The 119,705-nt window shown below is 38.8% G+C and overlaps 3 protein-coding genes and 2 long non-coding RNA genes across 7 annotated transcripts; 3 read left to right on the plus strand and 2 right to left on the minus strand.

Moving 5' to 3' along the window:
- The first annotated feature begins 548 nt into the window (after positions 1-548).
- Positions 549-15,328, plus strand: dusp10 (dual specificity phosphatase 10). 3 transcript variants are annotated; one of them, XM_077510877.1, is made up of 5 exons: positions 549-856; positions 1,457-2,250; positions 6,678-7,046; positions 8,362-8,639; positions 8,738-15,328. In XM_077510877.1, exons 2-4 carry the CDS (start codon positions 1,503-1,505, stop codon positions 8,625-8,627), a joined length of 1,383 nt encoding a protein of 460 aa, XP_077367003.1. In that variant the 5' UTR covers positions 549-856; positions 1,457-1,502; the 3' UTR covers positions 8,628-8,639; positions 8,738-15,328. The 3 variants fall into 3 exon arrangements, with proteins under 3 accessions (XP_077367003.1, XP_077367004.1, XP_077367002.1); XM_077510878.1 differs by having other exon boundaries at positions 9,276-15,328; XM_077510876.1 differs by having other exon boundaries at positions 551-856; positions 8,362-15,328.
- A 13,855-nt stretch (positions 15,329-29,183) lies between these two features.
- Positions 29,184-84,072, plus strand: LOC144010705 (uncharacterized). Its single transcript, XR_013281303.1, has 3 exons — positions 29,184-29,379; positions 34,370-34,473; positions 83,717-84,072. It is a non-coding gene; the product is annotated as an uncharacterized LOC144010705 (long non-coding RNA).
- A 1,461-nt stretch (positions 84,073-85,533) lies between these two features.
- Positions 85,534-86,923, plus strand: LOC144010736 (uncharacterized). The gene is made up of 5 exons (XR_013281317.1): positions 85,534-86,073; positions 86,204-86,250; positions 86,329-86,379; positions 86,448-86,481; positions 86,559-86,923. It is a non-coding gene; the product is annotated as an uncharacterized LOC144010736 (long non-coding RNA).
- A 3,658-nt stretch (positions 86,924-90,581) lies between these two features.
- On the minus strand, positions 90,582-94,518 carry hlx1 (H2.0-like homeo box 1 (Drosophila)). Its single transcript, XM_077510780.1, has 4 exons — positions 93,983-94,518; positions 93,142-93,303; positions 92,862-93,046; positions 90,582-91,161 (listed from the first exon to the last, which is right to left on the minus strand). The coding sequence occupies exons 1-4, from the start codon at positions 94,407-94,409 to the stop codon at positions 90,841-90,843; spliced, it is 1,095 nt and encodes a 364-aa protein (XP_077366906.1). The 5' UTR covers positions 94,410-94,518; the 3' UTR covers positions 90,582-90,840.
- A 12,036-nt stretch (positions 94,519-106,554) lies between these two features.
- Positions 106,555-111,964, minus strand: slc35f6 (solute carrier family 35 member F6). Its single transcript, XM_077511317.1, has 6 exons — positions 111,748-111,964; positions 109,098-109,170; positions 108,855-109,026; positions 108,455-108,670; positions 107,704-107,814; positions 106,555-107,615 (listed from the first exon to the last, which is right to left on the minus strand). The coding sequence occupies exons 1-6, from the start codon at positions 111,954-111,956 to the stop codon at positions 107,128-107,130; spliced, it is 1,269 nt and encodes a 422-aa protein (XP_077367443.1). The 5' UTR covers positions 111,957-111,964; the 3' UTR covers positions 106,555-107,127.
- Between the last annotated feature and the right edge of the window lie 7,741 nt (positions 111,965-119,705).

The following is a 119,705-nucleotide window of genomic DNA, read 5'->3' on the forward strand; positions in this document are numbered from 1 at the left end:
ATGTATTAGTTTTTAAATGTAACTACTTAAAAATTTACTTGTTATCAAAGATTACTTGAGTAGTTTTACATTTTCTGGTACTTTGCTAATCAAGTTTAAATTTGGGGGGTGTACTGTGTACCTTGTGTTAAACCAGACTATATTTACGCTCACGTACTGTATGATATTGTCTTAGAAACAAAATAACAGGAAGGAAAGTAACAGATTTTATATAGTTATACACTTTTGGTTTAGTTTTCAAAGTAACCCTTATAAATATATTTGACTTTTAACTGTGGAACAAGTTATTGAAACATTTCCACGCCTACAGAAGGGCCCTTGGGAAACGTAACATTTTGAAACTTCCTTTTTCACGAGCATCACACGAACGGACCTCCACTTCTGTTTCCACATTGCCGAACAGTACGTGAAAGCACCGCATCTTCTTCCTGGTTTCTCAGCGTGATTGCTGATTGGCTCTCCGTGACATCATCGCTACGCTTACATGCGGCTGAAGGCGGTTTGAAGCCGCGGTTTTAAAGCGACAGACACTCCCATCAGCACCTCCTCCCCCTCTTGGCTCGGAACCAGACGTCCCAGCTAAAAACCCCTCCCACTGCAGGGCGGGACCTCAATGTACCCAAAAGATGCATTTAATATTAATGAAGTCGCGAATTGGCTCCGACTCGCGTCAGTCCTGCTGCGCAACTACTGGAGGCTGGCGGACTTCCTTCAACATTATTTCTCGGTAACGGGGTAAAAGTAGCCCAAAAAAAATGTTGCCGAGCCACCGCGCGGGCACTGGGTGAATGGAGGCAACGCTGTCATCGAGCGGAGAATGTGAATTACTGGGCCAAAGACAGCAACACACACACCGGTAAGCAGAAATTCAACGCAAGTTGGGCAATTACAAGTTGATGGAATGAAGACGCTACCGCGGGGATTTCACGTCTTACTATAATTAATGACGCGCAACCATGAGTGATATTTTGTGATGTTACCATGTTTCTTTTCGACTTTATAATGTCAGCATTGCGGATACTTGATTTTATTATTTTAATTTATCGTAGTGGACGATGCTTACGTGCTCATCTCACGTTATATTCACAGCACGTCCTCATGCCGAGTTTCTTGAATGAATTTGCCCATGAATGATTTCTCCGTGCTGGAGGATGACCACGGCAGGCAGAGTGTATGCATGCATGCATGCAAGCATGCATGGCGGTGGTCCTTACATAACATTCCAGAATGACATGCTCTTAAAAAACGCACGCATTTGGAAGGAATTTACCGTCCATCTTGACTTGTGGGAGAGACAAACTGCAGTGTTGCAGTATTTTCTGGTGTAGATGTAACAGAATTGGCCACAAGGAAAAGAACAGAGATGGATTCAAATTGAATTAGCTTTTAGTGTTTGTTTTTGTGATTAATTTGGGTGCTGCCACTGATTCACCATCCGCCTCTAAAAATCTTACAGAGCGGCGTGTTGAGTTCTCCGTAGACGTCCAGCCCTCGGCCTCCCCATGCCTCCATCTCCCCTCGACGACAGAATTGTGGTGGCGCTGCCAAGGCCGATCCGACCTCAGGAACTCCGACTGCGAGCGGACACCAGCTACCCGGACTCCATCGCCTCCACCAGCAGCGACGACGCGGTCATCGGCGCCACCGTGGTGAAGATCCGGGCGACGGCCAACCTTGTGACGTATATGCCCTCATCCAAGGGTTCCACGCGCTCCTTGTCGTGTGGATGCAGCAGTGCCAGCTGCTGCTCGGTGACCACCTACGAGAAGGACAGCCCCGGCCTCAACCACAGCCAGGTGAGCGCCAGCAGCCCCAACCTCAGCTATGCCGGCAACCATGAAGCGTTAAGCGCCTCCAGCCTCGCCCCGGGCGCCACCGTGAGACTCATCCACCCCAACGAGCTGGCCAAGCGCATGACCTGCTGCCCCATGGGCCACCCCGTCGGGCCCACGCCGGTCATCGTCGACTGCCGGGCCTTCACCGAGTACAACAAGAGCCACATCCGGGGCGCCGTGCACATCAACTGCTCGGACAAGATCAGCCGGCGGAGGCTGCAGCAGGGGAAGATCACCGTGCTGGACCTCATCTCCTGCCGGGAGGGCAGGGACTCGTTTAAGGGCATCTTCTCCAAAGAAATCGTGGTCTACGACGACAGCACCGCCGACCCCGGCAGGCTGGCGCCCTCGCAGCCGCTCCACGTGGTCCTGGAGTCGCTGAGGAGGGAAGGCAAAGACCCCATCATTCTCAAAGGTGAGCCCGTCTGGCAAAATACAAACGCACGATAGGCCGGGATTGGAAAGCGGGGGGATAGAAAGTGCAATTTCATGGGCTTTAGTTTGACTCTGGAGGCACTAAATCATTCTCGACGTCTGAGAAGCAATGAGCGGTTTAAGCGGCGCTTTAGCGCCAATATAAAGGCGGGATGAAGCCGTGAGAGGTTGCGTAATAGTGTGCAGTGTGTGTGCAAAGCCCGTTAAACTTTGACCTTTATTGTGATCAGCTGACCTGGCCTGTAGGCAAATTGCTTGTTTAATCGTGTGAAACGGCGCGGCGTAAAATGACTTCACGTGCACGTTTACTAGCATAAATACAGAGTGCGAGGCAGGGTGGGAGAAGCAGCTGTTACGGCAGCGTGTTGATTGGCTGCCACGTTTTACGCCATTGCTGTGTTGTGTCGGGATCGAGGCTGTGTGAGTGTTCTTTGCAAGTCTGCTAGTCACAGTCGAGTTATGTGAATGCTCACGGTTGAACATTTATGCTCAGGGCTGCTTAGCAAAATTATTATTCAGTATAACGGGGTCATCAACATGGCGCTCGCGGGCGCAAGGTGGCCCCCCTAAGTGGTATCCTGTGGACCTATTGTAAAAACAGATCACACTTGATTGGACATAGTGATTTCCTAGGAATGTTGTCAGAGGGAATGTTTACTCAAGGGGTCCTGAAGGGCATTACGCAACAACAAATAACTAAACAGAAAAATAAAAAACAAAAAAACAAAGCACAGCAACAAATTAAAAAACAAAACAAAACACGCAAAAATAAAAAAATCACAACAGCAATTTTTTTTAAATCACAAAAGCAATTTAAAAAAAACATAAGAACAGAAACAAGAAAGATAATCACTAATTGTTTTTGATTTTCTGTTGTGATTATTATTTTTGTTTTTATTTGCTGTTTTATTTTTAGATTGTTTTTTGTTGCAATTACTTTTTTTTGTTTTTTATGGGTTTTAATTTGCTGTTTTTATTTTTTTGTTTTTGGGTTTCTGATTTTCTGTTGCAATTAGGTTTTTTTATGTTTTTTTTTTTTTTAATTTGCTGTTTTATTTTTTGGTATTTTTTGTTGCAATTTTATGTTTTGTTTTGTTTTTTATTTTCTGTTGCGATTTTTTGTTAATTTGCGGTTTTGTTTTAATTTGCTGTTTTATTTTTATTTTTTAGGTTTCTGATTTTCTGTTGCGATTAGCTTTTTGTTTTTGTATTTTTTAATTTGCTGTTGTGTTTTATTTTTTTGTTTTGATTTTCTATTGCGATTATTTTTTGTTAATTTGCTGTTTTGATTTTATGTGTTTTAATTTGCTGTTTTATTTTTTGTTTTTGGGTTTTTGATTTTCTGTTGCATTTTGGTTTTTGGGCGGCACGGTAGTCGAGTGGTTAGCACGTCCGCTTCCCAGTTCTGAGGTCTCCGGTTCGAGTCCAGGCTCGGACCTTCCTGGGTGGAGTTTGCATGTTCTCCCAGTGCCCGCGTGGGTCTTCTCCGGGTACTCCGGTCTCCTCCCACGTTCCAAAGACATGCATGGCAGGTTAATTGGGCGCTCCGAATTGTCCCTAGGTGTGCGTGTGAGTGTGGATGGTTGTTCGTCTCTGTGTGCCCTGCGATTGGGCTGGCAACCAGTCCAGGGTGTCCCCCGCCTACTGCCCAGAGCCAGCTGAGATAGGCGCCAGCAGCCCCCGCGACCCTTGTGAGGAATAAGCGGTCAAGAAAATGGATGGATGGATGGATGATTTTCTGTTGCATTTAGGTTTTTGTGTTTTTTTTTTTTTTTATTTGCTGTTTTATTTTTAGTTGTTTTTTGTTGTAATTGCTTTTGGGGGTTTTTTCATTTGCTGTTTTTTTTTTTTTTTTTTTTTTTTTTTTTGATTTTCTGTTGCAATTATTTTTTGTTAATTTGCTGTTTTATTTTTTGTTCTTGGGTTTCTGATTTTCTGTTGCGATTAGCTTTTTGTTTTTGTGTTGTTGTTGTTTTATTTGCCGTTATATTTAGAGTTTTGTGTTCTTTAATTTGATGTTGTGTTTTTTGGATGGATGAGTATTTAGTATAGTATATAGTATAAGTATATATGATGGATGAGCAGTATTTAAAAAAAAAAAAAAAAAAAAAAAAAAAGATGGATGGACAATAAATTGATTCACTGATTGTCAAAAATGTGCCAAAGAGTAAAGGTTAAATAAATGGGAGAGGGATGGGCGAGTACTTCGGCACACCCAGCACAGAATCTGCAGCACCTCCATCTTTAGTGCAGCAAAACACATCCCTCCATCACTTGATTGCGTGTCTTAGAGCAACGACTGTCTGACATTTCCATCTCATGAACTATTTTATTTTGCACATGCCTCCGTCTCATTATTTTTTCACAGGCATGCAAACGTCCTGTACGACTACACTGCCACTGCTTTCGTTGGCTACACTGGAGGCAACCAAATTACATCCTGGTTGACCGGTTTTTGACCTCGCCTTTAACTAATCAACTATTCTCTATCAAAGGCTCGACGCGGGACATAGGACAACTCAGCTGCCTCCGTTTTCGACTTTTCTCTCCGGCCAGCGAAGCTTTGTTCCGTCATTCGTGATGAGATTCACACGAGGCTAAAATTAACCTCGGTTTGATGAAATGCGCGCTTAAAATATTTGCTGTGGATTGATGCGTTGCCCGCTCTTCAAAAATGAAATGCATCAGGCGCTGTGTGTGTTCCGCACATGTGGGGATAAAAGTGGATTCAGGTTTGACCTCCAATTTAATGCTAATCTGTAGAGAAAGCAAACAACAGCTGACTCACAGCTTTTTAGTGTAGGCTACTAAAACCTTGTTATACGTTGGTAGGCGGATGCAAACATACAATATGTTGACATTACATATTTATTTATACATGCCTGTTTAACATAATAAGGGCATTGTTTCAATTAAACCATGGAGTTTTTAGTCTGGCATTATCAAACTCTCAAATTGTCATTGTGCAGGTCAAACCTCCTTGAGCATGCTCCGGGAACGGGTAATGACCAATCATGGCTCAATTTGCCCACGTCACATGACCAAACCCAGAAAACAGGTGAGCCGTGATTGGTTGTTTCCTGAGCACCTGTGATGTCATTTTCAGTCAACAGCAAGTTGCAAAATATGTTTGTAAAGGTATTAATTGTACATAAAAAAAAAATATATATATAAACAGAACATGAACTTTTTAGTGCTGAAAATGGCTGGTCTAAGTTGTGGCGCAGGTGGTTTTGTGATTTGGGTAGATTTGATCAAGGTTGCAGGCAGATGGATTCTGAGTTCCTCGGACGTGTGTGGCATCGTATTTCGTTCGTAAATATGACAACCGGGTGCATCAAACCCTCTAAATCCAGGTGCTCAATATGTCCATCGTAAAGGTAGCACTGGTAGGAGGGCTGGTTTTAAACAAATCGAATCAAATCTGTAATTGATTTTCCTTTTTGAGCGTGATTGTTATTATTTTTTTTAATCATGTTCTTGATATTTAAGAATTGATGTTCCATAATTAATCAATATTGGATTGAACTGAAGTGAATCAAATCAAAACAAATCGGAGAAAATTTAAATGCAATCAAACTGAACTCTTGTGAATCGAAATCAAATCGATTTGAGGAAATTTGAATCGATACCCACTCCTAATTGGTAGATCGTATGACATTTACAAAAAAAATAAAAAAAATCATTCAAATAAGCATTCAAATGAGGTGCTGAGCCATATTACCCGCCCTGTTTTTTAATAAAAAAAAAATAAAAATAATAATAATAATAATAATAATAATTTGTATTTATTTATTAATTATTTTATTTTTAAGCTCATTGGTAGTACTCTGTGCTCCCAAACTGTAGACACGGTTGCCATGCAAGTTCGATCCCCAAGCGGAACAAAAAGTTTTTTTTTAAATGAATAAATAAAAACATAGACACCGTGTGCCTCTTGTGGGCTGAAATGAAAGGAAAAAATCTGCATCCATTGGCCGGGAAGCAAGTCAGTTGTGTTCACTCCCACAACGTTGCTAATACAATACAAATTTAAGCGCACATCTACAAAAATACTAAAAGAAAAAACAAACACTCTATTTGGACTGCAATTATTGATATTGTGGTCAAGCTATTGCATATTGTTCACTCAACGTATAAAGTAACTCCTCACCTGCCCAAGCACCAAAAGGGGAAGCTTGCAAGGCTGTGCGATGACCTCACATTAAATCATATGTCAACTATTGCTCTGTGAACAATATGTGCACTGTGTATGTGTGCGTGTCTATTTCCACACTACTCAACGGGATTATGGGTGGCAGGTGCAAACCAGTTATATGGAGGGCAAAAGTTCAGTGAGAGGCATCATAAAAATGGAGTCTCTGTTAGCTATTGTCATAATAATAAAACAATCCATTTTGTTTCCAGGAGGCCTTAGCTGCTTCAGGCAGAGCCACGAGAACCTGTGCGAACACTCGCTGCATCTCCACGAAGGCCCCGACTCGGGCGCGGCCGCCGGCCTCTCGGGGGCGCTACCTCACACCCTGCCCTCCACCCCGGACATCGAGAACGCCGACGTGACGCCCGTGCTGCCCTTCCTCTACCTGGGCAACGAGCGCGACGCTCAGGACATCAATTTGCTGCAACACCTGAACGTCGGCTACGTCCTCAACGTCACCACCCACCTGCCGCTTTTCCACTACGAGACGGACCTGTTCGTCTACAAGCGTCTGCCGGCCACCGACAGCAACAAGCAGAACCTTCGCCAGTACTTCGAGGAGGCGTTTGAATTTATTGGTAGGAAAGCATATTTATTGTGCTCTATATTAAAATAGAAAGAAGTCACTGGCTGTCTGTCACAGTGCTCAACTTGCATCCATCCATCCATCCATCCATCCATCACATTTTGCTGAAATTTAAATCTTAAATCAGCTGGGATAAGCCCCAACTCGCCCATGATCTTAATGAGGACAAGTCCAATAATAATTTTTAATTTTTGAGTCCATGTTTGCTGAAAACGAAGTTGGTAATAGATATTAAGGCCCAACTGATTCATCCGCTGATATTGGCGCTTATAAAATAAGAAAAAAATGGGCAGATTTTTTTGGGGGGGGGTACTGATTCCCCCGCCCTTTTTTTGTTTCAAATGAACACATTACAAATTTTTAATTTTTGTTGATTTTTTTTTTTTTACAAGTTAACACACTACAATTACTACATTTAGTTATTTATTTTCATTTTTTAAAATTTGTATTTGTTTTTATTTTATTTTATTTTATTTTTTATTTTATTTTATTTTATTTTTTTTTAATGTGCTGATTTTTCTCTATTGATATTAAGGCCCAACTGATTCATTGACTTGATATTTGCTGTTAAAATCAGAAAAATATTGGTATTGGCATTTTATTTCTATTTTTTGCTACATCCCCCCTTTTTAAATTTATTTGTTAAATTAACAAATTACAACTTTTCGATTTTTGATTATTTTTAAAATTGTGACGATTTAAAAAAAAAAAAAAATACAACTTGACAATTATTTGGCGAGAATTTTTGCTGCCTTTTCTCTGTTGATATTGAGGCCTGACCGATTAATCGGCCAATATTATCTCTTTTAAAATCAGAAAATATTGGCAGATTTTATTAATTTTTTTGCTCATATACCCTTTTTATTTATTTATTTATTTGTTTGTTTATTACAAATGAAAGGATTACAACTTTTAGAATTTTTGCAGATTTTTTTTATACAAATTAACATTACAACTTGTCGATTCATTACTGAGGTGTTTTGGTGTGTTTTTTTTTTTTTTTTTTTTTTAATATATTTGTATATTGGACAAAGACAGCCATTCAAACACACATATTTACAACAATATAGTTGAACTTTTAAGTTATCAAACTTGCAGTCCGGGGGCCAGATCCGGCCCCACCGCATGCTTTTATGTGGCCCGCGAAAACAAATTTTGTGCGTTGAATTCTGTGATCCTTGCTAAAATGTGTACCAACATTTCAAATTGTCATGTATAATATGTGATGACGTTAGAATTTTTGTACTAATTTTTTTTTGGTCCGTCTTTTTACAGTAAGTTTAACACTGATTTTCATCGTGTTCCAGAGGAAGCACACCAAGCCGGTATGGGCCTTCTGATCCACTGCCAGGCCGGCGTGTCCCGCTCTGCCACCATCGTCATCGCCTACTTGATGAAGCACACCTGGATGACCATGACGGACGCCTACAAGTTTGTCAAAACCAGGAGGCCCGTCATCTCCCCCAACCTCAACTTCATGGGCCAGCTGCTGGAGTTCGAGGAAGACCTCAACAACGGAATCACGCCACGGATCCTCACGCCAAAGCTCACGGGTGTGGAGACCATCGTCTGATGAACCGCTCCTGTGAGTAAGCCACTATATATATATATGTTTTTTTTGTTTTTTTTTTCGAATCTCTCACCCCCGCCCGTGCCCGTCTTGGACTCTGCGGAGTGCCAAAGCTGTGGGTCAGCAAAGCTGTGGGTCAGAACTATCCCGACTGTTTTGGACCTGGCCGACGTCCCGGAGGAGATGTTGAGACGGCGAATGTGCCGGCTTGGAATTGTTCCATGTGGGACTGCGGAGGAGCAAGCGTGAGACAGGAGAAGTTCACACTTCACACTGTGGCGCACATGTTGGCGGGTGCTGGCCAATAGTGTTGCCAGTCCAAAAAAATAAACAGTTGAAGACATGTCTGGTGTGTTAATGTTCTATTTTTATACAGGGGTGACCATTACAAGCCCACTCTGGCTTACTGTGCAATAATTTCTGAATGGAATGCAACTTTGATCTTCTGTGTATATATTGGAAACATTTCCAGCTCTTGGCTGAATTTTGGTGTCATGTCATTCATACTGTTTACTGCAGTGCATTTATGTTTTGGGTACAATATTTATTAGGGATGGGCGCTACATTTGCAGTCAGTTGTTTTGCATTTTTCATTGAATCAATGACCACAAAATCCCACGAATAATACGCACGCCATTTTACTTTTTTCAGAACAAACACCAGGACAAGTCCTCAACTTTTGAGTACTCAGCGATACCGATACCAGGTACTGATACTAGGGCTGTATGATATTGGAAAAACATTTGTTATAGTTAGTGTTGTTCCGATACCGTTTTTTGGCCCCCGATACCGATACCCAGCTTTGCAGTATCGGCCGATACGGATACCATACCGATACTTAAGTTTTTTTTTGTTTTTTTTTTACTCAACATGAAAAAGCTGTCCTGTCATTGGTTCAGAGCATTCAAGGGCCAATAGGCTATCTTAGATCGGCATGCAGTGAACATGTCACATATCAGTGAATGTCGTGCACCAGCAAAACACAAGATGCTGCATCCAAAATCCTATATTAGCGTTGGATTTAATAGTATCGGCATGTTACTTGTGAGTACTCACTGATACCGATACCACTGTTTTAATGCAGTATCGGCGCCTCTGCCGATACCAGTATCGGTATCGGAACAACACTAGTAATAATTGTAGAATATTCCAAAATCGATGATATTGCGATATTTAACATGTACCTAAAGAAATAACATTTTTATTGTCGTGTGGCAAAATAAACAAGCTCAATGTGTTCTTAGGTAATTAAAATTACACTGGATAATTTTCAACAATTGGTTGGTGATGCACATTTAAGTTTGCGTCTGACTTGTCAAATTCAGGTAAAAGCATAAAATTCTATATAAAACGTATAACGCACGTCTTTGCGATACGCATTTTGAATGTGCCAATATTGGATTATCCAAGTTTTTTTTAGATATATTGCCTAAGCCTAAGGATGCCACTAGTACATTTGATACATAAAATATCTTAAAGAAAGAGGTATATATCCCAATATGGTATTTTTTCTTTAATTGCATAAATTAATGTCAATTCTCTATTCTTGTAATTTCTCATTTCAAGTGCGAGGACTTGAAGTCACCGATACCAAGTACCAATATCACTAGTAATTTTGATACATAAAATCCAACCCCCCTCCAAAACGGCATAATTTTAGAAGAAGAATATAAAGAGTGCAGCCAATACTGATATCAGCCGCCATCGCAAGTACCGATACCTTGAAGTACCGGTATCGGGATGATACGATACCTGGTATCTATATCAACCCATCCCTACTTTAACTCATTCGCTCCCAACCATTTTCACGGAAGCAATCCCGTTCGCTCCCGGTTGTTTTACTGGATTTTGACTGACTTCGCAAGGCCCCCAGAATATTGTTCTATTGCTATAAAATCATGGAACCTATCAAACGAAAGATTAAAGTCTCCTTTCATCAGGAAAAAAAAGTATGTTTCTATCTCTTTCCGTTTTGCAGGAATTAGCATTAGAATATAGCTAAGTTTCATCAATTTTCACAAATCTATTTAGAAGTGTAATTGAGCTTTTTTTCAACATGGCCCTGGTTGATCTCCTTTGCTCTGCTGCCATCTGCTGGCTGTTTGTGTAATAACTACCATTTCTGCTACCGTTCTTTGCAGTTGAGAGGCTGCATCCAAGCCTTCTGTATGCTCTAGCATTAAAAAAAAAAAAGTATAAATACGTCTTTGGGACACTTAAAACATAAAAAAACGTTTTTGGGAGCAAATGAGTTAAAAGTAGTTAGACATTTAAAATGTTATAGTTTTGATTACAGTACGTGACGCATATTGAGTTACGTTATGTATGAAATGCAATATAAATTATTATTATTATTTTTAAACAACCCCTTAGGTACTGTCAAGGTATTGGTAAATATCTACTGTAAATAGGCCCTTGAAAATGAGTGTAATTCACCTGATTTTGTGGTAATTCAACCAAATTATTGAAATAAGCGTATTAATTCATTTTCATGCCCATCCCTAATATTTATAGGTAAGCGTTTTCTAGCTGTGGTTCTCAACTGTTGTCACCCTGGGACCTGCATTGTTGTAAAGTCGAGACTCACTTATAGAGATAAAGAAAATGTGTTGTTTGAAAATAGCCACTGATAATGGAAAATGATGTTTCAAATGAGTTTAGCCTCCAGTCAAAAGCGTATTGCTAGCCATGATGTTAGCTACAGTAGCTAGCTAGCTAGCTAGTGGCTAAGAGTACACGGCACACTTCCAGTCAGATCTCCGTGCGGAAAAACACAAATACAGCAGTACCTTGACTTTAAAGGGTGAGTTTTCAGAATTCTGCTTAATGTTTTTGTTTTAATTTGTTGCTAGAATTATATTTGAACATTTTTATTACTAGCGGTCTGTGACCCACCTTAAAATGGTCTGTGACCATGTTTGGTTCCTCGACCACCAGTTGAGAATCACTTTTGTATATTTTGCCAAAATCAACAGAACCATATGCATAGTTATGAAAAAAACAAAGACTAGCTTTAGAGCCTCAAAAAAACAACAACACATTTTTCTTAGCAAACAGTTCATCGCCATGGCTACCGTGTCCACTCAACAGGACAAACTGAACATACAACAGGGCTACTGGTGATATTTTAGTGTAACAGAATCGATGAATTTCACTGCCTGCTTTTTTCATTTTTTTTTTTTCTCCTCTTCATCATTATGCTAGCTATATCGTGATTATGTCCTTATTGAGTGTGTGGCTATACTTCCCAAAATATCTTTTAACCGCTGTTATATGATGAATTATGGTAATACATGGTAGCGGAGGTGAGGCGCCAACTGTGGCGTGACCTTTCAACCCTTGACACTAAGCGACAGCCGAGCGAGTATTTCTGCCTCGCGTAGGCCACTGACCTGAATATATGACTTGATAGCCGAAAGCCCATAATACGCATGTGTAATCCGTTGAAGTCACAGGGCGGCCATCTTGCTTCTCCCATCTCGCGGGCAGACTACTGTGTAAACTATACATTATACTGTAAATGTACAGTATATGATCGTATGCCGAGAAATGTTTCTTGGGAGGAGCAATATGGCGGCCTCGCGACTTCAAAAGTTTTGGCCTATCAGCTATCCAGGCATATATTCAGATCAGCGGCGTAGGCAAAGTGTTGCTTTCACGCGCTGTTTCTAGTGCCTCGTTCAATGCCTTAACTCTCGCCTGCATGCGGCAACGCTGCTTGCAGAAGATGATATAAATCATAAATTTATTGCTATGCAGATTAAGAAAACTGCATTGAAATGGAGCCTGGTGAGAATCTGATTTCATCGGGAAAAAAAAAAAGTAGTGCAGTGTAATTAGTGGAAAATGGATATTTTTCGACTTGAACAATTTTTATTTTTAAGGTATGAAAATAAAAACCACGTTTACCACAAATTATGAGGAGAAATTTTGTGGCAAAGTGACATTTTTGGCAGCTGTCTGCCATTGTTTGGGGATTTGCTGCTAGACCGATTTTTGTAGTCACACTCTTTTTGCCATTTGATATAAAATTATTTTGAATTATGTTGCTAGATATGCTTAGACTTGGGCTGATATTAGATTTTGTTGGTATGATAACCGTGAACAAAAATAACGCACTGTATTACAATTACAATTCTAAAATGAAATATTTGGGTGAATAAACAGCATTTTTAAGCAAAACGTAGAATATTTGCTACAAAAGAAGCATTTATCACGTTAAGTTAAATTAAATATTAACATTCTCCTTTTCTCTTCCTCCATTATTAACGTAAAAATTTAATTAGAGGCAATTAAATTCAAAGAGATGACCATTTAAAAAATAAAAGCCACTATTGGTAGTGATTGAAACCTTGATTTTTAAAACCACACAGTAAAACCGGTGATCGGTCCACGCCTAGTTAACACCTGGTTACTCATACCCGGGTCAAATTTTGAGTTAGTGACGTTGGCTGGAAATGTCAAGAGAAAGTGGCAAAAGATTAATATCGGATGATGAGAGTTGCTGTTATGTAAAAAAAATGCGCATTTTTTTGTTTGTGTATGTCTTAAAGACTCATTTACAACATTTTTTTTTTTTTTCTTTTTAACGACAATACGGTTTGTATTTACCTTTACTAGTTCCAGCTGAAACTAGTAAAGGTAAATATACATTTTTTGTCTTTAAAAGAAAGAAAAAGAACCTAAAAATTGATTTTTAACGACAATACGGTTTGTATTTACCTTTACTAGTTCCAGCTTAAACTAGTAAAAGTAAGTACAAATTTTTTGTCTTTAAAAGAAAGAAAAAGAACCTAAAAATTCATTTTTAACAACAATACGGTTTGTATTTACCTTTACTAGTTCCAGTTGAAACTAGTAAAGGTAAATACAATTTTTTTTTGTCTTTAAAAGAAAGAAAAAGAACCTAAAAATGTACTTTTTAACGACAATACAGTTTGTATTTACTTTTACTAGTTCCAGCTTAAACTAGTACAAGTAAATACAAATTTTTGACTTTAAAAGAAAGAAAAAGAACAAAAATGTATTTTTAACGACAATACGGTTCGTATTTACCTTTACTAGTTCCAGCTGAAACTAGTAAAGGTAAATACAAATTTTTTGTCTTTAAAAGAAAGAAAAATAATCTAAAAAAAATCATTTTTAACGACATTACGGTTTGTTTTTACCTTTACTAGTTCCAGCTGAAACTAGTAATGGTAAATACAAACTTTAAAAGGAAGAAAAAAAAACTAAAAAAACAGATGAACGTTTTTAACCACTTCTTTACAGTATTTATCACTTCCAGCCTGAAGAACAATTACAACTTCACCAACTCAAAAATGTGACCAAAATATGATTCATTTTGGGCTTAACTGTAACTGTGAGTAATGATGGTGAGATAGATGAAAAGATAAACCGTAAATTCAACTCTATGCTAAATAGTTTAAAAATAATATGTTTACCCGCAGCCTACATCGTCTAAATTTTCACACTCGTTGACTCATCGTGCATCAGCTTTTACTTGCTTCCTTGGTTGGGTCATTACTGGAGATGATGATGATGAGATGAAATAGAGGGGAGACTTTTAAGGAAGACGTGTTCACGTGCTTCTCCACGCTTGTTATGATTTTATTTGCGCGGAAAATGATGCATAAATAAAGCGCAGGGATGTACAGTGCGTAAAAAATGTATTGGAACAGCTGTCACTAAAAATAGGATAACATCCCGAATGCGGACTCTTCATTCCAGTTGACCGTTTTGAATTGGAAGAGGAATTTTTAGACCCAGATTTGAGTTGAGTCGGATCTAATACATTTGGTGAGCACGTTCCATGTTTTCCTGGTGAAAATCCATGCTATGCAAATGAAAACGTTGCAGGTTGTTTCTACAAAACCACTCTTTGGCGCATGAGTTTGCAATCGGTGTGGTTGATGATGATGATGATGATTATTATTTTTGAATTCAAGTGTGCTGACATGTCCTCACATGTATCACGTCGTCAACTGGTGCTGTGTAACTTGTAACCTTTTAGCACGTTTGTAGCTTCTGCATTTATCTTCAGCGATTCGCCTCGGGCAAAAACAAACAAAACAAAAATGCCACCTGAGCCAATGTTATTTACGAAAAATGTTTTTGTTGAGCGACACATTGCTTTTTCTTTTTTTTTTTTTTTGTATGCACTGATCTGTAAGACAATGTAAACAGTGTCGTGTACATTGACGCATGCCATTGGCTCCTGGTGTGTGAAGGACTCTTGGAGTCCATCTGGTGCTGTCTTTATCCCACAGTGCTTTTCATCGTGTTATGATTTTTTTTTTTAATTATTGTGGTGTCCATAACTTTTAACGAGGCTCTGCTTTGGGCTCAGAGGCTCCATTAGAATGATTTCTAATTCTCTATTTTTTCCTTTCTGTCGCATATTAACTGTCAAGAATCTACAGTCCAATCTTGTGAATATATATCTATTTTCTTTGTTCTGTGTACATTATAACTATTTTTGCACTGACCTATGGACAGATGGATTTATTTTTCTCCACAAAGGGTGCTATTATATCGGAGGCCTTCTTCTCCCTCACCTTTTTTGCATGACTTGCTCTAAATTCTTCAACTTGTCTGTCAACCGTCTACTTCGACTACTGCTACTCCTCCAACAGTTAACACTGAAGCACTGTAATTTTGTAATCTCGACTTGTGAGCTTTGAAAATAAACGGGGAGGCTTCGAGTTTGGTTTCTTGTTTTTTTTTGGGGTTTTTTTGTACCTAATTTCCGATTTTATTTCTTTTTTTTAATTTTTATCTATAGAGAATAATGAAAAAGATGTTACATATGTTGACTTATGAATAATTTATCTTGCAGTGTATTTCCTAGGGATGTTCGATACCAATTTTTTTTTCCAGACCAATAACAGTACAAGTACTCAACTTTTGGGTAGTCACTGATACCGATTTCAAGTACGAATACCATTTGTATGTTTGATACATAAACGTTCCCTCCCAAAAAACAATGCTAATTTTAAAGAAAGCTATATCCCAATATAGCATTTTTCCTAAAAATTGCATGAAATTAATTGCAATTTTTTATTCTTCTAATTTCTAGTTCCTGTCGCGAGTACCGATACCAAGTCATGATACCGCTATTAATTCTGATACATAAAATTTCCAGATAATTTTAAAAGACTCTTAAAATTGCATGAAATTAATTGCAATTTTTTAATTCTTGGAACTTCTAGTTCCTGTCACGGGTACCGATACCAAGTACAGATACCACTCGTAATTCTGATACATAAAATTTCCAGATAATTTTAAAGAAAGACCCTTAAAATTGCATGAAATTAATTGCCATTTTTTATTCTTCTAATTTCTATTTTTTGTCGCGAGTACCGATACCAAGTACCAATACTATTAATACTTTTGATACATAAACTTTCCCCCCAAAAAACAATAATAATTTTAAAGAAAGCTATATATATCCCAATATTGCATTTTTCCTAAAAATTGCATGAAATTAATTGCAATTTTTTATTCTTCTAATTTCTAGTTCCTGTCGCGAGTACCGATACCAAGTCCTGATACCGCTATTAATTCTGATACATAAAATTTCCAGATAATTTTAAAAGACTCTTAAAATTGCATGAAATTAATTGCAATTTTTTTATTCTTCTAATTTCTAGTTCCTGTCGCGAGTACCAATACCAAGTACTAATATCATTAGTACTTTTGATACATAAACCTTCCCCCCAAAAAACAATAATAATTTTAAAGAAAGCTATATATATATCTCAATATAGCATTTTTCGTAAAAATTGCATGAAATTAACTGCAATTTTCTTATTCTAATTTCTATTTCCTGTCGCAAGTACCGATACCAGGTACCGATACCACTAGTAATTCTGATACATAAAATTTCCAGATAATTTTAAAGAAAGGCCCTTAAAATTGCATCAAATTAATTGCAATTTTTTATTCTTCTAATTTCTAGTTCATGTAGAAATTATCGATACCAATACCGATACACTAGTAATTCTGATGCATAAAATTTCCCCCCCAAAAATAATTACAGATAATTTTAAAGAAAGACCCTTAAAATTGCATGAAATTAATGGCCAATTTTTATAATAAAAATAATTCTTATTATTTATGTAATCTATTTTTCGTCATCATGAATGTTGTTGAATTCAATCTCAGTGGAATTGTAATTCATTGCCAATGAGCTGTTAAGTTACTTAGCAAGAACATGATCATTTTCCCCTCTTTTTCGCTTTAATGACAGGAATCTTTATTTATTTTTTGGGCCGATTGCTGATGCGCCGTACGCCTCAATAACAACAAAACAAATGTGACGGCACGGTATTTAAAAGAAAAAGCGATATCATCCTCGGGAAATGTGAGCAAGACTTGAGAATTCTCCGCGCTCCCCTCTTTTTGGAACGTGTCACGTAGCTGCCGGGCCTATATTTATTCAGGCAGTGGGGAAAGGGTCACAGGGGTCAAGATCCCAGCATAGGAACAAGCACCAAAATAGTGGTTAGCGTTGTTTCTAATTACGAGTTGATGAGAGCCCCCCCCCACCGCCCCGCCTCATTAATCCTTCGCTATCAGCACTGGGCAGGCTGGCAGCACCAGAATAGAACGGATCTTTCCAGCGAGCCCCACATGGACGTATTAGGCAAAACGGGCCCGGGGAGGAGGGCCTACCTTTTCCGAAACACACACAGAGGTGCGCGCGCATGACCTCATAACAACAGAGGAGGCGGTGAAATGAAACAGAGGAGCCGCGTGAGCCCGAGGACGGCCGGGCTGGTTATCATCAAAGCAGGCCGCTTTGTCACAGGAAGACGCACTCGCACGACATCGCGCACTAAATGCCGCCGCAGCCTCACTTTGCACTTTTACACAATGGCTTTGTTCGGAATCACTCCCTGTGAGATGTACTGTCGACTTTAGTGCCTTCTCCAAAACTTTTGATGGTCACCAAAAGGTCATTTTAGCTGATTTTTGTAGAACTTTATGGAGGAGCACTCAAACTTTATTCATACATTAAAATGCAACTCAAGGAGCTAAATAGGAATGTAACGATATACAAACATCATGATATGATATTATCACGATAAGAAGGTCACAATACGATAATTATCACGATATTGTGGGGGCGATGGCGATATTTAAAAAAGATCACAATATTGTAAAAAAAGAGAGCTCATACTAAAAAAAAAGCACAATATTGTGCTTTTGTACATAGCATGCATATAAACCACCTACAACAGGGGTGTCCAAACTACGGCCCGGGGGCCATTTGCGGCCCGCCGTCCATTTTTCAGTGGCCCGCGGCATATGCTAAGAATGGCATTTGACTCAGTTAAAATAAATTAATTAAAGTAAGAAGGGAGGGTGTCGAAAAAACAGGTGCCATTAAAGATTATTTTAGTTAACTAAAACTAATGAAAAAACTAAAATTCAAAAAACAATATCCATCCATCCATTTTCTTGACCGCTTATTCCTCACAAGGGTCGCGGGGAGTGCTGGAGCCTATCTATGCTGGCTTTGGGCAGTAGGCGGGGGACACCCTGGACTGGTTGCCAACCAATCGCAGCAAAAAACAATATTGTTACCGAAATAAAATAAAAACTAATTGAAACAAAATTTTATGTTTACAAAACTATAATTGTAGCAAACATGTCCTTTGTTTTAGTCTTTGGTAATTAATTTAATGCATGCGCCCTAGGGGATTATTTTAAATTTGATTTTTAGTAGATTTATTTTGACATAAACCGGAATAATGACGTTTGAAAGTATGTCACACAGAAGTGATGTCATCGAGCAGCAGCCAATAGAAAAGCACCTTCAGATAACGTCGCTCCCATGGTGTTTTTTTTAAATATTGTGCACAAGTAATACACATTTGTTTAAAAAAAATAATACTAACCTAACAAACTAAATTAAAACTATTTTTTTTAAAGAAAAAAACTCATAAAAACTAACAGAACCACTCTGAAAACTAATAAAAATTAACTAAAATGCAAAATTCCAAAACTTTAATAATCCTACTTCCATATTACAAATACATTGTTTTATATACTGTAGCATTTTTCTAAATATGCAAAAGTATGAATTGAATATATTAAAAAAATGGTTTGATGTAAATAAATTATCATTGAATTTAAATAAAACCAAGTTCATAGTTTTTGGCACTAGACAAATCACTCATCAAGTCAAAATTATGGTGAATTCAATTGAAATAGAAAAGGTGAATGAAAATAAATTCCTTGGAGTTGTTATCGGTGATAAATTATGTTGGAAGCCACACATAGAAACTGTTAAAAGGAAAATGTCAAAAATCATAGGGATACTCTATAAAAGTAAGGATGTTTTAAACATGAAATCATTATATATATTATATAGTTCACTATTATTACCATATTTGACCTATTGTGTGGAATTATGGGGAATGACATATAAAACAAATACCAACACCGTTTTCAAATTGCAAAAGAAAGCTATAAGAATTATTAATCGATCAAAATATACAGAACCAACACATCCACTATTTATTAAATTAAATGCAATGAAATTTTATGACTTGGTGGATTTTAAAATAGCACAAATAATGTATAAAGTTTATAACAATTTACTCTGCCACAGTACTCAGAAGTTATTTGAAATTAGACACAGTCCTTATGATATAAGGGGTACAAGTGTGTACAAAAAACCCAAAACAAGAACAAATATTAAGCAAAGGTGTGTATCTGTAAAAGGTGTTAATTTGTGGAATCATTTGGGAATTGATCTGAAAAATTGTGACTCAATGCTGGAGTTTAAAAAAATGTTTAAAAGTAAAGTTCAAAAAAATTACCTATATCAGACCAGAATATGAAAATTGTACATGTGAGTATGTGTAAATGATCTAGATAGGTATTATGGTATATGTTTAGGAAATTTATGTATATATGTTTTTGGCAAATGTGAATATGTTTAAGTGCACTTGTGTATATATATAACTTGGTTTATATATTTCATTTTAATAATAGTAAATTAGAATTGTATTAATAATGAAATAAGTTTAAATATATTGAGTAAAAGGGGTAGGACTAGATAAGTTTCTAACTTCTTCCTACTCCCTTTTGAACATGTAAGCTATGATTGATTGAATGATTATTTTATTGGGATTTTCTTTTCTTTTGATTGTTGTTTTTTTTCTTATCTCTGCTGTTCATCTGTTTATATGTTCAATAAAAAAGAAAAAAAAAAGCACAAATAAATAATTTGTAGCTACAATTTTTAGGACGAAACACAATTTCTCTTCATTATATGGCCCTTGCGCCCTTCCTATTTTCTGTATGTGGCCCTCAAATGAAAAAGTTTGGACACCCCTGACCTACAATCTCGAATAACAATATTGAGGCACTTACTTGCATTTTTTTTTGTTTTGTTTTTTTTTTTGTAAGATCTCAGAATTGTGCATTCGGTAGTCATCCCTCCAACATCCCCCAACATACATAAAAAATAAATAAAATTAATAAATAAAAATGTAAAAATTATTTTAAAAAAAATTATTAAAAATAAAAAATATAAAAATATATATATTTAAAAAAACAAAACAAAACATTTTAGGCAAGGACCACAAGAGCCCCCGTCTGTTGTCCTCTTTGTTTTGATCTCCACCTTTCATTTTCTATGCGCGCATGCATCTAAATAAAGAACGGAGCGGGCACGTGCGCGGACGAAGACCAGCAGTGACTCAAATCGACTCTGAAAGAAGCGAGACATCATCTGATGCGTTCAAGGACAGTCTTGCTGAATGAGGTTCCGGTTACCATGGAAAAAAAACTAATTGCGCGGCACGACGACTGCAGCTTAATGCGGCAACAAAATGTTTTCAAAATAAGTAGATATTTGATAGATCAGTTTCAGTTTTGGGTTTTGCATGTGCGGACGACGTTTACAGTTAGAGGTGAAACCTAAATTAAAACCAGAGGGCTGGTAAACAAAAAAAATGGGAAGCTGTGAGAAAATCAATCGGAGTGATTGCGCAAACATAGGCCACCATTTTGAATGTCCTTAATAGTCCTTGACAGCAATGTTGAAATGTTTCTGATGTCAAAAGCTCCTAGAATCTATTGTTTGCAGAATACTTTATGAACAAAAATATACAGGCCAAACCAGAAGTTACAAACCATTCATTATCAAGATGAACAGGAAATCCAGAGTGGAATTTACCAAAGAATAGCGAGACAAGCCTCACAATGTTTTGTGGTCTGATGAGACAAAGATGACCCTTTGACTTGATCTCTAAGTTCCTCATCAGAAATATTTTCTGTCTCCTGTAAAAAAATAAAAGAATCACCCTCACCGCTCCAATTGGTTTGGCGCGGAGTGTCGTGAGATGACCGATAACTGTGCAGCTGTTGTTTGTGAGGTCACCAAGGAAACCGAAGTAATAAATGGCCCTATCGAGTTACATGACGTTACATATGAAACCTCCACGTCTGGGGAAGTCAGCGACACTAATAGAGGCTCAACTTTACACTTGAGCTCGCCGTCTATGCACTGTGACATGCTGACTGGCCATGACGCAGTATGAGTTATTGCATGTGGACTGCATGTGTATGCATGTATATAGATGCATCCTATGCTAAAAAGTCAAAATCTTCATAATCACAGGAGCTATATTTGTCTCACTACAGCTATAAAAGAATATGCAGTATAGTGGTTTTGTTACAATTAGTTTAAAAAAATTCAGTTGGTTTTGATTGTTTTTTTAGAGCTGGTTGAATAATAATAATGATAATAATAATAATAATAATAATAATATTTCTAATGCTTCATTTTTTTTTAAATATATGGAATATTTGTCACTAAGTATTGTCTAATAAAGGAAAATAAACTGATTCTCAAATGACGGTATTGACCTTCCTTCTTCTGTGTGGACGTGCAGTCATGTATGATAATAATAATAAAGACAAAAACAAAGGAAATGTTTTGCCAAGATTATATTTAGTTATGTAAATGTAAGATGTACTTTCAATTATTTTTCATTTTTTAAATAAGCATTTTCATGCTTATTTTATTTAACGACTGAATTTTTAAAAACCTATTTATTTATTCATTTATTTATTTATTTATTCATTCATTCATTCATTTATTTTTATTTATTTGTTCTAAAGTTGTTGTGCATAATATTTCGGATTATGGGCTAATGTAACACAATTTATAAATGATTTTTTTTTTTATGACATTTTGATGATGAAATATAATAGGTTTAGAACATGAAACTAGGGCTGCTCGATTATGGAAATGATAATAATCACGATTATTTTGGCAATCTCTGAAGATCACTATTATTCAAACGATTAGTTTTTGGTACAAAACAAGAAAATGTTTCACCTTTTAAAAATATTAAGACAATTTTTTTTTTAAAAAGAAACTATAATTATGTAAGGTCCTTTTGGATCAAACAGAATTTATTTATTTGTTTATTTATTTATTTATGTTGGTAAAAACTTGAAGCTGGAGTGCAGCAAGCTGTGCAGTGTGTAGAAGGATGATCATTTATTTTTTGGTACAAAACAGGAAAAAAGCTTAAATGTAAAAAACAAATTAAAAAAAATATTAATAAAATTCTTTGAAACACTAATTATGCAAGTTCCCTGGATGACATTTTTTTTAGTATTAATAAATTAGTTTTAATAATCTTTTTTTTTTTTCTTTTTTTTTACGATTATGCTGATTTTGTAATTGGGGAGTGTAATAACTGAAATTCTAATTGAAATTCGATTAATTGCACATGCCTACCTGAAACAAAAAAAAAAGTTTAAAGTGTAAGGACTGTGGAACTATAACAAAATTATTAAGTAAAAATTCTGAAAAGCTGAATTCAGCAAAAAATGCCTTAAGCTGGATGAAAGAGCTTTTCTCATATGTTGTATGTTGTTTGGTAAAATGATGCAACATGACTACCCCTGGTGATCCCCCTCAGGTTTGAGCCTGAATCAACACTGGTTGTGTGAGTTGAGGCGTTAAAGCAAAATGAGGCCAAGCAGTTAAAATAATGTATCTGGAGCAGAAGAAGAAGAAGAACTCAACATTGTGATGTTATCATTATTAAAAGACTCGCCCATGCCTTGGCGGAGTTCTGCTCCGTTCTTGGTAGCATGTTGTTGTTTTTTTGCCGGTCTTACTGTGCCCCACTGCCCAAAAAAGAGCCCAGCTAAAGGTCATTACACTAAAAATGTCATGACTAGGGTCATGCAAGGGTTATGTTTACTGTCATGACTAGGGTCATGCAAGGGTTATGTTTACTGTCATGACTAGGGTCATGCAAGGGTTATGCTTACTATTATGACTAGGGTCATGCAAGGGTTATGTTTACTGTCATGACTAGGGTCATGCAAGGGTTATGCTTACTGTCATGACTAGGGTCATGCAAGGGTTATGCTTACTGTCATGACTAGGGTCATGTAAGGGTTATGTTTACTGTCATGACTAGGGTCATGCAAGGGTTATGCTTGGGCCATACAAGGATTATGCTTGGGCCATGCAAGGGTTATGTTTGGGCCATGACCGTGAGGTCAAGTGTCTGTTTTGAACTGATGTAAGGAGCATTTAGTTTCAACTGGTAAGACGCTATGTGATGTCAGAAGCTATGTGATGTTAGGAATCTTTAATCTCTTTATCTGGTCAACAGCCAATCAGATACTTCCATGTCAGTCCTGTTACCCACATGTCTAGCCACAACCAATCAGATCGATTCGCTGTCTATATAAGCCTGTCTGAGAAGGGTGTTTTTTTGTCAGATTATTACCTCTGTTCCTCTGTTGCACCTCCACAGCCCAAGTTAGCTTAGCGTCTCGTGATTCTCGATACATTCTCATTGTTTCTCATCTTGTCAAGTTTGTTCTACGCCTCTGGATGTTATGCGAATAAAGAGTGAAAATCTTATTTGTGTCTGCGTTTTTGGGATTCAACTCAAGAACATAACAAAAAATACCGCACATGATTATCACAGATGTCAAGTAGTGGTTATATTAAAAAACTACATCCAATCATCAGTCATGTTTAAATTGATTGATGACATCATTAAAACGGCAAATCAGAGGTAGTGCAATTTCGATCAAGTCACCGTAGAGAAGCGTCACCTCACGCCACCGAATCCTAAACGCGGCAGCTCAAGCGAGTCTACGTGACATATGGTCGGGCGTCACCACACTGAGCTGTGTTCTGCGAGTCGCGCAGTAGTGACTCATATCAAAACAAACCCTTCCATGCACCACAAATGTGCAACGGCGAGTCTTCGCTCTGCTTCAGCAGTTGTGGATATGATCTTATGCGGAGCCCCTTCTCAGTCCTCAGCACTATTGTAGACGTCTCATGCCATCTGTAATCTTTTTTACGCAGAGTGAAATAGGCCAAGACCGCCTGTCTCACTCTCTCTCTGTCTATGTCTCATTGCCCTGCTTGTATCACCTGACAAACTTGAATGATGATTCATAAAGTCGACTAAAGCTAGGATGCTCAACTGGTGGGTCGGGAACAAAAAGTGGGTCACTGGGTTTGCTCCAGTACCGATATTCGACATCAGAGTCCATTGTTGTATGGATTGCAGTTTAAAAACACGAATAGTAGAACTTAATTCACTTTCAATGAAATGTTAACGGTTCTTGCAAAGAAAAACTAATGTTTGCAGGTTTTTGTATTTTTCAGCTGATGAAATGTTGAACATCATAAGGTTGTTAGATATTACATCATCGAATGTGACTTCATTAAGCGTAGCCTCAAAATGGTTTGTGGTCTGATGAGACAAAGATGTATTTAAACTGGGAATTAGTAACATCCCGGTTAATTCAATTGAATTCCTTCAACACGAACACACAATCCACTCAGCTATAATAAATTGTTACATCAATGTATTTTTCATAGTGTTTTCACCCGAATGTGTGTGCCACATTTTGAGTAAAAGAAAGTGACAGACAAAGGCCTTATAAAGAATACATCACAAAACAGAACATGAGACAAATTTAACGTGGGCTTTCTCAGAGAGTGACTTATGATCCTTTCCTTTGTTTTTGATGCCATGTTTTTTTCCCTTTATTTATTATCAGAGATGAGACATAAGTGGAGCTGATTCAGGGCTTTTTATAAATAATTCAAATCGGGTGTGAAGGCACAACAGTGCAGCTCAACAGTGCAGTTGAAGCTTCCCGCAGGCCTCGTCACAAGCGTGCAAAAAATGTTGGAAGCTGCTGCACTCTTGTGGACGATATAGTGATGTACTCGACTGTATTTTCACCCAGGATGAAGCTGGCCAGATGGACCAGTTTAAAGTAAATGGAGTGCACTTATATAGCACTTTTATCGACACTATATTGTACTCAAAGCGCTTTTCAAATGCTCTCATTCACCCCCACTTCATGATGTTTTTGCTGGAATGTGCCATCACATAGATTCTGTAATTCACATTGATCCAGGCAGTAAAAGTGAAGGGTTATGTCTGCAGACTATCAAAGCAGACAGACTGGTTATTTATTTATGCAAGAAACTATCTCAAGATTTCAAAGTAATAGTTCTAAATTGGGTGGTGTTTCAGAATATTACAGTGCTGCTTTTAAAAATATTATCGGTGTTGGCAACTCATGTATAAGAATTTAATTGAAATGTGTAAATAATTTAGACTAAGTCAGCTTAGTGAGCAAATAATTCAGTTTAGTTTTTAAAATAAACACATTTACGTGTGAAAACGTAATGATAAAAATATGTGAAATTAGCAAAAAAAGAAAGAAAATACAACTTTTAAATGTTAAAAGTAACACTAAAACTTAAAAAATACCGTTTATGTTAAAAGAAACACCAAATCTGTGTGAAATTAACACCAAAAATGAAAAGAAATAATACCTTTTTTTGTGTGTGTGTTAAAAGTAACACCAAAACTGGGAGAAATTAACAATAAAAAAGAAAGGAAATAACACTTTTAAATGTTAAAAAATAATGCTGACAATGGGAGAGATTAACACTGAAAAGTGAAAGGAAATAGCACATTTTGAAGTGTAAAAAGTTCACTTTTATGTGTCAATAACACTTTGATTGTTGTAAATTAACTCTACCAAAGAGTAACATTTTTTTTTACATTTTCATAAGTGTAAATTTAACTCGGAACAAGTGAGAACAATGTGGGACTTAAATTTACACCTGCGATTTTACTTTTGACATGTAGCTTTTGGCCATTGTAAGAAGACACAACACGTAAAGTGCAGTATGATACTGTAGCGTCCAAAAAGAACACCACCAGCGCGGTATGCTAACGTTAGCAAGTGACTTTAATTTTGCCATTTGTAGCCTTCAATCAACAACAGCGTATACTAACGCTAGCAAGTGCATTTAATTTGTCATTTTTAGCCTTCAATTAACAACAGGGTATGCTAATGTTGGCAAGTGTATTTAATTTAGTCATTTTTAGCCTTCAATCAACAACACGGTATGCTAACGCTAACAAGTGTGTTTAATTTTGTCATTTGTAGCCTTCAATCAACAACAGCGTATGCTAATGCTAGCAAGTGTATTTGTCGTTTTTAGCCTTCAATCAAGAATCGGGTATGCTAATGCTGGCATGTATATTTCATTTGTCGTTTTTAGCCTTCAATCAAGAATTGTTTATGCTAACACCAGCAAGTGTATTTAATTTGTCATTTTTAGCCTACAGTCAACAAGAGGGTATGCTAACATTAGAGATACTGAAAAAAGTACTTGCTGAAACCTGTCTTTGCTAATGAAAATTTGTCAGGAGTTAAAATCTTTAGGATATCAACTTATCACATTACAGTTGTCTCAAGCCATGCCTTGTGGAAAAAGTGCGGCATAAATTGTCTCTGCACTCTTGGAAGGTCTCTAATACACACAAAGTGCAAATCAGCCGTCTCTTCCACTCCAACTTGATTTGTGTGCTAAACAAGCTAAGCTGCACATCATTGTTTGTGCCATCTTGTCCCAGCAGAGCTCAATTGATATGACGGGAAAAGGTATGACTATGACAGGCCGGGGGGCACGGAAGGACAGAGGGACGCAGCAATGTGCAATAAAAGTGTCATTTTTCAACTCCTCTGTAAACAGCTCGTTATGTTGAGATGAGCCATTGCCTATTATGGGCTCCATCCAGCCGGTGCCATCAATAAACAGAGCAGGCGAGCTGGACGTGAGCGACAGCTGAACCAATGAGGAGCGCCTTGTCTGGAGTCTGGACAAGCTCGGCCCTTCGTAACGCAGGTAGACGACGCGTTTGTTATGGTTGAGCCTGGGAACAGACGCCGCTCCAACACTTATCAACCTGCCTTGTGAGGCACAAACTTTGGGCTCGGGCCCGGGTGAGGTTGGATCATGAATATTACAGAGGTTATGGGACAGCTTTATTACTTTGACAAACACCGTTTCTGCCGTGGGGGCTTAGGTGGGAGTACAAGACGGCCGTATGCCTGCCTTGATTGCTGCGCAAAAGAGAGGCTGCTGAACTTTTTACTCCATTGCGTGACTTTGGATTCACCCTTCCGAGTCTACGTCTTCACCAAATGAGCGTTCATCTTCGGAACTCGCGGTTCAGCCAGCAGTCACATGTCCTAAAATTGCGCGGGGGTGAAAGGGTGCAGGAAGTTGGGGGGAAATATTGTGACTTGGATGACATACTTTCGGGCCTTTTTTTGGCGAAACATTGACTTTTACAAAGAGATGAGTAAAAAAAAAAAATGATTTGAATCGTAATTCCACATAATCGTGTGTCGTTCTTGAAATGTCGAGATACTGTATTGATACTGATTATTGTATTGTATTGTATTGTATTGGTACTGATATTGTCTTTTATTGGCGAAATGCATTCCCCAAATATTTATTAATTTACATTATTTACGAAAGAAATATTATCACATGAATCGTGTTAGACTACCTGTGCCAAACTTTAGACATGGTTCCTTCCAGTACAACTTATTACATTCTTTTTGTTACCACTTTCCTGTATTGTTTTTAGTTAAATACACAAATAAATAAATAAATAAATAATAATTTTACTCAACATCTGGCTACTTTATACATAATTTGGGGCTTCATTATTTATTTATATACAGTATAAAAAAATATTGCCTATAGGACCACGTTTTGTCAAAATATATAGTATCTTTGCTTCACTGTAAGACAACCAAAATAACAGAACCTCTCAGGTGCAGTATCAGTGACTACAACCACAAACAATACACATATTGTTAAATTTGTATTTATTACATGTACATGCTTTATTAGCTTTTCACAAGGCAGATTTATTGGTGAAAAACAATTCTTGTACTGAGAGGCTCGACAGATTGTGCTGCAGCACAAAGAAAGGCACACACGCCCTCTTGTGGACAATGAGAATACTGCAATGTCAATCCAGTACCCCTCAGCATTTTTTTTTGAGAACTAAGAAATTGTGCACAGAATTGGTCCTTTAATTGTAAAACAAAACAATTTTTTTTTTAAATCCTTGTTTTCCAACTTTTTGCTATCTCCCCAAGTTCATGGTAAGCTTGTAAAGTCCATTAATAGAGACGAATGTAAATCCTCAACTGACACACAATCAAATCATTGACCCGAGGGTCACCTTGTGAACCGCTGTGCAGGATAAACCTAGACCTCCGATTCTCCCATATCCCAAAATTGTAAGCTTTAAATGAGACCCCACAACCTCACTCCCAACGCCACAAAACTTGTGAAATCATGATCAAATTTAATAATGTTTTTATCTAAGTTATTATTATTATTATTATTATTATTATTATTATTATTATTATTATTATTATTATTATTATTATTAAAGATAATACAGATTATTAAAGGATGTAGTGGCGTCACAAACATTTTCAGTAGGTTATTATTAGGATTGGGGGAATGATTAACTGCACAGGATAGTTCATTTTTAAAGAAAATATTTTAATTAATTCAATTTAAAATGTATTGTGGTGACGGCACAGAAATAATAAGTGTAGGCCAAAGCAAACAAACAAACAAACAAACAAACAAACAAACAAACAAACAAACAAACAAACAAACAAAACGTTATTAGTCTGACATCTAGCGTTGTAATCAGGGAGCACAACGCCACCTAGCGTTGTAATCAGGGAACACAACGTGTATTATTTTGGCTTTTCCCATCAGTAGTGCAACTGCAACAACAACAACAACAACAATGAAAATAATACTTAATCCCACCTCTACAACATAGTGGAAGAGATGTTAACCCAAATGTAAAACTGTCTTTCAAAGTGAGTGTCATTCACGACGCATTAAGGTCAGTAGCGGACCATTACAAAACTACGCAATTGCCTAGGGCCTCAAGTTACTAGGTGACCCATAAAATTCCTCACACACTAATGATCAATACTGATTTTAATTATTTGCGCACATTCATTATGTTTTTGATTAAAATCCTTTCGCTAAATGCCAGCAGAACGCTTCTCTTATTATGTCTTGCGGCTCTTGGTGCTCCCCCCCCTCCTCCCCCCAGCTTCCACTACATTGGATCAGTCCATCTTACTGCGCATGTGCGGAAAGTACCAGGAAGCCGGCGGCAAAACAGAGCGAAAGGCGCGAAGAGCGAGTGAAGTAAGGCGAAAGTAAAATAAAAAGAAAATGAACAGAAGGTATCCTAGCGGGGTTAAAAGGAGGAAGAAGAAGGAAGAAAACGCTTTATTTCCAAGTTACCAAAAATGACTACATTCTTCTGCGTCAGCGGCTAGTAGTAGCAACAACAGCAACGACGCAAATCTAGTGAGTATCACGTCTGAAAACTGTCCAACTGGTGATCTTTTTCCTGTATTTATTATTTCTTTATCCCATTGAACTTTGGAATGTGTATACAGTATGTGTTTTTAGTGCTTAATGTATAAAGTTGTGCATTTAAAACATTAGAAAATTAGTTACAATGTGTTACAGCTTTGTATTAATTTGCTTTCAAAGTTTTGGCTGAAGAAGTCACCCTTTGCAAAGTAATACTCTTTCACTTTAAGCATAATTAAAATAAATAAATAAATAATAAATAAATAAATAATAATAAAAAAATTGGGGTGTATATGGTTTTCACTGAGGAGGAAGAGTTTGAAATACGCAACCAGCAACAAGATGTATAATCATAGAGTAGAGCATGCAGTACTTATTTATTTTATTTTTATTTCTTCTTCCTTTTTTTTAAATAACCTGTTGCTTTGTGTGTTGTATTCTCTTTCCATGGGGTGGCACTGCAAATTTTCCAACAATAAATAGCTTTAAAAAAAAAATACTGTTAAAACAACAGATCAGCTTGACTGGCTGCAGAAGTGAAGGCCGCTAATGTCCTCCGTCCTGCTGTTAGGAGAACAGAATGATGGATTCAAGCGGCCCGCTTGCCAAACTCACAATTCTGTTCCACATTGGCGAGTGCATCAAATCTGTCGTATCGTTTTAACTGCTTTTCGACTCAACCTTTTTCCATTGTGCTCCAATGTTGGATCCACCTCGTTCCATTCCGCAGCCCTTTGCTCATTTGATGCTGAACTGACATCATGAACCAACATCACGGATGAGAGGACAATGAAATGTTTCTTTCCTTTCCTTTAAAAAAAATAATAAGAAAGACACTCCTTTAAGGACAATGATGGATTCAATCAATATGACAGCTGATAAAATGCATCTTGGCTTGTTTATCCTGTTGAAAATGCAGACAGATTTTGTCAGTGCGAGGGAAGATGACATCATCACATCTGAGATTAATTACAAAAGCAGTTTGGGAGGTAGCGAGAGTGATTTATCATCACTGATGATTTGTGTTCTTATTGGGCCTATTGTGTGTATTGTTCCCCCATTTATATCCCAGTGGGGTATACAGTATAAAAATAATAAAAAAAGGGGGGATGTTCAATGTGACAAGTGTAGTGTCTGAAGTGCTGCCTTCACAAGTGAAAATCAGGCACAGCTGCAGGATTTTTTTTCTCCTCTCCTGGGGGCTAAAGGTGGGGTTAATCGTTACATACGGACGCTACAAAATCATTTCTAAATCTATTTTAGAATATAAAATAAAAAGGGGCTTAACTCTATAGCGCCACCCCTGGTGAACATGCTGAATAATGATGATTGCTATTACAGTAAAGTGTCAAACATTGAGAAAACATTGACCCACCCGCCAGACTAACAGAGACTCCCTCGTACGATCACACTGGGTGGCAAAGCTTTGGCACGCCACTGGAACGCATGCCTTTTTCATGGTGTTAATGGACTTACTTAACTCCTGGGCCTTGAATGGTGTTTTCCACCGAATTAAAGTGTCAGGGCCCACAAATCAGCGGGGATGACTGTAGGCGCTTGTGGGTTGTGTGTCCTTTCTTAATGGTTTGTTCACCGGACGCATGAAATTGGAGACTTTCAACTGACCTGGTGCTACTGAGGCCCAGTTTGTACTTTTTGCTTACGCCGCCACACATCGTTCTATGACAGCCATTTTGCAACAAAGCCATGAATGAGGATTTTGTGCATGTTATACCTATTTCCTGACCGCTGATCAGTTTTTCTTGTGTACGTTATACAATCTCTATTTTGTGGTCACAATTGAGTATTTTGTGGCAACAGATTTGCATTGTGTAAACACATTACGTCTATATTGTGGCCACAATTTTTGTTCCCCACAAGTTGTTCCCCCCATGTCTGTTCTTCTTAATGATTATGAATCGATTTTTGACTCAGAATGATTTTCGGTTCAAAATTTCTTGACAATGACCTCTGCTTCAATCTATAGATGTGCAAAGAATAGTTATGATCTACTCTAGTCTGCATTGCAAAACAGAATGACAAATGGAGAAATTAAGGTGTCTTTTTTGGGGGGGGTTACATTTATTAAATTTTGAATTGTAAGATAAGTGTTTTTTTTTGTTTTGTTTTTTTTTGTTGCAAAAACGTGGACCACAACTATAAATTTTATAATTTTTAAGAGTATATATAAATAAATAATCCCATGACCCTTGTGAGGAATAAGCGGTTCAGGGTATAGATAGATAGATAGTAGGGATGTAACGATAAGCGTTATATTACATCGTGATATTAAAACTGCCACGATACCGTTGTCGTCATGTTCACGATATTTAAGTGCAACACATCTGTTACAAAAAGTCAGGTTGATTTCCATTCATGCAGTTCTTGCACCCTCTGGTGGCTAGTTTTTGTTAGTGCAGTTAAATTTCATTAGGGATGTTTTGGCCCCTTCTATGTTTAAAATAAACACTAATTGTCAGATGAATTGGAACGTAACATGCCTGTGAGGCAAGTCAATATGTGGAGGAACTGCATTAACAACATAATAATAATAAAAGATAATAAAAACATAACAATGTTCTGTGCAAAAGTACAATATTGTTGTTGTTTTTTTTTATATAAGCTCTTTTTTTTTTTTTTTTTTTTTTACATTATTGTGACCTTTTTTAAATATCACCAACCTCCCCACAATATCATGATAATTATCGTATCGCGAGCTTCATATTGTGATATCGTATCGTGACGTTTGGATATCATTACATCCCTAATAGATAGATCGATAAAATTGATTTAGAATATTGTATATCGATTCTGATTCGCAGTAAATGAGAATCTCGATTCTTATGTGAATAGAGTTTTTTTGGCACTCCTCTAATGCATATATACACGCACAGTAAAAATTATCATAATTATCATTGTTAACACGCACAACCTCTTGTAGAATTTTGGCAAAACCATAACATTTACTCAATGAATTGAGTAATCGAAAAATCCCTCGGCATTCGCGTTTCCGAAGAATTTCCATATTACAGCATGCGATACTCCCTGCTCACAGCGCTCCTACGCAGCCAAGCTGCCCCGGTAACCGGATAGCCGAAGGGATTGTACTGCAGCAGATGCAGCTCGGTGGTGGAAGATGTGAGCACCGCTGAATGTCTCCTGCTTTTTTTATTTGCGCTCAATTAGGGCAGAACATAACTCAGTACTCCATTATCACTTCGGCAAAGAGCCACTGGAGGCTGGCAACTAATGCAACTGCTCCAAGGCTTTGCTGGTAATCAACAGTTATAGCTTTAAATGTTTTAGTTTTACTGGCAGGAACACTAGGCAAGGCAAGGCAAGTTTATTTGTATAGCACATTTCATACATAGGAACATATTGATAAAAACGAATACAAGAGAGAATATCAAAAGTGTTTATGTGGTTTGATTTGGTGTTTAACCCCTTCAGTAACTTTTTATTCAGTGTTTTTACGGCCCACTTGGAAGTGCTTTATTTTGTTGTTGTTCAATTTCGTCCCTGCTAACTGCCAGAGGTGGTGCCCAACAGCATGAGGCAATGTCCCCTTACACGTTATTTTAAGACCACCTGAAATCCATTTTGAGGGCCCAGAGGACAATGACCAAGGACAGAATGACATCGATTAGGGCACACGGGCTAAATAATAAAAATGCTCTGATCTCACATGTAGGCTTTCAGGAGTCTTAAAAAAAATGAACTTGTCCTACAATTCTTTTCCAATTACAAAATGTAAACCGCAAACTAGACAGATGGGTGACGGTCATTTGCCAAGATCTTAGACGTTTCATCATTTTGCATGTGGGCGGTGCATGACGGTGAAGTTTGATGACTGGCTATAAAAGACAAAAGTCCAATAACTCAACCCCACAATGTCAGAGCCCGAGCCAAACATATTGTGTCTGATGAACGTCCCACAGATGTGGTCCATTCGCCTGTTGCTTCAAAACCAGTGATGTAAACTAAAGTCTTAAGTTGATTTCGGGTATTCAGACAGATGGTGAAGCGTGGCAAATTAGCTTTTATTTCACCAACATGTGATTGACAATCAAAACAGTCTTGAGATGATGAGAATAACCATTCTGGTCAGTTCACTGTCACTACAACACAGTAACACTTATTAAAAGCTAGCTAGCTACCGACCTAGCATAGCACTAGCAGTGAATGGAAACAAACTGTAAAGCAAGGCTTTTAATATAACCTCCACAGGTGCTTATAAAGCTAGCTAGCTAGCTACCTACCGAGCATAGCGTTTTCAGTGCTATGCTATAGGAACTGGCTCAGTGGCTATAAACAAGCTGTGATTCAATAAAGGCACAATTACAAGAGTACACCAATACACTTTTAGTCCATTTACAGTTATTCTATAGACCCCTGACGTGTTATAGTGTTTATTATGTGGCAGTAAAGAGTCATGTGAGAAAACGAGAGACCTTTCCCAACACAAGTGCAGGCTATTTTAATCTATTGAATCAAAGGGAAGGCAATATCAGTGCATAAGCACAGGCTGCACGCACACACAAAGGTCTCAAGATTATTTTGGCAAACGTTGAGTTTATTATTTTGTTTTATGGGGCTGGGAGGTGGGAGTGGGGCTTGTTTTGTGATACGGCGGCTCTGTTTGTGACTTTGTGAGAAAGGAAGCGCGAGCAAGATCAATACATCCTCTTCGTAGATTTCCAGCGGTGTGTGACGTGCGTGCGGGGAAGTGAGCCCGGCCGAGGATACTCCTGCTTGTTATGGATTTGACATGAACTTGGCCCTCCGCCCCTCACAATGTGATGAATGTATTATTTAATCTTCCTGTCTTTGTTAACCTCCTTTTGGAAGCAGGCGCAGCGATTCTCTCACTGTGAGTGGATGAAACAACATCTCCAAGTTGACCTTTAGATTCTGATGAAGTATAATAATAGACATTAAATAAAATAGAAGCTCACTACTGGAAATGGTGTTTGTATTTCAGGCGCACGTGGGTCACCTGGACAACAGGGATTTCAATGAACATGCGAGGTGCGGCGTCACTTGGACATCTGCTACAATGAAAGCCTGTACAGGGTCGCAGGAAGTGTAAGCGAGTCCCCGTACTTCTGCTTTTGTGCAATGCACTCTCGGGAGAAATTAAAATGTTGCAATCATGAGCTCAAGATAACACAAGTGTCACTTGGCTCGAAAGAGTGAGTTCAACTGCAACGCACTGCAAATATGGTGGACAGGTGCGAAAACACTTTATTAAAGCGTCAGGGCCTTTTCTGCTGGCCTAAATGTAAAGCGACAGTCCCATATTTGGTACAGTCCCGACAGAACCTTGTGTCCCAAGTCTCGGAGGATTTTGCTATTGTTTTGTTACGCTTTTATGCAGGTCCTGTCCCAGTTTTTTTTTTTTTTTTTTTTTTGTGCGTTCAGCATGCCGATTGTTTATAGAAGACCAAAAATAAACCAATGAATAAAAGTGAAAATAAAAATGGATCTACAAAAATATAACAACAAAATATACACATAAATAAAATAAATGCAAAAATAAAAACGAGACTCAAAAAATTAAACCAATATAAGAATAAATATAGAAATAGAATTATAGAGCAATCTATAAATAAAAAGGTTCTGCTATTTATTTATTTCATGCTGCAGACGCTGTCAGCATGCGTCATGAATTAGTTTTCAAATGAGGGGGAGTCCTAAGCGTGTCTTGGGTTGGGTTGTTATAAATAGTTCATGGTGATAATTTATTTGTAATTATTGGGTATGATTTGATTTTTCAGCGAAATTGTAGTGTCTCAGTTTTGAAAATCTGGTCATATGAATTTTTGTCCAATCGGATTTCAGCCTCTATGTGCTGCCATGTCAAGCAGGGCTATAATGTGTCTCCCAAGTCATTTAACACAATAAAAAAAGTCAAGGAGAAAAGTTTATTTTAATGTAGTCCCTAGATAAGCTAACATCTAGCCTTACTTCTAATGTTTGCTCTTCTACTACTACTATTCCGTGAATTGTCCTACTGTTTACATGCCCTTGTGGAACCAGGCTGCCTCCCGCAAGTCAGTATTGGTACTACAACAGACATCTGGCGTGGGGATGGAGACAAAGGGGGGGGAAAAAAAAAAAGATATGTGCAAATGAAGATGAATGAACAGCAGAGACAGTCAGAGAAGGGAATAAAAACAAAAGTAAGAACTGATAAACAAAGTCACTTGGTTCCAAGTATAAAATCACTGAGCGCAACACAACTTCCATGAAATGATATCTTTTAACATTTGAATGCAGTTGGGCAGTTCAGACATGTTTTCGCAATTCATTCATAAAACCACAAATCCTTTTTTGAAACAACCCCTAATAAGCATTGCAATTTTCTTCAAGAGCTAATACAAAATCTACGGAAAACAGGCATCTTTGTGTGTTGAGCTTATGATTACATTTTCCGTCTCGGTCAGGTTAATGCAAGACATCGTATCGTTTTTCTTCATCTCTATAATTTTCCCTAATTGTCTTTTGGTTAGTTCCTTATAGTGATGTACCTCGAAGGAATTCTAATGATTTTGCAAGGATTCAGTCCATTGTTAACAGCTCAACTGCGACGAAAATATTTTGGTCGAGTAAGGATTGTTGGTTGAGGCCACAACAGGATTTTTATTTATTTTTTTTAAACATATCAGTCAGTGATTCACACGTAATTTCCTGAAAGTCAAATGTGTTGCTCCTTGATTTATCTCATCTCACTTCATCAATAACAATTACACAATTATAAAAATGACAATTTGTTCAAAAGATTTTGAAAAAAAATGGCTTGATGCGTTAAAGCGTATTCCAATTCACCTTGTAGTAGCGTGCGTGCGGGAAGAAGTCAGGCTAAAAATAAACGTCTTGCCAGCAGCCTCACACAATGACAATATTCTTTGCAGTTTAGAGACGTCAGAGCGTTTGGGCAGGAGCCAGTTTGACATCCTTAAATGGGAAACATTTCGGTCATCTTTGGGTCAGAGTCATTTCATTGGACGCAGAATTCCTTTTATGAGTTTTCAGTCACTAAACGGTTACTTCGGAAACCAATAGGACACGGGAGTTTTGACACGGCAACAGTTGTTTCATCAGCAACAGCTGTATTTACATGTATACAGTTTTATATCACCACTTTTTATAGGCATTTAAAGAGGCGAAAACACTGTAAATGTAACTGTTTTTGGTCACGTGAGGTAGTGATGTAATATATGTATATATGTAATGTATGTAAACCGGTCCAAGGACTAGTCCTTGACTAAAAGGCCAACATTCTGCTTTAAGGCCTGACATAACAGTGAAGGCTCGAGTTAGCTCTGAAAACCACTTGCGAGGTGAACATAACAAAATCCATCTGCCTCATCATTGAGTATCGACCTCTTAAAACTGCAGTTACCCCCACACCGCTGGAGACAATACCACAAACCGAGCCAGGAAGCTCAAGCCCTCCGATGATTTACTGCTTTCCCTCCTCGCTTACAGAACAAACCTCTGACAAATCCACACAACCGTCTTAAATCGAAATAATGACACCTTTCTTTCTTTACAAGGTTGTCCATATTAAAAAGCATTTGAAAGGGATAATTGAGCAATGCCTACGGGCCAAGATCTGTTCGACACATTTCTGGAAGGAAGTGAATGTCAATACATATGTTTCTGGTTCTTTCTGCCCTCAATGATCCATTATATGACAGTGGATCTGGAAGCTGGAGTTGAGCGGTCTCCAATGTCTCATCATGCACATGCCTCAACAGCATGCCCCCATCTGGCCAGGATACCGGAGGTTTGGAGTTATGCTCACACTCAGTGTTGGAGATGACTTAATAAAGAAGCTTGAAATGCCCCCAAAACTCAGCTTGCACACACAGAAAAAACATTTTCACCCAATCTATCTGCACACTTGCGAATGTTTTGCTGAGTTTTGCGCTATCCTCCGCAGGGCAGGTTTTCCATGGCCCCCCAGGGGAGGTTGAGATTAGCTAGAATGTGATGAGATGGTGACAAATATCCAACACTCCCTCACATTGACGATACGGTATGCAAACCACAACGGAGAAGAGGATGACTCCGATTGGGCCGGAAAACCAAACAAAAAAAAAAAAAAAAAAAAGAGACTCAGTCAGGAAGCAAGATATCCATTTCATGGCTCCGTCTGTTTAGCTGCCACCTGTTAGACATGATCATTACCACGGTGCAAGGGGCGGAGGGGGCTCAGCCGGCCACATTTATATCAACAAGCCGGGATAAAACTGTCTAATTATCCCCCACGGCCCCCCTGTTTGGCCCTCGCAACTCTCCTCCTGAGCTGGTACCATTTGCCTGCCGGGCTTGCGGCCAACTTGTGCAGGATGGCATGTTAAAGCCCGTCCTAATGACATCTCTCTTTCAATGTCAGGTTGTTGTAAAATGCTTTGGGCAGCTTATGCACAGTATGCCCAACTTGTCCAACTCAATGGAGGATCAACAATTCGCAACTGACAATCACAAATAAATAAATTTAAAAAATGATAGTATTTTATATTATTTTGTAGGCAACACAAAATAAATTATATATTTTTCCGAATTATTTTTTAGGCCCGGATAAAAAAAAAAATGTTTTAATTTGCACGTGATACAAGACTGGATTAGATTTTTGATATTGTTTGGGCCATACATTTTTGTTCCAGCGCAAAGCACAGTCTAACATAGCATAACGTAAGAGTCTAACGTTTCATCACCTGTGACATCACTTAACCGTTTTTTTCTTTTCTTACTAGTCTAAAATCTAGTCTACTTTTTGTCACCAAATGCGCTGGGGGTGCGGCAGCTCTGTTCGCCGGAACACCCAGTGAAGATAGCGCATCTACCAAATTCACAAACTAGACGGCATGAAAATGAAGAGGTGACTGTCTATGAAAATAGGGAACACTGTATTTATGTGATCTGAAAGTTTAATAAAAGCTGTTAGTAAAAGATAAGCTAACTTGTTAGCTGCCACATTCAGTGAACAGATATTGCTACGCAAATCATTGAAAGACGAACAAAATAAGAAATTTATCTTTAGTACACTAGTCATCATGTGGTATTCTATGTGGACATGAATAAGTAAAAAACAATGCAACTGCACAAAGGGACCATGATGAAAGTGGTTCTTCCATGTCAGACTAGGCATGAAGTCGATTACTATCACATTACAACACATTTGCCCTTGATGTCATTGTGTTTTGGACTGATTCTGGCGGCTAACAAGCTAACGTAGCTTTATTAATGGCTTGTCGTCAAACTCAAACAATTTGAATATTAAAGTCAAATTAGTCCTGCCCTTATTGTAATTTTTGGATTACCAACGGAGTACGTGCCACCAGGTCAGTGACGTACTTCTAATCTTATTAGCTTACAGCAAACTAGTTTACGCTAACTTCCTGCTCTATTCACAACAGTTGGAACATGAGCAGACAGAAAATTTTGAGTGCTTTAACTACCAGGAAAAGGAGTAAATATAATGTGAGGGCTAATTTAGAGTTCCATAAATCGAGGGGTGACTGAAGTCACTTTGCAACGTATCAACTCCGCATGCAAGCGTAATTAGCTTCTATCGTTTTCATAAAGAAACTGTCCTTCCACAGAATACGAAGGCTTGTTGTATGTAGTAGACCATTCGGGAAGGATCAAATTCGTTGTATTGCTACAGATAGACAGGTTTTAGTCTCAAACGCCGTTATGTCATTTCAGACAAGCACCGGTAAACATGATGCTAACGACCAGAAATAATGAAGCTTTGATTCTCAGTTGCAAATTGAGAGAAGACCAAACATAAACACCTTGCACCTGTGCAAAGCTGACAGTGTTCATAACAGTTTTGATCGCCACAGATGGAATGTGGCGGGTAGCAGCGGGGATTCTGTGTCCTCGAGGGAGGTAGCATTAAGGTCTTAATTAGGACGCGGGGGGGGGACGAGTCAGAGTACTCCGGCATGACGAGGGACGCAGCAATGGGAAACCGGAGCGGATCGTCTTTCCTAGTTCAAGGCTAATTGCTGAAAAGGGAGCTGACATAGATGTGCAGGCGGTATGTAGTATGATCATGTGAGGTCACCGCCACTGCTTGTTGGACTAATGTGTGAGCCTTTGGTAAATCCTTGTTGTTAAGACACTTCCGATAAGGAACATCAGAAACGTATTCACCCAGGATTGACAAATAAACTTTTTGTTGAGAATAGGCTTTTGAATATTAAAGCGGATTTCTAATACACAACTGGGGACAGAATTGTCACTCAGCAGAAGCTGTCATGCACTGTGGCGTGTTTACTTCCAGGAATCCAGTCATCCCAGGATCTCTGATGAAGCGGCAGCTGTGGCAGATATGATTACTACAACTGGCCGCAAACTGGACACGGGCCTAGAGTTAGTAGGGCATTGTATTAACAGGGTGTTAATATATAAATATTAAACTCAGTTTGAGGCAAAAGATGTAGAATTGTGTAGTTGAGGCAGACATTTTGTGAAAACGTGGTCATGCTAGCTGGCTAACGCTAACTACGTACATAAGCTTGCATTGCCAGTTATGTGCCTCACCTCCACCTGTGTTTGACTTTTTTTTTCTTCTTTTTTTTTTGACGGTTTTATTTATTTCTCTCAATACACGTCGACACCATTAATGGCAAAGTTCACAATCACCATGAAAACTACGCACAATGATGCAACGACATGCGTCTTAGCGCCTAGTTAGCCCAATCGATTTCCTGGTTCACTTAGAATTTTTATTGAAATAGTCCTCTTTATCACCTTTTGCCTTTACGAGACCAAGATGACACCTCACGATTAATCAAACGAATCTCACCATTGAGAGGCTTTTAAACAGGATGTTTTTAAAGGGAAGTGACCACTGAGTTTACAGTGCATTAGCAGGTTGCAAGTGAGAGAATGGAAGAGTCACAGAAAAGTATACAAATGGACATCTATAAGTTTTAAAGCAATATTAAAGCAAAAAACAAACAAACAAACAAAAAAAAAACGCGGACAACCGAACATAAGCATTGGCAAGTTTAGAGAAGGTCAAATGAAGTTCACCTGGGAAAGAATACAATGCATTTGATTTTCATTAACTTTATTGTAAAAAAAAAAAAGAAAAAAAAAGTGCATGTACACGGTTTGGTTGCCAACTGCCAATCAGCTCGTTACCTCCCTGCTTGTGCTGTTCAGCTGTTTCTTGTTTTGTGATTTGCCTGTATGAGTATTTCATTCTCCTGGTTTTGGCTGCACTCCCTTTTGTTTGCTTGTGCTTGTTCTAGTAAGGATTGTGTTGAGATACATTTTGAGTTTTATCAATTTTGAATCACAGAACAAGAATGGAGAAAAAAAAAAAGTATGCCTATTTCAGCATATGATAAATCACAAACTGATTGATGCCAGGCAGTTTGCACTTAGGTTTCCGCCACCATCCCAAGTTTATAGCTACCTTATATCCTTCTGTGAATTTGAGGTGCGACTGTGAATGTTTTATCTTAACTGGCTGAAACAATTGTTAGGGTTATCCAAAAGCCCTCCAGGGAATATTTCTAATAAATGACATTATGCTGCGAAAAAGCTTTTCCCCCTTGGCCTTTTCATTGACTTCATTTTGAAATTTTTCTTCCACATACCAAAATTCATAGCCAAATATTACAATGTGAGCCTGGAGAGATAATTCAGTGGACGACTTGACAATTGACAGTGTACAAACTTTACCGTGTAGGCCGCAATGAAAATACAAGTGCTCATCTTTCTCTTTCAAAGACAGTCACTTTAAATCAAATTAATTTCCGTTTCGGCTGATGTATGTATTATTTATTTCTCTGACTGATTTGTCTGAAGTTCCTGTTGGAAAGACAGCTTGTTTTTGGATCCAGAAATCAAAATGTTACCTTGTACTTACTGTTTCCCCAGTAGAAAGCAAAATATCCCCTGCTTTGAAGCAGTTAGTGCATAGAGATAAAAATCTATCTGAACTGGGATGACAGGGCTCCACTGGGAGCAACTAAATTGAATCTAAGGCTGTACCCGACAGACCACAGGATATGCCTGCAAAACGTAGAACTATCAAAATGGTGAAAAAGTCTGTTAGTGCCCATTCATATAAACTGTCTTGTAATGTTCTCAGGCCCTTAGAGGATTACTTGGGGAAAAACTACAGGAAGGGGAGAATGGTTTTCACATAACTTAATCTTTTTTTTTTTTTTTTTTTTAAACACACTATGGCTTTTCTCTCCTCCCTGCAGTTAAATGTTGTATTCCACCGGGTCCCGGAAGGAAGCAGCCCAGTAAATCCCTGCTGCAAGACTTAAAACGGAAACAGTATCTTAGGACAGGTGAAAAACTTAAAGATAAGTATGTCCAGGCCCCTTGCCTTTTGTCTCCAGAGGGTAATCATCCAGCCACACAATGTAAAGGCACAGGCGTCGTGTTTAATTTTAGCCAGGCAGGAAGCTATAATGATGAAATAACACTCGCTCGTTTTTGAAAACAGAGATCCTCCTGATGAAACATCTTGCACTTGCTGGGTTATAAGCTGCCGGCTGGTTTTTAAGACTTAGTTTTCGGGCCAATTTGCAACCTTAAACAGTGCATGTGTAACATTTAAAACCAGGGGGTTCTCTTGAGGTGGATTAGGAAGACTTTAGTCGGCTGTAATGGACTAAGCTGATGTGTGCACTTGTAAGGTTTTATTTGGAGGAAGGTAAACAATGAGAAGGTCTTAAAGGGTACCCATATGGTTTTATGATTTCAATTCAACTCAAGTATTATAATACTTGATTGAATTATTGATTTCAACTACCGTCAGACGAGAGTTGTTAAAAAAAAAAAAACACTTTCAAAAGTTAAATTTTAGTGTGGACCAACTTAGACACTTTTGAAGAGTTAAATTTTACTCTGTAGTATTTTTTGACTATTTAAGAGTGTACTGTAAAATGCTTAATGTTAACGTTTATAGTTTCAACGAAAGCAACTCATTTTGTGTGTTAAAAACACTAGGTGGTGTAATATTTTGAACTAAACTAGTGTAGTGTAAAACCAGCAATGACCATTATTGATTAGTGTAAATTTCAGTTACCCTCAGAGATGTTTTCAACTCCATCTCAGACTTAAAAAAAAAAAAAAAAAAAGTAGTATTTTTTTCACTCTATACCAGAGTAAAAATATTTAGTATTAATATTTTTAGTGTATGTTTAGTGTGGAGCAATATACACATTTGTGAGGTGTTAAAATTAACACCGTAGGTGTGGAATTAACACTGTAGATTTTGATCTTTTTAGAGCAGAGAAGTTTTTTTGCCATTTCGTTTTGACCTTAAATATCCCAATGCGTGCTCCTGTGGCTTCAGGGGAAAATGCATTCACAGGACATGGCATTAAAAAAAGATTTGAAAATAAAATGAATGCTTGCGCCCTGACAGGCAAAATTGATGTTCCTCGAATTTAAACGATCTCGAGGGCTTTCCCTACATAGCCCCGTGTGACTGACTGCCATGCTGTAACTTAGTAATCACTGTCGGGGTGTGTCTGTTAAAGGGGATAAAACATCCACCATCTGCTGCACTCTAAGCGCTTGTCATGGCAAGATGAATATGAATGTCATCAAGTGTTGATGGTATCCAAAACACCGCTGAGTGCCTCATGGAGCCAATTTGCAAACGTTATCTGCAAAATGGGTGTCAAAGTTTTCAAATCAACATTGTTTCCCCGCAGTGTCAAGCAAACAAAAATGTGAAAACCTCAATCGCAGTCGCATCATTATTTGGTAGTTAAAGGAAATCAGCGGGTCGCTGTGAGCCGATGAACACGTGTTTCACAATATTTACACATCTGCTTTAATCTGAGCAGTTCATTTATTTTAACTTTATTAAAACAAACACACTTGAGTGTTGGCAGCTGGCTAACAGAATGGAAAATAAAAGAAAGTGCAGTATAAACTCATATAGTCAATTGCTTCAGGATGAGGAATCTCAAAAACTTGAGTTCAAAGCAGGAAAATGTAGATGAGGCCATACAGTACATTTTCTCTTGTTGTTGCCGATGCAAGTCCTTTATGTAGATGCCACCCATTTCTTCAGAACAGAAACGAATGAGAAAATGATTTTAAAAAACGACATTCCGATTGTTAATACCAAAACATGCCATGACCATCTGTTCTCCCTTCCCTTGCTTTGGGGAGGACAGAAGAGGTTTGCAGTGATGCGCAACCTCAATAAAATAGCCCCGATCCAGAGAGACATCCTTCCATTTGTCCACTGCTAATTCATTTGGGAACTAATAGTGAAAGACAGTGAAAGGGGTCATCCGAAAGACATCTGTAAACATGTCGGTAAATCACCCTAAGCAATGGCAGGGAAATTCCCCCCCCTCTACAGAATCATCTTGTGGCTGGATGACTACATGGCCAACGGAGGACATTAAGATTATTCCCAGATTGTTCGTTTGCTCCCAATAAATGATGGGAACCTTTTCAGACATTTAAGTTATTTTAAAAACAAGCAAAACAGGTTTGAGAGTTGGTGTATCATGGACACCCACTCGCACAGCTCTTATTAGCTCGGACCTATTGAAGAAAAGAAATCGGAAATATTTTCAGTAGTACCTACGGGTTTTCGTGTCTCTTAATGTACTGTGTTGAGATGAGAGAGTGGCTGGTGATTGGTGAAGAACAAGGAAGTGAGGAAGCGAACTTGTAGCTCCACCCATGGGACAAAAACTAGCCTGCTTTTGTTGTTCGGTTATGTTACGACTGACAGTAACCTGTTGTGCTTTCCAAATAAACCTTCTGGAAAGATTGTCTTTTGGGACAATTAGTACATTATAATCCTTTTGCCTTTGATCGTGAGAAGCACAGCTGTGCAGGAATGCAAATGGAAAAAACACAAGAGAACGAACAGATAATCCTGATGTTTCTGTATTTCTAGTTCCCTTCGATCAAATATCCGACCTTTTGCCTGAGAATGTCCAATTCACATAATACTAGATATCCATCATCATGAAATCCAACAAAGGATTATGCTAAATTGCTAACTAATGAACTTCTTATAAACTTAGGTATTATTAGCATTGTTATCTAAAATATTTTATTCCATGATAAATGGTTAGTAATTGTGTACAAGTCTTTTCTTGTAGTGCATGCACACAGTTTACAACAAAATTATTAACCACACAATTCACCAATATGACAATAATGGAGGGCTAAAACTACACAATGGATCGGTATAGTATGGCTGAAGTTTATTTTACTTGACAAAACATCTTGTTTATAGTTGCAAATGTGCATTTTAAAACAATTTGTATTTATTTATTTATTTATTTATTTATTTTAGGACTTAAAGAAAGAAAGATTTAAAAAAAGTTTTTTGTTTCATTATCGCCAACTTAGCAACCCAATCAGCTTCATTTGTTGCTGTGAAGTGGCTACCAACAGCTCCAATGATCTTTAATTTCAATTAAAGGCTTAAGTTGTACATGGCGTTGGCAAAAATAGGATGACACAAGCATGGTTTGCAACTCACATAATGAAAACTTCATTTGTCAGTACAAAACCTACAAAGGCATGTAAGCTACTGTTACAGTTTAGTTATTAATACAAAGACTGGTTTGGGACTTTGATTGTGAACATGTAAATAAATATAGGTAAGTAATGTAACTTGGAGTTGGGTTGACTAATGAAAACAGTCTGGTTCAAGAAATGAACGTGAAATAAGTGAAACAGCATTGCTAGCAAGGTGTGGAGACATTTGCCTGTATGGCTTTTTTAGTTTAGCCGGACATCCAAGTTGTTATTTGAATAATATTAAAATCACTAATTTTCATTTTGTTTCTTCAAATTAGCCTTTTGTGAGCATTATTTATCTATATTGTGGCCACAATTTAAACAACTCCCTCTATGTAGTGTTTGGGACTAAATACACTTGAACAGTTAGTTCACAATTTGGTACATCCATCTTAGTAATACGCCGGAATTTCACAATTTGTGTAACTCCAAAAAATTGCGCCGTCTCTCTTATTTGAGAAGCCAAATACTGACACTTCTGACATGCCTGGTTATTGTTGAAAAGGCAAACAGGCTCTTCAGTTTGTGCAGGCTTTCAGCAAATGGTTACTTTGTGTATCCAAACTTCATTCCCACAGTTATTCTTGCAGATGTGTATCTGGATTTTAGTAATATTTCTGTCAATATTTACACTTTTATGTCGTCTTTTTTTTCCAGCTGACAGTTGGTCGTTCAACAGCAGACATAACACTTGTGCTGTAAACACGCATGAAAAACGCTAAACCGTATATCAACATCCATCTAATCCATATGCTCTGACAACTTTATTGTGCTCATAAAATAATCGCAACTGCCCTCAAGCACATTGTATTTTTAGTCGTTTTAAAAAGGCTTAAATTACACTCCGACGGCATCAAGATGAATTTATTGGCAGCTCTAATGTGAGTACACTTTTTTTTCTTGGTGAAGAAAGGGAATTTTCCTTTGCACGTCCTTGCCAAGAGCGGGAGGGGGAAATCAATTCCATTCAACTATTCGTCAACTCCCTTTAGAAGCATTTAATAGTGATCAAATTTATGGTTGTAGTTTCCAAAGGATATTGCCAATGAAGTTCATCTTTATGAAAGTGGTTGTAAAATGCTACCATTGTCTCACATTTTGGGTGATAGTTCAAAACTTGGCCGCATTTTGAAAGTAGAAAAGAGTTCAGAGAGGAGTATAAAGGCCGAGATGGATGCTCGTATGTATTTATCGGCTGTCTGCATGTCTATGCACACAATATATATACAGTATACACCATGCTGTCCACATGGAATAAAGAGAGATGAGCAATGACAGAAACAGATAACATTCAGGAATCCACTGAAGCAAAGTGTGTCCAAAATGGAGTTTCCAAATGTCTTCAGCACTTTTTGCCCCAAGACGCATGACAGCATCAAAACTCTTGTAGCTTCTCTGTTGGCAATTAAAAATGATATAAAATGTAAACGTAATGGAAGACGGCGTCCCTCTGATCGTCTGCCATTTCCTGATTTTTGTTATTTGCGCAACTTTTGGCTTACCGTTTCACCTCGATTACATTACTGTATTTAACACAGATATAATAATCTGTGAGTCATAATATGGATCACAATTCAGAGTGAAAGCCTTTTTATTGGACAGCATAGAGTTGCCTATAATGAAGTCATTAAAACATGGAAAAGCTTTGCAGATGCAACATGGAAGAGGACAAGGGAGTTCTGGTCGGAGTGAGTTATGGATCATCTAGGAGCCGTTAAAGGCCAGCGATGAATTAACATGTACTTAACTTTTTTTTTTTTTTTCCTTTTTACGTTCTGACACAAGGAAGGAAATGTTCCTGCTTTTCTTCAGGATGTGCCATTTTCTTCTCTTCATCTCTCTCGAATTCTCCCGCTGAAGCGTCAAGCCGTCAAATTGAGCGTTTAAAGGCCTTTACGGCTCCCTGCAGATGCTTCCTCATGATGCCCAGAGTCAACTCGCGGGGTCAGGGAGGAATATCAATTCGCAGGGAAGAGAAGAAAACGTTCCAAAAAGAACCTTGGCAAAACTACTGTAATTTACTTTCATATGGCTCATCAATCAAACCCGCTGTTCTCATTTTGTTGTAATTGCTGGGAAATGGTGTAAATCATGGAGAGACTCTGAAATGAGCATTGAAAGGAAGGAGCGTGTGACTCACTCAATAAGATCTCATTCATGTCTACAGAGTTAAAACATTGGATTATTATTATGAATTAATATGCGATTGTAAAAAAAAAACAACTGTTGTGTCACAATGATTTGTTTCCTTTTAATTCATGATAATGAAAATGAAAGAAATTTGAATAGCTGCGCAATTCCACACGGTAAATTCAAACTGAAATTGTGTGAACGGATCGCCTTAGAGTTTACAGCCTGTTCTCAGAATGGACGCACGTCTGCATGGGAGAACGGCATCAACATTAAAGCATGCATCTGTCATATCCCCAGTGAATAGGAAGATCCTTTGTGAGTCAGTTTAGTGATGCTGTTCAGCTGACAGGTGGCGGAAGTGATGCTAGAGGTGTGGAAACCCCAAAGCTAACAACAAAACAAATGGATCTGATGGCTTCTCTCTTAATATCCTGTTGCTTAAGGGAGTGTTTCCCTACCTTAGTGAGTCAAGGCACATATTTTATATTAAAAAAATGTAATGGCAAACCACCAAGCAAAGATGCCAGAAAAAGCATATACGGTAATCCCCCCATCACTGTCCAGCATTGAAATAAGTGAACTCCATGATATAGAAAGACCCCATTCAAATGCTCTATAGGCATGTTTTTATAGCATTTATAGCAACACCTCACACGACAATAACACAAAAATATTGCACAGTGTAACGGATTTATTTGTGTTTACAGTAACAACAAATCCCAATTTCCCCCCATATTAACATATGGTGTACATTATAAAATGCACTTACAGCTGCCGTGCTCCGTAGGCGTAAAAAGCAGGATTACCACAGTTCACACTCAATCATTTTCAACAAGCTGTGCTGAAATACTTCCTGTTTTCTTCTTTTTCTGTCAAATTAACACAGTCTCAAACTAAATAAGTGACTACCATCTAGTGGTCAAAATTGGAATCACACCCAATATACACAAACGTTCGATCATGTCATGTCTGTCTTGATCAGTCCATCAGTACCAAAGGATGGCTCCATGGGTCTTGTTTACACTGGCAGAATGACTGGATTGACGGTAACTTTGAAAAACTGACAGATTCAGCACAATTTTTGGCCGGGGATGAGAAGCAGGAGGAGCAGTAATATAAGATTTATATCTATATTTATTTAAATATTTTGCATATAGTTGTCCAAATAATGAATGTTATGTTGTGCTCATATCCTTGAAAAGAGTTGTTTTTTTGTTTTTTTTTAAACTGACGGTCCTAAAATAGTGGTGTCAAAATTTAATTTAACGATAAGGGATGCACATTAAAATAACGATGACGGAGTGATGGACTGGGGCTGCCTGAGATAATGACGGAGTGATGATGACAGACTTCGGGTCCACTTCTGGACAAAGATGGAAATTCGCTGATCTGCCCACCTTTGGTTATTAACTGCATGCGTAAATAAATAAATAAATAAATAAATAAATAAATACTAAACAGCAGGACCGTGAACCTGGGACCTGACTTATGAGTAACAGCAAGCAGCCGATTGGAACATAGTTAGCAATGATTTAAAAAAAAAAAAAAAAAAAGAGGAAAAAAAACCCCGATTGTTTGTTAACTATATGCTCATTAAGTTTTTGTCACCACCTGTTCCTTTTGTCAGCCAATCAGCCACTCATACCTGCTTGCATGTTGTCTCGTTAGTTTGCTTGTATGTTTTCCCCTGTTTTTTTTCCGTCTGTCTTTGAGGTATGACATGGAACGAATAAAAATTATATTCCAAGGCACCAATGTATGCACAAATACATTCGCATGTGTGTTACTCCTGGGATACAAAAGGAAATTCCCTCATAAATCAGGAACATTGTGGACAAATAAACAGTAAAATGTGCTCCGTTGGTTGTGTTTTTGCCGCTTTCAAAAGATTGTGTCGAAATGCTTCAAATTTAGTTAATGATGCTCAAGGGAATAAAAGTGGTCACATTTAGATCAATCATATATTCTCCAAAGCCAGGTGTGGTTCTTCCAGCTGTAAGCAGTTGACTGTGTTACATTTTATCCTCCCCGCTATAGTCTGAGAGGACATTAGGTTAAGTGTCATAAGGTGTGACCGCCTGCAGGCCAAATGGGGAAAATCGGGCTCCAAATAGGGTTCACCAGTGTGAATTATGGGACCAGAGAGTAATTTTCTATTCCCACACTACGGGCATTCCAGGAAGGCTCAATAATTATGAGTTTTGCCTTCTTAACTGACTGTATTTCCTGAAATTAAATCATTAAATCAAGTAGAACCGATGAGGTCACACATGACAGGAAATCCTGAGGTAACAAAAGCTTTGTCAGGCACATGGAAAATATTGTGGTGTAAAATGAGTTAAAGTGGACCTCATCTTTGTTACGCATTGCACCTCGTTTAACGCTACGCGTCCGTATGTCATAATTGACGTGGCAGCTTTCAGTGTCGCAGAGGGAGCTTCAAAGTCTAATAAACGGCAAGTGACGTCACTTTCTTCCACCTTTTGTAGTCCCCTCCGCTTTCTTGCTATCAAATATGACTGCAACATTAGCTGCTTTCGTACAACCACGCTTGAATCGATACAACTTCCTTTTTCCTGTAAATTATGTTTTTTCTGTAGATAAAATAATGTAGTTTGCGGGTAAAATAACTTTGAAATGTAAAATGCTATGAAGCTATGCTAGCTTTTCCTACAGTTAAAAAAAGGTTGTTGATTTTTAAACAGAAGTTAGAAAGCACCAAGCAGCATCATGAAGCAAATCAACTGAGATTTTTTTTGTGGTTAAACTGCGAACGTTCTAAAAAAATGTTAACAAATATATGAAAAACATCTATGTGTAATACATTTTATGCAATGTTCATTTTGGTAATGATAAGCTTTCACTTTCTGTGTACTGAAAGTGTCCTCGAAGCCCTAAATAGTCCACAAAAGAAGAATGGTTCCATTTAAACATCAAACCTGTGAAGTTAGAGCCTCTTCAGGCACACAGATTTTTTTTTTTCCAGACCAAAAAGTCAGAACTGTTCTTCAAGCTAGAGACAAGGTCAAAGAAATAATGTTTGATCTGTTATGGCACTCTAGTAATTATTTAGACCCTGGAGGAAGAACTTTTCTTTGGCTTGGCTACTGCTATCTAATATTTCACTTGGAAGATGTGAAAGGCCGCGGTGTGTTTGCGGCTAAACTTATAAATTCTCAATTATTCAAAAGGAGTTTTTTTTTTCAAAACTGGTATGGGGTACATGCATACATTACATTTTTCTTTATTTTGAATCATGAATAAATATCTCAAATTAAATAAAGAGAATTGGTCAAATAAAACTCATGAATTTTACTTCAATAGCTATACCATGCGCAACTGTTTTATAATGCAATTTATAGTCTAACAATGTAAATACAAGTGATTTAACTAATGGTGTTATTTTAAAAGTCAAGTTGACTAATTTAAAGTTATTACATTTAAAACTCAAAGTAATAAATATCTTTTCAAATGTATTAAAAAATAGGTTCCTTTTAGCCTTATTTTCTTTGTTGTTTTTACACACAATTTATTTTTTCTTATTTATATGACATAAAATAGATTTGGTACACTGTATCCAAACACACGGGTCCCAGAGGGAGGCAGAAATGTCAAATTGATACAAACTTGTATGCAAACATTTTACATTCATTCTTACTGTAATATTCACAAAAAACAAACAAACAAAAAAAACAGAACAATTAACATTTTTGTTGTCCTTTTGAGGTTAAATATAAAGTTATGTATTTAACATACAGTATTTTTTATTTATTTAGTTATTGGTAGGGTAGCAAATTTTCCTTACACTGAAATAACTTTGCTAACCTCACCATACCTTAGTATTTACATTAAAGCAAAAGTCCTTCCAGGACAAATAAATTGTACTGCATTAAAAAGTGCACTTTTATCATACAGTATTGGGTCGTCAGCGAAGTGAGGGCCCGAGCAGTGACCCCAACATGAGCGTAGGAGGAAACTGAAAAGTGCTGTTAAAACAATATACACCTATTCCTAAAAGCCAGGCTAAGAGTCAAGCCCGTGTTATTTCATTCAATAAATCTCCCACAAGAGGAAGAGCTGGAGGCAAACGCGCATGTCTCATAATCCCGTGAACCCCGAGTATTTCTTTACAAGTGCCGGCTTATAAGAGAGTTCAGCTGCTCTGTAAGATGTGCCTCACCCACGGGTCCACTTGAATTCACGGAGAAACGGGAGTCCGCCGCAGGTAGTCTGCTCCAAGGTGGGTGACCTCTCCATTGAGATGGAATTGTTGTGAATGCAGCTGGTGATGACTTACTGCATCCGCGGACGGCAGAATGACAGCATGGCAGGTTTATAGGGAGGAGGAAATGATAGTAAAAATATATATGCTTGTCCAAAATGGGAAAAAAATGAAATCACTGGCGAGGATGGTCCGAAATGTTTTAAAAACGTGTCCTGTGTGTCTGTTTTTACAGCGCATATGCTCTTCACGTGGGATTTAACAGCAAAAAAAAATAAAAAATAAAGGACAAGGAAGACAAATAACCATCTATCTTTTTATGCAGACCCACACTATCACAGATGGAAAATATGATGCTTAAAAGTAGTGACATAAACCCTTTTGTACTATCAATCAAACTAGCTTTATTAATTGAGTTAAAAACAAAAACAAACAAGTATTACACACCTTTTAATGATATTGCAAAATGGATTTTTGTTGTTGCAGTTTTGATACAAATCAACAGTTGCCCTTCCTCAAAATATTTATTGTGATTGAAAATGCATAAAATTTACAAGAGCAGCAACATCAGCAGTTTAGCAAGAAATTGATTGCCTTAACCCTGGAAATGAGTGTCAGAAAAGACAAATGAAAAGGATTCATTATTTATAATACTAGAGCAAAGCTGTGTGTGTGTATAGCTAGCTAGCTACAGCTAGCCATCTAATTGTGCTGGATAATTATAAATGTGGTTAAGGTGGGCACATTTTTATTTAGTGGGGGAGGGAGTGACTCATTTATGGGGCGCAGTGACACCAGTTTAGCCAAAAAGTCAGGGAAATTGAAATGGTGAAAAAAAGATAAATGCTATAGCACTACATTTGAGTACTAGCATACACTTCTTACGTGTATTCCGCAATTCTCTTCAAACATGTACAGTATCATGAATTTAGAAACAAAATTCTTTTTGTAGGATTTTTCGGGGTCTTTTATTGAAAATGGCATCAAAATGTTAATATTATATATACACACCCACTAGTCAAAATGTGGTATTCTGATTAATATTATGTTTGTGGAACTTGAATTAAACAGAAACATCTACCGGTTTTCATCCATCTCACCCCGGGTTTTCACCGGATGCGGTTGCGGTGCGGTTGCGGTGCGGTGCGTCTTGACTGCGTGCTCCGGACGGGTCAATTTTTTTGTCAATCCACACCGGCTCCGTCGCCGCCCACTTCCCAACGTGTCTCGCGGGACCGCGCGCGCGCGCGATCATGTGGCATTTCACAACGACAAACATACAGAATGTCTGTGCTCAACAGAGAAGCAGAAAGAGAGGTGGACTTCTTTTGATTTAACCTTTTCTTCTTCTTCTGCTATGAGATTCCATGCAGCATCCTTTTTTTGGTTGTCCTTGTAAAGTATATTAATAACGAGAGTCGGGTCAGTGCGGGTCCACTCTTTATTTCTGTCTTCCCCGTCCGGCTGCCGCTCAGTACGGCAAGCGAGACGGGCACAACAAGCAATCGCGAACATCAAACTCACAATACATTACAGTCCTTATAAAAAGGATGTGCCGTGTCATATATTATTTTGTGGTTTTCCACCTCCAATATAAACCTCTCCTCGTCTATGTTCGCTGGTGTCTAAACCGTGAATGAGCACATGGCCCGCCGACGCCCACGTCACGTTTTGCTGAAAAACTTGCGAAATAGGAGCTGGCGAGTGTTTTATTCTGAAAGGTAACCGGAAATTTATTTTGAAACTGCCTCGGTCTTCCTGTCCCGCTCGATGTGTTTTGTGCTAGCTTGCCATTTGCCGGAGACCTACCGCTGCGGCGTCCGGCAAAAATAGAAAATAGGTCTATCCTTGCGGAAGGCTTGCGGCACGCCGCAGGCCTTCCGCAGTCGACACGCAACACACCCGCAAGCGGTGTAAACTGCACCATTCGAATGAATGGAATCTAATTGCTTGCGTCGCCGGACCGCACCGCAACCGCACCGCAACCGCAACCGGTGAAAACCCGGGGTCAGGGGGCGGACATTCCTGGCAGCTGAAAATGACATCACAAGGCTCAGCTTGCGAACATCACATGATCAAACCCAGAAAACAGGTGAGCCGTCGTGATTGGTCGGCAGTACAAAGCAAAATGGCCGCCCCCTGACATGGATAAAAACTGGTGGATTTTTCTGTTTAATTCATATTTCACAAACACAATATTAATCTGAATACTCCGTTTAGACTAGTGGATGCAGATAGAGCACACTATTGTAGAAAAAACTTATCACTTTTATCCACATTAATATTGAGAGTCCTTGATTCATGTTACCTCCACCTTCACAAAATTATGCTAAAATATTTATTTATTTATTTATTTTTGCATAAATGCCAAAGCTTTCCTGGGAATTAAACCTCTCTTCACACATAATCCTGTGAACAGTACATCACCTCAAACCAAGTCATTCTTCATCCAAAGCATTACGGAGCATGACTGACAAAGAAATCAGTTTGACATATCGTATGTGTGCCGACCTTTGCCTACCATACGTATTACTACTGACGCGCGTTGTACGTTTGCTGCCAAGTAGCGACGAATGTAGTTGCATGGAAGAGATTATCCGTCGACGCATGCGACCCGCGAGAGTACGACTACACGTTTCTATCAATCAGTTCAAGCTCGGAAAAGTACAGCACGGACATTTAGGAAAAGTTGAAGTGATTGAGCGTGCAATATGCGATCACTCATCACAAATGGACCCGATTTGCTTCTCGCTCTCTCACTCTCTCTCGATCAGATGCCGCACATTCCTCTTTGTTTGCTCATGCTCGCTCCTCCCTGCGGATCCCGGGCCTGACTTTCCCAAAGCCGATATTAATATCATAGGCCATTGTAATGGAGTTATTTTCATGGAAGCCCCGGAGGAAGTCACGTGGCTATGATTAGTCCCCGGAGGACCCGGAGCCTCCATTAAGCTCGTTGTTTTAACTCCCATAACTATCAATGAAGCGGAAAAGCTGAGGAAGTAGCGATTGCTCAGACCGGCTGGGGTGTTTTCTAAGCACCTATTTTGTTAATGGGGCCAAAATACACCCCCCCACTTGCCCCCCCCACACACACTTCTTTTTTTCTCCATGAGGGGAATTATTCTTCAATTGCAGAAAGAGCATGCACATGTGTGCGTTTTACGTTGACCCACCTCCCATTAAGATTGATAGCAAAGGGATCTGGTGGTTAACACACTGTTGAAGCTTCGAGGGAGGGGGGAACAACATAAGGAAAAGCACAAGGGCTCACACACACTCAGCAACTACACGCAAGGCTGAGCTCCAATGCATCTGCCATCAGGAAGACAACTTGAGTTAAGATGGAAAAAAAAAAAAAAGCGGCGCTCTGGGATACGTTTGCTCTGTCAGGTTAACGCTTAAACACACATGAGTGAGAAAAGCAGACACTGCCACATGCATGCTTCCCCTCATAATTCTGTTCACCTTTCTTCTTGACCCAAAAGCCACTGGGCCACTTTAGCACCGAGCCGCTTCCAAGGAAACAGGAAGAACTGGCCCGGCGAAGGCAGTTGACAGTTTTCAGATGGACTATTGCTGATATCTGCCATGTACACGGAGGAAGTGAGGCCTGCTCACACTCTTGGCCTCACAATTGTCTTGACGCCAGCTAATTACAACAGTGACATGACATCTGCAGCGGCATTTATTTCCAGATATTGATGATTGGATACACAATTTTAAGAAAATCTCTCTATTCTGTTTAACACATGTTCATTTGGGACACAATATTTCAGTTTTTAAAAATCGCATTTAAGCTAAGGCTGACTGACAATACAATAATGACATAATCTTAGGCCTTATTTCCGTGCCAATTTTTATTTATTTTTTGCCAAAGAACGTTTAAACTGGTATACTGTACTGCAAGATCTCCCCTTGCGGCTGATGTAGTCGGACATGCATATGATGTGGGCGTGTATGCCACCCTAACACCCACACACTTACTACAGCGGGATGCTTTTAAAATATTTTATAAGAGGTTGACTTTTACATTTATTTATTTGGGAGGATTTATACCTCTAACGGCTCTTGATGAGGGTGTGCATCTCTGCCCAAAAGATGATTTGAAGCAGTTTTCGATATGTGGGGTGCGAAAAAAAAATCGACGACGAAATGTTGGCTTAATAACTACGTTCAGTTTTTCCTTTTTAATGCTAAAATGGCTTACCATAACCAGAAACCGGGTTACAAATAGCATAAGTGAAAATATATCTGCAATTACCAAACCACAAAAAGCAAGGGGACATTGTAAAAAAAAGTATTTCTACAAGGATTTAGAGGAATTTTCCCACACAATTTATGAATGAAATATGACATCCACCACACACGTCCTGTGTCTTGATCAAATCCACCAAAATCCCGTTACAGCACCTGCGCCACCACTTAGACATGTTTTTGCGAGTCTAAAATGCAGTCTACTTTGTGTTACCAAATATGCCCGTTTGTCTTAAAAAATATGGCCCAATGTCTTAATAATTTCACATTTATCTCCGGTCCACGTATTTACCAATTAATTATATCTCTAAAGAAAGCCAGACGCAAACATAATTACACTACAGCTACATATATGAAGTGTTAAATTCCTTAGTTGAGGATGAGCGTGAACACATTTTCCAATAAATGATGGCTCCGGGGATTAAAGGGGATTAAAAGAGACCATCCCACTTGATGAATGACTAAAAACAAAAAGTGAACTTTATGTCAAGAAAGCGTTGATGTATTAGTTATGCTGTCACTGGCTTCCCTGAGTCACACAGCACCATCCTTTCCAAAATACATTTAGTCTACCAACAAATAAATCTGGAGTTTGTTCCCCTTTTTTTGGCATAGACAAACAGCAAAGTCATCATCACGCAAATAAAATACGGCTTAGGCCTTCACATTCATATTCTCGCACATCTGTATGTCATCTAAGATGACATAAGTTCCCATCACTTTCCCTTATTAATGTCAGCTTTGTGTTGGGCGCCGAGCTACATAAACACCCGCACACATGTTCATTAGACACACGCAGCAGCGACTTGATGTGGGCCCCATTTGACCTGCGTGTGTTAAACACACACACGCACCGCACGCCATCGATTCCCCTTTTGGTGTTCCGGGGGAAAATGGAAGATCCACATGGAGCGTGTGACACGGCGGCCCTTTTGCGTTTCCCCAGTCGCCGAGACCAGAGGAGGCCGCACATTAACCGGAGCAGGTGCAGCGAGCGCGGGCTTGTTTTTCTTCAGGAAATCATAAAGCAAATATATTGCTGGAGGACGGTTTCGGGGTGCCCTGTGAGCAAACTGAGAGGGGAAATGGATCAGTGAGTGGCCACTGGGGACAGTAAATCAACAGGCTAAAAGGAGGGCTGAATGTACTGTGGGGTCCCCCGGGAGCCCAGCTCAGGGCCAGGGCCCCTGTCAGTCACAACCTGGTGTTAATGTCAAAGCCAGCTGGACCAGGACACGCACGCTTATGAGGAAATCATTGAGCTGCCAGTGTCAGTTGCTGATGCACTATTTGAGGTAATGGTGCCAATACCATACTTTTTTTTTAGTACAGTGAATCACCTTTTTTTTTGTACTTTCCAGACCCATATAAAATCAGCCATATAGAGAGATCATATAAAGAATATTTATATACTGTACACGTATACGCCGTACATCTCACTGTAAACCTTTATACTGTAAAAGTTACAAAAAATACACTTTCACTGACAGCAGTGATCCAGTATGTATGTGTATGTACGTATATATATATATATATATATATATATATATATATATATATATATATATATAGTCCAGGCTCCGGCCTTCCTGGGTGGAGTTTGCATGTTCTCCCCGTGCCCGCGTGGGTCTTCTCCGGGTACTCCGGTCTCCTCCCACATTCCAAAGACATGCATGGCAGGTTAATTGGACACGCCGAATTATCCCTAGGTGTGCTTGTGAGTGTGGATGGTTGTTCGTCTCTGTGTGCCCTGCGATTGGCTGGCAACCAGTCCAGGGTGTCCCCCGCCTACTGCCCAGAGCCAGCTGAGATAGGCGCCAGCACCCCTTGCGACCCTTGTGAGGAATGGATATATATATATATATATATATATATATATATATATATATACTGTAAAACTAGATACTGTAACAATTGTAAAAAAAAAATATACATTACATTTTATTTTACTGGTAGCAGTGATCCAGTAAATTACTGTAACTTTCTACATTATGTGACACAACTATGATTTGAAATATAATACTGTAAATATACAGTTAATTACCTTTTTTTTTTAAATTATTATTATAAATATTATAAATTACAGTATTTTACTGGAAACAATGATCCTGTAAAATATTGTAATTTATGATAACAGTAAAATACTGTCATTTTTGTTCTTTAAAATTGTTTTTATGTTAAATATCAGTATATTGACAGTATGTTGATTGTATTATTAATAATAATTTATTAATTAATAAAATTACAAAATTATTTATAAAATGTACTAAGATTTTTATTCAAAATAAAAGCCAAAAATAAGGTTCCCCCCTCCAATTTTATATTTTTGACCTACTGAAACTGTTCCAATTGTATGTGTGTATGTAGGGAATTATACTCACAGGCTAGACCAGGGGTGGCGAGATCCGGTCCTCGCCGCAGTCCTGCTGGTTTTGGATATTTCCCTTCTTCAACACAGCTGATTCATGATCAGCTCATCAGCAAGCTCTGCAGAAACCTGATAACGAGCCTGTTAATTGGAATCAGCTGCACTTCGAGTAGGGAAATCTACAAAACCTGCAGGACACCGGCCCTCGAGGACCGCAGTTTGCCACCCCTGGGCTAGACTATTACTGCAGCTTTGTAGACGATTTTCTCTGTCGCTTCATCTTGCTCTTAATTGCGCTTCATCTCTTCTATTAGACCACAGTGCTGCCCGGCATGTTGTGGAAGAATGTGGTATTACACTAAGAAATGTGCAAATATTAAAAAAACAAAAAACAAAACATTGCTTAAAAAGCAGGTGCGCGAATGGTGAACCACGATATAGCAAGGGAGAACTCTTATTTCCAAACGTTCCATTTCAAATCTTTCCGTTCGTGGGAGGATCCAATCTTTCCTGACAGTTCCAAGTTAGCCAAAGTAAGCTGTATTTTTCGCAAACCGCAAGTACAAACAACACTCACGGAGATAGTCATGCGTGTTCATTTTAAACGGATTTCCAAGCGACTTTCGTTTTCCGAGAGTGCTTTCGAGAATGTGCTCTTTTGGTGTCACGGGTCATCACTAATTGATACGTGCTGCCTGTCGGAGATCCAGTGAGGTTTTCCTCGTCACTGTCAAACGCCTCAATGTGCGTACGCACACACATATGCACACACACTTTCTGCTACTGCATTTGATTCAGTCATCATCGGTTGGGAACATGTGGCCCTCTACGGCCCGCCTCCCTGACATATGCGCTGCCACACACACTTCATTCTTGGCCAGTTTACAAATTAGAGCAGCTGAGGTTTACTGCTACTTCATGCAGGGGGTCGGGGAAGGGGGGCTCAGGCTGGAGACCTTCTCAATGGGGCATTCTTATGAGCCGGAGACACGAGCCGGTCCAGCCCAATTTTTTCTGATTGAGTGTTTCAACACATCATATAAGGAAACAGCTGTGCTACAAATTAGTGTGTCGTGTGTGACATTGACTAATGTGCTGCGTTGATGCAGTTCGAAGCTCGTGCGCTTTCCAACGCTCGCTCCAAACCGCCATGCTCACACTTAAACGCGCACACTCTTCTCCAAATGATGCACTTGTCAGACGAGTGGAGCTTCCATGTGGGTTCGCTCCACTTAATCTTCTGTCCGTCATCCTACTTTTTACTGCCAAAGTGCTGATTTGTTATTGAGTCAAATCAAAATGTGAGAACATGCCAATATAGCATTTTTCCTTAAATTTGCATGAAATTAATGGTAATTTTCTATTCTAATTTCTTGGTCCTGATCATAAAATGGCCACGAGTGATGCGTAACAATTACTCGCAATCCCTAGTAAAAACTGAATTTGTTTCCATTTTTCTTATATTTCAGTGAAGAATGACATTGTTAAAGGTGCATTGTGCCGTTTAAAAAGGTAATGATGAAGCTTTTTCTACATCATACATGCTTCACCAATGCCCAGATGAGTACAAAGAGACCTGACTGTTTTACTCTGACTGTATCTATCAGCTTTTATCTTCCCTTTATAGTGGTGTGCGGACCCCCGCACACTCCACACTTTCTTTAGTGAGGGGAGGGGCGGAGTTTTTCTTACTTCATTTGAAGTCATGTCTTCGTTTGTTAACTGTACCTGTCACTTTAAGATCGTGCACATACTCGCACGCGCACAATGGACGAGCCTAACCCCGGGTTTTCACCGGATGCGGTTGCGGTGCGGTTGCGGTGCGGTTGCGGTGCGGTGCGGCGACGCAAGCAATTAGATTCCATTCATTCGAATGGTGTAGTTTACACCGCTTGCGGGTGCGTTGCGTGTCGACTGCGGAAGGCCTGCGGCGTGCCGCAAGCCTTCCGCAAGGATAGACCTATTTTCTATTTTTGCCGGACGCCGCAGCGGTAGGCTTCCGGCAAATGGCAAGCTAGCACAAAACACATCGAGCGGGACAGGAAGACCGAGGCAGTTTCAAAATAAATTTCCGGTTACCTTTCAGAATAAAACACTCGCCAGCTCCTATTTCGCAAGTTTTTCAGCAAAACGTGACGTGGGCGTCGACGGGCCATGTGCTCATTCACGGTTTAGACACCAGCGAACATGGACGAGGAGAGGTTTATATTGGAGGTGGAAAACCACAAAATAATATATGACACGGCACATCCTTTTTATAAGGACTGTAATGTATTGTGAGTTTGATGTTCGCGATTGCTTGTTGTGCCCGTCTCGCTTGCCGTACTGAGCGGCAGCCGGACGCGGAAGACAGAAATAAAGAGTGGACTCGCACTGACCCGACTCTCGTTATTAATATACTTTACAAGGACAACCAAAAAAAGGATGCTGCATGGAATCTCGTAGCAGAAGAAGAAGAAAAGGTTAAATCAAAAGAAGTCCACCTCTCTTTCTGCTTCTCTGTTGAGCATACACTTTCTGTATGTTTGTCGTTGTGAAATGCCACATGATCGCGCGCGCGCGGTCCCGCGAGACACGTTGGGAAGTGGGCGGCGACGGAGCTGCCGGACCGCAGCTGTGCGGAGCCGGTGTGGATTGACAAAAAAAATTGACCCGTCCGGAGCACGCAGTCAAGACGCACCGCACCGCAACCGCACCGCAACCGCATCCGGTGAAAACCCGGGGTAACATAGATGCTGCGGTTACACTTTAGGCCAGAGGTGGCAGTCATGAGTAACAAAGTGGCAAACTGCACAATGATCCTTTAAACATTTTGTGCGTTAGAATCAACAAAACTGATTTGAATGGAGGTCCAAATGAGAATTTGTCTTAAAATATCTAATCTAACATCTTGTTTTTTTTTTTTTTTTTTTTTTTTTTTTTTTTTCGTAGTATCGAACCTTACTTTTTCTATATAGACAGTTTCCTCCAGTTTTACATTAGCGTGTTTCTCTTTTTTTTTTTCTTTTTTTTTTGACTTTGTATAGCATATATCCTAAAAATGTAAGTAATTAAATTTCACAGAATGATAATTGTACGTCAAATCTACTGAATGCAGAAAATCCAATTTTGAATCACTACTGCCACCTGTGACTGAAAATGAAACTGCACACACCCTTCTTCACGCCCACAATCCACGCATGACATGGGGCGGGAAATTTGAACCTTTGAAAAGAATTAAGCTGTTAAGTTACAAATTAGAAGATGTTTCAGTCATAAACGGTCAAATAAAAATGCTAAAGATATTTTGGGGCAAATTGTTACAAAGAGCAGCTTTAACTACATGGAAATAAATAATTATATCTCATTATACTGTGTACAATCCTATACAAATTGACAGTGACCAATATAAAAATGTGTCTTGGTAGGTCCACAATTAGTATGTTGAGGGGTGGGGGCGGGGGGTGTATCAGTATTATGCTTTTTTTTTTAGGCTGCATGGCATCAAAATAACTGAATCTAGTATTGTAAGGTGAATTTATTGCATTTTCCCTTTTTTCTCATGATCATTATTGATGCTGCAAGGTTGCCAAGTGCTTCAGTTTTGCAACTGTTTGAGGGCAAAAGTGTTTGTGGCCGTTGAAACACCAACATGAGTCATCATTTTAGAGAAGTGTGCAATGCAATAATCATTTTAGTGTAGATATTGTTGCTTAACTCCAGAACACATCTCTTGAGAAGCTCAATTTGTGATTCATTTACACTCAAAAATGTTGCAAAAGTCGTAGTGAATAGATTGTTGAAATAAATAAGCAACTGGGTGTCTGCGCCACAGTTTTGCGAGGTCAAAGGTGAAGATCAAGTGAGGGTTTGTGCTGCATAAAAATAGAAAGACAATGCACACACAGGGTGGGGGAGTGGGAGTAAATGTACAAACTCTCCAGGTATTTTGCAACCTAAACGACAATGTGGAGCCTTAGAGAAGTGAAACCACTTTGGCTCCTGGAGCATCTGGAAGGTCCAAGTTCCAAGGTTCATGTAACAGGGAAATAAAAATGCAACTTCCCCCTTTTTATACTGTACAGTATTTATAATTCTTCTCTCACTAAATAAAAACACATGTTGCAATATTAAAGGTTGGCGGTGTCATCAGAGGCACACTGGCAGGTAAGAAATAATGCAATCAACAACGTTGCTACTTTGGATGATTTAGCTGGTGGTTGGCCGCTCATAATTTCATCAGAAAGCTATAATGATACCGCAGCATATTTACTTCCCCATTTTGTCAATGACACATGTGACCATTTCCTGTTTTAATAAGGCTATTACCAGCAGAGTGGCCCACCAAAGTCTACAGTAGAACAGTCAGTCATATACGTTTCGTAAGTGTCAATATTAGTAAAATCACCAATTGCCCAAAAAAACCCCATTCAATTCAATGTTTTTGTAGACAACGTATTAAATGAGACTGCAAATGTGGAAGTAGAAATACTTTGTATAAAAAAAGGTAAAGATAAAAGTGCATTGAATCGACCTGCTTAAGTGAACGTAAAAAAATAAAAGATCTAAAATGTAATTCAAGTAAAAAGTAAAACAAGGTATTTTACTGTTTTTACGTAGTTTTAAACTATGAGCTAACTATCAAGTATAGGCTCAGGCTTTTGTACTTTCAAAACATGCTAGCATAGCATGCTAAATTAGCTAACGATTAACAATACATGTTCGTTCATGTTGAAATAAAGTTGTTTATTAAGTTGTTTATTGTAAATTCCATTTGTTAAATAAAGTTAATTAAAAAAAAAAGAAATGAAAAAAAGAGATTATCACAAGGCCCAATGCAAAGCTAACTGGCTAGTATAGTCTGACATGCTATCAAAACAAAAATGTTAGCATAGCTTTGCTAATTTAGCTAACAATAAAAATAGCTTAGTTGCATGAGTTCTTTTCTTCTTCTCCTATTTGGTATTAGATAAGAATATCTGAATGACAGAAAATTGTGTTTTTTAGGCAAGCACAGCTCAGAATATAGACAGCACAATATATTATCTTAAATAAGGCAATGTAGTGAATATCTTGCTTCTCAGAATCTGTTGTATTCTTTTTTTAAGAGATAACTAGCTAGTATCGTCTCAGATGTTATACTATCAAAACATGTTAGCATAGCTTTGCTAATGTAGTGACCAGACTAACAAAAAAACAAACAAACAAAAAAAAGCTAACTATGCTCTTAAATAAGGTGATATCATCTTTTCAGAAGCTGCTAATAGATAACTTTGTTCCAGTGTAGTGAGTACAACTACACAAAATGTCGCAAAAATACTCTACAGACATCCGAAAATTGGATTTAAATGCAATGACAGAGTATTTGTGTCATTACTAGCTCTGTATTCTCAGCATAATTTGTGGCATGTTCCTTCAAGGAGAAACATCAGATCTACGTGCAAGCAGCCATGTGGCCAGTGTTATTCTTGCTGGCTCTCAGGGTCCCACCGACAACCTTTCTAGTTTGCCATACATTTGACCCCGCTTAGGTTCAACTTCAGGCTGTGCATCACTTGGCTTGTGCCCCAACAAGACCTGCGCTATGGTCACAGCACCTTGGAAATGAACACGATGCAGCCGTGCTTTCAGACTGAATAAAAAAAGAGCAACGGCACTGCCGTGTTGAAAGCATCACATTTCCAAGCGGCTGCGTTATGATACATTGCCCACACTGACTAAAAGGCAGGCCATGTTGCCATGTGCTCCGGCCAACCGAAATAAAGCTTTGATGGATTGACTGCAACTTCAACTGACAGAAATAACCATTATTGACCACAACTCCTGAGCTGTTCAAATGTTAAGAGGGAAAATGGTGATGATTAAAGGTTTATTTATAGTGCAACAATTTGACGCTTTAGTCCCGAGTGGGGCTTTTCAAAGTGGGGAACCTGAAACTGCGAGGGCATTTGGACTTGAATATAACAGAAGTTACTTGTGCAGCTTTAAAAATAAATGCTTTTCATTATTTATTTATTTTATTTTTTTTAGCTGCTTCATCACCGCTGAGCGTCTCGCACGTTGCAAGATAACATTTCAGTAGGTTTGGTGGTTTTGTAATTTAGTATCACTTTCAGTATTATGTTTTAGTGTTCGTAAGCAATAGCAATATTACTTCTGTAAGGGTGGGGGAGCATCATCATATAATAGTCATATTCACTAATACAAGTTTTCTTTAAGTAGAAGCATTTACAGTAGAGCTGATTATTATGACTATCAGAAACTTCCAATTATGTAAATGGCAATCAATTTTAGTTTTAGGCAGCATGTTTCTATTTTTGTTTTAAATTGAATTTAACTCTACAAAGAACATAGGAGCGCTAACTCGTGAACCACCGGGCTTACCGTTTTTATGTGTCTTCTCGGACGGGTTGTAATTCCTTGTGTGTTTTTACATGACCAGTCATTCTGATTCTGAACATTGTGTGTGGGTTGCAAAACTCCATCTGGCTAATACAAAACCATATATTTCATACTGTGCCAGGACAGTAACACAATATCACATGCCATACCAAAAACATATGTTTCTAAATGTTTTAACGGGCAACGTCACTCTGAAGCTTAAATGATGCCACTGCAACCACAACTTGTGAAATTATTTGATATATAAGTGAAACCTTGTATGTTGTTTTCACCTGCAGTGTAATTAAGTTCGTTCCCTTCAACAAGTCGTACAAATTCCAGTCGTAATGAAGATTTTTTTTGTGGAGTTTGTTTGCTTTGCCCCCTGTGAGGCTTCATGATTTAAGTTTGCAATTTTGAGTCCATCATCCAGTGACTGATTAGCGATCAGTCTACAGTGAACCGCACCCCTTTGCCCCAAAGTTGACTGGGAAAAACTCCCGCTCAGCTTTGGATGAAAAATTTGACTTTTTTTTTTCCCTCCTCATTTTTCTTACAGCTCCTTTATATAGTATTTTCACCTGGTCTTGTCAGCTCTGTAAATCTGTAAAGTCACTTCTTCTGGAGTCGACTGGAGAAACAAGCTGAAAAATATCCAGGAAAGTTATTACAGAAGCATGTATGTGTGTGAATATCTTCACAACAGCTTCCGTTAAATGTAAAACGAGTTTTAAAAAGTGGCAATGTCAGTGAATCCAACTCAGATTGAAGTAGAAGACACAAGTATTTACATTAGTTTATGTTTGCAGAACTGGAGCTGCAGCCACAACAATAATCAATCTTTATTATCACCAAGCACGAGAAAAAATAGAAGTTTTCTTTTTGTGTGTAAATTGTTTCCAATTTTGAAAACTACCAGAGATCCTGACACGTCTCCTGTCCTCATGAACCCTCATGTTGTTTACCATGTATCAAAATGTGTGCTTTTTCTCACTTCCAAGTAATGCATGTATGAATCTCATGGCTGAAACTATGCAGAATTATTTGCATTTGAAAACTACCGTAATTAGGAATGAATGTGCTTTATTTCTAAAATGTTTAACCAAATTCATTGGCCGATATTAGTACTATCAGCAAAAAAATGGCCAATTTTATTTATCTATTTATTTATTTATTTATTTATTTATTTATTTATTTATTTGCTTATTTACTTATATTTATTATTATTATTATTTTCATTGTTGTTACTATTATTATTATCGGCATTATTATTATTATTATTATTATTATTATTATTATTTTATTATTATTATTTAAAATGCATTACAATAAACGATAAAGGTAATGACATTCAAATACCCCCACAATAAAAGTTTTATTGTGGGGGTAAATCGGCTGATTTTTGCCAATTTTTATAACTGTTGTTAAACACTAAAGGACAAAGTATGATAAAAAGTCAAATGTTTTACTTCCATTTCATATCTTTATTATTGTAACTGTAATCAACCAAAAACGAATTTATTTTATTAATTATACAGTATGTGTTTTTTTTTTTTTTTAATTAATCAGCCGGTTAATTAGTTATAGAATTTTACTCTGCCGAATATCAGAATTAGTGTGTGCCTGGGAAAAATAAATAAATAAATAAATATATAAAATCAATACAAGTACATTGCCCAGTGTATATAATAAGCCCCACGTTCAAATAACAGCTCTTGCCATGTAAACAAATGAGACCAAAGTGACTCATTCTGGAACTTCTAAATAAAATGTAAACTTACTATGTATTGTATATAACAACAACACAGGGAGAGTAGACACGTATGCCCAACATAGGCTGGTATAGTGCCGCTAATGATGTCAAGCGTGATAGAAAATGGATAGATGGGACCAGAATAATTTTTTTCTTTTTTTTCTTCACTTTATTTCACTCTTTAAAATAAAAGAAATGAAAGGGGACAGAAAGAAGTAAAACTTGTTTTGTCTGCCCCTAATCAACACACACAAAAAAGAATCAACACAAAATCAATGAAATAAATAAGTTAACCACCTGATTGCAAAAATATGCACTATGTTAAAGTTGTAACTACTCTTAACATGATAATAATAGCTAAAGTCTTTTTCACGTGTCAATCAGCATCTCCCTAAAATTCAAATAAAAGATTAGGAAAATCAACTTGAATTAATGTACGTGTGCTACAGCACAGCCCTGTGAGAGGTTCTGGGAGTCCTTTATCACCTTCCTGAGCTGTTGAGCAAAAATAATGTGCCCTCTGTTATTCTCATCAGCGACGCAATGAGCGAAGTCTGAGGGGATATCCTGTTGGCCACTGAAACACATTCATCCTGCTTGCCGCGGTTTTAGTGACACAAGATTTACAAAAGACTCCGCTGGCCTGCACAGCCCCCCCGCCACAACACTCCGTATTTAGAGCAGTGGACCTTGAATCTCATGTTATTAGAGAAAACAAATAATGGAAGATCCATGCTGTCGGCTTTAGCACGTGCACGAGCCAAAACCACCCATTCTCTTCGCACTTACTTTAACAGCCTGGATTTGTTTGTCTTTTCTGGCACTTTTCCACTGTAAAATTACACTCAATCTAAGCTGCAGGTGATTGCGCATGAAGCAGATTTTGGAAATGTATACAGTGGAAGTTGTTTGCGCTAAAGTTTTCTGTAGTGCTAAAATCAACACATGCAGAAAATAAAAATGCAGAGCAGATATGAACCAAGAATATCTTGACTGTGAAGCAGACGTGCTAATCACGAGGACACAGTTACTTCTGACTTATTAATGGGGAAGTCAAACTTAAACATTTTTTGACAAGAATATGTTATATATTACCTCACTAATCTAAACATGGCAGGCTGATTAATATTACATTTGTGGAATATGAGTGATGAAAGAAAATCCAGCCGTTTTTATCCATCTCAGGGGGCGGCCATTTTGCCCCTTGCTGTCGACTTAAGATGACATCACAGTTGTTCAGGGCTTAGGTAACGACCAATTACAGCTCATCTGTTTTCTGAAGCTGAGCTGTGATTGGTTGTTATCTGAGCCCTGAGCAACTGTGATGTCATTTTTACTCGACAGCAAATGGCAAAATGGCCGCCTTCTGATATTGATAAAAACTGTTGGATTTTGCTGCTTAACTCAGATTCCACTAATGCAATATAAACCAGAATACCGTATTTAGACTAATATAGCTGCATAAGAATTATTTTTTTTTTGGGTTGACTTCCCCTTTAAGCCTGTCGAACAGTGGTGACAAAACTGGAGCCCGGGGGCCATTTGTGGGCCAATATCCTTTCTAATGACCCTCAGAAAATATATATATAAAAAAAATAAAAAAAAACTTTTGACACAGCCTGCAACCTATTAGGTTCGACAAAACTACTGTGACTACTACTAATACTAATTTCTACTTAAAGAGCTTTTCTAGACGCCCAAAGAAAAAAAAAATCAACTAAAATAGTAACATTTCTTGTCCTCATAATTTCTTTTAATTATGCCTCATGAATAAAGATATTGAGGTTCAGAAGCAAAAATGTTTTCCTACACTTTTTTCTGTCGGTGTAAAGGTCAAAAAGTAAGTAAGTAAATACTACTATAAAACTTACATCTTATCACTCTTGCTTTGATCCTGATACTATGTTATGGGCTGCTATAGATAGAAATCAATACAATTTAAGGAGAGTGAGAGACTTGGAGAGTCGCCATACTAACTGCAGTTATAGTTAAGTGAATCACATCTACATAAAGAATACAGCAAGATTCTCTCCGCCTCTCCTGTAGGATTCATCACCCAAGTGAGATAAAAATCACATTTTTGAAAATGGGATCAAGGCGCAATAATAAGTCAAGGAATGAATGGGCTTACTGTGTTTAAACAAAAAAAATATGGACCAGATAGTCCCTGTGCGGTTTTTGCTCGACATATTCCTATAAATGGTGGTCGGCCTGAAGACGCCTCGAAAAATGGAGGATATAAAAAAATATTTAGTACTGAAGGGGGATTAGTTATTTGAGCCAAGCTACCGTTTAAGGTCGGTTGTCAAAATAAAAATCTCTATTGTGAGACAACTGCCCATGGCCAGAACCTCTACAAGCCCAAATGAGAGCGCATTGCACGTAACGGGTGATAAAAGAGGAAATCTTGGAGAAGTTGGAGGCAAGGGGCAGAAATCATCATATATGAGACTGGTCGTCGCTTCTCAAAACCACGTGAATGATTTAGTGCGCAGGGACGCCCGCCTGCGTAAAATCAAAATAGGAAAAAGTGAAGGTAGTTTCATCCAACATAACCTGGGTGGCCTGAGCAGGGTGTCCTCTGGTTTCTCATGTTAATGTCATTGCTTTGAAGCTTTGACATGACTTCACCGCAGGCATGCTTTAGGTCAGACAGAGCGTGATAACAGGATATGGCTCGAGATGTCAAAATACAAAGACTGATCTGGGTACACTTTAACACTCCAGTTGTATTCAAATTGTAAACTCGTCCAAAAATTAGAAACCGCATGATGAATAATGGTTAGTGGACATTCTGAAATGCTCCGTTCCAATGTGATAGTTCCTCCTCCTGTAGCCCACAGACCTGTTTCATAGTGGTTTGAACACTTTGCTCACATAAGTGGCTTGTTAACTTTAGTTCGATGATACAGTAAATAAAATAAAATATATGGACAGTAGGCGAAGTCCCTTTCCATGCCATTGTTTTAGCAAGCTAGGTCTGGTCAAGTTTCAAAGCAAATAGAATATCCATCCATGGTATATATTAGCCACAGGCTAGCTAGCACACATTAGCATGATGTGTGTATATTTTTGTCTTTTCTTGATGATTGTTAAGTTAACTATATTGTTCAGAGATTTCACAAGACCGAAACAGACTGAGCGACCATGTGGTAAATTTGTTTAGGACACTACTTTAGCTGGGACAGTCTCGTTTCTGCGCCTGAGTCTTGTTTTTTATTAGTCCAGTCAGCAAGCTAATTGTTTGGGCCATGTGTACCTATATGTCAATCACACAGTTGTTTATTAGTTGGTTTATGGTGTGAATTGTAACCAATTAAAAATAATTTTAGCTGATAAATTCCTTTCTAGGTGGCACGGTGGTTGAGTGGTTAGCACGTCCGCCTCCCAGTACTCAGGACTCCGGCCTTCCTGGGTTTAGTTTGCATGTTTTCCCCGTGCCTGCGTTGGTCTTCTCTGGGTACTCCGGTCTCCTCCCTCATTCCAAAGACATGCATGGCAGGTTAATTGGGTGCTCCGAATTGTCCCAAGGTGTGCTTGTGCGTGTGGACGGTTGTTTGTCTCTGTGTGCCCTGCAATTGGCTGGCAACCAGTTCAGGGTGTACCCCGCCTACTACCCAAAGCCGGCTGAGATAGGCTCCAGCACCCCACGCGACCCTTGTGAGGAATAAGCGGTAAAGAAAATGGATGAATGGAAGGAATTCCTTTCTATTTACTTTCACATTCACGTTTGTGTTCCTATTCTCATCCACGTCAGGGCGTAATACCGGAACTCGAACTACTTCCTCCTTCCGTGTCTAAGAATCATGGGATGTAGTCCTACTAGCCTAATGTTGCAGTCAGACCGAACGCGAGCTGATCATTTTTGGGGGTACATTTGCAATGTTTCAATGTGGGAACATGAGGTAAACGACGCGTGGCTGTCAACTAAGTTAGCATTTAGCATTAGCTAAAGAATAACACAACCACCGGTCACCAGATTGGCTCAAAACGTGACAATACTGATAATCAAGTCAGTGTTTTTCTTTATATTTTAATAAAATAGCAACACTTCTATTTTTGTATGTGGTCTGCTATGTCTTCCGGGTTGCACAAACCACAAAGACAATAAAAATTCCTTTTGCATCAAACAACATAATTCAAGCCATTGTGGGCTTTGTAGCTGGGAGAAAGTTCACTTTTAAAACCAGCTGCGCTCTCGTGGATGGGCCTGCTTGGAATGTGCCAGTAAAGTGGAGCTGCGTGAACGTGTTTAGATTCAGGACCCTCCGAGTACATTAAGCAGAACGTAAACATGGCAGACGCTGGCCAAAAAGCAGCCCGGTTCAATGAACTTGTGGAAGAGCAATCTAAATGAAGACCTTCTAAAATGTGTCCATCTAGCATGATAAAAAGATTACAAAGCTGAAGGGTTAAGAAGAGGCCCAACTTCAGTGCTCCGATCATCATTTCCCTCAATGGACAACTTAAGCGATGTGTAAACAAACTTGAAATCCATCATATCAAAACCGTTTTCAGTTTTATTTGGACCTCTGGTATCGCTCATCTCCTCGGGAACATGACAGTAATTACGGCCATCGAGGTGCTCGTCTCAGAGAGGAGACTGCTTCTTCTCAGACCATCTGACATGGACTTGTGACATCATAACCCTGCTTGTTTGGACAAAGCTTGAAGTATGTAACGGCCATCATCGCAGACAAAGCAGATTTATTTGGAGCCGTCACCCACAAGCCTAATTCATACATGAAGTTAACGGTTACTGGGAGGAATATCCTATAAACAAGCTAACATTTGAAGGAAGGAATGTGGAGCTGAATGGCTGATGAGGGTCGATTTGTCTTCAATTGTATCAGTGATGTAGTGTGTGTTATCTTTTTTAAGGAGCAGCAGGAGTGCGACTCTTCAGTGCCTTCATGTGTTCCAAAAACATTAAAGACGAAGTCAAACCCCCCCTCAAAATTTCCTGTCAATAATATATTCTATGCAGCCCAACTAGTCTAAATACAGTATTCTGGTTAATATTGTGTTAGTGGAATATGAGTTAAGCAGCAAAATCCAGCAGTTTTTTTTTAATTTATATATATATATATATAATCAATATTTTATCAATATAAGCAAAATACACCCATTTGTATCCATCTCAGGGGCGGCCATTTTGCCACTTGCTCTCAAGTGAAAATGACATCACAGTTGCTCAGGTCTCAGGTAACAACCAATCACAGCTCAGCTGCAGAAAACAGGTGATTGGTCATTGCCTGAGCCCTGAGCAACTGTGATGTCATCTTCAGTCGACAGCAAGTAGTTAAAATGGCCACGCCTGAGATGGATAAAAATGGGTGTAGTTTGCGTCATAACTCATAGTCCACAAATGTAATATTAATCAGAATGCCATATTTTTTTAGACTATTGATGTCACATAACATATTGTCAAGAAATGTTTCAGGTTGACCTCTACTTTAAAAATCATGCAAATAGGCAAAGTATGTAACAATGTAACAACTGTATTTTCATAAATTATTTTCTTTGCTCTCACCGATGGACAAGTAAACATCTTTGATTAAATTAACACACATGTCAGATATATTTCGTTAAAAATATGTAAAGCCGTATCCCACTAAGGGATGAACTTTTGCAACGCTAGCGAATGTTGACTTTACATCAAGATCCGTTCAATGTCGCAGTGTTTCCTAAACATTCTCAAAACAGACTTAATTGTTCTCTAAAAGTCTTAAACCTATTTTTTGTCGCAAGTAAAATTTTAGCTTATTCCTAATACAACACAAATTATTCCTGTAAATATACTTTTTTGGACAAGGATATACAGTTCAATAATATGTTTAAAACGAGCTTTGCAGTTTGCAGACAATTCATCTTGGAGCTCTATATACGTCAGTTGCAGTGATACAGACACAACAACCGCTTGGCTTTCTCCACCCTGTTTCACGAGCGGCGGCCTGCGCTCCAATTTCACGCTTGTTTAAAAGTGTTGCCACTCTTTTTAACTTGCAAGTATGAAACACTAAACACGTGCATGAAACCTGCGGTGATTTAACAGCTATCAAATGAAAAGACAAATTATTTCTCCTCATAAAAAAATGGAGTTGACTGATTTGCAGTGCTCATTACTTGGGTGTTACACTCTTCGGTTACACGATGTTATGGCTGATGATGTCACCCGTTCCCACGTGTACAAGCGCTCCGACGTTTATTCTCTCAAAGGAAAATGGCGCTACTAAATCAAATATAAGCACTTTATGATGTCCCAATAAAGCAAAGTCCTGGTGAAGGAAAAAAAGAAATCTCTAGAGAGAAAAATGTGTATAACATCAACAGTGTCTGTGAAATGTAAAATGAAGAAAGTGACCTCTTGTCCCGTTGCTTTTGCCCCACTTCCATCCATCAGCTCCGAGTCGCCACTAAAAGCAATCGTTGCACCCGCTTGCCTTTTAAAATATGCCCGACCGGATGGACACAAGTGTCTATGAGGTGGTATTTCTCAGACCACTTGTCTTTGCCTTATCACGGGATTTGGACTTTGAGACTGGAGCGTGGGGAGGACTGGAGCCTTAAGCTATGATTTACTTGACCTTGCTGGTGCTGGAACTCACAGCCAGAGCCTCATTAATTCCCAGGGTCACTCCGTTTGGACATAAATTGGTTGGAAATCGCAAAGCGTGGACGACTTCCAGACATACACACAGAGTTATGAAATTGTTGGCCCCACCCTTTCCGAAACTTCTCATAGCAACACTTCGCTGCTGATTTCCTAAGCATGACGGAGTAAATCACTCGCCTCTGCTAACTCCTGATCAGACGGGGAGGAGGCCAGTGGAACGTTTTGTGGTGATTAGGCAGCAAATGTACAGCACTGAGTGAAAACAAAATTGACATGAAGTCATCATGTTATGTAGAAGATTTACAAACAATGAAATGTGATGTATTAGAGCAGGGGTCAGCAACCTTTACTGTCAAGAGCCGTTTTCAGCCAAATAAGTAAATAAGAATGTGTTTGGCGCCGCAAAACATTTGAAGATTGTGAGGAAACAGTGTGTTTGTGTTAGTAATAGACTGAGCGCGCAAGAGCTTATTAGAGCTGCACCATAGCACAAAAATATGAGAGCAGCATCCAATACGTACACATTTATTTTCTCCTTTCCTCTTTCATTTTTTTTCTTGTAATTTTTGTTTTTCATGAATTTTTTTTTATTTTATTTTTGTAGCTTTTCTGTTAAATTTGCGACATTTTTGGCAATTTTATGGACGTACTGTGGTCATTTTCAGTCTTCTTCCTTTTTTGGACCTTTTATGGCTATTTATTCATTTATTTTTACATTTTTTCTGCCGTTTTTGCAATCAATTTTCTGACTTTTTTTCAATTTTGTGTATATTTTATGGTAATTTTCAAGATTCCTTATTTTGTTTTTGGGCATTTAATGGTAACTGTTTAGGTAACTTAAAAATTGTTTTCATCTACCTTTCATCTCTTTTTCTGACAATTTGGACTCTGGCAGTTTTTTGAGTATTTAATTATTCCTTTTGTTAAATCTAAATAATTAATTCAGTTAGAATATTTTGTTGTACTTTGACTTACTACTTTAATTATTTTAAGTAAATTTTCCCTTTTTAAATGAATTAAAATGTCTACTCTAATTCTTTCATATTCCCTCAAATTCACCACAATAATTAGCAGTAAATATCACTGAAATATATTGTATAAAACACAATAAAACATTATTAGATAATGCAAAAAATAAATAAATTAATTTTAGAAATATTTTTTTTTATGTAAAACTGTATATTTATCTTCTTTTTTTTTTTTTTTTTACTATGACAGTTTCCACATAATTTTACTGTTCCTCCCCAATACTCCTTCGCACGTTTATGAGATTATCAGGAGTGGTAATATTTCTGTCCTTTTCTGAACCTTGGCCTGTTTTTTTGTTGCGAGAAGACCAGAGAGCTGCAACGGCCCAATAAATTACACTAATGCGCATATTTAAAGGAGTTCATATTGCCTCTGGCCTGTTATCAAGACTACTCCAATGAGAATGTAAACTACCACCTCCCTCGGGCCAATATTTAATGTTATCAGCCTTTTAAACAACTCCGATGTTTATGTTATGACAAATAAAGGGCAGATTATTTCAGCCTTTTCTCACTGCTTCACACACTTCTCCACAAGACTCCCCTGCCTAATGCTGCTGTTGGTCTCATTAATTCCAGCAGAGATAGACCCAGATTAGTGTAAACACAGCGAAGTCAGAGGCTGGTGAATCACACCTCAGGTTTATAGTGACCCACCGAGGGGGAGGATGCTCCATACGAGCCCACACAAGTGAAGCCGCCGAAAGGAAAACAAGCTTAATCCTGCTGATAAAAGGCGGATTGTTGCGGCGTTTATTTGGACACGCGGTGCCTGGCTGAGGCGAGAGTCTAATGAGACAGCAGCCCGTCCAGAGTGGATTCATCACCACTGGATCGGGGTTATCACTCACCGCCGCGCTCCACTACTTTTAATCAGGCTCCTCTCTGGTCACTCCCTTTCTGCACCAGTTCATCTTAAGATCCGTCAGCATCCATCAGGACCTGGAGACTGATGACCTTGCGTTGTTTAGTTTCATGACCCTTATGACAACAACCTTGATGATGCACAACTTGTTCCCTTGGAAACAGCCACCATTGTGTCACCCACTCACACAGTCGTGATATACGTCTGATTAGTTAAACTCCGGAGGTGATTTAAAACTGTTAGTGTTACCAACATGACACGACTCGACGCGCCCCCCACTACCACAATCACACTCAAGTCACGACACTGTTTTGTCCTGTTGTCTCGTATTGTGAGGATAAATAACGTGTCGTCTCATAACACAGCAGGTTAAGTTAAATAAGCACACATCTGTGTCTGATAGGAGCCTTAAATCACTCTGTGTTGATGTTTAGACCAGTTAAATCAGTAATCCCATTTGTACCAGGATGATAAGCAATGTAGCATAGAGAGCCTTTGTTAGGACAACAGGAAGCTTGCCCATTTTTGGCAGTGTGGAAGCACCCCTAGTGTAAATCCAAGCACCTCCAAAACTTTTAGCGGTCTTAAGATGATATTTATATTTGTTTTTAACAAGCTGAAAAAGTGTTAAACAATGATACATGACAAATTTCTCAACTTCTACCACTTAATACATCACATTATTAGCATTACTATTATTTACCATAGATCGCTGTTTATGTTGCTAGCTAAGAATTAGCTAGCATTTTTTTTATGGTCACCATTTTGAGTTTGTAAATTGTGTTGGTGCACCACCTACAGGTCACTAACATTTTCTTGCCATTCTTTGTTGTTCAAGCACTGTCTGTGACTAATTCGTGCATATAATGAAAATGTAAACACAATCTAAGCCAAATTGTAGATAACGTTTTAACTTCAAATGCTAATAGCTGATCATGATCGCTAATTGTTAGCATCTGCTAATTCTGTTCGTTGTTTATGATCATTCATTCATATGTGGAGCATTTTGATTGTATTTTTTATTGTTGCATTTTCACAATACAAATAGATATCTTCACTGTACATCTAGACTCTTTGGAGTTTGTTTATGATTTTTTTGCGGTTTGGGTAAGATAGCTCCTCAACTAGCAAGACTTTTAAAATTTTTCTAGCTACGAAACATTACAGATGGTGAGATAGTATCACTGAGAAACACACTTAGTTTGGACATGCTAATTATTGCGTGTTTTATGTGTACATTCATGCGAGTGTGCCCCCCTTTTTCTTCTAGAATCGCCCCTGGTGTATGGGCTACATTTTGGTCCTCTCCAATCATGCATTCTTTCTTGACATGTAACAAGGGTATGTATAAAAAAATAAGGCAGTGCTATGTTTTATATTTTAGTGTGAAGGCTTTCGTCTGGAAGTTATTCGGTGTCTCAGTTGGACTCGCAGCTGTTTTTGTTTACAGATGGCAAAGGGATTCTAATGGTAAATGTGCTTCCCTGCTGCATTTTGTCCGTCACTCTCCGATTGTAATCCACCGTGAAATCGTAAAAGATGTCATCAGCTTTTTGCAAATGGTTTTCATTTACACAAGACGTACCACTTTTGGCGTTGCCTATAAGATAAATGCACGGCATCTCGTCAGGGGGCTACAGTGTCCTAATGAAGTCGTTCAGCGGGTGGACAGTTTAAGATGAATTAGTGGACAGTTGTCTGAAAATGGAAAATCCACAATAAACCTCTTTCCCTCCCTTCGGAGCATCCTCTAGATTACAGGCCGCGTAACGTGTCCGTGCGTCGTGGCTCCGACTGACGAGCGCTGCTTCCCGTCAAAATCCATAATGGAAGCCAGATGTCTCGCTGTCTGTTTAAGGCCCATAATCAATAGCCTCGCTCTCGAGTTTCTCTTCCTCTCAGACAGCTTGTTAGGAGAAAATCTGCGAGGGAGTGGCGCGTCTGTGTTGCAAACAATGCACAGTGTGTCAAGAGTGAGATGAACTCATTTGATGTCCCGCGTGGCTTCTTGGGGGGGGGGAGGTGTAGCTAAATGACACATCAGGCATGTTTCTTCTCAGGGGGGTTTGAGGAGTGATGGAGGAAGAAAAAACGTGAATAAATAACCTGAAGTGGCAAATGAAGCGATTTCATTGCTGTTGCCGTTTCCTGCAGTCTGACAGGGTCGCCTTACATCTCAATTCCTGAGCTGCTATCAGGGGAAACTTTGAGAATTTGAGTGTGAAGCAGATGAAGGAGTTCAGTTGCAGGTTTCGGTGCGAGGAGAGGAGCGGGGATTGGAGTTTGCAGGTTGTCACCTCCAGCTGGTGACGAACGTTGTGAGGTGCGAGGTCAACTGGGTGTCAGATGAGGGCAAGGAAAGGACGAGGCAGGTTGGCTTGAAGTGTGTCGTTGATCCGATTCCAGCACAGGCCCATCTTATGGCTTCAATTTGGGGCCTTTATGTGGGAATTTTGCACGTTCTCAACATGCCTGTATTTCAGTTTATTTTCACAACTAAACATTTTTTTTTTTTAATCTAAGGTTCATTCAGTGACAATGGTGCACATAATTGTACATACGGGGTAGCCAAAATTATTAAAGTAAATTAAACAAATTTAACTAGGTATGTTCGATGACATTTTATTCAGACCATTACCAGTAGTGAACCCCTAAGTATTCGCCGCTACATTACGAATATCAAGTACTGATACCACTAGTGCTTTTCATACATGAAATATTATCAAAAGAAGTAATGAAGATAATTTTAAAGAACGACTTATATACCTAATATACCATTTTTCTTTATAATTGCATGAAATTAATGGCAATATTCTATTAGCTTTTTTACAATTGTTCATAAAATACGTAGTATTGCATAGATGAAATTAATTTTAATAAGTAAAATGAAAGTGGCCAGAAAAAAATCCCATTCAAAATATTGTATGTTGTGGCACATCTTAATGGCCGTCATGATACCTTGGAATAAGGCTTGGTATCGGCACTCACCCATCCCTATTAAGAAAACTAAAATTGAAACTAAAAACAGTTTTATTAGGAAGTAAAATAAAAGCGTTAGTGCTTTTAAAACACAAAAAAAATAACTAAAACTATGTTTATAAGGCTAACTACATTTAACTAGAAATATAGCCAAAATGTTCTTCATTTTCATCTTTTTTGAATTATATCAAAAATACATTAGTTTGGGAATTGTAGTTTATTTTATTACACAATACTTAATGACCTTATTTTATCTTGCACTTGACAAATACGCCGTAGATAAAACTAAAGCTAACTCTAAAACTAATAAAACAATCCTAAAAAGAAAAACAGCATTTCTGAAAGAATTTAAATGAATAAAAACTTCTTTAAAAAAAATGAATAAATAAAAAAACAACTAAATATAACTGAATGGGTTTTGAAAAAAGCAGCATTTTGGAAATAATTTAAACTAATAAAAAATTAATTTTGAAAAAAAAAATCTGAAGGAAATCCAAACTAATTAAAAACATCTTCAAAAACATCAAAATCTTGACTTGCATATACTACACTAACATTTGTTGAGTGACATTTTACCACTTGGCAGCATGGTGCAATAGTGGTTACAGCCCATGTACCTCACAATGAAGAGGTTTGGAGTTTGAATCCGGCTTACTAGAGAGGAGACGTGATACTTTTATCATATATTGACTTGAGCAATAATAACCCACAAGAAGTATTTCAATCACTTTATGTAGCTCAGGAAATAGAAGAATTTTCTCAAATTCACACATTTTAGTTGATGATTCAAAATCTATGCAGGACCCCAAATGACTAAATACGCCCTTGCTGGTGTGTGTTTGGATTAAATGCAAAATGACTTCAACCACCAAGAACTCATGTGCTACTATAACTTGCACGACTGAGAATCTACACAGACATCTTTTGTTTTATGCCTATTTTTTTCCGGCCTCTGTGTTGTTACAGGTGATTTTTACAGGTGTTTACAGTAGAGTGGATTAACGCCTTATTTAAAAACGGTACCATAAACAGCTGAGCATGCTGCGGATGGCCTGGGCTTTAAACACTGTCATAAAGTGTAACAGCCTGTACGCATTAAAGCACAAACTGACGAAATATTCCTTACAGTAGAACAAGTGGACCGGTTCCCAACACTAGTGGGAATAACTTCATTTCCTCGGCTAAAGCAGCTGGCCGTGTGGATGCTCTGTAAAGTTTAATAGTCAAATATGCATGGATGATAGTCCAGCTGTTCAGTGTCATGTATTCCTAAACAAACCCCAGGGAGACCTGAACTCTCACCCCTTGCACATGTCGGTTACGCAGCTCTCAGCAGGCCTTTTTACAGACACGGCAAATCCCAAGCGCTACCATTATGGTCTCTGCGTAACCGCACCGATGCAAATAAGGACGGTAATTATGTTCTCCCGTCCGCGTCCGAAACTGTCGGCTAAATCAGTTAAAAGGAAGTCGACTTGAAGGATGTGAAACCCAGAAGCAGTTTTTTTTTCGAAATCACCTGTTCACTTTTCCTTGGTTGCCGTGGAGACGGGCGCATGCCACTCTGGCAGACAGACTCCATTGTCTTTGAGGCGGTCGCGTTGCGAGGTCTCTCGGAGTTCCCTGCGCTTGGCTGTGTTTATTTTGGAACAAGAACAAGACAAACCCAAGTGACGTCTTATTTATTTTCCAGCTCTTGCCCTCTCCTCCCCTAACAAGCAGAGCCGTGAAGAAGAATTCCCTGATAATCTGTCAGTATCAAGCTAGTGTGTGTCCTGGAGGGTGTTGACACCATGCACATTCTACGTAATGGAGAGTGACCAGGTTGAATACAATAACACAAAGCCTGATTAAAAAAAAAAAAAAAAAAAAAGGGCGGTGGGATGGCAAATTGGGGGCACCATCAGATAACAGGTTAAGGGTTCATGAGTGATGAGCCAAGTGACATGCTTGATTGCATTAGTGGTCCTCAGGGTGGTCCAAATACAATAGGTCAATGAAACAACCATGACTTTAATAACTTGTATAATACAATGCAATAGAGAACATTGTAACTAATGTATTTTTTATTTAATTTTTTTTTCTGCTTATTTATACACCGGAGTGTATTATACACGGGATTTTATGGTATGTTTACATTTAAATGAACATTTTGTAAGCTTATTGCCCCCAAATTGCTTATTATATGAATATGGCTGTGAAAAAAAAAATTGAATTGATGGAATAATCAAAAGGATGATCAATTCCAAATATATTTTTGACGGTCCTACTTATAAATTACGGTAAAATGTGAGGCGGGTAATGCGCTAAACTTCCTCATGGAAAATGGAACCTCTAAAATCGAACGCAAAATTTATACCATGATGTCATGTCTTTTCTTTATTCCAAGGAAAAACTTGTAATCGATCTTGAAAATGTGTTCATTATGGTGATCTAGTGGTTAGCACGTTTGCCTTAGAAAGTTGGAGTTAGCATCTTCTCATGTTTTTTTTTCCTGGTACTCAGGTTTCCCTTGCATTCTAAATTGTCCATGGGTATCAGTATAAATGGTTATTTTTACAGTAAGTATAAATTGTTATGCAATCCAGCCAGGGTACTGCGCTTTCCAAGCGAGCTCACCTGCAACCCTAATAGAAGAAATGGATGATTCATGTATATTTAATCATGACTCAAAGCTTGAGTCACAATTTTTAATTCAAGAATACAATATAATTTAATAACAGAATATAACCTTGTCTGACACGCCGCACATTTTATCTCAATGTTTTGCTTTCTGTTCAGTTTTAGCGAACATCTGTGAGCCTTGATAAGCACCAAAAAGGGGAAATATGGAAACCTCAGATGAAGCTCATCGGTCTTGACCTTTGTCGCATGCAGGTGACTGCTGTTGCATAACACATCAGGTTGTGAAAGACTACAACACAATTAGCTCATTAAGACTTTCAATTTGTAGTTTTTTTTTCAATGTTAGAACACAAACTGAATTCTAATACCAGTTCCACGAAATTGTATTAATTAATTTACATATGCATATATCATTTCATAACGTTCCACTTGGCTACATTGATTCAAATACGAGTGTGTTAAATCTCACCAAATATGAATACATTTTGATTCAAGGATTATTAAATCAGGAAAAAAAAGACAATAGGGAACCATGTAAGGTTTGAAACTCAAATACATAACATCAAATAAATATAAATACATAACACAACACAACATCTACAATATTTACGTTCATCTATCAGACACAAGCTAGCTGTGTGAACTGTTGAGCTAAGCTAGCTAGGTTAGCTCAACAGTTTAGCTCACCAATAATGGGTCAAAAATTAACAAAATTTGATGTCGGTTATACATTTAACTGGGAAGAAAATAATAGTAAATTAGACACCATGGAGACTGTAATCTTGAAATTATACAATTAAGAGTGATCATTTTATTTAAATTATAGACCTTTCAATTTTGAGTAGGCCTTTTATTAGCTTCACAGTGACAACCTACAAACTGTGCAAAGTTAATTCTGCTAATTCACCCGTTTTCACACACTGATAGTGTTGGGAATACAGATTGGCACCAAAAATGTGTAACTTTGAAATCACATAATTGCACACCCTAAAAACAGTTAGGTCAAAAAATATCTCAATTTGGGTCATAAATGGAGCGATCCACTACTTGGGTTAACTTTCAACATTAACCCAACTTTCTGGGTTGTTTTGTTAAACCTACACAATTTTATGGACTGTTTTATACAAAATGATCCAATTTTATGGGTGGTTTTATGCAAAACGACCTTTTATTTTGTTTGTTGTATACAAAATTACCCAAAATGTTGAGTCAAGCTGTCCTATAAGTATTGAGTTGGTCCATTCTTTCTGACCCTAATTGGCTAACTTTTTGGAGTTATTCATATTAACTGTTTGTAGAGTGTACATGTTGATTCTTACATTCAGTATATTTCAATTTTTTACCATCACAATAACAGTGTGACATTTCATAAAAAACATTAGCAACAAAAAAAAAACAAGTGCATACGTTAATTTCATACCCCTAAATTGGTGTTTGTTTTTTACACATGTAAATGCTGATTTAATTTTAGAGTTAATGCAATTTATTTCTGTTTTGATCAGTGAAAAAATATTTTAGTATCATGCTGATATATGTTCCGACTGAGTAATATTTTACGACTTGATTTATGACTTGCTTGACCCAAGTAATGACTTGCTCGAAATTTGGTGGCACGTACACGCGACCTCCTCGATTTTGCCATTGTCGTTGGGCCTTTTCCAGGAATAACTTTCTTCACTAAATTGCCTTATGATTTGGGGGTTATAGCACCACCTGTTGCTTTGGCATACTTTTTACAGCCTGCAAATGTGTTTTCATGTGGACAGAGCTGTCTTTAAAAAGTCATCGAGTTGGAAAATCTTCATTTAAAAAAAAATACTTTGAACATGTGGACTGCACATCACACCGCAGGCAGTCCACCGGTTCATGGCGCAAAGTGAAAATGTGCTGTTGATGACAGGTCACGTGAAAATTAAAGAGCCTTTTGACATTCCCTCTTTTGTGTTTGCTTCTCTGTGGGCAGCCGGAGGGCGGCCATAATCCCCCTTGCTGTGTATGTTCATCACTCAGTAAATTTTGGCCTCGATGGAAAAGGGCGGGCAGCCCTAATTAATACCAAACCAATCCACAAATTATAACCTTTACCACACAGAATTGGCGTAAGTCAACAGTCTGCAGGCAGCAATAAAACGGTTCCTTCATGCACGCCACATTAAAACGCAGGGCGGGAGGTCAGATGACTTGTAGCGTATAACTCAGGGGTCTGCAACCTGCGGCTCTGGAGCCACATGTGGCTCTTTAGTCCCCCTCCTGTGGCTCCATGTGGATCTCTAAATAAATGAGTAGAAATTAATATATTTTTGTAATTTATTTGTATTTTTTCCAAGATAAAATATTCTTTAAATTAATTATTGTTTTAAATTAAAAAAAACATTTAAATTTTAAAAAATTGTCAGAGTCCAATTTTTAACGCTGTCATAAAAAGAAAGATGATAGGTAAATGAAAATGTTTTAAAAGTTAAATATGTCAAGGGACCAGAAAATATCCGAAAAGGAAGAGGAAAAGCAGAAAATTAGCACAAAATTTCCATGAAATTGCCAACATCAAAAAACGTAGGAAAAGAAAATGCTCAAAAGTAACCATAACATGTCCAAAAACAAAACAAAGGCAAGAAATAATATAAATAGCTTCGTAATTGCAAAAAAAGTCCATTTTTTTAAGGCAGAAAACAAAACTATACAAAACAAAACTATAAAATGTGCAAAAACAAAAGACGAAATTGTGAAAATTACTGTCAAATGTCCACAAATTTGCATTAAAAAAAACTTTTTTTTTTTTTAAAACTAAATTTTTAAAAAGTAACTATAAAAATAAAAAGAAGAAAATGAAATCCTGATAATTACCATGAAATGTCCACAAAATTAGTATTTAAAAAAAAAAAAAAAAAAAAAAGACAGAAAATTAATTGTAGAAAAAAGCTGGGAAGAAAATGTTTGAAATAAATAATTATAAAATATCCAAGAAAAAAGAAAGAAAAAAAATCCTGAGAATTATCATGAAATGTCCACAATTTTATTTAATTAATTAATTTATTTATTTATTTATTTTGGAAAGGCTGGGAATAAAATGTTCAAAAAGTAACCATGAAATGTCCAAAAACACAAGAACAAATGTAAAAGTTTACCATAAATCATCCACAAAATTTATGCCATAAATGCCAGAAAATTGATCATAAAAGGCAGAAAAAATGTCCAAAAAAGGTTGCCATCAATGTCAGAAATTTGGCAGAAAATTTTACAAATGTATGAAAAGTTACCAATAAATAAATAAATAAATCCAAAAACAGTGGACGAAAGGTAGAAAAAAAGGAATCTGAAAATATTGGATGCTGTATATTTTTGTGTTATTGTGCATCTCTTCTGTCCTCAGTACGTTAGACAAACACTAACGCACAGTTTCGTTCATCACAAACTTCAAATGTTTTGCTGGTCCAGATTTCTTATTTATTTGGCCTAAAATGGCTCTTTTGACAGTATAAAGTCTGCTGACCCCTGCTATAACTGATCGCTGCAGGCCGTCCACTGAGTGCACATATGTGTGTTTATGTGTGTGTGTGTTTTTAGGCTGTGCAATATTTGAGAAGCGCGTTGAAAGAGCGCTTAAGTAGTGCCGTCCAGGTGGCGGCTTCTCCGAGGGATTCTCGCCGCCACCCCCTGTGAGAGCCATCCAAGGAAAACCAGAAGCATCTGGAGCCGGCCACCCCGCAGCGCGTCGCTGGACGGGCCTCGGCTGCCGGTGCAGCAGCAGTTAGGTGAGTCCCGAGCCAAGGTGGAGCGGGGAGAGAGGAAGGGAGGAAACTCGGAGAGAAACCATGAAAAATGTGGAGCATGAAAATGTCTCCCTTGGTTTATGGCGGTGCAGCCGGCCTTCCAAGAGCAACACATCTTTAAATTTAACTTGAGATGCATTTTTTTTTTTTTGTTCCACTCCCAACTTTTTTTTTTTATCTCGCCACGATGCTTGGCAGCCATGTTAAAACAGCACTCAATAATGTGGCTTTTCGCAAATGTGGTGACACTTTGTGAACATGCTTGCTGTACAATGTTCACTAACACTGGTTTTTAGTCAAACGTGCATTTACAGTAACTGAGCTAAAGTGTAATTTAGTTACTGATTGGGGGGTAAGTCGAGAAAAGCCCGAGCCGGGTTCCTCCGGTGAAATGGATATAAATGTGACTGGGTGACTGGAAATCTCTTGGCCTGATAGCAAATTAAAGGTTCTGACCATGTAATGATATTTTGTGGCTCTCTGGAGGAAGTCATCCCTCGTGCGGATGATTGAGAGCTCCTTTTAGACAGTTGAAGTCATAAATCAACGTTTGATGGAACAAACATACCTCGGAAGGAAGACGAGCCGCTTTTCCACAGCGTCCGCGTTCGCTCAACCTGGCTACGCAAATAAATAAAATGCTCCATCGATGACGAAGACATTTGGCGATGAAATATAGTCGACATGATCCCGAAAGTGACACATGTGAGTCCTTTACTCGTCAGGCTATGTCTGAAATGCTAAAATATTGCTAAATGACCTCATGCTTTGTGCTTGTTTTGAATGTTTCTTTGAAAGGGAAGAAGCTCAATAGAAAGCAAACAACAATGTGCTTATGAAAGTATGAAATCTAAGAATATTAGCCAATAGAAGCCATTCTTTCAGCACAGTAAAATTGGTCAGGCCTCTGCGCATGCTCACTCATCCAATGTGAAATTAAACACCAAAAGAAATATGTTAAAAAAAAAATTCATTTACAACTATATATGTTGTATGCGCCGCTTGTATAAACAGCGTTCTGATTGATATTGCGTTTGTGGAATATGAATTAAGCAGCAAAATCCACCTGCTTTCATCCATCTCGGGGGGCGGCCATTTTGCCACTTGCTGTCGACTGAAGATGACATCACAGTTGCTCAGGGCTTAGACAACGACCAATCACAGTTCACTTGTTTTCTGAAGCTGAGCTGCGATTGGTTGTTACTCGGGATGTAACAATATCCAGACATCATGATACGATAATTATCATGTTTCAAAAAATCAAATAAAAAAAATGTCTTTTGTACATTACAACAATGGAAAATATAAAAATGTTATATTATATATATAAAAATATATACATATTGAAGCACTTACTTGCTAATGCAGGCACACATTGAATTCATAGATATATTTATTTAGAAGGGCCAAAACATGCCTTGTGAAAATTAAACTGCACTATAAAATAAAGCTGACTTGACTAAAAAAAAAACTAGCCACCAGAGGGTGCTAGAACTGCACAAATGGAAATCAACCTGACTTTTTTTTTTTTTTAACTCTTTTACCGCCATAAACGTTTAAAAACGTTCAGTATAATCCTAGGATTGGCCGCCATAGAAGTTAATTGACGTCTACTATGTTTTTTTATGGAAACGGGTGGAGGAAAGCCTTGGGCAGCTGTGCTCCAAGTATCAAGCCGATCGGGTTACTATATGAGTATTCCTGGCCACTAGATGGCTGTGATGAGTCTTTTGGACAAGATCGGGTAGGGGACACCAGTAGAAGAAGAGAGGCGGAGCTAGAGTGTTGAGGGGGAGAGAATGGCTAACTTGGCTAAGGGAGTCAAAAAGGCTACAGATGGCAAGCAGCTCACGCTTGATCCTTATTTTCAAAGCTCAAAAGCATCGACCAGTGCTCAAGAGCACAGTGATGACGGGGTTAAGTCATAGTTGAAGCGGTGACGCGGCCGTTTCGACCACGTCCTAAGGCCCCACCGGCTAGCGATGCTAATAACGTCCTAAGGCCCCACCGGCTAGCGATGCTAACACCGGAGAAAGGTGGTGCACAACCGAGCACGTCTGCACAGATGACGTTTCATCGGACGATGACGACTACTATGGGTCCGATGCAAGACAGTCTTGGACAGTCTTTCGTCCTCCAAAGAACGTGAAGGTAAGCGCTAACATGCTAAGAGATTGCTAGTAAGATTACTTTCCGGGCGATCTGCTAGCAGCGTGTGTAAATGTGCTGATATACACTAAAACATCTATTACCTATACAAACGTGAATGTATATTTTATAGATCGTGCTCACAGCAACGTCCGACCGCTGGTTCTACGACAAAGAAAGGTAAAAAAAACGTTTTCAATACACCGCAATAAAAGGAAAGTCTTTCGATAGTATTGTAATTGTATATGTTTCTTTCAGCTCCCCCTCATAGGGCCCAAAGTGACCCTTCTCACAGTGAGCAGAACAAAGGTAAAAAGAAAAGATTCTCCACAGCACTAATAAAATATTTGATGGTAAACGTCTTCTATAATTTACAGAATGTGCATCAACCAATACACCCAAGAAAAAAAGGTAAACATATGCACACACACACACACTTTGCATCACACTGCTCTAAAATAATATGATATTGAAATGTATATTTGCAGATCCCAAAGATTCTGGCTGGCTTGAAGTTGATGAATTCGGCTGGCATCCAACCATCTTCCCCTTTGCTGCAAAACCAGGACCAAGGGATGCTGCAGCAGAGCTGAATTCCCACCTGCCAGCTGACATCCTGGAGCTCTTCATCACGGATGAACTTCTCCAGCACATCGTTCATCATACCAACCTCTACGCAAATCAGTCCATGCAGAAGCAGACTGACAAAAACTGTTGCGCACGTGTAAATAGTTTGCAAAGAGTTTTCCAAATTGTTTGTTCGGATTGCTACTGTTGCATGTAAATAAACTTATTTTGCAATCAAAAAACATTTTTTATTGTTGGGGTAGTGTTTTATAGAAGTTTAGGTGTTTGTAGAATCACTCATGCAAAAAAAAAAGTGCCAAATTCACTAGAGTGCATGAAATAACATCGTTTCATAAAAAGCTTGATTTCTCCGTATTTTGGAAGAAAATAGAGGATTTGGGTGAAACGAAGGTGTTTTCTATTGTTGATTACTGAAGATCCGAATAAGGTAGAAACAAACTTTTTTTTTAGATGAAAGATGAGACTTCGATCTTTCATTTGGTAGTATCCGCGTTTCCATAGACCTAACACAACATTTTCTGTGGAGCTTGAAAGATCGGTAAAATTCTGTAAATCAGCTGGCAGAATGGGGTTACCTTTTCCGAAACTGGCTGGCAGTCAAAGAGTTAAAAAGATGTGCTGCTTTTAATATTGTGACATGACGACGACAATATATTGTGGCTGTTTTAATATCGCGATATCACGATATTGCTGTTATTTTTACATCCCTTAGTTGTTACCTGAGTAACTGTGATGTCATATTCAGTCGACAGCAATTGGCAAAATGGCCGCCCCATGAGATGTATTAAAAACTCATATTCCACAAATGTAATATTAATCAGAATGTCATGTTTATCATACTGTCAAGAAATGTTTAAGATTGACTTCCCCTTTAAATAGTGAGCGATGGGCGACACATCAAGGTGCATCACTGGGCACAGATTTAGCCACGCCCAAATCAGAAATTTTGAAAAGAAGTCTATTGCCACAATTAACTACTACATACAATATCTAAAAAAAGTGAGTATACCCCTCATATGTCTGCAAGATATTTAATAATATGTGAACCGCTCTGACAAAAGTCATGTCGGAAGGATTAGTGTTGAGAAAGTGACAAGAAAAAAGAAAAAAGATTGTTTGGACAAAAATGTCGATTTTGAGATTACTCCACAAATATCCTCCTTGAGATTTCTAGTTTCATTTCCCAGGTCAAAAATGTAATAGAAGTTTATGGAAATGCTTGACACCATCTGAACCAAATAATTTTATTGTGGTCTCATCAGACCGCACAATATGGTTCCATGGTTGACATTCCATGAGTTATTTTGAAGGAACAATGTGAGGGGTGTACTCACTTTTGTCAAATGGTGTAGTTCTAAATCTTTGCACACGTTTTTGCCATAACCTTCAAACTGTATGATTTATTTCAAAACAAATCTCCAAATCCAGCTTACAGGGTCTTTAGAGAAATTTTGTTTCCAACCTGTATCACCTCTTCACTCTTCCGTTTATCACCGAGTTGTTCGAGCAATTGCTCACTTATGCTGTGGTCTTTTTTTTTTTTCTTTTTTTTTTTTCTTTTTTTTTTTTTTTTTAAACACCCTTCTCATCCTCCTCGACACTTTAAGTCCTCCTTGGACACTTAACGACAACAGAAACGTCTCCATCAGCCTATCAAACAAGTTCTCATGCAGATAAAGCCTTGAAGTGCTGGAGACGCTTCAGCTTTTAGTCACGCTAATCCCCTCGCCGAGACAGAAACCTCCCCCAGTTTTACTCCGCCAGAGGTCATTTGTTTTTACACTTTGCTTTTTTTTTTTTTTTTTTTTTTAAACCCCCAAGTGTCAAATATTGGTGAATCTGCAAAGCTGGTTTTCTTTACAGCTTCTTGCCCTGTCCTGCTTGCCAAGTGGGACGTATGGGACAACTTTTTAATGGCGACTGAAAGGCTGACATTAAATACTCACCAGATGGACTTTCTCCTATCCTGCTCATAAAAGTTCTTAAGACAGTTCACAAATCAAGGCCTCGCGCTATTATGTTAAGCGTTTGGGTTGTTATTGTTATAGTACATTTGCAAATACTCGCGTAATTTATAGCTTTGTGAGGATAAGTCGAGCTTCAACCCACCCCGGCACGTCTTGCATATAGACGTCTTCATATGAAACCATTTTTCATGCAGCATAAATGAAGCGCAAAGATTATGAACAAACTTCACAAGCATCGCATGACACATTGCTGATAGCTTCCAGTATAGAATATCACCGAGAGGACGGCTAAACAAAAAAGGCCGATATAGCTAGCAGAGGAAAAAATGAAAAGTGAAATTCAAGATGCGAAAGGAAAAACGGCCTCTTTCCTGGGGGTCTGTCATCCTTTTTTTTTTTTTTCCACAGGAGTGGAAAGTGGACCCTGTGGTAGTGAAAGTTTGCGGTGGTCCGGGTTTGGGGGTCACTCACTATGGATGGTGCTGTTTTTAGCCAGCATCGTCACGCTACACACTATCATATTTTTTCCATAGCATGGCTTGAACAGAGGGTGATGATGGGAAATTATATATATATATATTCTTCTGTAAAATGTCATTTTCAACAGTATCGTGGCGGATAAGAGATTCAGATAATGGATGGATGTTACTGCATCTATAACTTAAAGTATAATACTGTAAATGGAGGCTTATATCCAGTTAATTATTAGATTTTTAAGTACTGATTACAGTATTTTACTAAATCATTGCTGCCAGTATGATGATACCATTCTGTAATTTTTATTTTTCTTATTTAATATAAATAAATTTCAATTTCACAATTTCAACAATATTGACTGTATGGTGAATAAATGTACTAATAGTTTTTATTCATAATTTCAAAACAAAAGCCAACAAAAGTCAAAAATTTAAAATTGTTTCCTCTCATTTCTACATGTATATATGTATATATATATATATATATTTGTATATTGTATAATAGCCTATTTATGTGTACCAGGACCCCCTATCAAGCCTGTTTTATTTTTTATTTTTTCCCATGTTTTCGTGTTCCCCTCCTCCACCACCTGAATCAAATGATCGAGCACTGCAAAAGCCTGATAACAGTCCTGATTATTTGATTCAGGTGTGTCAGAGGAGAGCGACATGGAAAACAGGCTCTTGATGACCGACTTGGAGACCCCTAATATATACAGTGTGTGTGTTCGTAAATATTTATATGTTTGCATGTATAATTTCCACAAATTGTGAAAACTTAAAAACAATTCTATTTAATTATACTAATGAAAATATGTGTATTGTTGCCATCATATCTAGACTTTGAAAGCAAATTTTGGAGCACTTTTTTTTTTTAAACCACACAGCCAGAAACGTATAATATCCGTCATATTGTAGTCATATTCAGTGCCTCTAAATTGCACAATATAGATTTTTTTCCCCTCAAAATTGCAGAAGTCCACAGATGAAATTGAGATGGAAAATAGTATGAATAAGTTTCCTGCTGTTATTGCAACAGAAAAGTGTCTTATTTGTGTAAAATGTGTGATTTTAGGGAATTTACATATTGCCACTGTTAGTGCTGCATGGTAAGAGGGCAGCTCTATAAATGGGCGAGCTGGAATGAGGCTTGTAACTGCATGCGTGGGTCTGGATAAATAAAATACATTCATTGAGGTCACCGCTGCTATCTGGTGCCGTTGAACGTATACAAACTATAAATTTCTCTCGCTGCCTGCATGAGCTTTGGAATTCTGAGGTCAAGTTTGCACTCACATTTAACTTAAACGCATTACATGCCACATTTTTATTTGCAAAATGTAATAGACGCTTTAAAAATGTTTCATATTTTTTCTCCAACGTGATTGCAGTTTATTTCAATTGCTACACACGCATGCGCATTAAGATAATTCGTCATGAGTAATAATGCAGCCGGAGAATATGAAAACAAGCATTCAATGAAGAGAAAATTTTTATTTACAATATTTTCAGTGCAAATTATATTAACAAAATAGCACAACACACACAAAATAAAACATGTACACTGATGTGTGTTCCATTTCATTTACACGTGAAAGAAAAGAGTGCTTGTACAATCACATTTACAGTTTTTATTTTGAACCCTCTGAGGAGAGCGTCATGCAAGCAAAAGTCGAATGGGGAGGGGGGCGTCTTTCAGGGGATGCTTGCTCGATCGTGTCCGTCATAATTGAAGCGCTTCATATTAGAAGCTGGGGCGAAGAAGAAGAAGAAACCGAGTCCGAATGGGTCGCCTCCATGATCACGCTGGTTTTGTTGCGCTCACAAAGGTCCAAATCGTGCGTGATGGCGTCGGTTTTGTCCTCCTCGGGCGCGTCGTCTGACTCGCACTCGCTGCGCTCAACGTCGCTGTCGCACTCGGACTCGGCAGTCTCTTTGGGGTCCCTGCCGGACTCGGGTGTCCCGTCCCCGTCCGGCTGGTCCTTGTCCTTGTCCTTCTGGGCCTGCGCCTCCTTGGAGTGCCGCCATTTCATGCGCCGGTTCTGGAACCACACTTTCACCTGGGACGTACGACACGCACGCGACGTCATCTTTTGAATTTGACGTAATTCAATGTATTTGATTCAGGAAATACAGCATTGCAAATAAGTATTTTAAAACGTATTTAATTGTTTGAGGTTTTCGTTGTGTAGCGAGTGTTTTATATTTTTAAAACGTGTTGCCATGTTTTATAATTACGTAAGTTATTGTTGTTTTACAATTTTTAATACGTTTGAATTATTGCTCAAAATTGAAAAAAAAATACGTTTCTTTTATTATATATTAACAAACATACGTCATGCAATTTATTTTGCCTTAATGTTTGTATTTCAATTATTTTATCGTGTTATGCAGTGTTTTTACTAAATCTTTTTATGAGTGCTTAAAAAAAAGGATAGCAGCCTCTGTGATGATAAAACAAAATCTATAAATATTATTTTAGATTTTTTTTGTTAGTTTTTTGTTGTTCTATTTAAAAATTGGATACAAGCTTGCTGTTAAAAAAAAGCTCTTTCATCCATCTATTTTCTATATGATTATGTAATTTCTTTCTTTATTTGTATTTGTTTTATGGCTAAAACAATTGGGCCAGCCCAAAAATAACCCAATTTGGGTCAAAATAGACCAATCCACAACTTGTCATTTTGACCCAACTTTAATGACCCTTTTTTTTTTTCTTCTTCATATTGGAAAAAAAAATGGGTTGATTTATACAAAATGACCCCATTTTTTGGATTGTTTCATTAAAAAAATGACCCAATCTTTTGAGTTGATTGATGCAAAGTGACTTCATTTTTTGGGGGGTTGTTTCAAACAAAATGACCCGATTTTTTAGGTTTTACACAAAATGACAACATTTTTAATGATATTTTACATAAAATGACCAATTTAGGGGGGTCATATTGGCCCAACTTGTCACTATAGTGGACTGGTCCATTTTGACCCAAATTGGGTTATTTTTGACCCCTGTTTTTACTCTACTTGTGTGCGTGTGCCTGAGAAAGAGAGGAAATACATGCAGTATTTTAGTGACTGCTCAAAAATTGGTGACAGATTCCTCTATTGTTTATAGAAAAAAAAATTCTCTATTAAATGTGATTACTTTTTCTCTTTTATGACAATTTTACTATATTTAAATTGCCGTTTAAGGAATGTGTGTTTTGTCAAATAGACCTAACTTTCCATCTTTTATTGCTGATATAGCTGTTAGAAATCATGTGGTCTCTTGAGATATAAAAGCATTACACTTTTGCATTTAATGTTCATTAATACTTTTTTTTTTTTTTTAGAGTTCAGTATGCTATATGTCCAAAAATGCTTAAACTAGGTTACTTAAAAAGCTCCAAATCCACTTTTTTAGGATATTGTGTTGTTTCTGAGTTAAAGAAAATAATTAATTCTATAAAACCATTTCCACGCTATATTTTGCATCAGCATCATGTCATTCAAAAGGTGGTATTTGATTGCACCCGTTTTGAAATGATGAAATAATATACACAGACTTCAAAATTTTGAACTTTGAATTTGGTGAGAAACACGCTAATTATAATAAATAAATATTGTGAAAGAGATTAGTGAGGCCTGGCATAAAATCAAAACAATCGTAATCTGCAAAGCACATGAAGACCTTCGCCAAGGCCAAACAAAACAATGCCAGGGATCAGCGCCAAGCTGTCCACCTTTAAACACATCCACGTCCTGCCTCTGTCATTCCTTTTACCTGAGCGTCCGTCAGTCCCAGCATGGCCGCCAGTTGTTTTCTATCCGGCTTGGTGACATACTTCTGGATCTCGAACCTCTTCTCCAGGCCTTTCCTCTGCAAGTTAGAGAAAACCGCCCTGGACCACGACCTTTTCCTCTTGTACGTCTGCGGCATGGTGTCCTTGGTGAGGATGGCGTACGGGCCTGCGGGTCAGCAAGTCAACAACGGAGGCGTCAAGACTAGGAAAAGCAGTTCTGGATGTTTTTTTTTTTTATGTCCTAAGAAGATTGAGGACTACCTGGGAAGGTGTCCTGAAACTGATGCTGGCCTGATTGTCTGCCGCCGCCCATTACGGCGGAGCCGTCACCCATCCCGGGTTCTAGGAAGTACTGGCTGGCGGCTGGCTGGATGGGGATGTGAACGCCTGACTGACGGCTGGCGCTAACGATGGACGTGAGATCTAAAATGGAGCATAAGACACTGAAAGATTTCTGCTGCTGACCTTTGACCTCTACACCGCCACTAAATACCTGAAAGTTGAACTGAAAAAACTTGGGTGTTTTGATCCAATTCAACAACTAAAAAGTGTCTAAAGACGCAACTTTTATGACCTAAGAATTGTCAAAAACACAACTTTTATTTTTTGAGATCTAAAATGGACCATAAGAAGCTGAAAAATTTCTGCTGCTGACCTTTGACCTCTATACCGCCACTAAGTTTTTACCATACCTGAAAGTTGAACTGAAAAAACTTGGTTGTTTTGATCCAATTCAACAACTAAAAAGCGTCTAGTTGACTCAACTTTTATGACCTAAGAATTGTCAAAAACACAACTTTTATTTTGTCGCCTTAAACAGTCATTTAAGTTAGAAAAACTTTAAAACACAAATGACTGCCATTTATGGTAATAATGTTAGAACAACAACTCAAACTATTTGTATATCTTTAAGTTATACTGTTCAATAGCTTTCGTTGAATTGCCCGATTTAAAAGGTTTTGTTTGGTATCAAACAAACAAAACAGGAAATACATTTAATGTGACAAATGGAAAAATCAAAATGCAAACGTCCATTAATTTATGTCAACTTGTTTCTGTTCTCTTTCCCCTCCTTTATTGACATAACAAAACACGTCCTCACCTCTTAACTTGTCCTTCCCCTTTGCGTCAAAATCCGTCGACAAAATCCGATCAATTCCGAATTTGAGGTCTTTACTCGAAGGCGGGGGGGCCTGCGAGGAGTTGAGAGCCCCCCTGGCCACCGAGGTGAGCTGTAGTCCTTGCCTGTGGTAGGGGGACGCGGGGCTCACCCTCGCTCCGTACACCGACGCGTGAGCCTCGACCGGGGAGGGACGCAGCGGGGAGCCGCCGGAGGAGCCGCGATGCTGGCCCACGTGCACCATCAGGGCCGAGGAGCCGGGGACGTTTTCCGCATCTCCGGCTTGGAGCAGCTCCGCGATGCAGAAGGTCGGTTTCTTGCTGGTGTCCACCGCGAAGCCTCCTGCGCAGTACGCGGACCAAAGGCTGAAATTGGAGGCGTAAAACGGGTTGAGCCCGGTCGTGTACATCCCGGAGGTATCTGGTGGAATCTTCACCAGATAGTCATACGTGCGCGAAAACAAGCAAGCGCGTTTCGAGTTGCTGTCAGAACCGAACCACTCTTCGCGACTCTGCAATCCAAAAGTGCACGGCTTCACTCCGAAGTTACTTGCGAGCTTTTGATTGGTTCCTCTCTCAGCCAATGGGTGCTCTGCATTTGCGCACGCACGCACGCTCACTCGCGGTTTACTGACAGGTTTCCTGAGACGGATTGATTATATTTAAGAGACTTTAAACACTTAAACTGTCATTAACTATTTTACTGTATTGACTTTTCTAACATATTGAGTCAAGCATAAAATGTGGATTTGAATTCAACAGAGTAAAAACATTTTCAAATCTAAACACATATTGAAGACAAATATACTTGTACAGTAAATTATATGTCTAATTCGTTACTATAGGAGTAGACTTTCATGTACTGCAATTTTTTTTGACGACTTTTTACTTTTACTCCTACTTTAAAACAGACCAATTATGGTCAAATAGGTAAAGGTTTAAAATATAAATTAATAAATAGACCGCAAAAGATAAACACGACTATATAGGGAGCATTAATGAGGCAATAATATTCCCCATGGACTTTTCATAATTCGGATTTCTGTGTTATCAAAACTGGCGTATGCCTAATTATTACATTTCAGCGAGTTTTTTTATTTTTATTTATTCATTTATTTTTATTTTTTGCATTCGTTTTTATATACAAATTTTTAAGGGCCTCCGCTAAGATGCACAATTTTGGGGGTCTTCCATGAACGATGCGGCCTGATCTAAAAACTAAAAACTCATCGGCCTTCAATTGTAGGCCTAATTCTACTCTAGTAGGCCTATATGAGTATTTTTGCCACCCTCTACTCATCCTGTTTTGATGTGTTGTGATTGGTGTTAAACGAGCGGATACGCCCGCCAGATTCGCCTCCAAAATAGAAGCTGCTTTAGTATTTTAGGATACAACAGAAATCCTTATTTCTTCCGGAGCTGCAAAAGAAGGAGGAGGGGTGAGGGTGGGGGTGAGGCGGTGGGCGACTTTATAATGACTGTTAGAACTTCCCTTTTTCAATATTTGTGCAAGTTTATCTCGACGCGCAAGTTGCACGCTGACGCAAATCCGTCCCCATGCTCATAATAAACAGAGGAAATCGATTCCCCGCGAAAAAGAAAACACAATTAACTTCAGAGGCCGCGCTTCATCCGCAAGGAGCTTCAAGATTCACACGCTGGGAGATGGCAAACGAAACTGTAAAAGGGAGGCGGTAAAAAAATAATTTGAATTGCTTCATATGGTGTAATTAATTAATTACGCACCAGCTATGTTTTTTTTTGGGGGGGGCGTCAATCTAATTATTATGAATGTATCCCTAGTGGCGTGTTTTGTGGAAACAATGGCTTGTGAAGGCCGCATTCATTAGTCTTGGTCCAAGGTGCCGGAAGCGCAGATGACCCTGGCAGCCGGCTATCATGATGTTTTCGAGTGACACTTTTTTTCCGGGTTAATTTTAGAAATGACTTGTAACGTTTGCCCTCCATCGCGCAGTCAAAACAATCCAGGGAAGAGGATGTGGTTATTTCAGGTGCTGATGAGCTTTGCAGTGGGAAGCGAGAAGAAGAAAATCTTAAGTGTCCCCTCACAAAGCGGCCTCATTGGAAGTGTTTATGATTTCATTATTGTGTTGATGGTTTGCTAAATCATCCCAATTGGACAGATACATAATGTAAATGTTATCTAGCATCACGTTTTTTAAAATGGAGGATGTTATGTTTTATTTGATCAAAAATGGCGGATGTTTCTTTTTATCAAAATTGATATGTTTTATAACAAATTGCTTTCACTTCTAAGATATTTTTGTGGAACTGAATTTGTTCGAAGCCACCAGTTTGCTATAGTTCAATTCGCCCCTCTTTTTTTTTGGGTCATGATTCTACTCTGCATGCGTTGTACGATCACAAATTTACAGAATAATAAAATACCTGAACTTTGCCATTTCGTATCCGGATTATTTCCTTTTCAACATCTGGAAAACTGTCATGGAGCTTTTATAAAGTCCGTTTTTACCATCAAGGATGCTAGCAACCTAATTTCTCATGCACTTTTTCAATTCCTCTGTATGTCATTATGAATACCTTTATAAACAAATTTTTTTTTTATACTGTACATGTATGAATGATTACAAAAAAGTTATACATAAAGATCTTGCGACTATTTTGGGGGGTGGGGTGGGGGGTTCCACATGAAGAAAAATTGCTTTTCATGCTGGAATCCAGCTGGACAGTTCACCTTTATTTCCCTCTTTCCGAAGGCTTCCCTCTGTGGAGCTGTTAGGTGATCTCAGGTTACCGCCAAAGTCAAACGCTGCTGCCTGCTTTAATAAGCGCACTTGAGTCTGTCTTCAACAATCAGTGTTACACAACAGGTGACATAGTATGGAAATTAATGAAAATTGATTAAAAACATGATTTTAAAAAATGCATTTACAATAGCTTATTCCATTTGTGTGTAGCATAACAGCTACATGCTGCATCACCATGTTTGCTTTGAACTCTGGGCTTCACCCGAGTCTGCAGACCATAGAGCCCAGCTGGTGGTACTATAGGAGCACATTGTGCAGCAAAGATGTAAGAGAAGAGGCAGAGAAGGTCCCCAACTAAGCTGCAGTAAAGCAACGAGAATATGTCTGTGAGAAATATTTTACTGCACAAGGTTATTAGGTCATGAAAACTAATGAAATAACTACAGCTAACTAAAACTAACTAACATATGTGATGCCAAAGTTGTTACAAGTTTAGAATGACTGTAGATCCGCTCTTGATGTTAGCTTGTTTATGCCGTTTCACATTATGCTAGCATTATGCTAACTGTTTTTTTGTTATTATAGTAGTGCCTTGAAATACACATGATCTGGCTTTTTCGAGATATGAGCTGTCATTTGGCCCATTTTACGCTTTGACTTGTGATCCTTCAAAGGCATCAAGCTGTTGAATGCCATCCCAGTTGAAATGTACTGTCAAACTAAAACCAAAAGTGGGGCAATTAAATATTGTGTCTTTAAAACAACAACATAACCTGAAATTATAGAATCTTAATGCTAATGCTCAAACATAATGAGAAACAAGCAGTTAATATTTGAACACAAATGATCATGTATTCTTCATCCTCTGCATGGAGCTGAGATGATCTGGGACATTTGTACTGTGCTTGATTTCATTGTATACAGTACCTGTCTTTTAGTGCCCTAGTATAAGATTATTATTATTATTATTTATTATTATTATTATTATTATTATTATTATTATTATTATTATTTGACTTATTATTTTATTTATTATTAAGTACATAATTATTTAGTGCTATTTTCTCATAAAAAATAAAGTTTTTTGGCAGACTGGAACTAATTAATGGCATTTTCATTCATTTCAATGGGGAAAGCTGATTTGAGATTTGATGTGTGGTCACGGAACAAATTAAACTCTTATCTCAAGGCACCACTTTGTCTTGTATGGTCGAACCTTTTTTGATGTTTCAATACAATGTTTCTTTCTCATTTATGTATCACTTTTATAGTAAATGTGAACTGGGAGAGACAATCTTGAAGCAAGCACGCAAGGAATCTATCTAATTTGGAGATTGTAATATTTTAAAAAGTGCGTTTTCATCAAGTGCGCATGCGTCACACGGGTACACAGCGAGGCCGCTGTCCTCACTACACCTGACGTTCACATGCAGAAGCGTCCCATTGTTGTGGCCTGATTGCTGGCTGCGTGTTTTTCAGGAAGTCTTATAACGGGCGGAGGAAAAACTGAATGAGCCGCTCCGCACGGCGGCCTCTTGCAGGATCAGAGGCTGGACACAATCAAATGAGTTCCATTATTACACCGAGAATTATTGCTCCCCTCTGTACGGCTCCCGCTCGAGCCAAGATTACTATTTCTGGCAATGTTTGCCTTAGGAAGGAACTTTCGCAGATTTAATGGGACCTGGGCCATTGTGCGGGGCCTTCTGTATGGCACCCTGCCATCATCTCCACGCAGGCAGAGAAGAAAGAGCTTAAGGGCACTAAAGTCCATTCAAAAACAAGGCCGTCAGTCTCTTTTGTGCGGGGGGACAGTGACCCTGAAGCATGTCAAACCCTCTTAGGTCGACATGAACTCAAATGATCTTCATGTGGCCTTTTTACAAGGTTAAATGTCAGGAGTGGACTCGGCATGCGTCATGACGTGGATCGTGACTGACTGCATTGCGCTTGGCAATAAAACTGACAGGAAACGGCAAAGATCTCGGCCCCATGATTTCATTTGAGCTTCATTTATTCCGCAAGGGATGACGTTCCCATAAAAGCAGTCGTTACGTATTTAAAAGTCAAAATGAGTCGACTGCCATTGAGTGTCAAGATAATGAACGTGGCAAATGTAATTTTTCATCGGAGGGCTTAAACACAGCAAAGATTAACACTGGGAGTGTTAAGTCTAACACTAGAGAAGTGTTTATATGTGTCCACACTAATGAGTGGAAATTTAACACTTATCAAAGTGTTATTTTTTCTTTTTTTATGGGAATGCTTCAGCATTCTCATGTTATTGTGATTTGTATTCTTCATACCTTTTTGCCGCGTAACAACTCCCACATAATAGTTCCAATTTACACCGTTCAAATTTCAACTAGCTGCGATTGGCTGGCAAACCGTTCGGGGTGTACCCCCCCTACTGCCCAAAGCCAGCCGAGATAGGCTCCAGCACCCTCCCCGCGACCCTTATGAGGAATAAGCGGTCAAGAAAATGGATGGAAATTTCAACTAGCTTCAAAAATTCACACCTCCCGTGTTATATATATCGTCTAATTCCACATTACTTACAATATTTGCACAATTTAACTTGTAATATCAACTTTTCCCCATTCATTTTCAATGGGACAAACATTGAACTTTTTTATGAGTTATCACTTTCTACGCCCACTTCCATACATATGACTTATAAGTTATCATCCTTACCAGGTGCTTGGTGGCACAGTTGGTAAAGTACATTGTCCAGTAACCAGGAGGCCATAATTTCAGAATTTATCTCTTAATTTGCTTCATAAGCATTCCACATGCATTCAAATCTTAGCATTTAGCTATTAGCATTCAACTTTCAGCATTCCCACGCAATTTCTCCAGAAATTGCGCTTAGTTTAGTTTAAAATGATTTTTATTTCCAGTGTTACTCCAACCCTGTATCGTGTTAAAAATCTACACTGGTAAACAAAGTAAGTGTTGATGGAATGCTACACAAGTGTCAGTGTTAAAAATTTAACTCTGCCAAACTACACTTATGTGTGTTGCAATGAACTCCAATGGGTGTAAAACGATGATGGTAATATAAAATTGGTCATCATAGAACATATATTACACAATATATGATGAAAAAAATGGGACTCTCTGACTCCGACATTTGTCTCCAGTGCTCACAAAACACTGCCGATACTTATCTTCATGCTTTATGGTCATGTACTCCAGTGCTGCATTTCTGGACTAAAATCTTGGAAAAGCTCGCTGATATATTAAACTGTAGGCTTCCTTTATCTCCAAGATTGTGTTTACTAGGTGACTTAACAATAACTGAGCTACCATGTAAACAATCTCAATCTATATTTATAGCCCTTACTATTGCTAAAAAAATAATCCTTGTCAATTGGAAAAATAAACAATCTCTAAATATCGACCACTGGTTAAACTTACTAATAAATTATATCTCAATGGAAAAAATCTCTGCCTTAAATAAAAATCAAGTATCAAGATTTAAACAAATATGGTCTATGTACATAGAATATTTTAATCTCAATTTGGCAACTTAATCCTGCCAAGATTCTGCCTGTTAACGAGAGCCACCACATCGTTACAACTTCTGTTTTCGCTGCTTCTGTATTTGGTATTTTGTATCTGATTGTTTTTATTTTTATATAGTCAGGAACCTAGTTGCTGCTAGTGGGCTCGAGCATACCACACTATACGACACTATACTCAATAACTCCTTAAGATCTATTTCTAGTGGGCACTAAGCATCAACACTTGGTGTTACTGCATGCTAATTAGTCAATTTTCTTGACGCCGTCCCCTGTGGTCGGGCGGGGGTGGTTCTGCCCCCCCCCCGTTGTCTGCTCGGCCGCTCCCTGGGCCCCCTGTGGGGTGCGGTGTTGGGGTGCTTCCCCTGGTGCCCGGGGCGGTGCCGTCCCGGCGCGGTCCGCTGCTCCGTGCCCGGCGGCGCGGTTCGGGGTGGGTGGGCCTCCGGTGTGCCCCGTGGTTCCCTCTCCCCTCCCCCTTCCTCCCCCCCGTCGCCTCTCCCTCCTCGCCTCCTCCCGCCCATCCTCCTCTGCCTCCCGGTCCCTTTTCCCTTGTCGCCCTCCCTCCTCCTCTCCCCCCCCCGCCTCCTGCCCTGCAGCCGCCCTTTCGCCTTCTTGTCGTCTTCTCCCCGCTTCCCCCGCCCCCCCCCCCCTTCCCTGTCTGCCCTGCGGCCCCTCCCCCTCCCTCTCCCTGGGCCTGGGGCTCCCTCCCCGGCCCGGGCGTCGGGCTCCGGGGGCCGGGCGAGGGTTTGGGGCCTGCCCCACTCCGGTATAACTCCTGGCGCCCCGGGCGGGCTCCGGTGGCCGGTGGGCTGTCCGGTAGCCCTGCTGCGCTGGCTGTCCGCCCATTGTGGTGCCGGGTGGATGAGGTGGGGGGCGGCAGGGGGTGGGGGTGCTGGGGGGCGGGCGTGTCACCTACACCCGCCGGGTTGGGTGAGGCCCCGCTGGTCGCTCCTCTTACTCACTTCACTAGCTTGCACTATACACTTTGTAAATATACACATAGGGCACACAACACATTTCTTGGTGGGGTGGGGAAGGGTGGAAACACCGTCTTCACCCTTCAACTCCCCTCCAATTTTAATGCACCTCACGTCCAAGGGGAGGGGTGAGTTGGGGCGGGGAGCCATCAGAGGGGATGGACTGCAGTGCCTGGCAGCGCTGTGGTCCCCCCCATTTGGGTCCCTGCCCCACCACTCTGTCCCTCCATTCCCTTTTTTAATGCACCACACATATACATATTCATTTTTTTGGGGGGGATACGGGTGTGTCGGAGTAGGGGAAATTTTTTCCCTCTGCTCCGACTCACCTGCTCCCAATTTTAATGCACCACACGCACACACTTGTATATACACTGGGTGGGGCCACATTCACGGTGTAAGGGTAGAGCTCGCCAGTCGGCGAGCTGGCGGACTCAGTAACAGGGTTAGGTGTCACTAGTACTCTGGCGTGACGACCGGGGCCTCTCCCCACCGGGCTCGGTGTTCTGGTGTTCCGCCTTCTCCCCTGGTGCTTCCTCCTCTGCTTCCCCCCTCCCGCCGCTGTGCAAATCTCGCGCGGCTGGAGGTGGGGTGGGCACATCTTCCCTCTCTGCGCTGCTGCCCGGTGCCGGTTTCCGGGGGGGGGTGGGGGGTTCTCGCGGGGGGCCGGGTTCGCGGGGGGGGGTTGGCGGCCGTCGGGGGGGGGCGGCTTGTTTGGGGGGGGGTGGAGGTATGGGTGGGTGGGGGGTTGGGTGCTGGGGGTCGGGGTGTGTTCGGGGGTTTGGGGGTCGGGGGTGGTGGGGCCTGGGTCGTGGTGGATGGCGGGTTTGGGTGGGGTGCGGGGGGGTCGTGGGGGGATGGGGGCTGGGGACCGGTGGGGCGCTGTGGGGGCCCGCTGGGCCTCGTTCTGCGGCCTTGGGCTCGGGGGTGTGGGCCGGGGCTGGGGCGGGGGTGTTCCGGGTGTCTGGGTCGGCTCGCCGACCGGTGTCCGCTCGGGTGGCTTGGGGGTGGCCTTGGTGCTGCCGCGGCCTGGGGATTCCGGGGGGGGGGGGTGCTCGCTTTGCTGGACCGCGGTTGACGGCTTCTTTCTTTGGTGGTGGTCCTTATGCATGCCAGATCCGTCGCACCAGCATCTACTGAAACTCAACAGAAGTACCCTCTCCCTCCCACAGCCCCTTGAATCAGTTGGTGCTGGTGTCTGTGGTTCTCACTTTGCTTTATCTATCCTTCCCTCCTTCCTCTCTTTAGTTTTTCCTCTGGTCACTTGAGATCTTAATTTATTAGAAGTATGAGGTTTCTGGGGTTGGCATAAGACTCCGGTTTTGTAACCACGCAGGAGGGGTCTTGTTGGTGCTGGACTTCACTTTGATGGATTGGATGTACTGGCTTCTGTTGATCTCACTCTGCCTTATCGATCCTTCCCTCCTTCCTCTCTTTAGTTTTTCCTCTGGGCTCTTGAGATCTCGCTAAATTTGCTGGAATTTAGAGGCTTCCGGGGTTGGCGTAAGACTTTGATTTTGTAATCGTGGGGAAGGCAGGAGGTGTTTGGTCGGTGCTGGGTGTCGCTTTGATTTACCTTTCTTTTCTCTTTATTTCTTTTTTTTTCTGACCTTTTCTCTGGTCTCCTGACCATTTAAATCTCACGACTCTGGCGGGATTCTGAGGTACCTGGTTAGGGCGAAGGGTAATGGGATATTTATAAGGTTTTAGGTGAATGAATGAGTATAAATTTATACGTATTTGCACGCACGCAAACGCACGCGCACGCACGCAAACGCACGCAAACGCACACACGCAAACGCACGCACGCACGCAAACGCACGCACGCACGCAAACGCACGCAAACGCACGCACACGCACGCACACATACACACAAAAAAAAAAAAAAAAAGAGCAATGATGACAAGACGTTGAATCGGTAAGACTACCGAATGAACAATTCTGAGCTCTTCAAAAAAAAAAAAAAAATTTAAAAAAAATAAAAATAAAATTGGTCATCACAGTTGCTTATATTATAAATTCTTCTAGATTTACTGGTGTACATTTGCAATTTGAAAATCCCAGTTCTTCTTTTAGAAGGCATCAAGTTTAACGTGTAACGTGCAGAGTGGTGAGCTAAAATTTACATTGCGAAAGTATTAGCCCCCTTTGAACTGTTTTCAAACATAAAGGTATAAATTAGATTTTTTTGGGGGGTGAATAAACGATGCCATGTGGGACATACTTGTGAAGTGAAATGAAATGGATATGATATTTCAAACTTTTTTTTAACAATAGCTCAAAAGTAGGTGGTGTGAAATTATTCACCTCCTTTTCACTCAGGCAAATACAAGGCACTTTTGGAAGAAAACCTGTTGAATTCTGCCAAAGACCTGCGGCTGGCACAAAAGTTTACCTTCCGATGATCAAAATCTACAATGGAATGGAAATGGAAGTCAAAGTCCAGACCTGAATACAAAATTCCACTTCATGATAATGTCCTACTTGGTGTTGATTCTTCACAAAAAAAGAAAAATATATAAAATTTTATAGTTTTTATGTTTGAAGCCTGAAATAAGGCAAAAGGTCAAAGTTCAAGGGGGCTAACACTTTTGCAAGGCACTGTAAGCTGAAAATGAGTCAATATTTTACTGTTAAATTTCATAATGTGTACTCATGATCGTTTACTGCAGGAAATCATATAAAAAGTCCAATCTTACTTTTTGAAGTCAACAATTACTGCAGTGTATTCATTTATCATTAATGCTTAGGTGGTCATTTAATTTTTTTTTAAAGGTATTCTAAAAGTTCTACTTTCTAGTTAATAACATTTGGTGCAATCTCACAAGAAGTTGTCAGAGCAGGTTTGACTACCCTGTAGTCATTTGGCGTGTCAAATATCAAATATTCAGCAATAAGCAAATATTGTTATCCGTCTATTGAAGATTATCATTAACTTGTGAAATGAGTCAATATTTTACTGTTAAATTGCATAATGTGTGCTCATGATAATCACGTTTTAATGAGTGCTGTATTACGTTTGAAGACGCTCGACAAAACATGGCATAATATTTGATTGGCATTTGAATAGTTTTGATGATAAAAAATAAATATAAAAAAAATGTTAACAAATGTTAATTAAGTTCAATTTAAACACCCTGAAGTCATTTTATTTGTAATTATTTGGTGTGGCAGATACTAAATTTTGTAATACATAATCAAACATCACTGTATTAATAATAATTATTCAATGCGTGTCACAATTAACTTGACAAGCAAGGTCACAAGAGTTTAAATGACTTTTATTTTGCTGCAAGGTGATTTTCAATCATGTTGTGCTCTTTTGACTCTTGTCTGTGCTGTGTAAAAGACACGAAGTGGTCATTATCTGGACATTGGAGTGCCGCAGACTAATCACACTCGCGCTGACCTGCCCTGTGCGGTAAACAAGCGAAGGGGCTGCCGTAATAATGGATGCTTTTAAGTAGGACGACGACGGGGTGCGTTCGAGCCGAGCCATCTGTTTACACTGGAACAGATTTAAAGTCGCCCTTAAGGCCGGCGGTTTCGAGGCCCGCTAGTGCTCCCGTGTGCGAAAGTACACACGGCTAAATCACACAAAAAATTCCGTGAGCTGAATAAGACAGGAGACTACTGTAATGGTATGGGTGTGTAGACTTCTTCTGAGTGGAAATACTGCATGTCTCGCTATTGGATTATAATGATCAGTGTATGGGGTAGACTGCATGAGCGTGAGCTAGAAATAGCCTAATTTCAACACCACAATGAATATGGTTTGTAAAGTGTGATAATTCTTGATTTTTGGGATGTTTTGATGGGAAATGATGAAAAAAAAAGCCTTTGAAAGAAGACTTAAGTGAATTTTAGATAAACTTATTTACCATTATCAATGAAATAAAATAAAATGATAAACAGAAAACATTTGCACAATTTCTCCTCACATCCATCATGTGATTTCTCATCTGTTGAAGCTGTTCACAGACTTATTTTGTGCTGAGGCCATCTCGAGGGAGCACAAGTCTCACAGGGACAATTTGTCCAGAAAACAGCTACTGGAAATCTGTTTGCACAAAGTCCCCAGAGCCACTTGGGTTTATTTATTTATTTCAAGTATTTCAATCCAGCATATTGCGATCCAACAGGCCATAAATTATAAATCCCCTCATCAATTCACTTCACATGCTTTGCACCAATTCTCAGTATTAGAATTGACTTTTGATGATATTCTCAGCACCCAATTAAGAACTCGTGCTGACATTGACTTAAAACGACATACGCTGGTTCCATGTGTAATAACTTAGAATTATTGTGCTTTTTCAGACTTCCCCTCAAGCTGTGGAGTCATTCTGTTTTATGACCTGGATAAATACGAACAGCAGAATGTTTTCACCCGCAACCAAACAAATTTTACAGAGCCGAGAGACTTCAAGTTGCTAATATTGTACTGCCATCTAGTGGCAATCCGTGATTCCATTGTGACATGGATAAGTGCGGTTTTTTTTTAAAACGACATATTCCCCCCAAGTTTGGGAATTCATGACATTTTAGCAATAATCGGACGCCATTTGCTCACTCTTTTATCTTTCCTTGGGGTCTGTCGTCATGGGTCTGCATTGCTGCAATTTAGTATGTATTGTAAATTGCACATAAATCATCACGTCTATGGTGCTAATGAACACATTTCCTTCATCCTGTTTGAGGGTCATGTGTACAAATCCCCTGGGATTCTTTGGTTTAACCTTTGGCCACAATTAAAGCATTACAAAGGTCCTCTGGGAGGATTTTGGGCTGAGTCAGGATGTGCGGGGCCAGGCAGGTGTCAGCTGTTGCTGCTCGGACTGCAGTAATTAGCCATTTATTTTTCGTAGTTAAAATTTTCTTGAAAATATGCTCTATGCAGTGCCACTAATCTAAACACAGTATTCTGATTAATTTTGTGTTTGTGGAATATGATTTGGAAATGAAAAATCTACCGTTTTTTTTTTTTTTTTAAATCAATCTTTGGTGGCGGCCATTTTGCCACTTGTGTTGCTCACGGCACGGGTAACGTCCAATCACGGATCCACTTTGCGAATGTCACTTGACCAAACTTAAGAAAAGAGTTGGGCCGTGATTGGTTGTTACCTGAAAAAATCTGTAACGTAGACAACAAGTGACAAAATGGCCGCCCATTGTGAGGGGGGAGGTGTTTTTTTGCTGCTTGCGTCATGTTCCATCATCAAAATATTAATCAGAATGCTGTGTTTACACAAGTGGGGGTGCATAGAGCATATATTAACTTACTATTTAAAAATATTTTTGAAATACATCACATTCTTCACCAGGTTATGATTGAAATAGTGTGATTTAATGGCAGTTCCCTTTTTTTCCATTGGTGAAATGGTGTAGACGCATGTGCAGGAGGTCAGTCATCAGGAGACAAAATATAACTTGTAAACAAGCATTAAGAGGCTTAGATGGTCTTTCAATACTCGAAATTCAAAATTGCACACAACTGATGCTGTGGTGGTGACGTACATGCTGTAGTGCCTAAAGGTTGTAAATTATTATTATTTTTTTTGGGGTGGGGAGAGAGTTGGCACCATTTTGGCATCTCCCTGCCCGGTCAGCGCTATTAAAAAATAATTATAGAAAATAAAATTCACTTAAAAAATTAGTATTAAAAAAATCATTTGAAAAGATTCAGAACAGTCAGGTAGTGACCCACAAGCACAATCTATAAAATGATCTGCAAAATGGTTTCTATCTTGCTCATGTTTTTTTTAAAACATGCAACAAAATAATTCAGAGTACTGTGCTTTTTAAAAGTCTATCTCTTAATATAAAACATGTAAAACGGTACAGTGTCTTGACTTGAGGATGTTTTGTTCGTGCAAAGTGAACCGCTGGTCGCCTTGTTTAGCTTTCGTCGGGCGTCTGCACCCTGCCGTCTCCCAGGAGTCTCTCCCTCTCTCCCACACTGCTCTCCTCCTCCTCAACCGCCAACCCAGCGCAGCACGGCATTCTGGCCAGCAGAGGGCGGTGCAGTCCGTTGTAGAGCGCTGTTCCCACCAGGAGAACCAAAAACCCGAGCACCTGCAGTCCGTGGAACTGCTCCCAACCCAGCGCCAGGCTCACCACCCAGATAACCAGCGTGCGCAGGCTGTCCAGCACCATGCGCGTGGTGGCGCTGATCTCCTTGGTGACGCTGATGCCGGCAAAGTTGAAGAAAGCGATGCTAACCGTGTTGCCCAGCAGGGCCAGCATGATGAGGGGGCGGAATCCGATTTGGCAGAAAGCGTCCAGCGCGTCTTCCAGGACTTGCCGAGGGTTGTCGCTGAATTGGCCCACGTGGATGAAATACATGGGGATGAGCAGCAACGACAGAACAAAGAAGCCGAAGAAACCTGGGCACAGAAAAATAGTCATTCCAGTGCTTATGTATTTGGGCTATCAACTTCTGGATCACAATCTCAGAGTGGATATTTGCTGTACCTTCAGTTCCAACGGCCCGCAGAGGATGGACGTCATGTTTGTAGACAAACTTTTCTTCTAGGACCATCTGCACTGCGACAACGACCTGAGCCATGATGATCAGAAGGTCACCTGAAGGACACGATAGAAAGGAGCTGCGGTTCAAAGTGGGTGGGGCAGTGGGTGATTTTAGCGATTTCAATTCTGAATTTCTAGTTGGACCGTTCATTTTGTACGACGGCGTATTAGGGCCACATGTAAATATTACTGTGCGGGGGCAATATTCGGAGAAAAAAAACTCGCAAATTCGCCACTTTAGAAAGTCGCAAATTTGCAAATCTGTCATTTTATAAACTCGCAAATTTGCCACTTTAGAAAGTCACAAATTTGCAAAAAAAATCTGAGAAAAAGAACTTGCAAATTTGCCACTTAAGAAAGTCGCAAATTTGCAAATCTGCCACATTATAAACTTGCAAATTTGCCACTTTAGAAAGTCGCAAATTTGTAAATCTGCCATTTTATAAACTCGCAAATTTGCCACTTTAGAAAGTCGCAAATTTGCCACTTTCTAAACTTGCAAATTTAGGAGGTCTTTTCTTCGGAATATTGCCCCCACCCTCAAAAAAAATTTATACGTGGCCCTAATACGCCTTCATAAGTTTGTTCAGAAATACTCCCCTCCGCTGGCCACGTCCAAGTAGTACAATTATTATGGTTCCACTACTTTCAGAGCACGATCTAGACATGTCAAACTCAAGGCCAGACTCCTCACCGGTGATGACGTCACTGAGTTTGTGGGTGTCGTCGTGGTGTCCGCTGACAAAGTCGGCGAGGCCCACAATCACCAGGCCCAGGATGGTGACGAGGATTCCGATCCACTGGCTGACCAACAGCCGGCGCCCGAGGAACGCCACGGAAAGCAGACCCGTGAAGATGATGACGGCCCCCCGCAGCATTTGGAAGCTGGAGGCACTGGTCATGTTGAGTGCTAACAACACAGATCAGAAATTTATGGGAAGCCATTTATTCACCTCCTTTTCTCTCAAAACTTAAGACGATTAGAGGTGAAATTCGCCTTAATTGTTGTACTTACTCATTATTATTTTATATTACGTAATATTGTCGGGCAATATCATATTTTATTTTTTAGTAGAAAATATGTCACTACTTACCAACATACATAGTCGAAGTGGCCAACATGTCACACATGGCAGGCGGGAAGAAGAGAAGAGGGTTGAAACTCTGGCCCGGGTTCATGCTGGGCTCGGGCCTGCGGCGGTCATGACAAAGTAGGAGGTAGAAGACGCCCAGACAGCTGAACTCCCCCAGGAACATCCCCACTGCCTGTGTGACAAAGACAGATGAGCAAACTAGATGATGACGCAATCTTTTCGAAACCACAGCAAAGCAGTTACCTGGACAAACGGGTGCGAGAATGCATGTTCAGGGGTTCCATGGCAACCCGGTGCCCTGAATGTGTCTGCCCATCTGTCACAAAAGAAGACGTTATTACAGTCAACACGTTACAACACGTTCATGAGAAAAACAATTTGACTTTCTGGTAGGGCTGTGCAATTAATCGAAGTTCAATTACAATGTCAAGTATTACATTGCATAATTACAAATTCAGCATAATCGTAAAAAAAACATTTATACTCATTTTTGAGTTCTTGAAATTTATACATTTGCACTTTTTTTTTTAATTTTAAAATAACTAATTTAATAAATTTTGTTTCATCCAAAAGTAACTTGCATAATTAGAGCGTTTCAAAGAATTGTATTTGTCTTAATATTTTTTATTTGTGTTTTTACATTTAAGGTACAGTTTTTGTACCAAAAAATAAATGATCATCATCCTGCACATGCTGCACTACAACTTCAAGTTTTTGGCAACATAAATAAATATATATTATTATAAATGTATACTATTATAAATTCTGTTTGGTCCAAAATGAACTTACATAATTATAGTGTTTATTTTTTTTAAATTGGTCTTAATATTTTTAAATGTTGAAACATGTTCTTGTTTTGTATCAAAAAAAATATTTGTTTTGAATAATCGTGATTTCAATTATTGTCAAAATATTCATGATCATTATTTTTTCTATAATCGAACTTTCTGGGTCAATTTGACCTGTCATGCAGTGTCTGACTTGGGTGGAAAATATTAACGAACATTACTCACAATTTCAAAAATATTTAGAGTTGTTAATTGAGTCATTAAATTTACTACTTAAAAAAATATTTGACCCACTTGTAACATTGTTTCTCAGAAACATTACTCGTGTTCTTGGAGAAAGTGTCAGAAACTGCAAAACAAATTCCAAAACATGTACTTAAGACCAATTCTATAATGACTATTTTCCGAAGCTAGAAATCTTACAACGGGTCAGTTTGACTCACAACATAACAGGAAGGTTAAATTGCTGTTTTGTTTTCGTTTTAGTAATAAATGTGTTATGTGTTTAAATTATATTTAACTTGCCAGATTTTTATCAATTTGCATAAACAATTTATGATGTGGGTCTTGAGCTGAAAATATTCCTCTATAAAAATGTGTTTTGCATTAAGTAGCACGTTGTTGGTGGATTTATTTATTATAAGTGTTGGGTGTAAAAAAATAAATAAAAATAAAGTGTTATAGTCAGGATATAAGAGGAAGCATAACTGATGCGTCGCTTGTTTCAGTGTGCATGACAAGGCAATGTGGTTTTCCAAAAGTGACGACGCGGCACTTGGACCAAGCTTGTCCCGTCACGACATCACAAAACAAAGCGGCCTGTCACCTGATTCCTTACGTTTAATATACTTTGGTTAAAGTCGACCAAACGAGGCGCACCGAACGCCGCCTCATGTGACTGCAGTGAAACTTGAGCTGATAGTAGCCGTGTTCGTCTGCCTGCCTGCAATATGAGCCGCTTGTAAAGTCTGCACTGAGTGCTTTGAACTTTAAACTGCACTCGCTTGAGCGTGGATGCTGCTCAGCTGACCCGCCGACAATGACGTCACGTTTGTGAGGCGCGCGAGTCAAGACGGCATAAAGCTGACATCACATATCATCGGGGAAGTCAAGAAAATGGATTCGCTTTACGCTTGATCCATTTTTTTGACATTTCAAGACATATCTTAGTGATAAATAAGTATGCTGTGCTATTAATGTTGACTTTTGTGAGTCTGGATGACTTAAAGTCCCTGTTAAGTGAAAATAAAAATGTCTTGTGCCGGTGTGGAGGTCCACATACGATAAATTTAAGTCAAATTAAACATGACGATACATGTATTAAATCATGAATGAATAGCAAATAATGAACTACAATAGTAAATAAGGAATTTTATTTATTTATTAATTATGAATATAAAACAAAAATGTGTGGCTTATGATGATGATGATTCATTTTCCTTACACGTTTAATTAAGCTTTTTGTTGTTGTTACCTGACTTATATCTGTCCATTTTAAAAACAAATGTGGCCCCTGAGAACAACAATTTGCCCCTCCCTGGAAAACATAGATGATGTCATGACATTATTTGATTTTAAGAAAAAGACCTGTAATACTCTTAATTATAAATATTGCCAGTCCTGTAGAAGCATGTACCTGAGCCCAAACAGGTTAAGGCATGCAACAAGGCATGTTGTTGAGTTCACTGAGTCACTGTAACTTTGGTTGTTCAATCCTGTTGTGAGTCGTGTTACTCTCGTGGCAGTGCTCTTTTCTTACTTACATACATTACCACATGAGTGTTTATCACAACACACGTCAACCATGCATCCGCACGATCAGTCGACAGTTTTGTTCTTAGATAAGCTAGCATCACTTGGTAACAGTTTGAGTTAATTAGTAATTACATGTAAATACGATCGAGTGGAACAGCAGGAATACAAGAAACTCAACTGCATCTACTTTGTGTGTTATACAATTGGGAAATATGTTTTACTGGTTTATTACCACATTTTGTGTAGTAATCTGAACACTGTGTCTACGCCGTTATAACGTTCGATTAACAGTTAACGTTAGCCTAGCATCACAGCACAATGGGCAAAAAAATACAAAGCGTACTACTTACTTCGCCGACAACGTGTTAATCGAGCCAGTTATCAGCATAAGTCCCGCGAGGAACAGCTGGTATTTGGTCCACGCCATGCTGGGGAAGACAGGACAAATGAAGCGGGGACAAGAGAGACCAAGTAGTAGTCTCCAGTCTCCGTGGAATCCCAGTAGAAAGTGAACGCCACATGACAGCTCATAGTCAGCTGACTTCAGGCACAACAACATGATGCCTTCAAGTTTATCGTAATTTTGGAAACTCTGCTAAGTACATCAAAAGCAAAACATCGCGTTGGACGAGAAAACCCCCCCACAATGCTTGTATTAAATAAAATAATTCTATAAAGACTTAAAGTGCACTTCAATAACAGGATCAATAATAGTTATTAATAGATCAATAATTTTGTTTTGTGAAGCCTTAGATCTTTAAAGCCAAATGTATGCCTCCTATAGCCTACGTTATAAAGTGAATTCAAATTTAGATATCTTTATTATGATTATGATTATTCTCCATTTATATCGCTAACGCTGTAAACGGAATTTAGACGTGCCAGCGTATAAAGTCAATCCGCATTTTTACTGGGTAAGTTGAATGCATCATGACGGCCATATTGGAAACCACCAGGGGGAGACAAAGACCAGCTACAGTCGATATGAAAACGTTTAAACACTTCTTTCTTTCTTTCTTTCTTTCTTTTTTTTTTTTTTTTTTTTTTAAAATAATTTGTTAATACGCCGTCGTACCTTTATAACTTAGCTGGAAAAAAATAAAATATTTTATCAAGAGTGTAGAGTGTGCGCGTTTTCCCAAATAGTTCTTATTATAGTAAAGTGTGTCGTCGTCCCCACTCCCAAATTTCACTCCTGAAGTACCATGACTCACTGTGGTTGCAAGCCAGTGCGTGCTACAGATTTGTAACTGAATTTCCTCCCGTCTGGTTTCACTTCGTCTCCAGATACTTAAAGAAGTATAGTGGCAACATTCTGCTCCTTGCTCACAGAAGCAGAACATCTTTACTTCCACTCTAGCATTATAACTGCTGATGTGGACGAAGAAGCCATCATTAACAGGCCTCTGAAACGTCATATGACAGTTTTGTGTGCTGCTATTTAAATTGCAAATTCAGCATCGTCCGCTCACGAATGTGACGTAACTTTTACTGTTCTCATCTATTCTTCCAGATGGAAGTATATTTCTAAAACCAAATCATATGCGTGATGTATGCTGAGTATGTATAATGTCACAATGAAAAGCTCAGAACAGTCTATGCAGTGTTCTTTCACATATCAGGACTTTTCCAAGTTTTCCAACCATTTGCACTTGTGACCACTTGACCTGATTATGTCATTCTGAGTTTTGGTGAAAACCTGGATTGGTCGCCACTCAATCACATGGCACATAGAGACAAACAACCATTAACACTCACGTTCACATTTGATGAACATGTGAATTAACCGAATCAAATTTGTCGGTACTCAACAAACTTCCACAACAAAACATTTTTCCAGACCTTTGTAGTGACATTTCACATAAGCCCCATTAACGGGAGGTCTATTGTTATCACTGGAGTGTGAAATGATACATCTGAGATTACAATAGTCAGCTAAATGTCGCTATCAGCTAATGTTTACTAGTGAATGAATTCTATTTTTAGCTGTCTGGGTCTAATGAGCCAAATTGTCTTAAATGACAAAATTGACCTTTAAGTGCATATACACTACATCTTATTGTTTTTTCCATCTTTATTTTGCTCATGATGATGCAACTTTCCTGAAGTCTTTTGGTGGACCCCACAGAGGCCCACCTGACACTTTGAAAAATTAAAGCGACACCTCCAACCATATTGAATTATACATACAGTGATGTCACGTGTGTCAAACAACAATTTGTATAGTATTATCTGTTTTACTTAGTCTCATCCTCCTTTGTTAGCCACTCCAACTACATCCCAATGTGACTTATCTCACAAATCAACTTCACTTCAGGCAGAAGGGTAACAAAATGCTTCGTAACCCTGAGTAAGCCTTTTTTTTTTGCGTTTTAAGAGATGACGAATTCCCGCGGTGCCGCCTGACCCATGACACGCCGTCCTTTCTGTCTGCCCCTGCTCTGCGACCATTATCTACTGTATCAGCAACACGCCAGGGCGGTTGTCGTGACCGCGTGCGAGCCACCGAGGGCTGTCATCGGTTACGCAACTCGGACTCCAGCGGCGCTAATAGCCAGAACGGGTCTTCGCGTGGTCACGGGAGGCCATCAAAAACATGTCGCTTTAGAAATTGCCTCATCCCCTTGAGAGTTTCAAAGGCGGGGTAAAATGGAAGAAGTTCTTTTGAGACTATCGACTGCTTGAAATTCACCGGGGGCACAGCTAATTCATACTTTTTTTTTTGAATATCAAACTCAAGCCCACAAAGAAGTTTTAAAAGGTCATTTCATTAATTTCATTTCTTCATTTATTTCAGGTGGTGGTCAACATAAACAGGACAACCAAAACAATTCTCCAATCAATACTTAATTAAAACCTGGCACAAAAAGGAGGGGGAAGAAGAAAACGTATTTAGTTTCACCTCATTATCATTAAAATTAATGTTAGAAAACTTTTCAGCTACTTGCTGCAAGCTTTATTGTAACAAGCACACATTTTGCAATAAACATAGAACAGCAATGTATTTGTCAATGAAAAAAAAAATCTGTTATGGATTAAATTGAAAAAAATCATAAAATTACTAGTGCTGTCAAATGATTAAATTTTTAATTGATTGACACAATTTTCCGTAATTAATCGCAATTAATCACATTTTTCTACTTTTTTTTTCTTCAAAGCTTGTAAGTGACATTTACTTGAATAAAATTGTGGAATTAATTTAACTCAGTTTAATTTAATGTACAGAGTTAATGCTTTAATTTCGACAGCCCTAAAAATGACTAAACATCGTTAATTTTGTTTTTGTTTAAATTTAGAAATAATTAATTTACCGGTATGTCCAGCCGCCTTTGGTATATTTTAATTCCCTGTTCACAGTGTGTAAAGCCCATTACTGTCAAGGCGGAACTAGGAGTGAACCCAAATGCACAACTCGAGCTCAAAAAGGTAGAAGTTCTTGAAACTTTTAATGAACAAAGTACAACAAAAAGTCACTCATCAGAGGAAAATGGACAACGATCAAAGTGCAACAAAAAATCACTCGTTAGAGGAAAAAACTGGAATCAAAGAGTATACAAAGTATCAAACAAAAACTGCAACAATAACTAAGGTCTTACTTGGGCGAGGCTTGAAAACAAGGCTTAGAACTCTGGCACTATAGACAAGACGAACTAGCACAGGGCAAAGGGAATCAAAGACTACACTGTAGTGTTTGATACCTGTTTTCCATTGAGTGTGTGTAGTCACTACACACGCTCAATGGAAAACAGGTGGAAACAATCAGGGCGGGGAAGGTAATCAGGAAACAGGAAGGGCAAGTTGTCTGAAAAGGAGGGAGGAACACATTTACCAAAATAAAACAGGAAGGACACAAGACTAATGAAATTGTACTTCTTAGTAGGAATGTAACGATAAAGGCAATATCGTGATATTAAAACTGCCACAATATCGTCGTCGTCATGTTCACAATATTTAAAAGGAACACATCTGTTAAAAAAGGCAGGTTGATTTCCATTTGTGAAGTTCTAGCACCCTCGAGTGGCTAGTTTATTAGTGCAATTTAATTTTCATTAGGGATGTTTTGGCCTTCTTAAAATCTATGCTAATTGTCAGATGAAGGGGAACCTAATTTGCTTGTGAAGCGATAAATGTGTGCTTGCATTAGGAAATAAGTTCCTCAATATTGTTATTAGAGATTGTAGGTGGTTTATATGCATTGCTGTTATTTACAACATCACAATATTGTGCCTTTTTTAGTATAAGCTCTTTTTTTTTTTTTTACAATATTGTGATCTTTTTTAAATAACCCCCCACCACCACCACCACCACACAATATCATAATTATCGTATCGTGACCTTCACCACAAACAACGTCAAAATCTTCTGATGTATATAGATCCATTTTAACATATTCTCCTGTAAAATAACTTTGTAACCCGCCCCCAGCTACACCACAAATACCGTATTGTCCCAGTTTATTAATAAAGATTGAACGATTTATTGTATCAAATGCACAAAAAGGTGGCTGAATGTTTTCAATTTTTCCTCGAAGAAAGCAGCTCCAATCTGGGCTAATCAAGCAGGCTGTTGAGGATCTTTTCCACAAGGCCTGGCATATTTTCCTGCAGATCATCTGGGAGGACACCTAATCATAAGTGACACCGAAGCAGGACTGCAGACATGACGCTAATCTTAGTGGAAGTCAGAACCATTTTTGAGCCTCTCAGCGTTTTTCAGCCTCCAAGATAAAAACGCAACAATTGAAACCGTGGGGAAAGCTGCGATGCGATACCTTATAGTTCAGCGTCTTACATGATTCTATTTTTCTGTTAAGCAAGCAAATAACGATTGCAAATCTAAATAGGTCATTTATATTCATTTGTAAGCATCATATTGTAAACATAGCTGCATTGCATAAATATCTACATGCTAAACAAAAGTGTACATCTCAGCCTGACCTGTGCAAAAAAAAATGTCTGTCAAAACAAGCTGGAGGGCTCAAGGTTGTCACATGTGACACAGCATGCCTTTCGCCCTACAATGAGAGGGTGTTGATTTTTTTTTTTTTTTAACTAATGTATTGTGACACAGGAGACGGATGGGCTTCAACAATGGATGACAAGATTACACTTATGATTGAGAGGTAACATGTGAGTCCATTCACCTACAAGAAAATTTGTGACGTCAAAATATAAGGCAGCTGATGCGTTTGATGAGGTCAAGGTCATGACTTTTACTGTAAAATATTCTTCACCGACAACTCCAGTTGAGCTAACAGAAACAGAAAAGGCCTTCTTCAAGGGTCCCCACAAAGCTTGAAGCCTAAAATGAGATGAAAAATTGAATTTCAAGTTTAATAGTTATTATTGCAGTAGTTCCACGCCTGCCCGCAATAGATGAATTTCCGCGAAGTAGAGGTCATAAAAATAAACAAAAATATTTTTTTTTATTTTGGTGGTGAGTATACACATCTACTGAACCATAACGAACCGACCACACAGTTCCCACCCTTGTAAACACTTGTTAAATGAGTAAATTTAATAAGAAAAAATAGCTGTACTGTACAGTACAATAGTTGTGTTGCCTTTAAGGCTTTTGCTATATGAATAAATTCATGGCTTTAAATAAAATGTTAAACATATTTGTCATTAAAAAGGCTTTACTAATTGTTTGGATGGATAATTACTAATTTTATTTCTTTTTAAAGGGAAATAATTAGCGCTTAATGCACTTCCGGTTTTAGATGACGGACTTCCGGTTTCCGCCGATGTACTCCAGGTTCGCGACGAAACAACACGTCCGCCTTCACTGAGCAGTATGGAAATGCTTTCCACTGCTGTCCACGTTGAATTGTCAGACAGGAATGCCGTAAGTTTTGTTATTTTTGTATTTTTAATACTTTATACATATGAATGTGAATATTAATGCTTGTTTTTGTCAATGGTGTAATAATAATAATAAATTCAATTTGTAATGCACTTTTCATCAGCATGATCTCAAAGTGCTTACAGAAAATAAAATAACATAAAAAGAAAATAGGAAATAGAATAAAATAGGATTCTCAATTAAATATCATAGGCCTGTCTAAATAAAAAGGTTTTCAGGCCTGATTTAAAAGAGTCCAGGCTCTGGGTGGCCCTCAACTGAGTTGGGAGTCTGTTCCAGAGTTGGGGTGCGGCTGCGGAGAAAGCTCTGTCTCCCATGGGGGAGAGCCTGTTTTTTGGGATTTTGAGGAGCAATGTGTTTGAGGATCTGAGGGTGCGGGTGGAGGATTGTAGCGTGATCAGTTCTTTGAGGTAGGTTGGTGCAGATCCATGGATACATTTATGAGTCAGTAATAGAATTTTGAAATTGATCCGGGAAGCAACAGGGGAGCCAGTGAAGTGAAGTTGAGAATGGGAGTAATGTGTTGTTGGTGTTTTGGATATATTGCAGCTTCTGAATGGAATTGTGAGGTAGTCCGGTGAAGAGCCCATTGCAGTAATCCAGTCTAGAGGAAATGAAGGCATGGACCAGTTGCTCTGCTGTTGTGAGGGAGTGGGACGGAGTCTTGAGATATTGCGAAGGTGGTAAACCGATATTTTGAATAGATGTTTTATGTGATCTTCGAAGGTCAGGTGAGGGTATAAATAATTTTGGTATAAATAATTTGTAGCACTTTTGTCTGCAATAGTGCTACAGTACATAGCGAATGATTTATACTATGGACCCAAATAAAAATCTGTGATATGATGAAAAATAGGGGTGTTAAAAAAAAAAAAAAAAATCGATTCGGCGATATATCGCGATACTACATCGCGCGATTCTCGAATCGATTCAATAATCGGCAGAGTCGATTTTTTTTTTTTTTTTTTTTTTTTTTTTTTTTTTTTTTAGGATTCACACCTTGAGCATGGAAGAATGTTATATGAACGGCACATTAAGCCTTAATATTTTTATTTTAATGCTGTTCAAACATGAAACAGATTACAACCTCTATAAGACTGAAATTTAAGATAAATAAATAATACATTTTCATATAAATCTTGTACTCTACAAGCTTACTGATAGTATTTTCTAAATTTGAATGGAAAAAAATCGCAACAATCGACTTATAAATTCGTATCGGGATTAATCGGTATCGAATCGTGACCATTCGTATCGGGATTAATCGGTATCGAATCGAATCGTGACCTGTGAATCGTGATACGAATCGAATCGTCAGGTACTAGGCAATTCACACCCCTAATGAAAAAATAATAACATTTACCGTTTCATCATCAGAGTACATTTTGTACAAATTCTAATGAAGTCACTAAAGTTGGTCTCAGGCCTCATTGCGCCTGCTCTCTTTTTTTTTTTTTTTTTTTTTTTTTTTTGCTGACAGCGTTCGCTGATCGGAGGGACATCTTGAGCAAGTGCCAACAGCTTGTATGGTGACAAAGCTGGCTTCACGCATGTCTGAAGCTATGTAAGCAGAATAATTACCGAGGAGGATATGGGTGGGAGATGGGGTGGGGGGGGACTGTACCCGAGTCAACCGCAGCAATGCTGGAGGTGACGGTTATGCAACAGCCCGGCTGTCGCAGCATCACATAAGATGATACCCTCTACAGTATCCTCTTTACTGCATGTCAATTATTCCAGTCTAATATATTATATTCTAATAAACTATATAAAACATTTTGCAATTGTATAACAGCCCAATACCAGTTGGTAAAAACACTGTCAATAATTGTGCATAGTGGAAGTACTGTGCAGTATATCATGTTACACTGTAAGCTTTATGTTACGTACTAGCCAGGTTTGCTTATCCCATCCTCCAAACAATGGATTTTGTAAAACACCTGTTGAAGCCTTAAGCCCTTTTCGCACTGCATTTAGGAGGGTGCATCGTGATGTCGTCAAACCCAGTCATTGTGTATGTGGCGAGGGGCAGGGACCACGGAATGGAGTGCAAAGAGGAGTGATTCGGTCTTATTTTGTATACAGTACAAGTAACTGCAAGATTAAACCATCCAAGCTCCTACTGAGCCATTAGTTTTCCTGCTCATGTCCTCATCTTCCTTCTTGAAATGAGCGAAGTCAGGGCTTTATTTTGCAACGACGACGGTTACATCTTGTCACATTGCGGTCTAACCAGTGGCAAAATATCCATTTTTACTTCCTGGTAGGCTGCTTCATCAGCACTTCCAAATATAGGCACACTGGCAACCGTTCATTTCGTGACACTGAGTGAGTGCAGTGTGAAAAGGGTGTGAAAAGGTGTTTTCAAGGTGATATGATCTTCTAGTTTTGTGTATTTACTTTGTAAAAATAAATATTTGAGTATATGTATCATCCGTGACTG

Source organism: Festucalex cinctus, chromosome 21 (assembly GCF_051991245.1).
Source record: "Festucalex cinctus isolate MCC-2025b chromosome 21, RoL_Fcin_1.0, whole genome shotgun sequence".
Taxonomy (NCBI): domain Eukaryota; kingdom Metazoa; phylum Chordata; class Actinopteri; order Syngnathiformes; family Syngnathidae; genus Festucalex; species Festucalex cinctus.

Excerpts from the sequence above, each read along its gene's own strand:
- dusp10 (XM_077510877.1), top strand. The coding sequence starts at position 1,503 with ATGCCTCCATCTCCCCTCGACGACAGAATTGTGGTGGCGCTGCCAAGG. Across the intron at positions 2,251-6,677 it reads AGACCCCATCATTCTCAAAG|GAGGCCTTAGCTGCTTCAGG; the intron begins GTGAGCCCGTCT and ends TTTTGTTTCCAG. Across the intron at positions 7,047-8,361 it reads GGAGGCGTTTGAATTTATTG|AGGAAGCACACCAAGCCGGT; the intron begins GTAGGAAAGCAT and ends ATCGTGTTCCAG.
- hlx1 (XM_077510780.1), bottom strand. The coding sequence starts at position 94,409 with ATGTACACGACCGGGCTCAACCCGTTTTACGCCTCCAATTTCAGCCTT. Across the intron at positions 93,304-93,982 it reads GGGGAAGGACAAGTTAAGAG|ATCTCACGTCCATCGTTAGC; the intron begins GTGAGGACGTGT and ends GCTCCATTTTAG. Across the intron at positions 93,047-93,141 it reads GTTTCAGGACACCTTCCCAG|GCCCGTACGCCATCCTCACC; the intron begins GTAGTCCTCAAT and ends GCTGACCCGCAG.
- slc35f6 (XM_077511317.1), bottom strand. The coding sequence starts at position 111,956 with ATGTTGTTGTGCCTGAAGTCAGCTGACTATGAGCTGTCATGTGGCGTT. Across the intron at positions 109,027-109,097 it reads TCTCGCACCCGTTTGTCCAG|GCAGTGGGGATGTTCCTGGG; the intron begins GTAACTGCTTTG and ends TTTGTCACACAG. Across the intron at positions 107,616-107,703 it reads GCGGGCCGTTGGAACTGAAG|GTTTCTTCGGCTTCTTTGTT; the intron begins GTACAGCAAATA and ends TTCTGTGCCCAG.